Raw genomic sequence first — 144,179 nt, 5'->3', positions numbered from 1 at the left:
ACATCATTGATAAGTTATTATTTTCAAGTTCAGCTATATTAATCCTTACAATCTTTTCAAATTCCATTTAAAAGCATGTCTTCCAAGCAGTTTGCAGTGCCTCTGATGACTACAGAAGTTCATTTCAGGAGAAATCTTTATATAATGGCCTTGTCACAAGTTACACAGAAGGGGAAAAATAGAAGAAGTCAGAAAGCTTTATTTGTAGTTGTGTCTTTTTGTAGTGACAGTTATAGCACAAGATTATGCACAGACCTAGCAATACATTGCTACACCAAGCAACTCAAAAAAGATCATGTGAGTGACAGTACAGTGTCTGTCCATGGAAATATATACAAGGACAACAGTTTCTAAAACAAATGAACGCTAAAACCAAAAGATGAATTCACAGGTAAGATTGTCTTTATGCAGATAGACTAAAATGTGTAAGTCAAGTTTCATCTCAAAGAGAAAGCCTTTCTATTTTCTTAAAAATACCTGTAGTTAGGTTTCATAAAACTATCATAAATTAATATTGCTGTTGCCTTATGTTATAAAAGCTTTTTGACTAACATTTCCTCAAGAATTCCGTAATGTCTATAATTTGGGGATTTGGGGCAGGAGCAAACAAAGATAAAAATGTGTGGAAAAAAGCATAGGCCATCAACAGGAAACATAAGTCAGAAAAGAGCAAGTCAAAAGCATTTCTTTCCATATAGATGACTGACTATAGTGCCCTCACAACTACCGTTGAGATCAAGTTCTTTCATCCTCCTACTTACATGGGCTCCTCAGACAACCCATCTTCTCTGTCACCTCATAACTTTGGGATTACAAGAGCCTCACAGTAGCTCTCAGGTTGTGCATAATGGGAGATGCAATTACACCACAATTCAGTCTTTAAAACCTAAAAATACAGAGTGCACACAGCTCCCCTGAGGTATCACAGTGTTGGGTTTTGGTCAGACTACTGCATTCTGGTTTTAAGCAGAAGCATTTAGAACTTGGTTTTCCAGTTGAGTTGACTATAACAAAATATTCTGTAAAAAAAAGTTAAAACCCCAATTCTTAGGATAGGTACATGTGAGTTCACTTCTGGTTGCAGGCAAGATCTATACAGACAGTTTGAAGATGCAGACTCACTATTCAGTGAGAAAAAAAATACCTCCAGCAGCTACAACAGTTAAACTCCTGTTGTTGCACATACAACTTTTCTGTGGTATACAGCATGGACTCCCATTGGCAATTTTAGACCTTTCTTCCTAAGGCAGCATACATATCAACCTGTGCTGTGTCATTATGATCTAGATCAATAAACTTCATTTTTGCCCTTGCTCTTTGAATGTAGATTCTCCACAAGCTGTGTTGAGGTTTTGCCTCCCCTCAGTGAGTTATTTCCCAGAGCACATCAGTTTGCTGCAAGGTAAACCCTGTAGCAAAGGGCTGAGTTTGACTCTAGGCCAAAATAGGAAGCTAGCTTTACATCTTAAATATGTTAACCATAGACTGATTTACAAGATTAGTAAATCCTTGAGTTGCAGTTTGGGGGTGGGAGGGAGAGTGGAGGGCAGGAAGGGTCATGTGAAGATATTAAAAATAGCATCTCCTCCTAAACTAAAACAATGTTAGCTCACTTTTCACCTATAAATCTTTCAGCTACTACAAGGAAGTAAGTTGCACTTTGTAATGTCTTAAAGTCTGCTATTTTGATAATAAACCTCCTCCCCCATACTGGATATTTTATGCACAGTAGCCAGCATGCCCTGTGCCAGAGAAGATGAGCCTGAGCTGTGTTGCATAAGCCTGCAGCTTGAGAGATGCAAACACAAACTAAGTACCATTAAATCGACACAGAAGTCACGCATAAACCAACTGCCAGGCAAGGCAAGTCAGGAACTGGGCAGAACCCCAAGGCAATCCCTGAGCCAGTTCTGTAGGATGGGACTTGGCTAGAAGGTACTGCAAGCTTCACTGAGGGAAGACAGCTCTTTCTCCCTCAGGCACTTCCCAAGTTGCTTCTCTCCCGACAGCACAAATAACTGTTTAGGAAATGATCAGTCACCTGTTCACTAAGTTGCACTAAATTTAGACTAATATAGAAGCAAACCAGCATTTTTAGGAATTTTGGTAAGCTGTAGCAGCTGTAAATCCAAGGACAAACAGCCAAGAGCTAACGTACTCTGGGAGCTGTGTCAAAGGACAGGCTTGCTGACAGAGCACACAGATCTCAGGAACAGCTTCTTCCCTCTCTGAGGGCAGAAAAAAAGGACTAGTGCATTTTTTCTCCACATATGAGATTGGCTGTGCTAGAAAGTGAGAGCAATTTTTCTTCAGAGAGCTCCTGCTTTCTTTTTGCCATGCTGGTAGTGGCAAGGGAGCAGAAAAGAGAAACAGATGCTGACTCAGCACTGCTCTCAGTGATGCTTCACATAGATGTCTCCAACCAATCTCTACGGTAGCTGGTGGGCGACCAGAGCATAAACTACTATCAGACCGTATTGCCCATACTGGCACAATTACGACTACTGGATTATACTGTCCATGCTGGTAGACGTAACTAGGAGAAGCAGGTCATAATATAATGTATATCATACCCAGAAATATGCTATTACATGTCAAAAGATTGCACAAGGGGTGGTGCCAAGTCCAGGAAACCACTTTCTCCTCCACAGACACAGCTAAGTCAGACACCAAAGACACAGCTTCAGCTACCAGAACCAGTTTACAGGGAATGTGCCTATTTACACTGCATATAGATGTGACTTGCAAATGTAATGCATGTGACGTATGTATTGCCCCATTAAAGAGATAACTCCTTGCCCCATAGTGCATCTGCTGATATTACCCAGGCCAGGATAACTACTGCAAAATTGCAGAACTGAACTCTTCACCACAAAAGTTTTCACAATTTCAACTGTTAAGACGAATGAACCATTACATTTTTCCTGCATTTAGTGTCATACCAACACAATATGCTTACAGCATTGGTGAAATCCCAGCTTCAGCCATGACATGGAGGTGGAAGAGAAGTGCAGACCTGCATGTGAAAGGCACCAGTAAATCTGGTAGAACTCCCACTATGCTCTATGAGAACATTTACACATACTGCAGCTCCCTTTGGTTGGTCTTTTAACAAAAAAGTATCTTAAATGTATAACTAGAAATACTAATATTGGGGTTTTCTTTGGATGGGTATGGGGAGGAAACCCACACACCAGTTCCTCTGCCTTCTTTCCCCCAGTAGTCTTCTGCATTTGGCATAGCAAACTAGCAGGACTTCAGTGCCTGTCCAATTAGAGCTGAGTTACCATCAGAGGCCCATTATATCATCACTTTAATCAGCAAATATAGGTCCCTAAGTGACCAGATAGTTTCTTAGATAGCAAATGAAAGACAAGATAATAATTACCATGAAAATACATTCTAATTGCCCATGCTATAAAGAGCCATACTGGATGATTTTAAAGTGTTACAAAGTTTAAAAAAATATATCAACCTTCTTTTGTGCAACAGAGTTCCTGTGGTTTCTTAAGCAAAAGTAAAGGTGGTAACATCTCCTTTAACATTTGCGTCAGAGCTTGCTACAGCCAACACCACATTTCTGGTGAGTACCATTTTCAAGTTTTGTTTTTCTCCTTCCCTGACACCATGACAAGTCCACGTAAAGTAAACATCATTAGGAACAGGAACAAGGATCATGTAAGAGTTTGTTCACTCCATGTATCTTCTAACAAACTGATCACTGATGAGTAACAGCTGTTTGCATATGGATACTTGTTCACTTGAAGTCAAAGAGATGCTTGCTTTTTATTATAGGTGTGGATAAACCACATCTACCTCTTCTCATCCTTCAAGTGCCACGACAACTTCAAATATTTGAAATACAGAAGTTTTCCATGTTTAGTAACAGCTCCTTTTGTAATAAGAAAGTCCATGTTTCCCATGTTTGTGAGCTGTACAAATGAAACTGAACAAATAATAACTACTTGCACTAGCAAACACAACATCAACACAATGAAAGTACTAAGCAAACAGTTGGATGCCTTGGGACAAAGCTGTGCTCTCCCAGCCTGTGACAGCAGCAGTAGGACAAAGCAAAACTACACTCTTCCATTTTACTTCCAAAGAGCTAGTCATCATGGGGATGTGAGGATGTTGCTCAGTGACTGCAGAAAAGTTGTACAGACTCAGTAAAGTTGAATAGACTTCTTTAATAAAACAGGCACTTGTATAAACCTGGAGATCACTCAAGTGCCACACCAGTTAGTCGGTTTAGAAAGTTTCTGTGACCTAAACATGGGCTTTCAAGACCTATCTTGGCTTTATTTCAGTATTTTTCCTTTCACTACATAGCTTTGCAATTTTCATATGCTTAGGAGCTTTGCTTCTCTTTCCAGTCTAACTTCAAGGCTTGTCAGCATAACTCAGAAGATCTACACAGTGAAAATCAGCACTTTGCAGAAGTCTCCCAAATACTCAGGGGAAGAGATGGGATTAGGATAGCAAACCTCCTCCCCATCAAGGAGAAGTCTGTCCAATGAGGTACCTGTGACAGGGACTAAAGCAGAATCTGCTCCTTTCAGACACCATTTTCTCTGAAGAAATATGGGTTTCAGTTCAACACTGGCCAACAGGTATTCTACCCAGAGTTGCTGTCCCATGTCCCAAGAGCACCTATTCACACCCAGGGGCTGGAGACAGTAGTTGTCATCCTTGTCAAGAGCATTTGGAAACCAGCATGCACTCAGAAACCCCACAGCCTCACACTTCCTTCAGCAAAGGAGACTGGTATTAGAGAGACTTCATCAGACTCCATCTGTCTTTTTATCTGTGCTATTAAGTCACCACCTTCCATTCCTCCATATATAAAACCCCCCACAATGCACACGTGTTGTATCACAGTCAAAGTAACAGGCTTAACACAGGACAGTGTTATACTGCAAAAGCAATTCTGCTCTACACTATAGCTTTATATTTTAAATAAATATGAAAAATATCAAAGTACCTTGCAAGACAAGTATGGTTTATATCTCCAACAGATACTCGAATTTTGCAAAGTAAAGCTTTCACCCTTGTTTATGCATACAAGTATTTATTATTCTTGAGTACTGATTATAATCTGGATCGATAAACTTAAGCATACAGACCGAAGTATTAACACCTCCCGACTTAAAAATACTGATTCAGGTTTAATATAAAACAGTCTCAGTGAACAAAACTAAATTTTGATTTTGGTAGTTCAAGCCTCAGTTGCTTTCATTTGTTATTTTTCTTCTTTTACAAATTCACAACTTTGCTGCTCTTTTGTTTTGCACATGAATCAGTGCCAAAAATGGGTAAGTGGAAAGACTTTTACTGCTCCTAATAGGGACTGTTACAGATTCTTCAAGTAAGATTTTCAGTTTTCCAGATTGCAGATGTTAGGATGATCACATCTGTGCTGGTTTTGTTGCAATGGAGTTAATTTTTTTCATAGGGGCTAGTATGAGGTTATGGTGTGGATAGGTGCTGTAAACAGTGTTGATAATGCAGAGGTGTGTTTTGTTAGTGCTGAGCGGTGCTTGCACAGAATCAAGGCCTTTACTGCCTCTTACTCCACCCCACCATCAATTAGGCTGTATTATCTTAAGTGGTGGCTGGGGTCAAAATACTGCAGCCTTTTTTTTGGCACCCAACATGGGGCTAAAAGAGTTTGAAGTAACAACAGGTTTGACTGAAATGTGCTAGATTTAATTTATAGCTATTATTGTAATTTAGTTATAAATTTACATGCTCCTGTGCTTGGTTGCCTCACTGTATAAAGAGTCATAGAATCATAGAATAGTTAGGGTTGGAAAGAACCTTAAGATCATCTAGTTCCAACCCCCCTGCCATGGGCAGGGACACCTCACACTAGATCATATCACCCAAGGCTTCATCCAACCTGGCCTTGAACACTGCCAGGGATGGAGCATTCACAAACTCCCTGGGCAACCCATTCCAGTGCCTCACCACTCTAACAGTAAAAAACTTCCTTATATCCAATCTAAACCTCTGCTGTTTTAGTTTTAACTGGCTACCCCTTGTCCTATCACTACAGTCCCTAATGAACAGTCTCTCACCAGCATCCCTATAGGCCCCCTTCAGATACTGGAAGGCTGCTATGAGGTCTCCACGGAGCCTTCTCTTCTCCAGGCTGAACAGCCCCAACTTTCTCAGCCTGTCTTCATATGGGAGGTGCTCCAGTCCCTGATCGTCCTCGTGGCCTCCTATGGACTTGTTCTAACAGTTCCATGTCCTTTTTATGTTGAGGACACCAGAACTGCACACAATACTCCAAGTGAGGTCTCACGAGAGCAGAGTAGAGGGGCAGGATCACCTCCTTTGACCTGCTGGTCACCCTTCTCTTGATGCAGCTCAGAATACGGTTGGCTCTCTGAGCTGTGAGCTCACACTGAAGCTGGGTCATGTTCATTTTCTCATTGACCAACACCCCCAAGTCCTTCTCCACAGGGCTGCTCTGAATCTCTTTTCTGCCCAACCTGTAGCTGTGCCTGGGATTGCTCTGACCCCGTTGTAGGACCTTGCACTTGTCATGGTTAAACTTCATGAGGTTGGCATCAGCCCACCTCACAAGCATGTCAAGGTCCCTCTGAATGGCATTCTTTCCCTCCAGCGTATATTGGAGTCTAGTGCTCATTAGAGACTGTTTTTTTGCTCTATCTGCTGGCTGTAAAACCTACCATCTTACTCTGCTGTGCCTGGGAACCTTTTGATAACAGCAACGTGCCTCAATTGTGTCCTGGGTTCAGCAGTAGCAGTCATTTTTTTCCTTCTTAGTAGCTGGTGCAGTGCTGTGGTTTTGACTTTCAGCCTGGGAACAGCACTGATGACACCGATGTTTTTAGTTGCTGCTCAGTAATGTTTACTCTGACCAAGGACTTTCTCAGTCTCATGTTCTTCCAGGGAGGAGGTGAAGCTGGGAGGAAGCAGAGACAGGACACCTGACCCAAACTAACCAAAGAGGTATTCCATACCACAGCACATCATGCCCAGTATATAAACTGAGGGCAGTTACCCAGAAGGGTTAGATCACTGCTAAGTCAGGCTGGGTATCAGTCAACTGGTGGTGAGCAGTTGTATTCTTTTCCCTTGTTATTTCCCTTATCATTATTATTATTGGTGGTAGCAGCAGTGGTTTGTGTTATACCTTAGTTACTGGACTGTTCTTATCTCAACCTGTGGGAGTTACATTCTTTTGATTCTTCTCCCCATCCCTCTGGGAGCAGGGGGAAGAAGGAAGGGGGAGTGAGCGAGCAGCTGCATTGCTCTGAGTTACCAGCTGGTCTTAAATCACAACAGGTTGGCAGATGGACAAGGCATTGCTGCTGTACTGGACAGGCTGGAACTCCAACATGAACTCGAGGCAAAGTGACTGTAGCCTGCAAATGAGTCCATGTGGGAGGAGGACACCACAAAGTGTCTGTGGCCATGAATATGTCCACACCAGAACAAGTACATCTCAAAGTGTCTGTGGCCATACCCTTGTTACAGAGAGGCTTATCGCCCAAGGATAAGTCCATGCTGGAGATGAAGCACCTCAAAGCATGCTTTTACAGATTAGCCCACAGCATAGCATATGCATCCCTTGAGCAACTTCAGCCATGGGTAAAGCTACATTGGAACAGGCATACCTCTGAAGGCATTGTGGTCCTATGTCAGTGACAATACATAATGGTCTGTGGTGAAACACACAAAAATTGTAAAGTACTGCTCGGCATGGGCTGTGGGAGCATAACCTTGAATATAGGGGAGTTAACACTACTGTTAGCAAAAGGGAGACATACCAGTTGCAAGACACATGAGATAATGCTCCATGGTGGCTCCTCCCCAAAAAGTCCTGCTTTGGAAATCCCATAACAAGTCCCAACCCCCAGAGAACATTTTTGTATAGTTAGCCACTCCTTCCAATGTAGGCTGGCCCCCCACATCAGAATGAATGTTCCCTTTCGCTAGCATAAAAGCTCAAGCCCCGTACAATGCAGGGAACCAGACCTTCATACCACCCAGGTCAATGTTGCCTCTGTGGGGACACTCTGCTAAGGTTGAGCCTGCCACCTCACATACTGCACTGATGCCTGTCAGAGCTGGTTTCCTAATCGTCATCACAGGATCTTTGGGGTTGGCAAGATGAACACTCACCAAAAATATCCGTCACTGTTTCATTTACCTGTTGCCTGCCCTTCATCCCTATCTTTTCCTATAGCAATAAACTACCTGGTTTTTATCCATTGTGTCTCGCCTCTCTCAACCTGGAATCCTCAAACTCTGGAACAGGTCCATAGATAAGGCCACATTGGAACAGGTGCAACTCAAGGCAACTGTGGCTGTGGATACGTCTATGCTGCAGCAAGTATACCCCTGAAGATACTGCGGCTCTGATAAGGCTCCACTTGGAACAGGTACACCCCTTGGGAACTGCAGTCTGTGTATATGTTGAAGCCAGAGCAGGGGCAAGGGGAGGAGTTCATTGCAATGTTATAACCTATGATCTTGTGCAAAGGGATCAGGGGTCAATATTGTAATGGAAATACCTTTAAACTGTTATAACTCATTATTTCATTTGCATGTTTAAGAATTGCTATAGCAGAAACCTAAATGAACCGCAGAAGTTGGGAGGGGACACAGCCAGGACTGCTGACCCCAACTGACCAAAGGGATATCCCAGTCCATAGAGTGTCATGCTTAGCATATAAAGCTGGGGGAAGAAGGATGAGAGGGAACTTTTCAAGTGATGGCATTTCTCCTTCCAAGTAACCATTATGTGTGAAGGATCCCTGCTTTCCTGGAGATGGCTGAACGCCTGCCCACCAATGGGAAGTGCTGACTGAATTCCTTGTTTAGTTTTGCTTGCATGGCTTTTGTTTGACCTGTTAAACTGCCTTGATCTCAACCCAGGAGTTTTCTCACTTTCACCTTTCCTAGTCTCTCCCTCATCCTGCTGGGGCAGCAAATGGGTAGCTGAGTGGTGCTTAGTTGCCAGCTGGATTTAAACCACACCATCACCATTTAAACCTTCAGATTTTTCCAATCATTAGCATAAGTTTATAAAAGTAAATATTTTCCTTAATGTAAAATAGAAAATTATTCCACTGAAGCTTATAACCGAACTCCCACTCACTTCAATGGAATCTGGATATAGACAAGGATGTGCATTATTAGTCTGATGACATACAGTGTAATCAAGCTAATGAGTATGACAACTTGAGACCAAAAAGTACAGACTGAGGAGTGTGCTGTTGACAAATGTAGAAAAACATGACAGTTTCAAGTTAAATGTTGCCTACAGAATGCAGTGTTAAAAAAAAGCATTTTAATTAGATGTACCATGGTTTTTACTATTTTGAAAAGCGATAACTAGAATGATTCCCAAATTGGAGATTGGAGAGAAAGAATTTTTTTCACTTACTTCACTGAGATGGAGTTAAATTCATTTGCAAACAAGCAAACCAGTGAACACTGTTCTAGGGGAATTTTACAAGTTAGAAAAATGTTAGTTCAAAAGTGGCACAATAAACTCACAGTAAGTAAAGCATTTCTTATTCTAGACATGTAGTAAAGTATCTTGGTAAATCCACGAAACCTCTTCAAGGTCCTCCACACCAGGCTACCCTGTTGGCTTGAAGTAAAATTTACTGAAATAATCACTTTGCTTTTTCTTTTATTACTAACTAGCTCAAAATTTGACAGTCAATTTAAGTCAAAAGCTTGCATCTTCTCAAGCCTTTTAACGATGCAGAGAGTACCTGTATAATACTTGTCATGCAGCAGTATCAATTTCCCTAAAAGCCTGAGATACAGAAATGCCAACTGAATTGTCTCCCTAAATAAATTTTCAAACATTGTTCCTGCTCAAAAAGAAAAATCTAACTCCAAAACACATTTGTGGGGACAAAAACCAAACGCAACAAGTTCAAATTATATTTGCAACTAGTATCCAAACACTACAAACACACCTACTTCATTTCAACAATACAGCTGACCTCATTTAAGAGAAAAGACTTTAAACCTTCTATTTCAAAGGGAGAGAAGGTTCTGGTTCTCCATCTCAGAACATTTTACACGCGTTTACCTCACTCATCAACTCCATCCTCCCTCCATTACCTCAATCTTTCAGACCTTTCAGTAACCTAATTATAAATCAAAGAATATAACAGAGGCATATATTGATCTTCAATCTTACAATTCATGCAGTTATTCAACCTTTACAAACAATATATTTCAAGAAAATATTTATTCTCTATATCCTTGGAATGTTATTACTCACTACTACTATTCATATAAATGTGAAATTAATACACAAAAAAAAAATCTCCTAGGATCTTTTTAATCCCACTGGAAAAGTTATTTTAATCAATACTTATCTTATTACACTGAAAATATTGAACAGACATCTGTACACCTTTTTACAGGAAAAAAGGAAAAAAAGAAGGAAAAAAGGATAAAAGAAGATCAGTGAAATCATATTAGTGAGGCTTTAAATCCTTCAGACACACACTCAAATATGACAAAGTTTTGTTTGCAATCACATGCAGTGAAGGAAGGGTAAACACACGGAACCAGAGAGTGATGCTGAAGTGAACTAGCATACAGTAAAAACAGTCTGAAGAGAAAAATGGTTTCCACCCAAAACCTGTTAGATCTATAGCAGCAGTGTGTCACTATACCAGAGAGGGGAGAAACCATTTGGTCCAAACATCAACCTGATCTGGACAGAACACAACTTTATTACCTATCCATTCACATTAACATTACCAAAACCATGATTTCACACACACTCTTCAAAAGCTTCAAAGCAGGCAGGGACAGGAACACTAGAGCTCTTGCTTACTCTAGAGACAGAAAAAACAACATGCATAGTTTTGAAAAAGCCTATAAAAGAGATTTGAAGCCACATTGAAGATTTGTGATGTTTGAGCCATACATTCACCTCATGACAATGCTCCATAAGTTTTTTCACTGCATCCAGAATCACTGGGGAGCTCTGTTCATAATTCATTGGTGCCTCACAGACAGCAGAACTATCTGCCAGTGGCTTTCAGATGTAAAACCTAATGACTAAATACACCAACGCAAAATAATATCTCATCTTGCTTTCTGTCTTGTGAAAACTTCAAACCCATTCCATTATTCAGGAATACAGGTATATTTTCTCCCCAGTTAATATTTTTGTTTATTTATTTTATAAATCCCACACAGATTTCTAGGGGTATCTGTGATTGAGATTAGCACCACATGCAGCAGACAAGCACCACAGTTCACAGCACAGGCTGTTCCCTCTGCAGTGAGCAAGACGTTTCTTGTCATGCATAATTCACAAAGCAAATCAAACATGTCAGAGTCAGTGAATATTGTGAAAGCTCACAAAGGAGAAAGGAACTCTTGGAGCTCAATCAACAGATGAGGAACAGCAATGCAATAATAGTCTTGCCAGTTAGTTACAGACTGAGCTTTAAAGACCTTTGACCATCTCACAGCTGTAGTCAATATTCCAAGCTGAGACTCAAAACAAAGATTACTGAAACATCACAGGTTCTTCATGTGATCTCTCATTGAGCAAAAAATTCTTCCTCTCCAAATAGAAGGGGTCAAATTCCCCCAAAATGCAGAATTCAAATAAACCTGTTGCAGTAGTGTTGTAGTAATAAACTAAAAGAATGTCATGTTTCTTTGTGAAGTAGAAGTGTTTTGTACCAACACTGCTGCAGCACTGCTCAGTGCATTCTGTGCCAAACGAGAAACTGTCAAAGCATTGCATTCATACCTCTTAAAGCCTTTATGAAAGTTTAAGTCTGTCAAAATAGTGTGACCAGCAGCTCAAAGGAGGTGATCCTGCCCCTCTACTCTGCTCTTGTGAGACCTCACTTGGAGTATTGTGTGCAGTTCTGGTGTCCTCAACATAAAAAGGACATGGAACTGTTAGAACAAGTCCAGAGGAGGGCCATGAGGATGATCAGACGACTGGAGCACCTCCCATATGAAGACAGGCTGAGAAAGTTGGGGCTGTTCAGCCTGGAGAAGAGAAGGCTGCGTGGAGACCTCATAGCAGCCTTCCAGTATCTGAAGGGGGCCTATAGGGATGTTGGTGAGAGACTATTCTTTAGGGACTGTAGTGATAAGACAAGGGGTAACAGGTTGAAACTTAAACAGCAGAGGTTTAGATTGGATATATGAGTTCTTTACTGTTAGGGTGGTGAGGCACTGGAATGGGTTGCCCAGGGAGGTTGTGAATGCTTCATCCCTGCCAGTGTTCAAGGCCAGGTTAGACATAGCCTCGCATGGCATGCTTTAGTGTGAGGTGTAACTACCCATAGCAGGGAGATTGGAACTAGAGGTTCTTAAAGGTCCTTTCTAATCCTAACTATTTTATGATTCTAAAATGAAAACACTGGCATAACTTCCTCTTGTTTTACAGCATTACTAATGCTCCTTCACTATCACTTAAAGAAGTTTGTTCCTTTTAGTTCCAGAGTTAGCTTAGATTGCAACAAAATGTTTTGGTTCCTAATGCCAAATCAAAGTGGACAACAACTGCTACCTTGCCACAGTTCTACCTCTGGTCCTTCTCATGAAAGCTATGTGACTTATGCCAACATGCTTAATCACTAGCCAGTTCTCTATAATAATTAGGAAATGTGATTTATTACACTACCATTCATAATAAATTGCATGGTTGTCTTAGTACAGTAACTGCAATTCTCCACCTTCCTCTCTCATACCAGTCCTTTAATATATGGTTGTGGGCTCTTCTCTGGGCACCAGAGGTTAAAAGGGAAGAAAGAATCAAAAGAGAAACCTAAACAAGTAAGGAAATGTGGGGAACAAGGAAGAGAAAAGAGCTGGTATATAAAAGCAAGCTACATAAGGATATTAAACAATTCATATATTTAAATGAGTGTTACCTTGTGTGCAAGAAGTTTTTGCTTATTCTTCCAGAAAAACCTTAAAAAGCAAGAAAATTCCTTACATGGAAAAGTTAGTGACAAGGCAGTTGGGTCTTTCATCAAATGCCAGTTCTCCAGGAAACTCAAGGTAAAATACATAAAACCAAACGCAGATATATAAACACACACACACAAAAAAAACATTCATCCAGACTTTGGTCAGGAGCAACACTTAGTGTGTTTAATCTATGGTCTCAGATTGGATCTTAGAAAGAAGTTAAGTCTTCTTCCCTTTCACCCCACTTGGTACTTCTCTGATCAATCAGTGGGCTCTGACTGCACTGCTCAAGAGCTATAAACACATGTGATAGTTTAAAAACAACTTTAATTAATCAGTGGTCATTGACAGTAGTTCAACACAGCATCCAAAGCAACATATACCCATACAGGTTACTGCTCATTGCAGAGCTAACCCCAAATCTTCTCTAGTTATTGTATTTGGTTCATTTTTTCTCCTGGAGAAACCTTTCTCTAAGTAGAGAAGTGCTTTAAATCTGAGCTACTACAACTAGTTCAAGATATGCACCACACTTGAACACCTTTACTAACCCTGCCTTTTGTGATAAAGCTACATCAACATAATGCCCCTCCAAAACTTCCCCATTACTTTGTCCTGCTAAGTACATGGATTGAGAATTAAATGATGGGTTCATTGACAATTAATTTACTGCATCAAGAATCATGAGGAAAAACGTCCTTAACATGGCCAATCACAATGGTATTACATATGGCTTTGAATGCTCTTAATGAGATCTGAATTTAAGTGTCACTTGCAGTGAAAGAATACCATAATAAAAATATATTTATGGTTTATATAACATAATTCTGATGAGAAGAATAAAAGGCAGAATAGTTTATTTCAATTTCCACTAGGCTTCAGTGGTACAATATGTTATCATTAGTGAACGGGGACCACATTTACACAAAATTAATTTGATCAGTGAAGCTATATCACTAAGTACCAGAAGATTACTAACTTTTATAAACAAGAATGTAAAATACAACATAAACAAATTTGCATGTTCATGTGTACATACATAAAAGGCAAGAGCTTCAGAACCACTCAAAGGTTTTGAATAACAAAATTCTATTACAGTATAGATAAAATAGGCATGCAGGTCTCCAGAATGACTCAGTGATCTTTTTTTGCTCAGTGACAACACTGCAGCCCACTGCACTTTTACATGTAGCTGAAAACAACATTTTGATCCATGTACATTAGCCTGCAGTCACAAAGCATCAGAAAACCGGTTCCACCAGCATCACATTGTAATTACTAGGTTCTTACCAGTGAGAACTTTTCAGTATCATAATTTCACACACACGTGGCTAATGGAGACATAAATGCTTTAAGAAGCATTGAAAAAGGGTCTTATCAAATAGGAAAGCAGACAGAAGACAACTAAAAATTACTATATTTATAGTGCAAGTGAAAGTCTGAACAGTTTCAGCAAATTATCTCCAAAACAGCTGCAGCATTAAAATTTCCCATGTTTAGAATCTTGTAGTGTCAAGAAAAGAACCATATAATTTGGAAGGTCTGACTTCATTTATTCATAAGTGATATTTCAGCACATGCTATATCCATGCATTAGTGTTCTATAGGCATCTTTTCTAATTTTCACTAAAAATGCCTCAGCTATTGTAATTCAGACTAAAATCTATTAAAGCTTCTATATTATGCATAAAAATTGGTGAACAGCAGGATTTTGAGCAAACCTAACGACCCATACATATGAAAACATGTGTTTCATTTTTTACTTGGCAGGGTACAAAAGGGTGGTATAAAGCAACATACTTTCTTAGCTAACTATAAATCCTTCAATTTAATTGGAATTACTACAACCAACAATTCTGGGGCCACCCTGTGACTGCACAGCAGCCTCCTGCTGTAAATGAGAGTCTCAAAATACTGATTTTAGCTAGCATTAACTAAAGCTTGTAAAATTGTTGTTCAATGTTTCTCACAAAAAGTGACAAATACAGCCTGATTCTAGATCAGCATAACAAGTAAATATTAATATGAACCACACTGTTCAACAACTGAAGTCACAATGTAAGCACTGAAGAAGCCAAGAGCTCAAGATTTCAGGTCAGGAAGAGACAATTCTTCAGTATACAAAAGAAAAGGAGCAAGGAAAGGGTTGTTTGTTAACCTTGAAGTACTTTGACTTCCAGAAGCTTTTCATTTTTAATAAACACCTTCAAGCACAGTTAAATCCCATATTCCTCTTTCCACATCTGCTTATCCTCCTACGCATATTTCCACAAGTTTACAAATTCATATTTCAATGAAAATGCGGAGTTCAGGCAGACATAGGTGAATTTATCTCCATTTGTCCTCCTAAAAACCTGCTTGTGCCCAAAGGCAAATCTACACAGTGATTGAAATGGGCGGTATATGATGGCGAGAATGCCAGTGTTTCTTGAATCACCCAGCACAAACATCAGCATTTCATAGCACAACAAGAATGAATAATTTCATGCCAGGATTTTTCCCCCATCTCCAGTACCAGCTCTGCATGCAACAGTGAAACTCTTTGTCCTGAAACTAATGAGAAACACTGGTAGCAGTCGACCCTCAAAAAATTGTGTGACCTTTGGATATTCTAAGGAAAATAAAAAGAGTTCTTGCAAACATCTGCATTTATTTGGTTATCAAATGAATGATGCCAGCCCATTTCACAGCTGATATATGAGAAGCAGCAGCAGCTGCTCTTTCAGTCACTGTGACTGTGGCCTTGTGACTATGCTGTGATTTGAAAAATGAACTGCACTTTCTCAAACTTCTCTTTATTGTAATTTTACAAAGGTAGTGTGGTTTAATTCCTGGTTTAGAAGCAGATTTACCCCCGCATGACAGGTTTCACACCCAGATAACCAAGAAATTGGACATACCAAGTTTGTCGAAGCTAAACCAACCGCTTCCTTATTAAATCAACAGCCAAGTGTGCATTCATGCAAGTGTCTACACGCACATACACACACATTGCAAGGAATTTAGGAAGCTCACAAAAAGCACATTCCTGTTTGCAGAGCCCACTCCATGAGAAACACACAGTGAAAGTCTCCTCTGGCCTGATCAAGGCACCGTAAACACTTCAGAACCAGGGTGGTACCCTAGATGTAGTCAAAAACATGCAAGTGAGGATCACAGAAGAATTAGCTGGTTACTACAATGCCTAGTGAAGAGGTTCAGCAACAAAACTGACATCATGAGTTCCACCATGACAAAAATAGTTTCAGAGATTATGTTTCTCATAGTTGACAAGCACATTCTAAAGTTACCAAAAACCTGTTCTGACTGCTGGTATGCATTACAGGGTTTAAAACCCCATTTATAGAGCACACTTTCTCCTTAGGCATTGATTACCTTGGCCTTTGTACTGATCCTTCTCTCCCCATTAAGTTTCCTGTCATTCATTCATCATCTCCCTCCCCTACAAACAGGCATAAACACTTGCACAATCAAACACAGCAGGAAGTCTCCCTCTGCTACAGGGCATAGGAAAACCCCACTATCTCCAGAAACAGCATGCTTTGTTTTCAGTGGCTGCCTAGAAATTAATTATCCCTGAATAGTAATTGAAGGTTTGAAGTTTAACAGCAGGAAATTCAAGTCATCAGCAAGAAGGATATTCTGTCAATCTGGAGTTTCAGCTTTCAACACCATGAAGTATTCAGGTACTGTATGTGCACTAGTATATTTTCCATTTGTATTTAAAAGCGTCAATAAATTTAATAAACATTTTCCATTTGGATCATGTTTCTGAAAGTAGTATTTGTGAGGTTCCAGCTTCCAAGACTTCCTAAGTCACTGCACTGACCACCAGAGAACCCTTTTTCCCCTCAGCTGAATCTGGGTCTTTCAAAGGGATGTAGAAGTGCCATGGCAGGAAATCCCACACTAAACCAAATCCCTCTAGGAAAGTACATTAAAACAAAAACTTGTCCACAGTGACCATAATCAAAGTTTTCCCACAGATTACAAAGAAACCAGGGTCAAATCACCATGTTATTTGATGCAGTTAGAATATTTGTATCTGCCAATGAGCAAGCGTAGGTGCAGTAGGCAGTCACTATTTTGAAATAGCCTCACATAGACAGCAGGTATCAGTAAAAGAAAGGAGTCATTCTGATATTGCTGCTGCGCATTAAGTTTTTGCAGAGGGCATAAAACTGCCATCATTCCCACAACTGATATTTTCCATATATGTTAAAAATTACGCAAGAAGTCACTTTCATAACAAAAAAGTATTTTTCACAAAGCAGTCCAGATAATTTTAAAACCTCTATTAAAATTATGTTCCCCTTCTTGCCACTCTCCCCAGTGGTCAGTTAAGCTAGGCTGCACAGCATTGTTCCTTTTAAGTTTGTTTCACAAGTGATTGAATGCTACAGAGATGAGTAAAATGCTGCCTGCAGTATTTATGCTTATTTGTCACAGCTTGAAATTGGGCTGGGACACTGCAAGCATTTCAGAGCTTGTGCAAATCCTTCCTTTGGATTATTTACAGCTTGTTGATGCATACTCAGGAGCACACCATAAAATATCATTAAAGTGATAAATCTGTCTTCAAATAGTATGAGCTTCCCTCTCTTCTTGTGTTCTTTCATACATTTTCAAGTGTTGTTTTCCGTAGACTGCTAACCCAAATAAGGTCTCTGTTTAACAATAAAGCAGGCAGATTAAAAGTACATGATGCTGAGCTACCTCTGTGACATCCTCACCTATGATGCTGTGAAACTGAGGACAGAAACTATTACACTGAAAAACAAACGATGCTAGATGAAAAACAGAGTGACAACTATTTTTTGTAAATGGATGCTGCAGATATCAGTGGGAAACCAAGATTCATTTCATTGTAACCAATTAAATTTGGATATATAAGTAGAAAAAAAAACAAACCTACAAAATGGTCCTAAAAAGGGAGAAAAATCTGCCTTCTTGACAGCAACCTCTGTGATACTTGTACATCAATAATGCTGTTACTGTAGTTTCAAATTCTTTTCTTTTAAGGCTCCAAGTCTCCATTCTACAAGCACATATTTTACTTCCCTCCCCCCATTGTTTCATCTCTTTTTACCCCAAAAACTTCTTAAATTTAAGTCAAGAGAAGGAAGAAGTTAAATTCTTGCCATCATTTCTTTCCCTATAGTAGGCAGAGTTGTTTTTGCTAGAAATATCCATATAATAAAACAGGAAAAAAGTCAAATCCCCCTGGAGTGCAATATTTCTTTGCTTATCACAAACATCTTTATACTAAATGGCATCTGCCTCCCTGAAGAAGAAAGTTTTCCCTCCATCTGAGCAGTCAGATACATAGTATACTGCAAGGCATATTTTGTGATTATTACGCAAAAGAAGAAAAAAACATTCCAGTATGTATTCCCTTTCCCTGGGTGACTATTGAACTAGTCTTGAACTGTAATTCATACAGAAACTGTGTAATTCATAGAGAAACTGGGGACAAGGCAGAAGTGCTTATTCAGCAAGCAGGATAGTTCACAAGTTAAAGGGATGGCATTCACTTAAAAGTGAGGATTTTGGTTGCAGTAGAGGCTGACTTAATTTTAGCAATGTGCCAATACTATCCTTCATGTTACAAGACTGCAAAATGGTAGAAGAATCCCACACACAGTGAAGGAACAAACACTAAACCAGCATTTCATTGTTCATATACTAAGAGTTCTCACATGCAAGAATACAGAAGAATAAAATACTACTACAATTAAACCACAAGGTTACTGAACTGAAAGTAAAATTATACATACCCTGGGGAAAAAAAAAAGGGGGGGGGGGGCACAAGCTGCGTTTAATTACTGGTTATCATTCTGGACAAGGACGCCAGTAGAAAGTTAGGATAATGATCAACTCTATGAACCATAAGTGCATTCCTACCCAAAAATGCCAGCGTCTCCAGATCTACAAGACTTTCTGAAGCCAAAGTTCTTTCCTCTCCAAACCAGGCAAGTTCAGCTGATCATTTACTCTAGGTCACATCACACAATGAATTCCTCCACCTGAACAGCTACCTGGGGATTGCAGGGCACCTCACTGGGAATCAAGTCATTTCCAACTTCTCCATCAGACAAGAACAACCAGAGTAGTTAATCTTCACATAAACATTAATATTTAGCGAGTGGTCTCTGTTACAGCAGTCCTCCTAGAAGATGAGAGCAGCCACTCTGAAGAGCTGGACTGCTTTTCTACAGGGTAGGCAGCAACCTGCCTTACTGGGCACTAAACCTAACAAGAACCTGCTAACCATGCAGCATCAGGGGCCCTGACTGGGGTACCTTTTGCAGAGCAAGGGGTGGAATTAAGTTGGCTGCTGATAGGAATGATCAGTATTTCAGAGACCAACTTAAGAAACTCTTCAAGAAGTTGTGCTGACATCTTGAACACAGATAATGATGCAGAGAGGACCTGTGCAGGGTCAGGCACCACAGCCTCCCAGAGAAGCTGTGTGCAGCTATGAAACAGCCTCAATGGTTTTCACTGCAGTTTCTGACGACACATCAACCCTACACCACCCTCTGTGCAGTACCTAACTCCCACTTTAGCCTGAACTTGAATAATGCTGATTTAGAGCAAAAGCACCTTGTAGCACAAAAAGAAACACTGACCATTTTGCATCCTGCGACACACTGGTATGAAGGCACATTGTAACAACACACTGAATATTGTGCACAGGAAGATGGATGAAGACATGCTACATCAAGCTTTACAGACAGCAGCAAAAAGTGTAAGATCACTCCTAAATATTTAGAAAAGCTCGGCAAATTTCTTAGTCTCCAAATACTCTTCTGCAGTGTTGCAGCCTTAAATAAAATCTAATATCATCCTTTGCTTTTTACATTCACACAAGTGTGCAAATTATGCAATAAATAAGGCATTTCTATAGGTTGATATGTCTGTAAAAGTCGAGATAAAACTTGCTATCTGCTATATCAGTATAGCAGCAAAAAAGACACTTTGATATTGACATGAGCTATTTTGTAGAAGAAAAATAAATAAATAAATTGGACTACATTGAATTTGAAATTTAGCAGGCAGGCTCTCCATCAAACTTGAAAGTTATTTACTGATACACTATAAAACAAATAACAGGCATGCTCCTACTCCCCAGTTAATGTTTATTGATTAAGCTTTTGTTAGAAAAAGGCCATTAGCAGTACATATTCCCAGACAAGTGCTTAAAGCAAGTCTTGTAACATATCTAACAATTTGTTCAGAGAATAGCATTTACCAGGCATTGGTTCTCACTCTTTTGAGGGAGGGGGGAAAATGTGGGAGTCATTTGCAACAATGCAAGCAGAACAAATTGGAAGAAAGGCATACTGTTTTATTGGGTTATAAAAACAAGTCATTGCCAAAGTTTCATAGAGGTAGAGTTAGTATGTGCAGCCCTACATTGGACTGAAAGTCACTTTTCTATTTCTAGACTTCAGAGAAAGCTTTAAAAAAAAAATTTCTCTAGTGCATCAGAAATAGATACTGAATTACAAGAACATTAATTGCATGAGGCATTCCATTTACCTGTAGCTATTTTGAAACTAAACTACTTTTGAACATTAGAATTTCAACCACCATTCTAGCACGTTTTATTCCTGCAAAGCAAAGTTCTCACCCTGAATGAGTCAAGGGGGAAAAAAATACAATTATCAGGCAGTTATATTATTGCTGTAAAGGCATTAACCAGCTGACTCACTTAAATCTAGTCAAACAGAGCACACTGTATTCTCACCATCTTTCTTCACTTCCCACCTTTCAAGAACAGAGGTTTAATAAACAGTATCTGGTAAACAGTAGATGGTAATAAACTCATAAACATGCATACTTATAGTCATCTCTGTACATTCTCTTATGACCTTTGCTTAAAATAATCACAGGCTTTTATCCCAACTAACCTGTATCTGCAGTTGTACTTCAGGGATACCATATTTTCATCCACACTGCAAGGATTTGGTGATAAAGTTACTGTGGTCTGTGAAACTGTAATTACAAAAAAAAGGTACTCAATATTTGCTACATAAACTTGCAAAGTCAAAGGAACAAATCACAAAGATATTTTGTATATCCCTACACATACCCTCAGCAATACAAACTTGTGCTGTCCAGAGTGCACCAGTATGCATCTTTGGAAAGTAGTTCAACAGTTTTTTACTGGATGACTTTTACTTCAAATAATATGCAATGTTTCTTGTGGTCTTCTCTGGAGAACTTGCAGCATTTCAGCTTAATAGTCAGAAAAAAAAGCCCAATAAATAATCATCTTTACTTGAATATATGTTGGATCATCATCAATATATTATGAACAGCACATTCTGAATGTCAGTATATTCAAGTTGATCAAGAAAGCGTAAAGGAAAGTCAACTTTAAACAGTGGGAGTGCAGGAAAAGTTAGAGGGATACTAAAAGGACTTTTTTAGAGTACAGAAGTATCTCACACCAATTTCTGAGCAATATATCAGGTGCCATTATAAGGTTTCTTGCAACCTTATATTGACAGGAGTTATGATAAAAGGACAGCTTGGCTTAGGAAAATAAGTGTGAAAATAGGCTAGCACTACAAATTTTGCATTTTCAGCAGTATTCCAAACCTTTCAGCAAGCTTTCTTTTCATACAGAAAAGGGACTGAGTACTCTTACCCAACCTCTATCTTGCCTCATTGAAGTCCTTAACAGAGTATTTTGCTATTTCATTAATAAAATCTTGATAAAGTCCAACCTATTTATATTTCCCCCCCTCCCCAGGGAATTTGATTTAGGGCAAATACATGTACTTTTTAACAAAGGGGAAGAAAAATGCATATGCTAAGGGTTAAAATATGGGTAAGTCTTTTCAGAGCATCAAAGCATTTTGCCTTATTTCCAAACATTTATCTGAATTCGATGGCAAAACTTAATTTTACATTCTTAAGAGTATGCTCAGATGAAGATTAAACTTTGCAAAACAGGAGGACTCAACCGCCTAACTTATGGTCACAAACATTTCCATGAAAGGCCACACCACCCACTACCAACAGGATTTTAGCTCTGAAGCTAGCTACTCCACATCAGACACTCTGTCCTGGGTTTAGCTGTAACAGTTATTTTTCTCCTTCCTAGAAGTTTTGGCTTTAGTCTGAGAGCAATGCTGATAACACACCAGTGTTTTAGCTGTTGCTTTGTAACACCCCTATCAAGGACTTTTCAGTCTCTCATGTTCTTCCAGTGAGGAGGGGAAGCAGAGGCAGGACACCTGACCCAAACTACCATTCCATACCACAGCATATCATGCCCAGTATAGAAACTGGGGTGAGGTATCCAGAAAAGACTGATCGCTGCTCGGGTCAGGCTAGGTATCGGTCAGCAGGTGGTGAACAATTGCATTGCGCGTCACTGCTATTTATTGGATTTTTCACCCTTTCAGTTTTATATTCTCTTCCCTTGTTATTTCCTTTAACATTATTATTATTAGTAATAGCAGTAATTTTATATTATACTTTGATTATTGGACTGTTCTTATCTCAACCCATGGGATTTACATTCTTTCCATTCTCCTCCCCATTCCATCTGGAGGTGAGGGAAGCAGGGGAGTTAGCAAGTGGCTGCATGGTGCTGTTACTGGCTGGGCTTAAAACACAACATGCTCCCACACCATTAAGAACAAGATTCACAGCACTGCATCAAAAAGTCTGCTTTTCTAAAACAGCCTTAAGAGCCACACAACAGTAACACTGAGATGACAAAGCCAAGACTCCAGAATGCCTATGGCTCACAAAAGTGGCCCCTGGGGCAGCCCCAGGTGAGGCTGGAGCCCACATTCTACAAGACAACCCCTACAGAGGTGAGAGTCAGGTACTGGCTTCATCTGCATATAACCTGAGCAAAACAGAAATTTATCAGCCATAAACCATCTTACCCTGACTTAGCTGCAACAGAGAAGAGATACACTGTGAATTCAGCTGTACTTGCTTTTCCTCTGCCCTCCAGCAGGCCAAAGGTTTTGCCTACAGCCTGAACACTGCTGCTTCAGCTCCCATTTCTCCTCTTTCAATAGCTATACTTTCAGTTGCAGAGCACCAAAGCAAGCTAACAGCTTACCCAAAAGGACTAGAACTGAGGTTTTATTTTTCAGGACATGCTGCTCTGCTGAAGCAGAGAGCCCAGCCACATACCTAACCAGAGCAGTCTGCAGGTATTTCAGCCCCCGAAACCTCCTTCAGACAATCAAACCAACCTGTTTTGTTCCTAGCCCTTTAAAGAAATCACCTGGATATCTCCGAGCTGGATCTGATAGCAAACAAAACCAGCTGGCTCCCTTGCATCAAGCTCCACCTAGTTCACAAAGCAGATCAATTGTTACATTTATAAACTCAAAATAATTCATTTATAGTTTTGAATGTGTTTTATTATTCACTGCAAATAGAATCATAGAGTCATAGAATAGTTAGGGTTGGAAAGGACCTTAAGATCATCTAGTTCCAATCCCCCTGCCATGGGCAGGGACACCTCACACTAAACCATATCACTCAAGGCTTCATCCAACCTGGCCTTGAACACTGCCAGGGATGGAGCATTCACAACCTCCCTGGGAAACCCATTCCAGTACCTCACCACCCTAACAGGAAAGAATTTTTTCCTTAGATCCAATCTAAACCTCTGCTGTTTAAGTTTCAACCTGTTACCCCTTGTCCTACCACTACAGTCCCTAATGAATAGTCCCTCCCCAGCATCCTTATAGGCCCCTTCAGATACTGGAAGGCTGCTATGAAGTCTCCACGCAGCCTTCTCTTCTCCAGGCTGAACAGCCCCAACTTTCTCAGCCTGTCTTCATATGGGAGGTACTTTACCTCACAAAAACTTTCCAACAGGTTGGTGAATGAGGCTGTCGTATACCTACATCCATATAAAAGTTCAGGAAACACACCTGCAAATCTTCTGGTAGACAGCAAAACACAGGAGGAATCTTGATTTTCATGTAAGACTTTCTTCATTCTTTGCAAAGATAGTTTCATACAAGGAACAGCAAGCAGACAATAGTTAAATTTCAAATAAAGGAATAGCTGGGCTTCATGTAGATGATGCCAGGAATAAACTAATGATCCAGTGGTCGCTCCTATATCAAATAAATTTAAGATTATGGATGTGACAGGTCTCCTAGTCATATTTTACTGTTCCTCCTACATATTCTAAGCAAAAGCACATTTTCTAGACAAAACAGATATAAAAAGGAGAAGTCGCCTTTAGGTGTCTGAAAATGACTTTGAAAGATTGCCCTTACTAAATATTAAGACCAAAGGTTTTATTAGAGGTGAGGGGAGTGGAACAGAGCATGAGAAAGCAAAACATATGCTCAGCACAAGAATTACAGGGAAGAACATATCTCAGAAGGCATCTCCCTCTATGAGGGAGGAGGTGAAAGTCTAATGCCTTTGGATGCGTGCAAGGGTTTGGCAGATAGACCAAAAAACACAAATGGAGGGAGAGGAAAAATTATGTAAAAAGATGGATCTTTCTGGGAAATGTATGACAGAAAAACATTCAAAGCTCCATAGTGACAGAGATAGCCCAGCAGCCCTCAAAAAAGAGGTCACGGGGTGAGTAATACAAGGCAGAAACTTAGAGAGATGATGTATCTATCTACTGGGAGATGCTTGGATGCATAGTTAAAGTTTTTCAGGGTAAAAGCAGAACTGTCAGTAGCTTCCCCAGTCCTGTCTTTGGAGAAAAGCAGCTGTCACTAGAAGGGTTTGCTCCACTGTAAATAACTTTACCAGCCTCGGATCTTGGGGATCGTATGCAATTGGTCAATATAAAACTATGCTTGATCAGTACTTCTTTTAGAAAACACACTAACCACCAGCACTTAGAATCATAGAATAGTTAGGATTGGAAAGGACCTTAAGATCATCCAGTTCCAACCCCCTACCATGGGCAGGGACACCTCACACTAAACCATATCACTCAAGGCTTCATCCAACCTGGCCTTGAACACCAACAGGGATGGAGCATTCACGACCTCCCTGGGAAACCCATTCAACCCATTACCCCTTGTCCTATCACTACAGTCCCTAATGAATAGTCCCTCCCCAGCATCCCTGAAGGCCCCCTTCGGATACTGGAATACTTCTCCATGACCATCTCACCAGCACCTACAAAGTTATATTGAAAAATAAAGGCACAATCTAATGATTTATTTAAAAAATAACACAAAAGAAACTTTTTCTGTATTTTTTCAGCAGAACTTTTTACAGTTTCAAATTCATCAGAGCTTTGGAAAAGTATGCTTATTCAGGAACAAAGGAAACCATGCAGATACATTGGTGGGGGTCATAAAATGTGATTTAAACTTTTACAAGCCAAGAAGCTGGTGGGTGAGGAGGAAATCATGTTACACGTTTCCAAAGACGTATCTTGATGACAAAGCTTCCTTTTAGAAAACAAGGGCATTTAAAATCTCAAACACATTCATTCCACAGTCTGTATTCAAAGCAAGCCCACCAAGCTCTTGCACAAAGGAAGGTGAGCAATCAGCCAAGCTATACACTATTCATTAATGATGCAAGAAGAGTGGGATCTTTAAAAGCAAATGCTGTCATGGAAAGATGCATTTTTAGAAGCTATTAGAATATTTGTCTTATTTATTCTTCCATATCCTCACCTGAGCTCAGTCTGTTGAAGAACAATGCAATCAGTCAAGTTGCTTAATAATGGAAGATTCAAAACGTTTTCAATAAATATGTTAAATATGTCCCTGGGCTTTTCAGTTTGCAATGGAATTTTCTAAATATCTATCAAAGCAGCAGAAAACAAAATGACTCAAGAGATGTCTGAACAAACCCTAGTAATTATAATTTAATTTAAACTTAATTTAACTGCTTACTTGCCTTTTCTCTATTCTCCACAGCAGTCTTGTCCTCTGCTGGTATGGTACACTATAGATGTTTTTAACTCATTATTTTGTTGCTTGGCACCTTCCCTCTATAATAACATAGCAAAATCTTTTAGGTAAATATGACTGAGCTTCAAGAGGCAAGAAAGCCAAGACTTTTCCTCACCTGCCAGTGTTTTTGTTCTTTTTTATGCTCTTTTGCTGTTTTATCTAAGTAGATGAGAAGAAGAGATTGCTGCCTACCAATAGGATCTGCTGTAGACACTCCATCTTTTGTCAATGTTTCCAAATACAACTTTAATAGAAAACATTCTAACAAAAAAGACAGTAAAACTGAAAGCAAATAGAAACAGACAAACAAACAGAGGGGGAAAAAATATGTATAAAGGGACAGAGACAAAGAAATGCAGAAATGACACAACATGGCAGGAAAAACGTACCAAATAAACAAACAAAAGAGCAACAAATTAGAGAAGAGGCAATGCCTGCAGAAATTAGGGGAAAGCACAACAAAACGAAACACAAAAGAGACTAATCCATACCCCCTTCTTCAAGTAAAATTGCTTCAGATTGTGTTGAAGTGGAATGAAATATATTTTCTCTCAACTGAATTCTATCTTTTCTGTTACTGGCACTTCTGCATGTATCTAAGCAGACACTGTGCTTTTTTTTTTCGCTATATTCAGAAGTCATCCCCATGCCACTGACTTTCTTTATCAACATCTCTACTGGCACAGCTGACATCAATAGTTCTCATGATCAGTTCTATGTAAAGCGTTTTTCTTTGGGGAAAAAGATATGCTCATTTTTTTCTCATTACTGAACTAAGGTCTGAAGTTGCTCTTTCTATTACTGGTTTACACACTACAGCAAAACTTTTAGCTTGAGCTATCAGGTATATTTTAACAATGTGCTGAGCAAGGGCACTATTACCTGTAGCTATCAGCATACTGTCCACTACTTTGCCCTATAATTGGGATTTCTTCCTTTTGCTAATCAAACTCATCTTTCCCAGTTGCACACTTCTCTGATACCAGCCTCTGTGTGTTAGTGTGCATGTGTGCAAGTGTGATCACAGCAGCTGGCAGAACCACAGCACCCAGCCAAGTGGAAAATACAATTTCCAGAAAATAAAAATATGCATTCCCAGAAACAACAATCTGCCTAAATAAGTAATCTGTAAAATGCATCTACCCAGTAATTTAGCAGTGAAAATGATCAAGATTTCTCTAGTGGTTCTCATCTAAACATTCCCTCAGACACGTATGTTCTTTGTTATAATTAAGAGTAGATTTGATACTTATTAAGGGCTGATGTACCCACCTCTCTCAGACAGTTGTCACTTTGGAAGAATAATTGTATTGCAAAGTCTCCCAGTTTTAGAAAAATATGAAGTATGGAAGACATCCTCACTTTTGAAGGAAGGAGGAAAGCACAGGGCTTTTTCTGGCTTCTGTAGTCTTTTTCACTTCATGAATATACACATTGATATATGTTGGCTTGAAGAAAGCCACTAAAACCCTAGTGGACAAGTGGAATGGGAATTACTAAATCTAAGAAAGAGATATTAAACATCTTGCTGACATAATCTAGTTGTAAATCAGGAAATAAGCATCCTTGTCCTCCCTCTCAGCTGTGTGTCATACACAATTTTCACATTCTGAAAACTCTGAAATGAATTTTCTGGTAACAGTAAGTTTCATGGTTTTGTTCTAAGTGACTTCCCATTGCATTCTTCTTTTCCTGTTCATCATGAGGCAATATTCATGCTTTTTAAACCCCAGTCTCTTTCTTTTTCTTCAGGTACCCCCTGCTGTACATCTGCTTTCCCACCCTCTGTCCACAAAAGTTGTGGCTTCTCTTTTTACCAGGAGACAGCCTTGGCCTCTCTTATTTTAACTTGGAGAAGAGTAACAGACCATGCCCTGCTCTCTGTACCATGCTACATCTGCTGGGGGGTATTCTTCAGCTTAATCCTCTGTGATTAAAGCAGATTTGTATACATGGAGTGTAAGTACTATTTCTACAGGATAAACATTTTCAGTTTTCCCCTCACAGAAGTGAGATACATACATTTCATTAAGCAAAAATTATCTGCTGTTTTCCTAAGAAGCAGTGTATATTCTCACTTGATAGTCAGACGTTGAGAGAACTAGGAGTGTTATAATTAAAGAATGCAACCAAATAGTCTGATTTGGAGAGATATTGAGCACCTGGTATTGCAAACCACAGATGTTCTGTCACTGCCCCTGCTGAACTGCTCTGCTGACCCTCATTAAGGGCATACCATAGCACATCACTGTGATGGTTGTGCAAGGTAGAGTTAACAAGGCTTTGCTCCCTATCCTCCAGACACCATAGAGTAAATAATAACGTCATGACCCCTGGCATCTGCACATCATATTTTATCCCAAATGCATATTTATAGTGAAGTAGAGAAAGCAAGAACTGTGAGACATCAGCCCCTAGATCATCCTGGGACTCAGCAACAGCTCCTAAAGATGGCTCTGATGCAAACACCAGCAGCTGCCATGCAGGTTCAGCAAGCTTCATCTCACCTCTCCTGTCCATGAGGCCACTCATTGAGCCCTCACACTGCTCTGTGAGGCTTTTGTCCTTGAGCTGAACCTGCTCCAAATCTCTGTGTCACACTGACTCAGTCTCCCTCCACACCATACAAGCTAGTCAGGGTCTGTACAATAGATAAACTCAGAAAGGAGAACAAAAGAATGATTTAAAAAGGGGAAAAGATGGTCAACTAGAGCTCTTAAAAGCAGAGCAGTAAAAATTGAAAAGGCACACATATCTGCTGCAATGCTGAATTGCTGTCCTGATAAATGTCTTTGCCACAGAGGAGCATCTTCTCCAAGACAATGTGACCCTAGAGACTACACAGCAAGTTTTATCCTTATCTTTCATAAAGCCAGTGGGAGGAAATTTCTTCTGACAGCACTATTCACCACATTAATTTCTTGCATCAGTTCAAGCTGTGGTTAGTGACTTTGGTTATGTCTGCACAAACACAGTCAGGGAGACCACTTCACCCCCCCAGAAAGCAACTGTCTTGTGAATAGGTGTAGCTCTGACCAAGGGCGTAGTGAAACTGTCCTGGGTTCAGCAGTAGCAGTCATTTTTCTCCTTCTTAGTAGCTGGTGCAGTGCTGTGGTTTTGACTTTCAGCCTGGGAACAGCTCTGATAACACCGATATTTTTAGTTGTTGCTCAGTAATGTTTACTCTGACCAAGGACTTTCTCAGTCTCCTGTTCTACCAGGGAGGAGGGGAAGCTGGGAGGAAGCAGAGACAGGACACCTGAACCAAACGAGCCAAATGGGTATTCCATACCACAGCACGTCATGCCCAGGATGTAGAACTGGGGGCAGTTACCTGGAAGGGCTAGATCACTGCTAGGTAGGGCTGGGTAGTGGTCGGCGGATGGTGAGCAGTTGTATTCTCTTCCCTTGTTATTTTCCTTGTCATTATTATTATTGGTGGTAGCAGTAGTGGTTTTGTGTTGTACCTTAGTTACTGTTCTTATGAAGTGAGCAAGCGGCTGCACTGTTCTGAGTTACCAGCTGGGCTTAAACCATGACAGGAACCCATTCCCATCACAACTGAAATAACTTCACTAAAACCTTTCTTTGACTCTCTGTCTTACAACTGACCCACAGTGTCAGGATAGCACAATGGAAGTAAGATAACAAAGAGGTAGCAGGGAACAAGAGAAACAGCAAATACCAAATTACAACATGCAATTACTTACTTACTACCACAAGCAATTAATTTCCACGGTAGGGTTTTCTTGAGGGGTGGAACTACTCCCTACTACAGAATACTCTGCTGAGATCCTTGCAGCTGAAATACATTAAAGAAGCCACTGACTATGTCTATATACAGCTGACTTTAAATCCACCCACCCCACCTACGCTGTAACTTCATTGCTTAAGAGGAACAGCCTTTGGCCTATGTTCTCCCTTGAACTATGCCTAGGCATCAGCTCAGAGTGCTTAGTTAGCACAGGTTACCATTGCACCCAGGAGTGTGATACAAATTAAAGAGCACAGACAATATCATGCTCATGCTCAAGACCTCTCTCTGGCCCTGCTTTGTTTACTGTAAAGATATGACTGTATAAATTTGCACACACATACCCTTATCTGAGGAAGAAGAAATAGTAGCTACCCATTAACTTTCTAATCCACCTGCAGCTCAAAAGTGGGAGCTTGACCACAGCCTTCACCAGCATGCTATTATGCTCTTCCTGAACAAAAGCCTTTCTTTTCTCAAACCCATGCCTGTAAAGGGGGAAGCATATGAGAAAAAAAACGCAGCATCCCCACCTCCAGGCTTGTGGATACAATCCAGGCAGAGAGGAAAGGCAGCTGTCAGCAAACCCCAGCCACCAGATTTACATTAGTGAATAGGAAAGGATGAAGCAACAGGGAACAACTAATGCTTCTTAACATTCCTGGAAAGAAACAACCCAGAAAGAAACAGAGCCTGAAAAAAAAGGAATGCCACATAGGAGATACAAATTATCCACCAGCTTTACACACCAGCTCATTATCATCTATTATACTGGTCCTGGGAGCTGAGACACTGGAGAGGCCATTAACTGGCATGTGCAGAGAAAAATAACTCCATAAGACACATCTCTTCCCAAGGCTCCGAATGCACTGTAGGGCAGTGCCACTTTTTTGATCCTCCACCCCCATAAGGTGATAAATGCAAAGAACTAAGACTGTCTTTTGGAGGGTGACTGTGTCTTATGCAAATCTTCTGTAACCTTGTTGAAGTCTTTAAATTCAGAGTTTCTGGTTTAGTTTGTGGAGATTTGATGATAAAAGGGACAGAAATCCCTCCTGGGGTTCTCCTGCCCACAGATGTACCTGGAGAATCATCAACAATAAGCTTCTGGTGACTAATTGGGTCAGATCAAAGGAAGAAGTTGGGACTAGCATCATCACTGATGATAAATGTTTAGAAACAGAAGACAGGGAATGTAATTTCTCAGAAAGGGACTGAAATGCATGTCACAAATCTCAACAGGGCTCTGCATCCACAGACTATTTTATTTTCTTTTTATTCATCATTCAAACACTCTATTATTATTATTTCTGTTGTCCCAGTCTTGAGCCTGAGTCCAGGATCAACACTCTAATGCAGTAGGTGCTGTAGAAACTCAGGGCAAAAAAACTATCTCAAAAACCTTGAGATCTACGTACAGAAGTATGGATCTCCTTCTTCCTACAGTAAATGTAGTGGCCCCAAATGCAGCTATTACCTGTTCACTGACCTGCTTTTATGTTTGGTTTTTCTTTTTTTCAAAATGCACGATATTAAACAGCTTCATCTAAACTAATGCAAATATCACTTAAGATGAGAAAACCTTTCCCACTGTTGCCTGACTTTCACCTTTACATACACTTTTTCTAAACAGATGTTTAAATTAATCAAGTATTGATATGAAGTGCACCAGATGTTGAAGATGGCACTACACTGAGTAAGGTACAATCTAAGGATGAGCCACAGCTTGAAACTGAAAGAACACACAAAGAACAAAGCAGCAATGAGCAAACCCAAAGCAAACACCACAGGATGCAAGAGGTCCTAGGGAGATATTTGACGAAGAAGATGGAGAGACTACTTACTCATACTGTGACATCCACTGCCCTTGCACACTGTTTTGGGAATTACTAGAGAATTTCTGCCACCATCAATGTCACTGCAACAGTTTTCCCTAGGAGAAAATCTATTTTTAAAAGTTTATAGGCACCATAGAAAAATAATATACTAAATTGTTAGTTCAAAACAGGTACTTTACCATTCCTGTTAGTCTGAGTGTAATGGCATCAATTCAAACCCAGACGCAGACCACAGAGCAACACAGGTTAATCATGAACAGTCAACTCTCAGTCATCAGACTAAGCAGAGACAGAGCAAGACTGTCAGCAGACAGAGCAGGACTGGTTTCCTGTTATTGTTGATATTTCTAAGGTCACTTGCAGTATAATTAAAACTCATTAATTAATTCAAACACTAGCAGGAGATACATGTGACTGGTAGCTGAGGGACGAGAGGACTATATTCATCATTAGTGCCAAAACCCGCAAAGGAAAAACCTGTGTTCAGCTCATGTAAAACTGGAACTTTAAAAGCCTGCAGAAGGCTTACTAGCAGCCATCTCAGAACCTGGCAAGGACCAAATGATCCAGGGAAACTGCCTTTAATCAGACTGACAGAACTACAGTGTGGCTGTGTGATGCAGATAGTTAGAGCCTCTCAAGGTTTGAGAGGCCTTGGCCTTTTTGAATATCCAAAGTTATAAATGAACTTCTAGTATTTTCAACTTTTTAAAGCTTTTGTGGAATAAGTTTGTGATGGTATAATAGGGAGTGGTTTCACTCACCACACTTTGGTTTGCTTCAAAAACAAAGGCTCATATAAACAGAGGTCCAAATGAACAACAAACATCATGAGATAAAGGGTACTAACTAGCACCCTTAGTACCAAGGGTGATTACTTGATTACTACCAAGTAGGATTACTTAGTATCAAGGCAAAATATGCATCAGGGAAGTGAATTGCAAACAGCACATAAGCACTCAAAGCTCTGCTTGCAAACAGGTTGTCCATGTGGTACTTGGCCTCCTTGGATGATGGGCAAGAAGCAACCACAGGAGACATGCTAAGTGCAGTGGCCCCTTGCTGGCCACTAAGGAGGACACTGAATAGGTGTGCAGCTGTCGGTAGGTGCTGAAAAGCATGGGGCTTAGCCCAGGGACAGCAGGTCAGGCACCCCCCAGGCATGTCCAAGCACATCACAGAGGTATCACTCACTTCAAATTCTCCTACGCAAAATGTATAACTGCTGGATGCTCTTTTGCCTCTGCAGAAGTGCACACACGTCCACTTCTGCACCACATTACATGCAAACTGTCATTTCCTCACAGCCCAGTCATAACATTTTGGAGGAGGCCCTCAGTCCCATCCATAAGCACACACTTCTGAAGATCCAAAATCCCACAGAAGTCAGGTGCTTGAAACGGACCTTCCCCTTCTCCCCTCTCCTGTCGCCCCCAGACTACCAGGCAGCAACCTTCCCACCCAACTTCGGATACACCGGAGCCTCCCCCGAGGACTCGCGCGTCTCCTCGTGGCCCACGTCCTGCTCGGGAAGTCGTGAAGGTGGCACAGGCACAGGGCGGCCCCACAAGAGCAAGGGACTCCCCTGCTCTGGCTGCGCTCAATCCCTCCGGCCCACAGGGCCAGAGCTGTGGGACCGCCCGCAGCGGACAGCATCCCCGCGGCGGGCACCGCCGGTGGAGCATCGCCGGGGACCGCCTCGCCACATCCCCGCATCCGCCTCCTGCCGCCCCTGCCCACCCCGCTTCAGCGGCTTCCGCGACGGGCGCAAGTTGCGAGGCGGAGGGTGTCGCGGAGCCGCCTCTCCTGCATTCCTCCGGCAGGGGAGGTGCCGGGGCGGTGCCGGAGCGCTGGTGGCGGAGTTTGCCCGTCCGGCTGGTGCCGCCCTCCCTGTGTTTTCTTCGTTCATTTTTGGCGGGGGGAGCGGTAGCGGCAGAGGGAAGCGCTCTGCTGTCCGCAGCCTGCCGCGGTGCGGATGCGTATGGATGGGTCCTCGTGAACACAGCTCCCGACGTTTCCCAAGCAAACCCAGACCCAAACAAACCACCCACTTGGATAATTAAAACGGTAAATTCAGCTAACTTTTCATTGTCTTGTTTGTGTGTGCTTCTATATGTAGATATTTATGGCTTATCTGGATTCATTTCATCATCCTTAGCTTTTCGGTTTTAGCATCTCTTGTGCTGCAAGAGAACTTGAAATATTGGGGTTTGAATGGAGTAGGACTCGTGTCTGTTTTATCCTAAAGTTGAACTGAGGAATGAAAACCTTCCTAGGTCATAGCAGCCTTGCAAATATGTTTACTTGGTTTACTAACCTGAAAGTAGATGAGATTTCATGTGTCAGCATCCCCTTAAGTTTGCTTTTCCTTAGTTAATTTTTACTGATTCTATCTAATATGGCATAGATTTGTGCATGCTACACACATGCAATCCTGTATGCTGACTGATGTTGAATGCTGGCACTTGCATTTGAAAATCCAAGTAGGCTTTGAATCTCTTTAGTTAACAAATGAAGTTTTTGAAGTTAAAAAGTGAACTGTCTTCTGTTTTCACCCTCATTCCTCTTGTGGATTCTGCCAAGACAAGGTCACCCAAACCAAATCAAGTGCTATTTCCCAGCCCTAGGGCACCCCTGCCCATGGCAGGGGGTTGGAACTAGATGATCTTAAGGTCCTTTCCAACCCAAACCATTCTGTGATTCTATGATAGAAACATGCTATAGTTCATGCAGTTTGCACAATTTGCATAGCTTTTTAATAATGGAAGTCTTTTATTTGAGAGGTTATTGATTTTATACAGTCACTGTATTAGTTGAATGCTTTATAACACTGGACAACCCCAAACTTTCTGCGCATTATGAAAACCAACTTTAGGAGTTTGTATGCCTTTGCTTTGTTAGGTGTTATAATTTCATAGACATTTATGCTCCGTGCTATGAGCTATTCTTCTTAGAGCATTAACCCAGCAGCCATTCACCTGAGGAAAACAAAAATGAGGTCAGTTAAAAGAAAACATATCAGTGTATACATGGAGAAGACTGCCTTGTTCTCATGAAATAAGAGAAAATGGGAGTATCAGTTGCATAGCTGGTAAAAATGACTGACCTGATCTTTGCTGTAAAATATGAAACTAAAAAATGTGAACTAAATTTCCAAGTTTAATTCAGGGGAAACTTAGCTTAGTGTAGATTCTGTTGCTCTTCATTGATTTTGTTTCTTTCCTTTCTGAGAAGTTAGTTGTGTATTGATCTGCCTACCTGTACATATATGTGCATACACACCTGCCCAGGCATACACCAACCCGGTAGTGCCCAAGCACAGGACTTATGGTTCTAATTTTGAGCTACAGAGGACTACAGACAATGGTGAGGGAAGGAAAAAGGAGAAGAGAGTTACAACATTTACTTTCAGGCACATATACTGGGGATCTTAGCCTGGAGACTGGTTTCAGTAGTCAAAGAAAAGAGACAGGACCTGAGATGCCTTTGAAAGCACATAGCATATGCTTCTGCTGTAAACTGCTGCTTGCCGTGATTACATCTCTATTTGAATTCATCTTCCAAAAACCTTATGTTTATCCACCATTTCTTTTGTTAGTGTTGAAAATGGGATAGAATATGCATTCACTGATTATTTAGAGTCTGCTAAATATTAAGATCTGTTGACCCAAGAGATATTTTGCTTAGGGGCTAAAAATAGTCTTTATTCGCTAACATACAAACTACTGTGTACTGCTGACACTGCATGCTAACTTTCTGCAGTGTTGCGTTAAAATGGGGATATGGGAGTAGGTAGCATCGTTTCTCCTAAACACAGGACATGAATGGTTAAACGACTGGTCAGCAGTGCTGCTTAAAGCTTTAGTAACTCCAGGTAATATTACTGTCTGAGCACTGCAAAAAGTGCAGCACTGATCTTTGCATCAAGTTGTTTTAAGGTACCTCTTCACAACTACTATTCATAGTCATGATAGTGCCTTCTTTCTTCAGTGCGATTTCTGCCAAGACCAGATTTCTGCCAAGCCTGTCAGAAATATCTGAAAGTTTCTTCATTTTAATTGTGGAGACTGAAGTGCTTCGAGTGTCAAAGGAGGAAAAAAAGGTGATCAGCTCCAAGCCACTGTGAAATGTCACTACAATAACTAAAATAGACTATTAGGGAAGTCAGAAAGTCTTCTTAAGAAGAGATTAATTAAGCCTCTGTTATTTGGTTGTGGGTTTGGGTTTTGTTTGTTTATTGGTATTGCTGTTTTCCTCAGAAGTTTTAGGCTCTGCAGCTCTCACTGCCTTCAGTGAAACCTGCAAATAAGCAAGCTTCCTTGCTGAATTTCCCTTCCTTCCCTCCCGACCTCCTATAAGCTCCAAAATAATTAGGGGGGAGGGAGGAAGTCTTTCATCTAGACAGCAATGGAAGCTTACAGAATGCAGTTAGGCAGGAGGCACTCACCACTTGTAGAATCTGATTTCCCAGTATTAAGATTCCTCTTGAGCTGTGGTTACAGACAGAAAGGGCTCATGCTGCACATAACATCCCCCAGGTGCTCATGGCATCCTGTGCCAATTCCACATCTGGGGATGACATACAACTGTTACAGTGTGTACGAGGGAGTAGGTGATGAAAATTCAGATATTTTCAATAGCTTACTGATGCACAGCTATAAGTTACAACTGAAGTTCTTGGATCTGAAAGAGTAACACCCTTTTTCCCTGATTCCCTTTCAGTTACTGATTGGAAAAGCCTTATATACTGCAGGTACTATGAGCCCTTCGCCCTGAAACAGGGCAGAAAAATTGAAAAATGAAAGAGAAATTGACTTTAAAACAGTTTTAGCACTTGAAAACAGGTTTTCTACCCTTGTCTTTTAAATGACTAATCTCCACCTGCGGGTGTCCCTTTGACCTGTGAGACAATTCGTGCTATAAGATCCTAAGGGATTAATGCTAGACACACTATATTTTCAAACAGTTTCAGCATTAGATTGTATCTCTTGGCTTTGGATGCCTTTTTATTTATTTATTTACTTATTTAATGTTACATTCTTGCCTGCAGGGCTTCTCTCTAATTTATGATCACAAACAAAGGTTACAGACTCTCTAATTCAGCTGTTACAGCATTTTTATACAAATGCCCATTTACTTTGTCATAACATTTAGCAAGGATTGGTGAATGTGATTCATCTTTCCACAACTATTGCGTGAAGTGGTTCTATCCAATATGTTTCCACTGGTCATATTTTTGTAAATGAATTAAGTATGTCAGACATAACGTTGCCCTTTACTACTACATTATGTTTCCAAATGTAATAAAGTTGGAGAATTTTCAATGCAAGATGAAAACAACATATTTTTTCCAGTTGACATTTGATGTTCATGGTTTCAAAGCTGCACAAGGCAGTTGCTCCTGGCAGAGAAGCAAGTCCTTCAATGTATACACTTTACATTTTTTTAAGCCAGAGCATATTTCAGAAAATGTTGGGAATATGCATTATATATATTGAATTTCAAGTGTTATTTTCGTGATGGTTCATCTTATAAATTAGCAATGAAGTAAGAGAAGGGAATTGGTGGTCATTTTCCTTCACACTCTCTTCATGTCCTCAGCTCTCCTGCAGTTCCTGGAAGAAAAGCACATGGAAGTACAGTAATCTATGCAGATCTAGGCATCCTGAGAGTTGACTAAACACTTTTGAGTTTCCCTTGCCTACAGCTGGATTGTATCACACCACGATTTAGGAAGCTTACTTGGTAGAGTTGTGAAACTGGGTTTGACTCTTACAGCTATGCATCTCTGTGTATGCATTTACAGGTTTTCTGCAGGAGAGAGGCAGAGAGTCTATGACTAAAGGCAGGACAGATAGTTTTAAATAGCAAACATGGCTTGCTCAACCATGAATTGCCAGCAGCTCAGCACCACAGAAAGCCCAATTTAAGGACTCACACATCACTGGCTTAATGGAAAAATGAAAGGATTTCTGTAAGGCACAATTGTGATACTGTCTTTTGAAAAACTACATCAGTATACAAGCAAGTAGCCTTGTTCAATATGTTTAAGCTTTGTTTCATCTTGTCAGGATGCAAGCTGAGTTTTGAAAGTCTTGTTCTGAGAGGCAAGCAGCCGCAGATGGAAAACAGGGCTTATCAAAGTAAGAAAATGTCCACCTAAGTTAATTTCTTAAAATTATTTTCTGCTAGAAAAATCTTGTGCCTAGGAGAACATTACTCCACCATGTTAAATGAGAGCATTAGTTTTTCAGGCTTTGACTGAACTGGGGTTTTGTTGATGGTGGAAAATAGAAATGTTTGATGGCAAAAACATCCAGAAACTAATCAGCAAGTCAGCTGGCCCATGTGCAAGCACAGCAGTTATGCCTTATGTGCTAAACATTTAAAAGTCATTCTCTGCCACAGGGAATATTATTTAAAGGATAGCTTATTAGCAGGACTGTCACTATGAGGTGCAAGGAGAAGGCTAAGGGGATCTAGCTACCTACTTGTGTATATAAATGTGTGTGTGCTTATAGGTGTATGTACACAAATACTGATTTCATGGCAGCCAACTATAAATCCCACAAGAGCGAATAAAAAGTTGCCCTGAATCATGAAGAAACATTGGGAATGTGACCTGCTGGAGAAAGAGGAAAGGAGAGAATGAATACTGAGAGTCACAGAAAGGTCTGATCCATTATGTAAATTTTGGACAGAGCAGGTGAGGAGAAGGACTGGAACTTACCTAGCCGAGAAAAACTACTGCATGTACAGTAATGAGAGGTGATTAGAATTTGATGGATCTTTTATGATAGCACAAAACCAGGAATTGCTCCAAGGGGTACTTTGTACCTACTGAAGTGTGGTTGCGTTTGGCAGCTTCTCCTGACTTGAGAACTTCTCAACTCTTCTGCTATAAGTCACAATGAAAAATATGACAATTTTAGAAACTTCTGACCTTCAAAATAGAATTTATGAGTATTTAATTACTATACCTGTAACTGTGTAGTCCTGTCTGCAATAACAATTATGGGCAAAGAGACAACAGTCAGATTCTTCTTCCTCCTTTTTTTGCAGTCGTGGGAAAAAGAGTTTGTTGTAATCAAGTTTCCTTCCTTTTCCCCATAGTAACACTTACTTCCTAGAGCTGTCTGTAGTTGGTTCCTACAGCAGCTGAATGAGGAGAGCAGAACAGTTGGCTTGGACCTTTTCATGGACTGGAATGCCAAATGTTCTCTGCTTCTTGCTTCCTACCTCTGACTGAGGACACAGTGCTCAGTGAATCACACTTAAGGTCAGAAGCATAGAATGACTTCAGCATCACACTGCGTTTTCTCTCCTTCCTCTTTGTCCCGGTCTCATCATCTTGCTTACCTCACAGCAGCTGGGTTTCAGACAGACCACATTCTCCTCAGCCTCAGATATCTTGAGTTTCCTGGTCTTTTGACTTCCTGGATTGCTATTGATTGCACTCCTGTGAAAGCACTGACACTGCCCTGACTGGAAAACTTTCTGTGCAGGCAGCAATAACCATAGTGGCTGTGGTTTTAACCCTGAGTGCAGAAGGCAGGATGCATAATGGCTGCAGTATATGAAAAACAAGCATTTTCCAGTTATAAGTGCAGGTCATTTCTTTGTATCATAGCCACATTCGTTAGTCTCTAGGTGCATAGAATGGGGTCTTTATTAGATCTTTTCCTGAAAAGTGATCTTTGTGAGGAAAGGGACACATTCCTGTCTACCTAGCATAGACACTGTTGATTTGATAGCATTAAATCTATTCAGTCCATTTGTACTAGGTATAAGACTATCTACAAAGCTCAATACAGAAAAAAAAGTAGCTATCAGTACTCATTCTCTTAACCTTAACTGTAAAAGATCAGTATGGTTTGGACAAAACACTGTATCAGGCAGTAATGGATCCCGTGGAGTTCCTTCACTCACTGTGATGACTGTGGTTTGCTGGGTCACCGATGAGTAGGAGGTGCTCTGAAACCAGAAAAGATACAACTGAAACAGGAGGTCTGTTATCAAAAGGATTGATCTTTGGGAGACATTTTAGGCCGTGGTTTATCGGTGTGTCAACCACTAGAGGGTGCAGGCAAATTTGGGCTACATCTGTATTGTTTACAGATGCAGCTCAGTCAGTTATTGTAGTATTTTCCTCCAACTGGTGTTATAATAAATCCTATTAACTACAGGACAAGCTCCTGACATTGTCACTGACACAAACCAATAAATGTAGCTTAGCTGAAAATAGTAGTAGGAGTATTTTCCAGATAGCACTTTCTGGAAAAATTTGCTCAGAGAATAGGTCTTAATTACTCATTATAAAACTAATGTCAAGCTGTAAGGCTTGCACCACGTGTGACTGTCCAGGAGACTCCTGGGTATCATGTAATGTTTTAATTAATAGTTTAATAATAATTAGTGTTTAATTATTCGTTAACAGTTTAGCTGAAAGAATAACTTGTAGTCAAGTGCAGGCAATAAAAGGTTGAGGAGGAATGCAAATGGGTTGAATAATTGAGTTAGAATTTAAAGTTGTTTTAGGAAAAGTAACTGAATAGAACAAGTATCAAGGATACTCCTGGGCAAGAACAACCAAGACTGCAAATACAACAGTGGAAATGACTGACCAGGCAGAGAGTTTCATCTCTATATGTATCAGCAATATCACAGAGCTGATTCATGTTCAAGATGATGTAACCCACTGATACATGGCCATCCTCATCCTGAACACAGGCACGTGGGGAACAGAGAGAGCAGGGCTGCTCTGCAAGGGCAGATGTGCTGGGAGCCAAGGTGACCCCAGCACAGGCACTGACTCACCAGGGGAACACAGCCAACTGCAAGTAGGTAGAGCCAAGTGCTGGTAAGGGGATCCATTGACAGCCCCCGCGCAGTGAGGGGATGAACCAGGATGAGGGGCCACCTGAGGGAGCAGCCAGAAGCAAAATTGACATCATTTGATGACATAGAAAAAAATCCAAATGTACAAAATAAGCAACTAGTGTAATTATCCCCTCAAGAAAACAGGGAAGTCAGACTCTAGAAGTCTGCAAGCATTTTGTTCTCTGTAAAAGATTCATTTGAGGCTGTTAATTTCTTCCTAGGGAAATGACTTTCATTGTGTCCTCTCTAATGCTTGTATCTACATAAACAATCTTCTACATTGGGCTTGCCCAACATAACAGCATCATTCCCTTCTTCTCTGCACAAAGAATTTTTACAGCAGGGTTATAAATTAAGTTCATTCTTACTCTGCCTTTTACTGAAAGTTTTTATTTGTTTTTTCTTCTGTGCTTTCAGGTAATTTCTTATTATGAAATTACCTAAAAACTGACAGTTGCCAGCTGCAAAAAGGGTCCCTGCTGATTTGGAAAAGATGAAATGTGTGGGTTTTTTCATCTAGACTAAAAGCTTTAGGTGGCTGTAGGGCTTCTTTTGGTTTCGGTTTATTTTGTTTAATTAATCTTTTAAGATGTTTATATCTAGAATAATTGACTATTTTCTATTAATAATGAGGATCTATGGGTATGTTACTTCCCTGATTTGCTGTTAAGTCCTTATCTTCAGATCATCCAAACTGTGTCCCTGTTAGTTTGTTTGGATCCTGTTGTGGATCAAACCAACAAGTTATTTCCAAGATAAAAGCCAGTTGTGAATTTAGAGATGATTTTCTGAGGAGAACATTTCACATAAACATGACAGCGGAGACCATGTCCAGATTGGGATCTTCCTGTCCTACATAGTAATTCCAGAACACTTCTAGCAGACCTTCTGCCCAGAAGGGCTCACAAGCCCTTATGCCATGCTGAAGGACATGCAACCTGTCTCCCCATTAGTATTATGCTGTCAAATTACCCTTTCACTGGGTTAGCTCTCACATCAGTTCATCTATGTTGAACCATAAAACCTCTAAAATCCAGTAAGAATGTCTTTCAGCCACTGGGACCTGTGTTAGATGCCATGCAGCATGGGCACAGCTGTTTACACTGCTCTTAGAAGAGTTAACATGAGTGAGTCTGGGCACCAGTCACACTTAGGCTAGGGAGCAGGGATCTCAGCAATACAGATACCTTTTCCATTTGTTTTATATCTGCTTGGTTCAGGTTTAAGCCTTCTGTTTGCATTTCAGATTTTGAGAATAGCTGAGTGATACTAAGACTTCTTGGGGAAAGCAGATAAGGCCCTCTTCAGTATAGAACAAGCCAATTATCACCAAAGAGATGCCAAAATGAAACGACAAGATGAGCAGCCTAGGATGCTTCTGTTAGTGTTTGGCACAAAAGTCAGCAGTACTTTGAACTATCTGTAAAGACAAATTTGACCGAGACAAGACCTGTGTTTAGATTGAGCTAATAAGAAAAGACAAGAGGGCTTAAGTGTGGAGCCTGCTCATGACTGTCAGTACTGGCAGCAAGTATCTGGAAGTGATGGGCTATGCAGACACTCAGGTAGCAGCAAAGAATGGCAGCTTTCCAAATACTGTCAATTTGCTAGAAAATTACTTGCTTTTTGGTGAAGTAGTTGCATGGTCTCTAGTAAACAACATCGAATTGTGTATATACGATATCGTGACAAGATTTGATATTCACACTGAAATTCTCAATCCACTGTAGCCACCTAAAAGCTAAGTGTGTCATCTGCGCTTAGATATGTAATCTTTAATCAGGGCCAACAGCTCTGTATATCTTGCTTTTAAGATGACCTATTAAGCTGTCATCTGTAGCTGCTTGACCTATAACAGATAACGCCATCAGGAGAAAAAAGCACTAAAATGGAAAATAGCTTTACTTGCTTTCATTAACATTCATCTGACACTCCAAAAGGCTGCAGCTGGGCCAACACTACTACATGTGGAGTGCACACTCACCATGGTGGTATGCCTGAATCACTTTTTCCTTGTGCATTTCTGTTTCTTCTGTCAATTTTCAGGTAACAAGTCAAGTCTGCTGCTTATTAGACTCATCCTTGATCTTGTACTGAAATTATTTATTGGCTCTCCTGATAGTTTGTTAGACTAATGGCACTCGTTTGTTGATATATATAGCTACTTGTGAGAAATAAGCAGACCACATTTAGTCATTTCAGTCATTTCAAACTACCGAATCTCTCTAATAGAACAAAGAAAAGGGGCACATAGATGGAATGAAACTTCACCTCTTTTTCAGTATGAGGAAGCTATATTTCAAAAAGGTAACAGAAAAGTGTGAAAAATAGTTATTATTTAATTAGATTAGATTTACAGTGAGGTTCTTTGAGGGTTTTTAAGCGTTATCCTTCATAAGCAGCTGCTGTCTCAATGGTGCACATCACTGGTTACAGGAGAGATTTTGGTCTAAAGCATGATGTTTAATTTCAGAAAAGCTGTCATTAATTTCTAACTTCAAAATTCTGTCAAGCATGTCAATCATTAATGACAACCAACGAAAATTCTGAATGTAGCAATAATTTAGTCTTTAAAAAGAAAAGAATAAATGCATCTTGCACATTTTTAGGGCTATATAATACAGCATTCTGCCATGCACAGTACTTCTGAATATTTAAACACAGATTCCTCCACAGTATTTTGGGTACTGGTAGGAAAAAAAAAGGAGAAGGCATAAGGAAAAGGCTAGGTTGTGAAACCAAAGAGGAGGGGAGGAGAGTGGGAGCAGCTGTCACTCACAACAGCCCTCAAACCACAGCAACTAGGTAAGAGAATTTTGTTTAGATGCAAAATCTGAAATGCATGTTGACACTTAAAACAAGACAATAAAGAACATCAACTGGGGGACACTAAACCAGAGAGCAGAACTACATAGTTTTAGCAACACATTTTTCCTTCAGCATCAAAATGTTTCTTGTCTTGTGAAGAGTGAACATTTAAGAGCTGTAACTGATGGAGCTGGGAAATAATATTTGTGGTGAACTACATATCCACCAAAATGATGCCATTTAAAGTGGTAAAATTGTTTGGAAATTCATCCAAATAATTTTGCCAGAACCAGCTTTGCCAAAACATGATTGAGCACCGAGACCTTCATTATTTAACAGTTTTGGTACAGTAATAAATGAAGATAGTTGCAACAGGACAGCAGTACTTCTGTTCCCCTAATAGTTCAGTAATTAGAAAGCACATTCTAAACACAGCTTATTACTCTTCAGGAGCTGCTTGTCTCACAGTCCTCCTCAAGGACTATGCTTTCTGGCTTTCCTGCTCCTACACATTACAGGCTGTTCTCAAACAGTCTTGGAGCCACACAACAGCAGCAAGAATGGCTCAGCAGCTTATTACAGCAGTCTTGAAGGCACAGATTACCTGGTTTAAAGTACCTTTTGTTCTCCATCTAAGAGGAGGGCCAGAAATGGGCTTTGGTTAGTAGCTCTAAGGGGAAAGTAGAAAGAAACTAGCACTTTGTGTTGCCAGGTGTGCAGGCACTCACACTTTGAACTGCTCTACCCTTCCCCAGCTCAAGCAGAGCTGACCTCTGCTGGAATAAAAGTGTATAAAAAGGAAATCAGTGGATTTGATTTACATCTCTAAATGAACAGAGGAAGGTATATTTTGGCAAGCCACTCTTTTCTCTTCAATACATGTTTGCAGCAATTCCCAGTAAATATTCTTTCTCAGAAAGGCTAGTTGATGCAACACATGAAAACCAGAGGGAAAACAATACACTAGAGGCACAGCGTCTGTGTTGCATCCATGTAAATCACTTGCAAGAATGGGATGTATCTTCTGTATTTGGTCATATCCTGAGGCATGGATAAAGAAAGAGGAGGATGAGTCCTGATTCCCTTTGGTAAATGCTTTCCACTGCAGACCCACAGAGGTGCTTCTCTTCCTTAAAAGTACCCATGTGTTCTCCACTACTGCAGTTTCATCTGTTCTTTACTGAATGTCTCACCAGTCTGTAAGGCAGAAATGTGGCTGGTCTGTTAATTTTATTGATTCAGAGACAGAGGCAGACCCCTGCCTATGAACAAAACCAGGGATGATATCCTAGGCCAGGGAGTTTGACTCTCGTCTTACCAAGTAACACAGCAATGATGCTGACTTCTCAGGTGCGTAGTGAGGATACACTGGTGACTGTCTGCAGTTACCAGGACTATTGCAAGACACGTATCAGTATGTGATAGTCAAAGGGAACTTATCTAGCAATTCAGAAATTGCTTATCTCTTCCTCCATTAGAAAATTTACAAGAAAAAGCTTTGTACAAAATACTGGGAAAAGAGATTTGGACAGAATTTAGCTGGATTTTAAATAGAATTGAAATAGACTTAAAATACAGAAAGATCAAAAAACAAATAATATATTTGCTTGCCTTGGATGCATCTGTCTGCTGACATCTGACTTCTAGTATGTATATCTTTACTTCTTTCACAAACCTGTGAGAGGTCTTGGTGAAAGTGATACAGGAATGTAAATTGAAATTCAGTGCAACAGCCTAAGTTAAAAGCAGGCTGACAGGGAGATACATTGAAAATACTCATAGGACAAAGTACCCTTTACACAGGAGGGAGTACTTTAAACATCAGGAGCTGCTTTAATTCATTGGAACTTCAGTTAGAAATGTGATTCTGGCTTTTTTACTGCAATTCTTTTCAGGAAAGACCAACTCATTTTTTCTCTTCACTGTTACTGAGGGAACTACTTTTGCAATGTCATAACTTTGTGATGCCTTTTCTGCATATGTAAAATGTAGCACATATGTGACTAAAATACTTCCACTTTCTCATTTTTATTGAGAAAATGCTGTATAGATTTTTGTGGCAGTAACCTGACATAAAGCTTTGTCTGTTGAGCCCAAACATATTTGCCTCCTGGAAACTCATTCTTTAATCTAGAGAAGTACAGATCATTTGAGTAATGATAAGACCACATGGTCAGCCTGAAAAGGAGGCTCTTTTATATAAAAGGGTTTTGGTTTTGTACAGCTGTAGGTATGAGTCACTGACCTAATAACTCAAAGTATTGAAAGGATATTAAGAATATAAAAATAAAGATTTTAATAAATTGGTGATCTAATTAAAGAAGGCAGGAAATTAAAGACTTGTTCATCCTGCCTGAAACAGAAAACTTCTTTGTGGCAATGAGAATGGATCATACCCCTAATACTCCCAGTTACAAATCTTCTGGATCAACACCTGCCAAGCAAGTGCTATCACTGCATGTACTGCCCTTTAAAGAGTTGTGGGAATCAATGAGAGTACGGATCAAGAAGTACTGTGCATGCTTTCAGTAAGCAAGTCTTTGACACCCTGTCTCCTTTATTCAGACACTCCTCTTCTTACCTACCACAGCTGCCAGCTCTGAAATAGCTGAGCTGCAATGAAGAAATACCCTGAAAGGGTAGGGAGACCTGGTGGGCAGAGCTGTTCTTCACAGACCACAGCTACCTCCCAGCCAGGGCAGAGGAGGTGGTTTTGATTGAGGGTGAGGAGAAGAAAGGGGGGGGAGGGGCGGGGGGAGGGAAAAACTTTTCTTGCTTTCTTTGCATCTTCATCTCCTCTAAAGCTGAAAGTGAGACTCAGTTTTTCTTCTGTCTCTGCACTGGAGGGAAATACAAGAATCTGTTCACACCTCTCATTTGGTGCCTTTGAGAGTGAGCAGTGTCACACCTATCTTTCAGGCAAGAGCTTCATCTACAGGGGAGCAGCTCATACATTCCAATAAACTGGCTTAAAGTCAATGCAGTTTAGATCAAAGTGATGATAATGTGTTAAAGGAAGGAAGGGGTAATTCAGATTCCGAAAGGTTATCCAGATAGCTACTTTTATGCTTTTTGTTTGTTTGCAATATAGATTCAGTGTTACTGCTGGAGTACTCAGTGCTCAGACCCAATGGTTTTCGTGCGCAAGCACTTATTTGTATTTTTGCTGTTTTATATACGTGATTGGAGGAGCCAGTGGGAGGTAGAAGAAGGGTCCCTATTAGAACTAAGGAAATACATGAACAAATACATCGAAAAGATAAAAATACAGTGCAGTCTGTGCTTTTCACATTCTCCACTGTGATAAGAAGGAGGCTGTACCACACACATCCTCTAGCAGTGGCCTCTGTGTGTGACTATAAAAGCAAAACTTCACTGAACAACCTGCGCTACTGCTAACTCGCAGCCTCTCAGGCACCCACAGAAGCTACCATCACCTCTTTACACTCAGCACTGCAGGAAGCACTGCTTGTGGAGTTCAGAAGGCAGGAGGCTTGTCTTGGAGAACAAGGCTTGGACCACGCTCCTTTTTGCACTATGCTGAGGAAACCAAGCTAAGAGGTAAAAGGTTGCTGCTACCTCCAGTCCCACATGGGCTGTGAGGGTTCTGCTGACCCTAGAGTTTCCTCCCCCACCTGGTTCTTCTAAATAATGAGCAGTCTTCCTGCCTTAGAGAATATCCTCCATGCCAGCACCTGCAAGTGCTGCATGGGCTGCAAGGCAGTTCTTCCTTAGCAAGAAGGCAGGAGCAGGGCTGGGCTCTGGGATAGTGCCTGCTTGTCTGGAGCAGGGAAACAGAAAAGTTGTTTGAGCTGGAGGAAAAATTAATGAATTGCAAATGTTCAGCAAGTCTAAACAAAGCATTCCAGAAAGAGTAGCATTGAAAACTGTAAACACACATTTTAAACATGACTCTAAAGAGGTTTTAAATCAAGACACAATAGAATTAACACAGACAATAAGAAAGAGATGGAATTATTACAGGAGAGAGGCTAAAATAGAATTTCTGTTATATCATCTGTTTTTCTCTCATACCACCCTCACTAGGTCTTTCTGAACCACACCATACACTGTCAGTTCAGCCTTAGCAGAGCACCAGCTAGGGATAAGGTAGCCTGACTAAAAACTCACAGAGACTATAACAGAATACATCAAATTATGTAAGCACTTAATTTTCATAATCTGTAATTACTTACCTTTTACGCAGTCAGAATCACAGTCTAGGCTGTTAGCTTGCCTGACTCATAAAGCAAGGTGAGGAGCATTCCCCTGTTTAATAAAGAACAAGAAAGAAAACCACATTGAATTGTAAGAGGTACTTAAACTCTGCAAGGATGAGCCATGCATCTATTTCTCAGATTGCCAGATCTTCCTGTGATGACGTCCCCTGCAACTTTGAGTTCAGGGTTACTCAGGCTGTTGTGTTGGGATGGGAACATGTAAAATGCTTGCAAATAAATTTTAAGCAGGGCGTGCAGCTCTGAAGGCCTCCAAGTAAGAGATGTGCCTCTGGTTTCATCCATAGCCAGCTGTAAGTGTAAAGGATGAGAATTAGCAAATGGTGGTTCATTCTTACAGCTCTTCCCTCCCAGCAAGGCGACAGAAGGCTTTCACAGTTGATTCTGCAGATTCTTGCAAGATCTTGCCAGCTTCCCTGCATGCAGCAATATCAGCTTATCACTGATTTTCAGTGCAGCTTTTCATCTCTGAAAGCTTGACACTTGAATTAACAGGAGGCCCTACACAGGTTGGAATTAGAAATTTAAGGGTACTTATATCATAGAGCTTAGTTAGTGACTCCCAACTAGTAATGTGAGCCGTGAACCTTTTGAAGCTTGCTTTCCTGTAGTTCTTATAAAAGTATTCAGTCCTTCTGTTCCCTTGTACAGACTTTCTAATGTCTATTAATATATTGAACACATGCTGTGGTCTTTCCATTAACAGGGATTTGCCTTGTGTTTATTTGGCAGCGTGTTTTCATCAGATGTATGGAAACTTTTGATATCTGTGCAAGTTTAGTTAAAACTGGGCAATGAGTTCAAAAGGAACTCATGGGACTGACAGACAGCACAATCTTGTAAGTGTCATTTTCCAAGGAAACTGGATTAGAAGCCTAGCAGCTGGCCACATGGTAGGCTAAGTAAAGTCTTCTTTTTTTGTCAGTAAAAAAAATAAAGGTGAGAAAACACTATTTTTTTTATCAATGTTTATTATCAAAGTTTCAGTCAGAGGGAACCTGACTCCCCCTATTTTTTCTTTTTCATTAATAGTGTCTAGACGGATAGGTTTTATGTCCTTGTATAAATAAATTCCTTTTTTAAGTGCTTTTTTTTTTATTAATTACTGGTGATTTGCTTTGTCAGGGATTTCCAATGCATGGTGTCTCCTTTGAGGTAACTGCAAATCATTACCTCTTTAAGGTTGTTTAGAGCAACATGACAGAAGCCTCTCATAGCCTGTTTTCCTACTGGAATTTTTATCCTTCTTGATTATCGACTGTGTTCCCATGACAATTCCTGCACTCATACATCCCAGAATTAGCTCCTAACACATTCTAGCCTGATGATACATCAAACCCACTCAGTGCTCTGGAAACTACATGTACGCAATAGGCTCTGAATGTGTGGGGAAAGGAAGGTCTCTAATTTGGATAATAAGGCTATGGGATTGAAAGATGGGAGAACGAATGGACAGAAAGGACTGGAGGAAGTAAACAACACTTAGGTTTATTCCTTTCTTTAAAAAAAAAAGATTTCTTTTAAATGGAAATGCCTCATGTCTGTAGGGTAACATCTATATAATTAGTATATGCTTTTGGTGAAATGGAACACTTGCTTGAAAATGACTTATCAATTTATCTTCAGAGTCAGCTGATACGGCAATGCTGATCTGGCTCCAAACAGCACTGGTATTTAGCTAGGAAGACCACTGTTGTGTTCACGTATTTTGTGGCCAGCATTAACACTTCTCAGCCAGAGCGTAAGGAATTCCAGACAGGATTCCTGATAGATCTTTGTAGACAGCCAACACTGCTAGCAGAAGAAATCTCATGTTTAATGTTTAACTATAATACAGATACATAGAGAGCTGTGAGCTAACTTTTTTCTGCCAGTGGTTGAAGTTCCCAGCTGAAAGCCATTCTGAGGTTTTCTGGGTGGTTTTGCCCCCAGCCTGTTCTTAAGAAGGTGTCCAGAGCAGAGAAGTAAAGCTCTTCAACATGTCTCCACCTGAGAACAGCCTACCATCTCATCATCTGTCACAACAGCATTTTCTAACATTTTCTTCTTCCTCTTGGTGCTTCTCATGCCTTTTCAAAGTTTGCCCTCTGGCATTCTCCAAATGGCACAGCAGCATTAAGCAGAGACAAATACACCTTGGGATACTTGCATTTATGAAATATCAAAAAGTCTCCTTTCTCCCAGCTAACCCCCAATTCTTGTTCAGTATGATGGTACCATGAGGGTTAAAAAATCCAAGCTTATTATAATGCAAGCTTAGCAAGTACAGGAGAAAATGCAATTGAGATCATAATTTGCTTTACAGTCTGAACAATGCTCTGAGCTTTCAGCTACCTTTAGCTTTTACAGCATATATTCCCAAAGTAAGATAGTTCAAGATGCATACGGATTTTAAGATACTCAGTTTGCCTTAATCACAGCCTCAGCACAATTAATTATTTGGTTTCAGAAAAGTTATTGAAAAAGTCTGGTTTTGCTATGCGATTTGTGCAGACCTTCAGATAATCCAAAACCAAATTTAAAGTCAAGATACTACATTCAAAGACAAGAATGTCTTTCTGAAGAGTCATCTATAGAAATAATATTGACATCTCATGCTCACAGAACCTTTGCAAGAATCCTTCCAACAGAAACATTGCTGCCTGTTGAGCCAGCTGCCATTGTCATTTCAACAAGACCTTTTTTGTTGCTTGGTGGCATCTGCCCCCCCCAGTAAGGACAGCCAGCAGAGTTGCACAAGCAGGTTACTAGTTTTTTTCTCTGCCTCTCACCCATTTTGCAACAGCCCTTCCACCAATTCAAAACCGTACAGGTATCCTCTAAGTCCCTGTGCCAATCTGGTCTCCAGGCTGAGCCCAGTAAGAGATCATAGGAAGGGAATTCCAGGAGAGAGGGGAAAAATATTGCATTAGTGTTACTATGGAGATCAAAATTAGCACAATAACTATTGTGTTCTGTTTTAAAGCTTCCCAGTCTCATTTTAACTCATTCCCTGTTTGTCGTGGTTTAAAACCCCACCTCAGTCTCCCTCTCACCACCCACACCCCCTTCCCCCACCCCTGCTCCTGGAGGGATGGGGAGGAGAACCGAAGGAATGCAACTCCCACGGGTTGAGATAAGAGCAGTCCAGGAACTAAGGTATAACACAAAACCACTACTGCTACCACCAATAAAAACAATGATAGAGGAAATAAACAAGGAGAGAGAATACGATACCACCCGCCAAAACGAGCCTGACCTGGAAGAGCTAGCCCGAGCCTTCCGGCCAGCTCCCAGTTACCTCCCCAGGCATGACGTGTTGTGGTATGAAATACCTCCTTGGCCAGCCTGGATCGGGTGTTCAGTCTCTGCTTTCTCCCAGCCTCCCCTCCTTCCCTGGCAGAGCATGAGACTCACAAAGTCCTTGGACAAACCAAACATTTGAGCAGTAACTCAAAACATTGGTGTTATTAGCACCGTTCCCAGCCCGAAAGTCAAAACACAGTGCTGCACCAGCTACCAAGAAGGAGAGAAAATGACTGCTACTGCTGAACCCAGGACACTGTTCCAACCACGTCCCAACAACATCCCAGCAAACCCTGACAGATTTCTGGATCAGGAACTGGAAAGAGAATGGGAAAACATATAAGGAACCTGAAGTCTGGCCAAGGACCAGAAAAGGAAGATTGTAAGAGACAGGACATGGAAAAACAGCTTTTGGAGATGGCGCAGAGAGAAATATTTTGGAAAATATTTTGGTACCATATGGTTACCCTTTGCGCTTCATTAATGAAGCTCTGCCACCTTGGAGAGCAATGAGCAGGCTGTACACCACTTGGCTGTGAATACTGAGACTGTCTTCTTCCTGTATGCAACAGCTTCTCCCTTTTACTCAGCAGTGAGAGGAAAAGCAAAGGTTCTAAGAAGCAAATAACATTAGACTTTCTCTTGAGAGGAAAAACGAAAGTTGGAATTAATTTGATCATTTTAAACAGTTTTCCACATCCACGTAATTATGTTCAGTTAGATGGTTGTGCTGTTGCTGATGGGGTTTATGTTCTAGTACCCTAAAGCTTGCACTGCTTATGTATAAATTGTTGACATGAGTTCTGTACCCCTTCAAAAGATCATCCATGCTGTAAACATAATGCCCTATCCTTCTGCAGAAACACTGGAAAAGTGTTTGAAAATGGTAATAAGGATATGGTTGAGCTTGTAAATGAAAATTAGGAGCTTGGGGTATTTCTGATCCACTGTTTTGTCCACAGGTGCTAGAGCCAGCATTGCCACCTGCGTGAAATGTCTCTGAACATAGCCTTCACCTGCCAATATTATTTGCTTTTGCTGCCACAGCCATTGTGCAAAACTCAGTGAATGAGCCTTACTTTGCTATTTCTGTCCCTGCAGGAAGCACCACCTTTGCTCTTTCAGGCTTCCAAAAACCCATTCCTCTGCAGCCATCAAAACTACAGGTGAACTTTTATTTTGCCTAGTCAACAAAAGACAGCATAAACCAGTTGATAAGCAGAGGATAAAATGTGCCTCCTAGGAGAGTAGCAGGATGCCTGGCACTGCCTGGCCACCCATCACGAGGGACCAAGGCTGAAGCTACAGGGAAAACAGGCTTCAATAAGGGCCCAAAATTCATCAGGGGGACATTTGTGCTTATGCCATTGTTACATATTTTCATCCTGCATTGTGTTCTTTCCTAAAAAAGAATACTGATTTTCTTTGCCCAGAAACCAAGCTGTTGGAAGTCCATTTGGCACAGGCAGAGCTCACCGAAAACTAGCCCTTAGATTTTATCCTCCTTTGTCCAAAATGACATAGCGACTGGCTGTCAGTGACACCTGCTATATGATGGCACATGCAGACAGTAACATCCCCATAGCAGTGACTTTGAGGATCTAGCTGCACCACCTTCCTTCCCTGCTGGCCAACAACTTGAAAATGGGCATAGTTTGCAAAAGACACGTAAACAATACAGCTGACTCTTTCGACTCTCCAGTCCAGCATTCCCAGAGCTTCTTATACAATTTCTGACTGAGCTTCAATGGGGGAGCAAAATAAAACCACAGCAAATTGCCTCTAGCCCCACGATATGAGAGAAAACTGCGAGAGTAAAGTCTGGTGTTATAGAACCAACTGCTGAACAGATTATAAAAGGATAGTGAGCAATAACCAGTTTTGGCTATTAGTTGCTGTGCAAAAAAAATCAAATAAACCCATAATTTCTCATAACTTGCTCTTGTAGGCAAGCCTTCAAAAGCAGGGAAGTTAGTGTGTTCCTTTCAAGAGTTTAAAGAGGGGGTGACTCTTCATTCACTTATTGGTCTATAATGTCTATAGTGCTGGAGCTTGGGAAAGTCTGAAAGCAGAGGTTCAGACACTCATAAATAAAATACTTGTGTGAATTCCAAAATAATTTAATTCTCAAGCACACTGAAGGTCAATACAACCCAAATAACCAAAGTACAAAGACAGTTTTGGAAAATGCTGTTAGGCTGGGGCCATACTGTCTTAATCTAGGTATTCACAACCAGTTGATGTCAGTGAGAGATACTTGGTTTTTCAAGTATGATTAATTTAGTTTTCCCTCTAACATCATGAATGACATTAATCACTCCATCTAATTTTGTTCAATGATGATATTAGTTATTTTCATGGCACAAATAAAATTTAGCCCAACACCTCAAGAAGCTGGGTGTCATCCATATTAACACGAGATTTCTTTTACACCTTTTACATTGAACACAATATGGTTGGTGTCAAGGTATGGGGAACTTTCAAATCTTTAGCCCATCCCACTGTGAACTAGCTGTAGTTGGTATGTCATGAAACAGATCAAATTGATTACAGTGATGGTCTGTTACATGCAAAGCCACACATGAGTCTGTGAATCTGAATGATACCAGCATGACAAAAAGTAGAGATTCTTAAGGTACTCCATCCCACCTTTATCAAACTTACCCTATAGGAAACATGCTACTTTCTTGATCTCTGGTACAAATTCCACCTGATGGTTAGTGGAAATTTCTAAGGTGATGTAAAAAGAAATCAAGGCTGAGAAACATTAGCTTGACTCTTGAAAAGGCAGAGCCATGCCACATTGTCCAGTGGAGAGCTTGCTAGCTGGTGACAGATGTTTTCTCTCTTCCAAGGAGTGTAGTGCACTTAGGAAAAGGAGTTAAGCCTTTTGTATATAATGGCATGTAGAGCATAATGTATGGCTAGGGTCTATTCACTGTCATGTAAAAGTCAATGTTGCAGCAAGTGCTGTGTTTTGATTGCAGTGTTTTTCAAGCCCATTTTCACTTTTCCTTCCACTTGGCTTTTCAGCTTTGATCACAATGCTGTACAGCTAAAGGCACCCAAGGAATAGATTGCTAGGCAACAGATGCTGCAAAGGACAGCTTCCCCTCCCCTAGCACCCAGACAGCAAGAGAACTTGCAGTGCTCGAAGTTGCCTGTTAAGAAATAGTCAAGGCAAAACCAGCGTAGTCTTGTGAAATCAGTCAGGTGAAGCAAGAAATTATTTTGAAAGTAGGAGTTAAACAGCAACAGGAGAAAAGCAATTCAAGCAAATTAAACAGAAACATAATGGGAGGCCACAACAGGCAAAATTAAATAAGGAGTTGTTAATAAACGTGTGGGAGCAGAGAGGGAATGTGAGGAAAGAAAATAGAAAAATGCAGGTACAAGGCAGATTTGAAAACTTGCAAGACAGCACAGATATAAGGTTAATTTACTCTTATTCTTTTTTTATTGCTAATTTTTTTTTTGCTAAAGTTTATTTATTTTTAGATATTTTTGCTAAAGTTTATTTATTGCTAAAATTCTGTTTAGTGTGCCTTTTACACCACTGTATCAAAAATTATGTCTACCATGAGGAGCTGCTGTGTTTTCCTTCTGAATTAACAAAGAAAGTACTTTACCTTGTTTCTACTCAGTCAATAAATGTCATGCGTGGAGTAAATTGAGAAGTTTAATTTGATCACTATTTAGGAGACAGCAGGAGCTATATACAGCTACATAAATCTTTATAGAACACAAATTGGTATTTCACCCAGAATATAACTTGGAAGCCAACATGTAAATACGAAATGGTACATACTAGGCAATGCTAAGTAAGCGATGGGAAGGTTGCATCTGTCTAATGAGAGTTTTCTTTAGGGTAACAAAAACAGGCTGATAAAATAACTTGACCTGCAAGTTGTGAAGCACAGTGCAGTAGTGCATTTAGGAAATGTGTTTTACTCATTTAAACCCTTAATTACTGTTTTAAATGCTTAAATAGGGTTGCCCAATAAAATTAATAGTGGCAGCAAAATCTGATGCTGAGTATGCAGCGCCAACAAGAAAGTACTGGGCAGCAAAACATCTGAGCGTTAGAGATGAAGAAAGGCTGATATACAATGAAAACTAGACTTTGGAAAGGATATTAAATGGGGGGGGGAGGGAGAGAAGCACGAGCTGAGAATGGAGTTGCTATGCAGGAAGAATGGGATAGAGATTAAAGATAATCTAAGTACAACCCAAAACCAATGTAAATACTTTGCCTCATTTCAATCAGAGTAGATGATGCTGAGCATGAAACAAAAGGCAGAACATCTAAAAGGAATCAGAGTAGGGAAACTGCTAAGGAGCTTATTTGGTCTTTGAGAGCAAATAATCATCACAACAGAATTCTGAAAGAATGGAATGCAAAATATTAGGTAAAGTAACTAGTATTTTCAATAATTCTGCCAGGTCAATCCATTTTTAAATGGCTATACAATTACAAAGAGGCTGCTGAAAGACTGTTTCAACTTGCCAAAATAACAGCCGAGATAAGGACAGGGGGTTTGTTTACAAACATATAATTGAAGTAAAAACCAGAAAGGGGAAAATAGTATTTTAGCTAAAGGGCAATGTGGACATGAGAACAAACACATCATGAAGTTAGATAAATATTTCTAACCTTCAATCACTGAAGTTGGGAAACAATCTTCCAACAAGAGTAACTAGCCCAGAACTAGTTGGAAATGGAGACTGATCAGTCTGGGGAATGGATTTAGTGATAAATATGCCTGGGGCATGTAGAAGAGAAACCATTCTTGGTCATTTTTTCTGTACATTTCTTTGTAATCAAATGTCAGTGATTCCTGCACTTTTTTTCTAGACATTTGGCTAGATAATGTTCCAGCATTCAGTAATCTTTAGCCTTGTTACTACTTGCAGCCATCTTGACCATTATTCATTTTGCATACCTGTTACTCCAGCAACAAACAAGGTACATGTATTCCCTCACAAGGTAAAGTTTTCTGTTGGACATGCTGACATGTCACAAACTTTGCTGGTTCTGTGAGCTCCTTGAGCTGAGGGAGGAAACAGAAAAGTTAAGCCCTGCCTGCTGTAACAGTGGTTGAAATCTCTAGCTGACACAGCTCTCATGTAATTGACTGCACCCATGCTGCCCAGATGGGACACACATTTAAGGAAAAGCAACCAAGTATTTACCTCAATCTGTTCCTTTGAAACTTTGAAACAGAGTTTATGCAGTTTCTCAAAGCTACCATTATAACTACCATTATGCTTTTCAAGTTTAGAGTACATATAATATTCCCTCTATGAATTTAACCAATGTTAAGTACATGTTATGTTTGTGAACTCTTCAGGCAGCTTTTTGCCACTGAGACATCACCTTGGTAAACCTTTTTTTACTTCTTACTACTTACTGCGCCTCAACATACCCAGTTAAAATCACTGACACATTTCACAAACATACTCTAAGGTTTCTTATTTAAAAGCCTTGCAGCATCAAAGAGAAAAGGGGTTCTGCAAATAAAGAACAGTGTCAAGTGTTCTATTTTTGGAAAGCAGAAGTGCAATCCCAATTAGCCTGCAGCAGTCAGAAGTCAAAATTCCCCATCCTCTACCAGACAAGGTCACTAAAGTTGTGTGTGTATGTTAACACTACCTTTTAATGCACATACTCATTTAAGATATTTTGCATGCTAAGCCATATCTTCTTCTTCCAAGTTCATTTCCACTGTGTAATGGACGGCTTGAAGTCCAATTTTTGTGAAATACAGTTTTTGTGATGCAGTTTTCCTCTATGTCTACTATTTTCAGTACATATTACATCCCACTGTATCTGAATGTATCTTATTACATAGCAATTGCAGATATGTATCATGAATTTCAGATCTGTAATTTGTCCTTTTAGTCAATTCTAACATCCATCAGTCTTGAAAGCACAAAAAAAATATTGTAGAATAAATACGCATTTCAGTTATACTCTTTTACCAGTCTCTGAACAAAGATTTCATAGCTAACCTGTTTTTATTTACTCCTAAACCCAATTCTTTTTTCTATTGAATCTTCTTAATATATTTTGCCTTTCTAACAAATTATATACAGTTAAGCAATTCAATTTGATGACAGACCTTTTTTCAAAGCCGGAAATTAAATTTGCTAGCATCTATTTTCCTCATACTCAAAACATCAGTTTTAGGTACTTGACACACTTTTACAAACCAGTGGTAAAGAAAGAAACAAGAAACAGATAGGGATTGTGTGAAGCTCCAGAAAATCTGCTCCCCTTCCTTCCCAGCTGAAGTGTGAAAGGGGTCTGAAAGGATGCCAGGATATTGTTACCCTTAGATCCCACATGGAGGAGGGTTTGAAGACTGGGTTTGGAGCAAAGGCTTTTTTGTTTGGTTTTGCAGGCTCCATAAGTTCTTACTGCTTATGTCAGACCAGTGCTTTCAAAAAAAAAGATTCAACTTGAAGAGGAAAATTCTATTTATCTGCTTTAAAACAGAACAAAAAAATAGTCTTACCTTAAATCTGGCTACAGACACTGCTATTAAAGATGTTCTTTTCTGCACCTCTGTTTCACAGAAGGGACAGGCTGTTTATAAGAGCTTTTTATGTTGCCTTTGAAAGGGTTCTGGACCCAACTATCCCATTCTAAACAGATTTAGCTTGATCACAATGAAACCTTCAGGAGAGAGTGGTAGTGCTTTCAAATTCTATATAAATGATAGTTCTACCTGCAAAGTGGCCATAAAAGCAGCAGGCAGGAACTTTATAAGTTGCTGTCTGACAGTTATTTTCCTGTAAAGAATACAGTATAGGCAAGTTAAATTTGGTTTTGTTTTCCCCAATCCATCAGTTCCTCAAGCTCAAGCTGACGATCAAGCAAAGTTCTTCTCATGCATAATAACCTTGAACGAAGAATCCCCTGGATGGATTGATTCACTGACACTTGGGCATTTTATTTCCTGTCAGCATGTTTTGCACAGCCAGTGCAGACGAGAACTTAGCAAACAATAATGATATACAAGAAAATGTTGAACCTGGTTTACTGTCAACATGTCTCTGCTGGGCTTGCATACCAAAGAAAACAGTTAAAATATCAGCTTTAAAAGCAAGCTCGTAGCTATGACTTCAAATACACATCAATAATATGCCTAGTAGGCGGTAATTTTACCATTGGAGTAGGAGATGTTAGAAAGTCTCCTCAGTGCAGCTTTTGCAGTAGCTAGGACTGAATGCAACTGTCTTTCACATTTATTTCCTCTGCCCTTCACTGTACACTTGCTGCACCTTCTCACTACTTAACCCCATTTCCAGGACAAAGAAGTTTCCAGGGCTTAGGAAGAGATAATTAGATGATTAGTTTAGTTTTGTACTTTGAGAAACAGTGCGTATTATAGTCCACTTCTGTTTTCATCTGCTTCCGGCCTTAGAAAGCTGCAAAGTTTTACATGCATTGTGCATAGGTAATAGCGTGGCGTTCCTGATCTGATACAATAAGCAGTTATTTTAAATTGAAAGCAACAAACTGATACATGCTACTTCAAGAATGAAAAAATAAATTGTATAAGACACATTTTGCCATATGACATGTTTTCTATCTAAACCAGTGGGCCAAGAAAAACTTGATTTTCCTTTGGAACACAGGTTGGGGGTCCCTGCCCATATCAGTTCAATATTCATATACTCACAAGATATTCACAAAAGGAGTGAACTGATCTCCCCCCTTTTCTTTGTTCACACCAGGTAACATACAATAGTACCTGCAGTCAGTATTTCCTTTTATTGTACTGCTACCTGCTTCTCATAATAATTAATGGAATCATATGACACACCCCTGACCTAGTAGCAAGGATAAATTCTGTAGCAAGGATAGTAGTACCCATAAATTCTGCTTTGATGAAAGACTGCTATACAACATGTAGTATCTGCAAGACATCTATGTTGTACCCACTCACATCCACAAGTCAGCCAATCCTTTATGCCCAAGTGATTATTTTCAGTGTCAGATGAAACCGTCTTCCCTGCTTCTCCAGATACGTGAATTTTTGAGCTTATTGACTTTTTACAGAAAAGGGGATCAAAATGAATATGGTGGTAAATATCTCTTACTCCATCCACATCAATAACTTCAGATCTAAAGATGAAGAGCTTTAAATGTATGTGCACAAAGATTCTGTCATTATACTGATCTGCAAGAAATGAAATATGTACTAGTGTCAACACTGCAGAACTTTAGAAACATACTCAAAGATTAAACTGTCATTTAATAGCAAATAACCCAAACATTTGCTAACATAGTCAACACAGGACTTTCTAAAACAGACATTCTTATTTATGGATGGGGCAGTTTGAAAAATGTTTAACTGCTCTTTAGTTAACATTTAGAATATATTCTTCAGCATCCTTGAATATTTTTAAATTGAGGAGATTTTTAAGTAAAATGTACCTGTAAATATTTTTATGTTCTTACTGTAGCATACAATTATATGTGCCTGAAAAAAAAAGACATATTGCCTACAGAAAACTGTTACCAAAGCTCACACAGCAGAAATATTAAATATTAATAAATACAACAATTTTAGTACAAATTGACTGTACTTTGTGGAAAACTTATGTGTTACTTACTATAATATGTTATTTGAACATAATATACTGCACTATACATCAGGAGGGATTACTGCCATCTGTCTAGCTCTGAGGTAAATGGTGATTAACAAAGTCTTTAAGGGAAGGGGTTTGAAGTGGTGGTGTTCTGATTCAATGTTATGTTCATATTTATTTCGACCCTCCAGATAAACTCCAGATCTTTGCTGTTTCCTTCCACCCTTTTGTAATACCCTCTAAAAATACAGTATCATTTTAATAACATGTTTGTAGCAGAACAGGGAAGTGATGGGGCAGAAGCACCATGGCTTGCAGAGCTGGTCACAGCTTTATGGTTTAAATTAAAGTAAGCATTAGTTTTTCTAGAAAGACAGAAGCAATCAGTAAAATATGATCACAGTGTTTTCCTCAGACTTTCAGCAGACAGTTAGTTCATATGTGAGCAGCAAGTTACACTGTTTTACAAGCCTTTAACAATTCTGTTAACAGTGTGTGTGTACAGGTCATGTACCTGATGAATATACTTAGGAATATGCCTACGTGGATTTTTTTTTCCTCCAAAATAGGTATGTAGAATAAAGCACCTGAACTGCATAATTATCTTCCATTGCCCCTTGGATGTGATTCAGACCTTCAATGAGAACTCTGCAGTGTCAAGACTTCAGCCTTTGGGTTATTTGTCCAAGCCATGTGGATCATGAAAGCCAAAGGGTGTAAGCTGACTCATGTTCAAACTCCTCAGGGACTAATTCTCCAAAGCAGACTCAGACAAAGTCACTTCAGCTGTAGGACAAAGTACAAGGAGGGCGAGGGACAAGTTCTGCCCTGAGGCACACCAGGACATGATTTTTGAGTGGTTCTGCAGATCAGAATGCCAAAATTACACCAGGGTGGGGTTTAGGGCACCATGCAGAAGGGTTGCACAAGAGCCCAGGGGTTGCTGGGGTGGTGCTAACATTGCCTCAAGCACAGGGACCACCCACAGAGCAGGCCCCATCCCTTATGTATGATCCCACAAAACCACGTAGGAACTCTTCTCTTTAGAAAGCAGGTCTTTCTCAGCCCCTCTTGGTCTCGTGTGTTCAAAAGAGGAAGATAAAGCAATTGTTGGCTTTAGATGCACATAACACATTAATACAGAGCATCAACGTGTATAAATAAAAGTCCTAGAGTTTTCATTTTGATGCACAGCAGTAGCTTATGTTTCTCTCAAGGCATTGCCTAAAGCATGAAATATAGCACAGTTGCAGGATAGAATACTTGCATTTCCATTGGTATTTTAAATACTATTACTTCCCTACACAAATTCTTCTTGCAAGTATAGGCATTTTGGATATGTATCTAAGAAAATGAAGTGAGAATTTGGTCTAACCTTTTATTTGTACCAGATAATTTGGACGTATTTTATTAGCTGTTAAATCATCTAGCTTATGCAACATTTCCACTGTTATGAGCTGAAAACACACTTGGCAAGATTCTTTTAAGGAGAAAACAATATACTTTATACTTCCACACTTTTGGTTTATCATGGATTGGGTGTTTCAGTCACTTCTTGTATATATCTATGGCTTCTGTGATTGTAATTGGGCTTATATTTGTTTTCATCTTCAATACAGAAAAAGAAATATAAACAGGGCTGTCATTTCAAACTTGTAACCAAAAGTGTTTCTGGCTTTTATTATATTAGTATTATTTTGATTTAGTATCATACTAATAAAAATAGTCTCTACCACTCAGGAAAATGTGGAGTAAGAAAACACACTATTCCACGTGAAGGGATTTTAGATTAATATTTCTTTTGCTTTGTTTTCCAACTACAGTGGCTCTAATGGCAATGGTAGAAGTGTTAACACATTGGCTCAATATCCAAATTACTTCTACTCTTCTAGTCCATTTTTCATTCTTGAATAGGTGAACAGGGAAAAGGAAGAATATGGAACAGAAAGAAAAGAAGCCTTCAGAGACCTGAAAGCCAAGTTTAAATTTGCTTGTTCTCATTTAAAAATTAAATTTGCAAGATGATAAACCCATAATTGTTAACTCATGGTAGTTTCAGATTTGGCACAGTCCTTCAAGTACTGTGCACAGCTCAGGAAGGTTATGTATCTTATTTTGGAAGTGCCCACTTGAGACATAGACTAACTAAACTAGAATATAGAACATACATTATTTAACATATACATTCAAAAAGACACGTTACTGGGGAATGCATTTTGTCCAGGATTGTGGCAACAACAACAAGTTGTAGCAACTGAAGACTTCTGGAACAGATAAAGGGCCCCTAAAAGTCTTTCTCCTAGAGGCTCTTGATTGTCGTGAAGAGCTGCTACCAAGCCCAGATCTATACTCTCTGGCCAGAGCTGTGAAGGTCTAAGCAACCCCAAAGTAGAACCTCAGCTATTTGACTCCTGAAGGAGGCTTCAGGCTAAGGGTATGCAAATAATGTGAGCTACTTAGCACCTCCTAGGCAGGTTTGGACTACATGCTTAAGGGCATTATAAAGGAATTGTGCTATCCCCAGTTTCTCAGTAGAAAAGAAACCCCTAGCCTAGGTGAGATTTGCAAATTGGCATTGCTGATCCACTTTAAAGCAGGCTGGCTTTATTATGACCCATTGTCAGCCCAACCAGATATTCATACAGAAACAGATTTATAGAAAATATATGATTGATGAATTACTATTTCCTTTATGAAGTTATATCAATTGGTGCCATTGCTTGAGAAAAGATTTTTTGTGTGTAACTTAGAAACCTGCATCTGAGCATTTCACAGAATCATAGAATAGTTAGGGTTGGAAAGGACCTTATGATCCTATACTCTCTTTGTAGCCAACAGAAAAAGACAGAATACAAATCTTCTCACCTGATTTAGACAATTTGTTTTCAGATATAAATCACTCTACCCTCGAAGGGCTACTGAATATAAATGGCGTGCAAAAAGAAACCACACCCTAGTTTACAGATGTTTGCATTACATGCACCCAAGCTGATGAAGGGTCTAGAGCACAAGTCTTAAGAGGAGCAGCTGAGGGAACTGAGGTTGTTTAGTGTGCAGAAGAAGAAGGTTCAGGGGAGACCTTAGCCTTCTGTACGACTACCTGAAAGGAGGTTGTAGTGGGGTGGGTAACAGTCTCTTTTCTGACGTAACAAATGAGAGGACAAGAGGAAATAGACTCAAGTTGCACCAAGAGAGGTTTAAATTAGAGACTAGGAAAAATGTCTTCACTGAAAGGGTTGTCAAGCTTTGGAAACAGGCTGCTCAAGGAAGTGTTTTAGTCACCATCCCTGGAAGTATGAAGAGACATGTAGACATGGTACTTAGGAACGGGGTTTACTGGTGGACTTGGCAGTGTACGTTAATCATAGAATTATAGTGGTTGGCCTTGATCTTAAGGGTCTTTTCCATCCTAAATGATTACATATGTCTACATTTAACCAAACTAATCTCTTCACTGGAATTTTTCGGGCCATGCTGCTGAATTTAGTATCAGAAGTAGAAACTGCTTCTAAATGGGTGGATCAAAATTGTTTCAAAATTATGACCCTCTCAGTATTGTGTCACTTGAAATGCTGTGTTAAGTTTCCCAAGTAAAGGGACTCTCTTACAAGTAAAAATATTCTCTATCAGATTGAGTTGGCTCAGGACACTGAAAGCAGAATGTAAATCTTTATAGCTGATTCACAGAAGATTTATTCATCCTAAATGCACTGAAAAAAAAAATCAAAACAAAAAGCTCATTTCAGGGAAGCACAACATGAGACATAAAAACGATGCTGTGCATAAAGGATGTCTGGCTGGCTGTGATTCTGAAAAGCTTTTAATTTTACCATGTATTCTCTTCCAGATGTAAAGACTGCTCAGCCATGCTGCTGTGATTTATTTTTTCTTTTTTTAGCTTTTAGCCTTAAAAGATTAATTAGCTGCTCATCAACCAAGATGCATATATAACATACTTCAGGAAAGATCATATTGCTGCTATGACAGCTGTTAAATAAGAGGTTCCTGACATTTTGTATTTGTTGGAGTTCATCTTTTTATTGCTTAGCTTCCATTTTATCGAGCAAATAGTCTTTACATGTATTAACCTTTCAATAAATCCTACAAGAAACAATTCTTGCACAGCATTTCTCTTCAGTATAAACATCTCATTTTGGCACTTGCAGATATGTTTGAATTTGTATGCAGCAATTTATTCTCTAGCTTTCTGTGAATTTGAATTTGTAATTCTTTGGTAAAACTCTTAAATGTTCAGGTAAACTTTTCTTCACAAGGGTCTGATTAATACATAAAAGTTTTGCAAGTCTGAGTGCTTGTGTTCAACTTCAATTACCTTAGTTCTGCCTATTCTGTTTCACTTATAACTTTAATCCGAAACAGTGGATATTTTGAAACCTCATGAGGGCTTGCCAGGCTGTTGTAAATCAAGACCACCAGCCTACATGAACCATGACCATGCTTTTCACATTTCCTATTCTGGGTCACATTTCAGGCTTTATATGTAGCTTGGGAAAGTTTGGAGGATTTGACGGATTCACCCTTTTTTTCCCCCCTCACATACGACATTGGAGAATGCTGCCCAATATGACTGGAGCTCTTGGGTATCTATGCCAATAAGCAATAGCATGTTCTTATCATAAAAATAAGAAGGCATTTTACAGTATAGGAGATGTTACTGATCTTTAATCATACAACTACAAGAATTCTTACTATTTCCATGGAGATCAAGTACTGAAGATGGCTATAAAGAGGAAAATCAGGATATACTGTTCAAACAGCATATGGCTGTGAGCTGTTAGTGGGATGAAGATATGCAAAAAGCTAATGACATCTTAAGATATCATTCCCCTGGTGAATGGAAACTTCCCCTTCCCCTGGTGACCTCCGAGATAGCTTCAGAACAAAAAGAGAAGACAGGCCTTTTGAAAAGCTTCACTGATACACTGTTTGGATTACTTTTTGATTATTTACATTCTGAAAATCGTTCACGTAAGCTAGAAAGGGTACAGAAGAAGAATAGAAAGATGATTAAGGGAATGGACAAAACACAGTTAAGAAGGGACAAATAAAGTAAAAGATGCTTCAAAGATAACATCAGTAACAGTTCAAGTAAATACAAACTGGTATACAAGTAAATACAACTGAGGGTGGAACTTGGGGGGAGAAAGTGTTTTCACACTTACCAGCATGAAAATCTGAATCAACCTTCAAGCCAAAGCAGCTGAGACAAGGAACTGGCACAGTTTTAAAACAGAGTTCGACCACTTTCTGCAGGGATTGCTGCAAACAGAAAACCAAGTCTGTGCTACAGGTCCTTGAATTGCTGGAGCAGTGGTACAGCCAAAAAAAAATTACTTACATGACACCCATACTGTATTAAATATCTGCATTAGAATTTCTTTTGGTTACCTGCTAAGCGCAAAGAAGATAGTTTTTTTGCCTATGACACATAATTTGTTTTCCAGTTTTCTTACCTCCTTCCCCTGAATCCTGTGAGATTAAATCTAGAATGTCTTTCAGCATTCAACTTTATTGCCCCAAAGTTCACCCCATCAATTGGCTGCAGCAAGAGACAGGCTGCAAGTAGTATGTGCCAGCTTGCCTACCAGAATTAAGTTCCCAGGGCTAGGGCAGCAGCTGCTCTCCAATTCCCTCAGGCTAAGCCAAACCACCTCAGCCCAAGATGAAGAAAGCAAAAAGATGAACAAAAAAATAAAACCCAGCAAAACCACACAACAAATAAATCAGTCACTTACCTTTAACATGAGACAACGTTTTGGACCTTTGAACATTTCCCACATCATACTACCTATACTGCAAGTACTTAGAGCATTTGAAATACTCCCATTTGTCCATAGCATCTATCATTTTACCACATATAGCCTACACCTGTAAGAGCATCATCAAACCATTCATCCTGGACTGCTTGCAAATATGCAAAGTAGATGCTTTGTAGACCTTCTAAATCAGATACTTGTGGTCAAATTGCCTTTGCACACAGAAGGCTGGTATAAGCCTTCCAAACCATTAATAGCACTTAAATTTATTCTTTTTTTTAATTCTGTAAAACAAATAACTGTAGATGTGGAACATATGTTTATGTAAGTGCTTTGAAACAGCAGTTGTGTTTTCCTGGAGTTGCCAGTATTTACCTTAGGCAGGAACATTTTTCAAGCTCTGTTTGAAACAATTGGCACCAAGCCCTATAAAACTTACTTTGAGAATTAGATTGCTAAGGTGCAGTAAAATGCCCAAATCAATTTCCCAGTACTCTTCCAGCACAGAAACTAATTTGAACATCTCCTCCTTGACCAGCAGCTCTCACTGGCAATGCAAACAGTTACTGTTCAGAGAAAGCCAAGAAAATTTCTTCCTCTCCACTGAAAGGCTAATTGACGACCGTAGCCTCTCTCCTGCTTCCTTTTGGAAGCTTCCCCTTCACCTAATGGCCTCTGAACCCCCACCTGGCCCCACCCAATTCCCCTCCCAGCCCATTCCATCACCTTTCTCTGCACTTGTCCACCATAAGGAGGGATGAGATTGTTTGAGCTGTGGATGATCAATACCAACATGCTCCTTATCTGAGCCAACCATGCAGGGCAGGAGGGAAGGCATTTAGCATACTATTTTATCATCCTATTAATAATTAGGGTTATCTTGCCTGAACAAAACATGCTGCAAAATCGGTAGGTAGTGCTAACTATTATTATTTGTTTCATCTGCAGTGACAAGGCAGTATGACCTACCTGCAGCTTTCTTGTAGTTCAGTTATTGTAGATATCACAGCTGTGATTTTTCAAGAATGGCCTTTGTGTCTTGGACGTGCTGCTGACAAAAATAAGATGTGAATTATGAGTTCAGTGTCATAGCCAGCTTTAAAGATTATGTCATTCCTCTGGTTTTGCTCACAAGATCTATGATCTCTGCTTTCAGTTGTATGTAATCACAATGCTTGCTGAAAGAGAAAGGAAATCTTGGGGATGTATGCAGGAGGATTCCTTTTCAAAACAGGAATGGACCAAAGATGAAACCATCCTTACATATTAAATGGAAGGGTGAATTCTTTGTAAGAACAGAATCAGTATGCTGACTGAAAGCAAAGTGAAAACAAAAAAGAAGGAAAAAAAGCTATATCCCTTATTTAATGTTTTTTTATGACAGTTTTCAAAAGTGTGATCTCCTTTAGCAGGGCATTACTTCTGGAATGGTTTAAAACACATGGTGGAAGTTCCAGGTGTGTGAGTTACAGTATAAGCTATCAAGGAAAACAATATATAGATATACACAAAACAGAGGAATATCACTTATTTAATCCTTTACATGGAGCTGTAGTATATTATGATTTCTCAAATATCAATCTCTAACATCAGAGGATCGTTTTCCTCATAGAATATTATTTTAGAGGCAATCATATACCAATTAGTATTAATTAAGATCATAAAAGATGAAGTGCCATACCGGAAGCAACTCTCTTGAGTGAGAAATGGTGTAACATCAGGTCTATGAAGCATCTTTCTGCTTAATGGGTTAAGTCAGTCTAAGCACTTCAAAACCACCCTGCTAAGTAGGAAGCTATCAGGATCCACTCATGTAGTCTCTTATATCCTGTGGATACATCCAACCTATTTCTTTTCATACTTCCTAGTAGACTAGCAATGTAGCCCAAACCACTGATTTTAAGCAAGCCAAGGATTTGTACCATATTACCCAATAGATCTCCTGTTTCCATATGTTGCTGGTTACTTTTGGCTTCAAGATCACAAAATGTGCTCAAGGTAGGGAATCTGAGGGAAGTTCTGAGTTAGGTACACAGGTGCACCTAGTGACGGGCCCTTCAGCTCTGAATTGTTCTTTTCTGTTTCAACAGCCACATCCTGTTGGAGATCAGTATGGTCACTGCACATTGCAGTGTGTGTTCTTGGTGCATTTCTATCAAGAAAAAAAAAAAAGATTAATTTGGAAAATGAGAATGAAATCTCTACACATCATAATCAGTGGTAAGAATAGAGAAGGAGGTTAAGCAGGATCTTTCTTTGGGGAATGCAAGCTACCAACAGTCCTGGAGCTAACATCTAGCAAGTAAAAAAGTGCTGTCAACAAATGTCAGAGCTCTGAGCCCAGCCAGCCAAACTCCTTGAAGCAAGAGGCTGCAGAGCATGCTGATGCATTCAGTGTCCTCACAGAAAGTCTAACTGTTCTCTGGACAGGAAAGTCAGGGAGAGGAGGACATGGTAGAGAAATAGTCGGTTCTCATAGATACATATATTGGAATGGTTTGAGAAGACAAATCAGTTTATTTGGAGAAGAGTGAGATTATTAAGCAGCTTTGAACAGCATGTGCAGGAAAACAAAAAAAAAATAAAACAGCTAATTATAAAAAATTGAGGAGAAAAAGCAAAAAAAGAGGAGGAAGTAAACAGATTCTAGCACCAAAACCAGTAATTTGCTGGAAGAACATCAGGCAGCAGGTTGGACTGCATGCTGCGTGGAAAGCAATGAGGAAGAGGAGAGGAAAGAATAATAACAAAAAGGAAAGAATAATAACAAAAAGCAGAAGCAGTTAATGGGATAAATTTCTGTGGAAACAAGACTAAGGAGTAGGAGATGCATATGTAAAAATCTCTGTCATGTAAAGGTCTAAATGGGTGTAGGAGAAGAGCGATGGGACTCATTCATGTAAAATCTGACACCAATACTGTCTATTGTCCAAAGCTGTTGAAACCCCATCCTAAAGAAAGCATGCTTTTACAGTGATAATCATATATAAACCTATACACATTTCTTCTCTTCAGATTGTGAACCCTTCAAAGAAATTTAGGATGAAGCTTTTTTAAATCATGATAGAAGTAAACACACCATTAGAAGGTGACTTTTAAAACAGATGTCACTTCTGTTCCTCTTCACTTGCTAAATTCAAAAACCATTATGAAACAGAATATAAAATGCTAGAGAAAAAGAGCTCTTTCCTAAAAGGTCATTACATCTTTGAATATGTAAAGCCACTTCAATTTTATGTAGTCCCAGTCACTCAGGAGCGTGTCAGCAGTGAGAGACCTATTCTATTGACAGATATCCCTCCAGACTATACCAGTACCCAAAACACTGGAAAACACTTATTTATGCTTTTATGTTTTACAGTTATCACAAAGAAAAGCCTTCCTTGGTCTGTAGGTCTTTGGCAACAAATTTCATCCAGCTTTGTAAAGAGATCTCTCCTGCAGATTCTTTAGTGAACCTGCAGAGCAGAGTAACGGATGCCAGGCCTTATTCATAGCCATGTAATCCTATTGACTGCTGAAGAGATAGTGACACATACAATGGAGATCAAAAGAACTTAGAGACAGAGGCCTGTATCCCTAGAGACAAATGAAGAGCAGAAGAAATGCTCTGAAGCATGAAACAGGCAAAAATAACAACTACAGAACCCAGGTAAAGCCAAAGTCTGACAGAGTTTGGTTTTTGGTGTTAATGAAGAGGTTAAACAGTCAAACAAAATCCTGTTAAACACGTGTGTTTCCTGCTGTTGCATCCAAATGTTATTTAAATTCTGTTCTTAATTAGTTTTGAAGCTGCAGTATCATGTCACCTGAACTATCAGTATCTTGTTTCTCCTTTTGTTCGAGCCAGAAGCAACCCTGCTTTTATTGAGAGCTGGCTACTCTTGGTATTTCAATACTTATATGCAAAAATATGCATAGGTATAGAAGATATAGACATAGACAGGTACAGATACAAAGATATATACAGATATTGATATATATAACAGCCCTTTATGCACTTTCTTTGTGATCTGTAGTAGCCAGGGCACTTTAGCAGGTATCAGATAATTTACTGTAAACATAACAGAAAACTGTAGTTTGCAGTGTACTGTTTCTGAGAGGGTATGACTTCAAGTCAGGGTGTACACTGAAGACAGGAAGGACAGAGATGAAAAAAGGAGCCCTAGGAAACTGCATCTGGCTTTTGTCTCTTCCCTCACACTTTTCTCCCTCACCATTCCTTACAGTCTTTTTGATTCTTCTCGCTTTTAGCAGCCTTCCTTGAAAACTGCTTTTACTGGCAGCACCCAGCACTCACCCCTACTTATACATACACTCCTCCCAGTCTTCCCTGCATAACTGGAGCCAGCTGCTCTGTTTTATCATCAACCTTTTCGTTAACCTGCCAAACAAAGGAGGCAAAAATAAACATAAGTATCGAAACCCTCTTGTCAAGCTCTTTAACTGCAATCCTTGCCTGAAGTACAGCCTAAATCAGAGTGCAGTGATATCTTCCGTCTGCAAAAGCACCCATACACCAGTGGATTTTGTCAGCATAAGTCCTAAAGGTCCTGTAGCAACCAGCAATAAATCTAAATCTTCAGATCAGCTATAGGCATTCACTAAGTTGGCATTACAAGTTATATGCTCAACTTCCAAGTATGCCAGTGCTGGAGCCCCATAAATCCCATTTGGCTGCCACTGCAGTGCAGAGTCACAATGTGAAGGGTGTCACTGTTTCCCCTCCTATTTCTCAAGCAACAGCCAGAGCATCAAATGTGACTCTCCTCACTTCACCTTCCTCCCTGCCCCACTAATATCCTTCCCTCTGCCTCCTTTTCCCATGCCTTGGCCAGACCTGAATCATCCTTGGGTCAAAGATTTCAACTTTGTCTCCACCTCTGACAACCCATGAGCATAATATCTCTCAGGTGTCAGTGTGGCCAGTACTAACCCCTGCAGAGACCTCTCCCACAGCATAAACCCTCTCTGGCACTAGCCTTCAAACATCCCTGTGGGTCCTGTGGTATTTAGGGATGAACCCTACTTTCTCAAACTCCTTAGGTACAAAGCATAAACCCAAAACTAGCATTAGCCACATCCTCAGCAATACACATAGGAGTCCATGGCTAGTTATAAGCTGTTTGTCTCATCTTCACCCTTTCATCTCCAAACTCTTCTTATCCTGCAGAATCCTCTATAACCTGAAGGTTATGGTTAATCTGAGGGCTAGCAAGATCCCTCTGTCCAGCACTCTTATTGCTGCATCTCTTTGCTGTGCCCCTTGCTCCAGCAAAGTAGCTCAAGAATGGAAAGCCCAGTAAAGCAGGGGAAGATCCTGGCTCATCTTACTCCTTTCTAGGCAAATAAGGCTAGTCCATTTTTATTACAGTCCCCAGAAGTAGATCAGATGCTGTTGGAGATGGAGATGACAGAGCTTGCCAGAGGCAGTCCCAAGGCAGTCCCAAAGCCATCCTAGTCTTCACAGGAACCACTATGGGGAGCGTGTCAAACCTCCTTTGCCTCTCATGAGGTAAGATACAGTGACAGCAACTATCATGTCACACATTCTGAAAACACACAGCGAGGTGCCCAAGCCTGGACAGGTGCCATGTTGGCTAAAAGAGGCTTCAGACAACAAGGACCATCTTAAAACCCTAGGATCATTCCTGTTTACATTTCCTTGCTTACAGGATTTGTTATTGTAAGATTGCTGTTTTCCGCCTGAAAAGTCACACTTGCAGTCCTTCCTTAACTCTCCTGTCAGGATAATGTGGCATCAGATAGGACCTTACCACTTCTGGCTTCATGCTCCAACATTGGAAACTATTTTAAGAGGTGGGGGAAAAGTGTTTGAGAAAGAGAAGCAATATTCATGACTGACAAGTAAGCAGTTGTGTCTTCAGAAGCCAAGGGAGGGGTATGAGCCTGAGATTTCAGAGGAAGATAACGACATGAAACACTTCTTTGCCTTTTCATTATACATCCAGTTTTCTTAGATATGCTTTTTTCTTTATATGAAACTCTGAGATGTTCTGCATATTGCCCTCTTACCTCACAGCTTTTATCTGAAATGTTGCAGCATTAAGTCATTTGGCTTCAAATTCTTGAACTATCTATAAAAAATAGCAGAAAAGTTATTATGTAGTGTAATAGAATTCTCATTAAAATATAAAATAAAATATTCTCTTAATCCCAAAGAAAATGTTGTATGAGCACTTACATATGATACAGTCATAGAAACAGAGAATTGTTTGAGTTGGAAAGGACCTTAAAAGATCATCCAGTTCCAACCCCTTGCCACAGGCAGGGACACCTTTCACTAGAGCAGGTTGCTCCAAATCACCTCCAACCTGGCCTTGAACACTGCCAGAGATGGGGCAGCCATAGCTTCTCTGGGCAACCTGTGTCAATGTTTTACCACCCACATAGTGAAGAATTTCTTCCTTATATCTAAAGATATAGATATATATTTTCAGCATAAAATTGATTTATCTGATCTTCTGCATGAACACTGTCCACTTAAAATCAATTTCATTTTTTGCATTGTAAAAAGTTCAGATTTTGAAGACTGATTTTCCTGCTATCTGTACATTTATGCTATTTCTAATGTCAAGGGATGCTGATGACAATGAAAAAATTGTTTTCCATGTGCTGGAAAGGAGTGAAAAAGACCGTTCCAATTATGGTTAACTGGGGTAGCTTTGCTACCTCTATTCCCCTCCACTGAAAAGGCATGCTTCCTTTGAGCCTCCTATACTTCTTTGACCTCTCCTTGCTTACCTAACGTTTTATTCATGAGTAAGATATGGCAGGAAATGTGATGTCATTAGTGTTGTATTTGTCTGCTTTGAAAACCATTGACCCCTTTAGATTGTATTGATTCTTCCATTAACAAATCAACAGATTTACTCCTTTAAAAAAAAAACAAACCAAAAACTTTAACCCTTTGTTACTACTTAGAGCATGGAGCTTCTTCAAGGCAGACATTTTAATACTAAGAAGTTTTAGGTCCTAAAATTTCTAACAAGGTGAAAGCACTTCTGCAGGTCTTGTCTGATTAGTATCTCCCTGCCTCTCCTCCCTTTATTTATTGTTAGATGCTCAGTGTCTCACATGTTTGATGATATATATCTTGAAATTCCCAACTTTTTTGTAATAGACATCTGGTCCAGAGAACTGACAAGCCTAAAAAGTTCAGCTGCAGACATGTCAGCCTGAATCTAAGAGGTATATATTGCAGGCAGTGACTCACTAGTTCACAACAGAGTAGCTTTCCACAGTCAATGTTTTCCTATATTAAATAGCTCTGGGAGAAAAAAACTGTGGGCTGTGGGAGAAAAATCTGCAGGGCTGGGGGCTTGGTTTGTTGTTTGTTTTTTTTTTATGTGCAGACTTTCATTCTACATTAGCATCTGGTTTTGTATAAAATGAAGTAAAAAGAAAGTAATTGTTTTTCACAGTGGGGAAAATCTTCAGAAAAGACATAAGATAAACTCATTGGTCTTCAATCCAGCTTACCTTGGAATTTGCCAAGATGGGCTCAAGTGTGCACAGATAATACCCCCACCTGCTCTAAGAAGGATAAAAGATAATTTCTCTAGAGAGACTGAGATGCATCTGATGAGTGTGTGGGCATGCCTTTATTTAAGCAGGGAGAGATTGGGCAAGGTGCAAGTGACCATCCTTAACATTAAAAAGTTATCTGGTTTCTGAGCCATAGTGAAAGACAGCAGTGGAAAATTTCAATCTTTCCATAGAGGATGGTCAGCAGACAGTGCATTTATCTTGGCTGTCACAAGTGAGGTGGCGCACAGCAACTGCAGCAAATGAGAAATAATGGAGTTTTTACTCATAGGAAGAAGCTAGCCATCATCAGTTTTGCAACCTCTAGTTAGAGGTTGGGGGGATGAATGTTTTGTCTAAGAATAAATAATAGCATCAATGGTCCGTGACTTACAATGTAGTATAGTAATTACCATGCTGGATCAGATTTATACCTCATCTTTAATCAAAAACATGCATAACACTAAGCTGGCCACCCTGGGCTGGAGAAGGATAAGGAAGAGGAGAGCATTTTATGTATTTGAATGTAGAGACTGAACACTAGAGCTCTAACACATAATTTTTTAAACTAAACAACACTGTAAAGCATATGTACTTTTAACAGATAGAAAGACGTAGTTTAGTACACAATTATGTGAAAGACTTTGGAAAGCTTTTTCTTGAATATATTTTAATTTAGGCAAAATCCAGACATCTTTACCTAAATATGTAGTCTTTCCATGTGATACATTTTCTATCCCTGATGTAAAAGAAGGCTGGCTGTTTCCCACTTAACTGTCTTTCATGGGGAAATGCAATTACTTTTTTGCAGCTTTAGGTACAAAGCAAAAATGACAAATGCACAGTATTTTCAAAACTCTCTGATTTCAATAGCATTAAAAATTATTTTCTTCATCAAAGAAGTCCTACTTTCTCCATATTTAACCACAGATTCTCTACAATGTTCTCGAATACATCAACAAGAAAATGCCCTTTGTGCAGAAAATTAAAAAGTTACTTATCACTGCACATAAAAACATGCCTGAGATGGAAGCTCAGCCAGACTGCTGGCTCATTTTTCTAAACTGATGCAGGTCTTGGTTATAGCTTCAGATTGGAGTCCTGAAATGAAATGTAATTTAGCAGAATGGAGAGCAATTATTTGGCTGCATATCAGCATTAAGTAAATCTGTTTCATAAGGTAGCTCTGAAACTGGCATCCTTTGGGGCTGTATCCATCAAGGCCCAATTTTGAAAATATTGAGTAGAAGTTGAGATTCTTAGATTGCCCAAATCATATCTTACCTTCCTTTTATGATGGCACTTGCCCTTACAAACATCCATTTTCTTTTAAGCATTATGAGTAGCAGAGGCGATTCTTTCTAGTACATTCTTGCAACTTTGAGGAAACTGGTAAGAAATTGCTTTGGCTGAGGCAGAGCTGTTGCTCCGAGCGCATCCTGCTCCCATACTACTCTCATACTCCTCCCTGTCAACAGCTTTTCACACTTGCTCCAATGGCCACCCAGTGTTGCTGAAAAGCAGATCAAACAATGGAAAGAGCAATTCAAAGCAGTGAAAGATAATGTCCCAAGACTATTTATAATAGGTTTACAGGCTGTTTATTTGCCTGCTCCAAAAGAAAAATATAATCAGTACCATTAGTGCACCCCAGCTGTATCCATCGCTGTTTCTATGCCCTGTCAGGAATTTTTCCCCAGAAGATATTTGGACAGCAGCACCTGCATTGGCAAGGAAGGAGTTAAATAATCTGAGCAGGATTCTGTAAACTGCCATGGTGTCTAGTATGCGAAACTCTGATAGTAAAGATGAATCAACAGAAAAGTTATCTGTCTCCCAGTCAGTTTCAAAGGTACTGATAAAGTTTACAGCAAGATTTCCTTTTTCCAATAACTTTGTCTACGTTGAGCCCTGCATCATCAATAGCTTTACATTAAAACAGAATCACTCTTTCAGGAAAGTTTGAGCTATGTGGTCACTTTGGTAAAAGAATATTATATCAGACTAAAATGCTACCTGCTTTAAAGCTATACCATTTTGATATGTAAAACATTGCTCTTGGGAGACAACATACTTAGTCTACCTGTTTATACCAGCCAAGAAAGGGCATATAAATTTTAAAATCCTAGGCCCTGTCCTCTGTCTGTTAATCCCTGCTTTTCCCCATTACAAATGCTCTGAGTGATTAAATGACAAAAAATAAGTCATTTTATAACACAGCTTCCACAGAGTACTTCCACTGATGTACATCCGAAGTTCAAAAGATCAAGAACTAGTGTTACATCAACAAGTCTATTTAATACAACCAAAGCTGTAACTTCCCTTTAATTCTGAGAAAACTGAAGCATTTGATTCTTCCCTTAACTAAATCACAGAATCCCAAGGGTTGGAAGGGATCTCAAAAGATAGTTTTCCAAATTACTTAAAAAAAATGTTTTCATCCCCCAAAATGAAATGGGAGGGACAGGCGAAGATGTGGAACTTTGATTACAGCTTTGTTAATAGATAGGTTAGACAAGGAAGTAGTTACACTGCATATTTCCTTTATTAATTAAAAAAAAACATCCTTTCTACTTGAAAATGAAGTTCAAGCTCTTTTTCAGTCTTAATTAAGAAATTGTCCTTTTCAGTTTCCTGATCTGTCAAGGTCTGACAGACAAGTCCTGAAAAGTTTTACGAAACTCTGTGGTTTTCGTTAAATGTGTGAAGATAATTAAATTCCCTCTGGCTGTTTTTAAACTGCTGAGTCACCTGTTGCAAGGCCTGAAGATAGTAGGCTTTGAAAGTAAAGAATATTTGAAAAGCAGACAATAGGGCATTTTTATGTTAACTTCTTTCCCCTTCTTACAACAATTTACTGAGGAACATTCCATACACAGAAGTGCAAAGCAATTCTGACTTGCTTATCCTGCCTTATCTCCTTAGACTTCAACTCATCGAAAAATGATAGGGCTAGTAACACATCTTTCCAAGTAGTTTGTGGCTTCTCATAGGAGTATTTAGGTTCTTCATGATACAACAATTATCTTCATGACAGGAAGTTGTCTTAGTCATGGTTAATCAATGCCTGAGACCTTAAGTTCTTATAACCATGTATCCGTTACTTTGATTTCTGTTTGTTAATTGACTTATTCTGAAGCATGATAGGGTGACATGTGCTGACATAATTTTGTTACATTGCTACTTAGGTTATGTAATTCTTTATTAGTCAAATTGCTACCCATTGCTGACATTTAGTGACAGTAATGTTTGCAGATGGTTAGGGTTTGCATACATCACCATTACTATTTCCACATTCAGGGGAAACACTTGTATGGTATATGTGAGGATACAATACAGTAGTCAGAAGCTTGCAGTCTAATAGTAAGAACAAAAAATCTGTTGAGGAGGAAGATACAATCCCACAATTGCAATCTGGCCATTGTTGGAGTTTAGAAGTGATTCTTCTTTGCAACCGTTCCTTCTCTTGTGCTTTTTTGAAACAATAAACTTTGTGTGGAAACAGATCTTTAGGACCAGTGTCCAATAAAGGAAACAGTCTTTCAGCAGAAAACTTAGTCTTTCATCATGTTCAATGAAAAACAATTTTCTCTTGCCATAAGATAAAGACAGGTGTGTAAGCCAGGCTAACTTCCTGGAGCAGCAGAGGTAGACACAAAGTATCTACACAGTCTGAATCAAGACAGGTAGGGCAATCTCATCTTTCTGCTTCTCTTGCCAATCCCTCCTTTAAATCCTCATCTGCAATTAGTGATGATGTTTTCTAATCCTATTCATACAAACTATCAGAGGATTGTAACTTCATATGGGAAAAATCAGGGGAAGAAAAATTCAGAACAAAAATCCTTCTTCCTTACAAAAACATTCAATAGAAAAGAAGGAAAACCTAAAAATAAAAATCAGACAGACTGCACAGAAAGGTTTGTTTAGAACTGCATAACTTCAGAGAAACAACTGGGCTTTCAAATTATTGCTGTTCCTCTGTGGGCTTGAGATCTTGTTTGAGGGTTCAATTTATGCCTGCAAAATTAATTTCATACTGAAGTAGTCATACTTGTGAGTAGATACTATCCTCTTTAGGTAATAAAAGAAATCATTATAATAATCAGATTTGCTTCTGCAATCAAACAGTAGCTTAAAAATTGTGAACAAATATTACGAAGACGAGTCTACATTTTTAACTCTTGGCTTGCTGTTAATTTTCATCTTTGTTGCTGTCTTCTTGTCCATTCAATGGCAAAGGTTTCTTTTTATTTCATGGCAATGAAAACTTAAAAGGAATTGTTTATTTATACACAGATTGTATTATGTAATGCTGCATCCTTAGCTTCAAGCTCAGGAATATTTATTGTACTCAGATAAATTAGCTTTTTTATTATTATTATGCCTATACAGAATAAACATATTTTGAACATATTTCTTTTCTTTCATTTGTGGCAGGGAGATTTTTTTGATATTTGATCATAGGCTCTTCCTTTCCATTTTATGCATCTGCCCTCTGGTCATTGTCAACCCCTGCAGTCAGAGTAACGAATTCCTCTTTATTGCAGTGTCAGTGTGCTGTCATTATTGTGGACTTTTTCTTGTTCTGGGAAGCTGTTTTGTAAGTTGTTTTGAAAAGCTATACTACATATGTGTTTGGGATTTATAGGACTTTACTGATCCATCATTTTCTGGCACATCCGATGCAGCCCTTGTAAATTTGAAATAAAAAAGAGAATTTTCATCCAACCTTGGACATAAAGCCGTTCTGGGAAGTATTATCTACTTCTAACACCTTTCCCCCAGGAAACGCAAACTGCGCTCAAGATCACAAATAGACTTCTGTTTGCCTCTGCAGTAAGGCCATCATTTTCTTTATACCACCTCCAGCTCCTGCTGGCTTTTAAGAAGACAAAGATTTGTGTGTGATTCTGAACCTAGGTCTTCTGCACAGTAGCAAATGGTGCTGCTAGTTCAGACTTTAAAACAGCCGATTCATGTAAAGCTGTTTTTTTCCCCTAATTATCTTAGCACAAGATACCATTTAAAGAGTCTTATTTAGCATCCTCTACACAGTAAGGTCACTTTTGTCATGGAATTGTTTCATATGTTATTTTTAACCACAAAAACACTTGCCTTTGTATTCCACACATTTCGCAAGAATTCGTTTTTCACAATACCAAAGCCCTCACAATATCAATGTCTTTGCTAAAAAAGGAGGGCTGGAATTAATAGTTCTGCTTTTTGGTTGCTGGCAGACTTCAATATGATACAGTAAATATTCAGACAGCAGGAGAATTCTGAGGCTTGAGAAGTGATGGAAGGAATATATGTGCTTCAGAGATAGAGGCGGGTCCACAACTAATTCTGCTGGACTGCTTTCCAAAAGATAGTTGCTGCCACGCATAAATTGAGATTATTGGGATTTTGAGCAGATGTGAAATGATTTTATATTGGGTAAAAAGAAGTTTGTTTATGCTTATAAATATTAAGTTCTCATAAGTACAGGACAGCCCTGTTCATCTTTTAAAAGCTTGGCTTCTGTCTATTAAACAAATTCATATGATTTCAGGCAATTTCCTGATTTTTCCCTTTAGCTGGGGATGTTCTGCTGTAACAAAAGTTACCCTGGTTGTAAATCACTCAGCAATGGTTCCAAAAGTCCTTATTTCTGCAGTTCTGTAATTTCTTCCTCTCTGATCTCAGTTTATAGGAATCACTATTTTAAAAACAGTCTCAGTTACTGATTGAATATTACCAAATTTTTTCAGATATTCTTAGAAAGCTAAAAGAAAGTGTAATTCCATATGAGCTTCTCCTGCTGGCTATGGAAGATCCTCCTTGGAGATGTCTGTTCAGTTTCTGCACTGAACCTCTAGATCCAGGGTACTTACAATTCAATTAAGCTGAAAACAATGGGAGATAAAACAGCTACATCCGTAGTGCTGTTTCATCAACAAGGACTCACTTCCCATCCAGACAAGATCTTCAGAAGAGCTCATAAGGCAGCTCATATATCTGCCTGCACAGGAATGCCTGGCACCATTCCAAGCTGAATGACAAGGTGCAAATAGTTATCCTAGTACCCATGTGTCATCCAGATCCCCTTCAGAAGACATTCACTCCCCATCTGGACAAGAATGAAGTCACTGGATGGTGTGCCAACAATGAAATGCTTGACTCTATATACACACACTTTTCAGAAATATTCCTTTTTGTATTAGAAGACCAGGAGGGATAAAGGGAACATAATTAGGAAGGACCTGAGTTGTAAAGAATAAGGTGCCCGCAAACACAGTTGAGAAGAGGATGAAAACGTGAAGATGCAAAAGCTGGAAGGAAAAGAAGATGGGAAAAGGATAGACTATAGGAGGAAGGCATGTTTGAAAAGGACCTCAAGCCAAAAATAATCTGTAAGGTCTTTAGGTGGTACCTAGACATTCTGATATCTACAGTTTCTTACCTTATATGAAGCACAACATAGGAGATCTCAAACAGGAACTAAAACCAGTTTCCCATCCCTCCACCCCTTAAGATGGAAATCCTTTTGAGTATTTTAACAAAAACTATTGTGGCAGTCGTGCACTATCACATTCTCATGCAGAACAGTTTTGCCATACCTGGAGAATGTGTTGGGAGAAGAGAATGGACACAATAATTACACTAATAACTTCCAAGCAAAACCAGACAAGAGGGCTACTCTGTCTTGATAATTTGTTGGATGATACAAAAAAGATACAGCTGAGTACATCATTACTCATATCTTGAGTACTATGTATTCCTGTAGTAGGTCATGCTGGCCACTCTACCTTATGTCCCTCCTGGCCTTGCCTAGACATAGAGAAATCTGTGCTGAAAAGGAAGGCAGGGAAAAAGAGAGCACAGGCAGTCATTTTACTATTTAAATAAGTTCCAATAAGTGCCAATAAGTTCCATTTTTAAGATTAATGCTCTGCACTGAGCAGGAGGCTAATTTTTGAAAAATGTAAGTCTGCAGCGGCAGAGGTACAAAAGTACCTGAGAGCTTCTGCTTTTCCATGGTTTTTCAACAGGTGCATGACTGATGTTACAACTCATGATTTGCTGGGTGCCTCCCTGGTAGGGAGGCTATTGCCCTTCCTTTAGCAATAATGAAGCATGGACTTCCTCCCAAAGTTGCACTGATAGCCTCAGAAAGCCACATCACTGACTACCATAGCTTGGCTGTAATGTCAGTAGATGGTACAACCAGTAAGTCTGTAAGGATGCTCAAAACTTGCCCCAGTGTACTTTGAGCTGTAAGAACTCATTTGGTACCAGATCACAGTCAAATGTTAGTAGAATTCTATTGTATAATAATTACTATGTTATTCAATAATGTGTGCAAAAATATTAGGTTTTATCTTTTTTTTTCTAGGAAATCAATGATTGTACCTTATTTAGTCACTTGGTCCTCTTGTTGTTAATCATTCTTACTGACTACTCTTCCCTTTTGAAACAAGAACTGCTTTTGATATCAGATTTTCTGTTTTAAGCACATTAGCCACTTCAATATTTTGTACTTAAGATTAAATAAGCCTATTCTTGATAGAATGCTGCATTTCTGCTTATCACAGGCCACACTCTTTTGCAGTGTATTTCTTCTTTAGGCAGTTGCTTACTGAGATTGCTAACTGACCTTAATATTTTGATAATGCAAGAAGCAATGCCTTGCGGTTCAAACAGCACATACTCCAGCATATTTATGTTCTTAGCTTAATAACATGAGGCCTAATACTGCAAAATGCCAAGTATTGTGGGCTTCCACTGCAGTCAATGGAAATTAACTATTAGTACTTCAGAGTTGCACCTGAGTGCTAAAAGCATAAGATACACTAAAACTATTGGCTTAACTAAACAGCAAAGGCTTCCTCCTGCATTTCCTTTTACTGACCATTTATCTTCAGGAAAGGCCAGGTCAGTTTTTCCAATTTTTCTAATTACTCAAGTAGAGGCAATTTCAAAGTATCAAATCTGGCAAGTTTTTTGGTGGTTGTTGGCCTGTTATTTCAGACATTACCAGATGTCCTTTACGCAAACTTTGTGGGCTATCCTGGCATTGGCATTGAAGCTTTTAAAGAATCCTTCCCAGTAAGTTGAAGAGATCCTGCAAATTACAGTTTAGGCCTTCTGAAAATATTTTCCTTCCCCTGAAGCAAAGATCTTTCATTGCCATTTACAGAGTCTACATTAATGTTTTTTTCACTTTCTTCCAGGTTTTGGCAGTATCTGGCATTGCTAAGGGATATTTAATTCCTACTTCCAATCCAGTCCCTAGGCTTCCTGGCACAGAGGCAGCTTTTCCAAGACTATTCCAAACACAGGAGATGGTGAGTTGCTTTCTACCCTCATACACAAAGATTCTACACTTGTATTTGTAAGGGATGATCAAATTCATTTAGTTGGGTCTTTCATACGGTTTCTGCAAAGCATGTGGAATGGAGAGTTTTGCTGAGCTCTACAAGATTGACCTTTCCTTTAAGTAGTGCAAGAGGAGAGAAAAAGCTCAAGTAACAGAGCAGGCAAACACAGCCAGTTGAAGGTTGACCTAGGAGGTTACTGCAGGCTTAACAGAGCATTGTAGTGCATTGTACTGCACACAGTACAATGGGAGGCTACAGACCAGCCAGGGGAAGGATGTCAAAGAGGACAATCAGCTTCAGAAAATGAGGGCAGTGGCCAATGGAGGGATGACTGAATAAATGCAGAATGTCTAGCACAGTCTGAAAAGTTCAGGCGCTGCAGGAGAAGCTTAGTCTGCAGTCCTAGATCTGACTGACCTTCTCCATGGCCTTGGACATTTAAATACTCAACATCTACTTCAAGTAAGGGGGAAAAAAAACAATGGTGGCAATATAATGCTTCATTTCACAGATATATTTTAAAGACTTAACCTTTGTAAGACATTTTGAAGATGAAAAGCACAGCAGCACTCATTACTTTTCTTAACCAAATTTCTCAGTGCCAAGCTGAACCTAAAATCTTTTGATGTTAGCTCATCACAGAGATATTTTGTGAGAAGATTTTTCTTGCTTTTGTATTGGCCTGTGGCCATCTCATGCCACTGCATGCTTCGTTTTATTTCTGGTTTTGCTGTGTGCAGTTTTTCAAAGTGACTTTTCCCATAGGACATAACTGCAGACTTTTAACAACAACAAAGATGAAATACCCAAAACCTTGTTTTCCATAGTGATTCAAACACAACAGCTTAATGATAACATTCCATAAAGTACTTACAACTGGTTTGAATACAAAAACATTTAAAAACAGAAAGGTAAAACATCCTGCAACAGTATCAAGAGATAAAAATCAACATTTAATATCGAGACATCTGGATAATAAAGTAACAAGAAACAAAATCTTCAGCAGACAATTGCCTGAATAAGCTCGCATAAAGTATGATTGCTCGTAAGTGGACCTGAAAATTGCACATGCTGAGAGAGACTAGAGCAATGTGCCACCATTTGACATTCAAAGACATTCTTCCTGGGGTAGTTAACCTCATTATTTCTTTGCTAGAAGAAGAAACAGATCCTCATGGCTGATGTTTTCACATGTTCAGGACTCCTTACTGTGCCTATATATACACAAGTTCAGAGTCCTACCAACCCAGAATCATGTCTGCACTCTTGGTGACCGAAAGATTTGGCAAGATGTGCTTTAAAAGTGTCTCTCACAGTAAGAGGCAAAGAAAAGGTTACTCTGCTTGTAATAACAGAACAATTAAAAAGCCTCACTGCATAACTGTAAAACTGACCAAAATAAAGTCACCTAATTGATTCATGGTAACCTTAATGAAACATACAGATTTTAGTGAAAAATAAGTCAGAATACAGGCCAGTTTTATTCAGCCCTTTCTGCTGCCATGAGGAATTCATACAGAAAGAGAAAATTCACAAATTTGTACAATTTTATACTTCTAAGTTGGATTTTACCTTGGCCAAGAATTCCTCCAACTGCCATGTTAGAGGATGAATGAACCAGGTACTGGAGGTAGCAGTTCAGTGGGAGCTCTCCTGATCTATGACTTCAGCCCATTGCTGCCTAATTCAGCTTCTAAAAGGGGGACTAAAGATTTCATTGTAAATCAGGAGAAATTCATTGCATATCTGCAAGGAGACTCACGTAGCAAGGCAGAAGAACTGCCAAATCTTCAGGAAAACAGCAGGGTAGATGATACTCTTTGTCTCCAGCAGAGTTTCAGCCTGAAAGTTGCAAGCTAGACTGCATGAAACAAGTGCTCTAGTCCATACTGGCTTCAGCTATGAAAATTAGCAGCATCTGTATCAGCTGCAGGTAGGGAGTTAATGCCTCTCAGCATGGCTGTGCCTGTAATATAGAAAAAGGGGAGTTTTATGCTGTATCTGGGAAGTTCAGCAGAGTCAGGTGTGGAGAAAGTTTGTCTTTCCTTTTCTCTTGTCATTTTTAAAACCTACATTCTTTCTTACTATTTGCTGTTTTGAATCTAGTACAAGAGAAATTTTGGCTATTCATAGTTCTACTGTAATACCTGTGGTGACATTATAGAGGGTAATTGCCTGGTAGGAGAAAATGAAAAGGAAGTATAAGCAGGGTGCTTTTTTTCTCCTTTTTTCTTTAATGGAAATGGGTTTGCTGGCTGTATGCTGGTTTCTAAAAGATAATGACAGCCTGGCAGCTTAAAGAAAACAGGTCTTGACAGCACACCAAACATTTTGTAATAGTTTGTGTCGTATAAAGCACTTTTGTACCATCTGTGCTCCAGCAACAAAGGATTGCTCTGTCCCAGGCAGAACCTTTTGTCTCAGCATAGGCAAAGGAGTCAATAGAGCCAAGTATCAGATTTATAAACTTTGTCTCATGCTGGATGTGTGTAGTGTCAGCTTCTCCTGTAAACCCTCTCTGTATTCCCAACTTCCTAGAGTCTGTCAAGAGCTGCAGCACAGCTCAGCAGAAAGGCAGGAATGCAGAGAACTATGAGTTCTGCTGTTATGTTAGTGCCACTTTCTGTTTAATACTGCCTTGACTTGCTGAAGAGAAGAAATAACGTAAGCAAAAGACTGGAGCACCTCCCGTATGAAGACAGGCTGAGAGAGTTGGGGCTGTTCAGTCTGGAGAAGAGAAGGCTGCATGGAGACCTTATAGCAGCCTTCCAGTATCTGAAGGGGGCCTACAAGGTTGCTGGTGAGGGACTCTTCATTAGGGACTGTAGTGATAGGACAAGGGGTAACGGGTCCAAACTTAAACAGCAGAGGTTTAGATTGGATCTAAGGAAGAAATTCTTTACTGCCTTCTTCAAGCAGTGGTGTTTGTCATTATTAAATAATTGTATGTTTCTTAGTATTGGAAGAAGGGAAATCATTAATACTAACAGATAAATAAAATAAAGGATTATTCCTTATAACACTATCAGGCATAGTATTTGTGACAGTGAAATCCCATATGCTTATGGCAATTTAAAAGTAACTAAGTTGCTGAAATTTTCTTTGATTTGAAAGAATTTTAAAAAAGAAGGAAATCTCTGAAAAGAAAGAAGAGCCCCTCCCTTGCAGTAAGCCCTAAATGCAGCCTCTGCTTTCAGTAGTGTCGACTTTGAGGCTCAATACTTTTCTCATTATCATCACTGTTTCATGGATTTTCTAACTTTAATGAATTTCTGTGCTCAGGCACAGAGCTATTTTCTTGCCTATCTTGCTTCACTATTCTGATAGAAGCAGTCTTTTAATTTAAAACATTATTATTAAAAGTAATGCTTGAAAGACTTATCTGAAAGATATATTGTTTTAGCAATAGTTGCAAATCAAAATGCAACTGTCTAGATACTCAATTATGTATTTTAATGGAAGACTTTGAGTAAAGCTTAGGCATGAAGGAAAAAAGTACTTTCCAGCATTTATCATTTAAATTACCACCATATTTTAGACTATTCACATATTTCTTATACCTCAATAAGGTTAAGACTGAAGCTAGTTCAGTGGACAGCGCTTAGCTTGTGAAGTCTCTGCCCTTGGAATACATTGCCTCAGCAGTATTCTAAAAGGGCAAGGTATTCTTTCATCTTTTCTCTTATGCATTAAACACTAGCATCTTTCAACATCTGGTAGTCTTATATTACGCCACTTACTCTTTTGTAAGCCATGTAAATATTTACCATCTTTTGGTCTTTGTACTCCAAACTTTCTTCCTTTGTGATCTTACATGGTACTACTCAAATACTGCTTAGGCTAAGGGTTGTTTATCAGAATTCACACTACATAATGCCTTCTCTGGGACACACATCAGACACTAAGCTGCCCAAATTATATTTGGTTCTACTTTTAGTTTTGGATCTTGTAGGGGTTTTTTCTGCCCTCAATACAGCGGAGCTGACTGTAGGTTACTGAAAATCCTGATGTTTACACAATAGTGGTTAGAGCGTCCTGCAGGCTCATGCTGACCAACAAGCTCACATGATACAAGTTCACCTGTACATCAGCTGAGAATACGCCATGGAGATTTACCCCTCCAGTGCTCCATAGAACTCAACCCTCAGCTCTGCAGAGTTGATGTGTTCTGCACTGTTCAATCTCCTGGCAGCCACCTCAATCCAGACACCTTTGTAATGCAGTAGAAGTGGCAGTGATCCCTGTAAAGATGAGATCTGGGATAATGCATTAATCAGAAAAGCATCTGGGTTCACAGAACCTTGTAAACTACATAAGACAAGTATCTTAGACCTTCCAAAACAGGAATATAATGGAGATTTTAAGTACTAGCCTATTAAGTTCACATATTTCTTCCCATGGAAAGAGAGCAAGTATGCTATGAGACCTCAAGGTTGTAAAGTACTTAGCTTCCCTACACAAACACCTCCAGTAAGACAGAGGTGTCATCCCACTGTGTGATCGATTCATATGTAATATGCAACTTTTATTTTACTGTTATTTGTATTTGACCACTATTACTTGCCTGCTGTCCATCTTTCTGTTTTATAGCAGGCTGCCAACTGAAAGCTAGCAACACATATGTTCATATAGAAAGTCACCATGTAAATATTAGCATTTCCCTATTTGTAGGTGGCTCAACTAAAGTAATTGCTGGAGTTTGCAGACAGCAACAATGCTGGTAGGTATCTATTTTATCTCAGCACTTCTTGGCTATCTGGTTTCTTCTCTGATATCTGTACCACACTGTTTTAACATATGCACTGACCTAACCTTTTGACAGCTTAACTAGGAGTCATCATGATAGACAAAAGTTAGCATTTAAAATGAAAACTGAAATGCAAGATAGGCCTTACTTGCAGAAGGGTTACATTTTGGCATAGTATTTGCCCTCATTAATATAAAATCATAGAATCATAGAATAGTTAGGGTTGGAAAGGACTTCAAGATCATCTAGTTCCAACCCCCCTGCCATGGACAGGGACACCTCATGCTAAACCATGTCACCCAAGGCTTCATCCAAACTGGCCTTGAACACCAACAGGGATGGAGCATTCACAACCTCCCTGGGCAACCCATTCCAGTACCTCACCACTCTAACAGTAAAAAACTTCCTTATATCCAATCTAAACCTCTGCTGTTTAAGTTTCAACCCATTACCCCTTGTCCTACCACTACAGTCCCTAATGAAGAGTCCCTCACCAGCATCCCTGTAGGCCCCCTTCAGATACTGGAAGGCTGCTATGAGGTCTCCATGCAGCCTTCTCTTCTCCAGGCTGAACAGCCCCAACTTTCTCAGCCTGTCTTCATATGGGAGGTGCTCCAGTCCCCTGATCATCCTCGTGGCCCTCCTCTGGACTTGTTCCAGCAGTTCCATGTCCTTTTTATGTTGAGGGCACCAGAACTGCACACCTTGGCATGCTTGTGAGGTGGGCTGATGCCAACCTCATGAAGTTTAACCATGACAAGTGCAAGGTTGGAGCAATCCCAGGCACAGCTACAGGTTGGGCAAAAAGGAAATTCAGTGCAGCCCTGCAGAGAAGGACTTGGGGGTGTTGGTCAATGAGAAAATGAACATGAGCCAGCTTCAGTGTGCACTTGCAGCCCAGAAAGCCAACTGTATCCTGGGCTGCATCAAAAGAAGCTTTTGTTCAAATATTTCAGACTTTCCCTGACATTCACTCAAATCTTAGCAGCCTTGGCTACATTCATAAGGACAGATAACTTAAAAATTGGTTTACTTTCATACAGTAGAGTTTTATCAAAATTCCTGCCTGCTAAATTTGACTTTGAGGTTGTTTTAATTATACTGGAACCTTCCAACTTAAAGTTAACAAATTCACTGAGATGTTGCATTTCAACCAGAAATTCCAGATAATTGGTGCAGACACTGAGGCAGAAGAAGGGGGCCTATCAGAATATTGTACTTAATGAAATTCCTACAATATATCTGCAAAGCTGACCTTTCCCAAGTTCTACTTTTATCAGGTATTGCAAGAAATATGTTACTTTTTTAGGTTATAGCTGCGGAAGACTTATCATCTGAAACCATGCAAGTTGTAATTCTACTGAAGACAGTGTACTCTGGGGAGGACAATTTTAGCTGCAAATGAATAGGGTCATTTACATGAGCTAAGGGGTGAAAAGTTACTGCTATTTCAGTAAAATATGTGCATTTATAATAATTGGGGGAAATTGTTCAGACTTTTATAATATATTTTTAAAAATTACAATAACGACAATTTTTTTCATGTGGCCTGTTTTGAACACAATATTATCATCACCTAAGCATGTTTAATTGAATTAAACTAAGCTCTGTTATTGCAGATAGGGTTGATATAGCAAAGCTCAGCAGATTCTCTTTTGAAATGCTCAGTAGATAAACACTCAAATTTGGGATTTTATTCCAGATCTAGGATATAATAATGAAGTTTTTTCCTGTTGCACTACAGTCTACTTCAGGGAAGTAATATCTGTTTCCCTTTCCAAAATCAGGACTAAGCATCAGGACAATGTATTGGAATCTATTCCTGCTGACTATCTCAGTAACACATCCCTAATTGTTCTCTGTCAAAGCTTAAACACTTAGTGCATGTGAATTCAGGGTAGGATTCATCTGACCAAAGACAGACATCTGTACCTGAACCAATCACTCCAGGCTTCCTCTTGCAGTAACAAGAGATATAGCCACTCATAAGGTGCCAGTCATATGGTGGCCTCATAAGGTGGTCTAAATAGGTTATCAGAATCTAACCCCCATATTTGCTTCACTCCTTTGACCACAAAGAGTGCCCAAGGTTTCAAAGAATATCTGTCTAGCACTGGTAAAAGCATCATGTTGTTTTTACCTTAGGCAGACACCTAAAAGCAGAGGAGATGAATCCCACTGACAGTAGCTGTAAAACTCAGAAAAATGGAGAATTTCATTTTGCTTTATATAAGTAAAGAGGTGCATGAAACATTCTCAGTTAAGAGGAGTGCGTAACTCCGGGGAGAATGGGAGTTTACCAGTAAAATAGTGAAGAAAAAGAAAAAAGGGGAAAAAATAATAATTAATTCATAGAGTAAATCAACATATGCAAATATTTTCTGCAGTCTCTCTAGTGCAGGGGAGCATGGAGCATGATCTGTTAAAAAAAAACTGGTAAACTTTACTGTGATAAGTAGTAATTTCCATGTGTTCTTCTGGGTGCTAGCTGTTGCATGCTGTAAGAGACCTAGCTGCAGAGTTTTTAAGAAGGTCTCTGTCACTGTAAGCCCTGTCTTGTGACAGCTAAAATCAAAGGTTGCATGCAAGAGTTTTTCCTGAAAGAGTGTGTTGATTTTTAATTGAGTCTATCATTAGAAATTTCTCAGTATCTCTATAGAGGAAAAATGCAAGACAGCCAGTTGAAAATACTACTTACTTGAAATACAGGTTTTCTTGATATGGCTATAACCTAGAGCAGCTCACAAAGATTAATCTGCTAATAAATTGAAGTTTGACATAGCAGAATACTTCAGAGCCACACTGCTGACATGATAGAGATGACGGAACACCTAAGAGTCCATCAATGGTCTGGAAATGGGATAAAAATATATGTGGATTTTTCCTATGAGTAAATAGGAATTAGCACGGGTATTTCTTTGCGGAATGTAATTGTAAAAAATCTATACAGTCCATACCAAGCCTGTACACGCTGTGGGTTTTATTGTTTTTTCACTGAGATGTAATTGAGCTTCCACAAAGATGTCAAGGCCAATGCTTTTCAGCAGCAAGTTTGTCCCATGTCAGATCTCAAGGTCATAAAAGTCTGCTAGAATTTCTCAGTCAAGAAAAATATTCACAGAGGTTTTACACTGGCAAAATGACTTAAATCTTCTATGTCTGCCTCTGGAATAAATGGCTCCTGGAAAATTTTTCTAAAATATATTCCTGGAAACGTTTTCCCACTCTTAAAAATATACCGTAAGGCAGACTGAAAATGTCAACCAGCTGGTTAAGGTTAGCTCAGAGAGTATAGAACTGTAGGAAATGCAATGGAAATTTTCAGATAGTCTCAATCAGTTCTCTTGCCTATCCCTGCACCAAGCTGGAAATGGAAATTTAATTCTGTAGTTGATAAGATTACAAATGAACTTATTATTTACTTGACCAGGCAAACAAATGTCCAGTTCTCTGAGGTCAATTATGAGTATAGTATATCCTTCACTTTGAAACCGGATTTGTTTTAAAATTACAAATACATATACTACTAAGCTGGACAAACACACACATTATCCCTTAAGCTGTATCTAAAACACTGGCAACAGGATAGGAAAAAAAAGCCAAAATCAGAAAATGCTTGCATAAATATAATTCAAAGAAATTGTATCAATAAGCAGCTTACATTTTGATATTATAACTTTTAAAAAAAGCAACTCTAAAATACAAAAGTGCTATTTTTGACCAGAAAGAAACATTAAGCCCATATTTGAATGTCAGGTCTTCAGTCATCTTGGTCATTGTCTCCATAAAATTATTTGTAGAGTTTAGTACTTAGCGTTATTGCACTGATCTTTTACATAAAGTAAGGAATTAGCTGAGAAACCTGGTGAGGATTCAGGCAAGTGTTCAAAATAACAAAACCTGACTATTTGTCAACAACACTGGTGGCCAGGTGCTGACTCAGGAAAATGGATTTTGAGCTGTCCCATCAGAAGAAAGGGCAAGACTTGACAGGTTTGCTGCTCTTACTTACAAGCACAGAGATGTTGCCATTTCTGGACCTCATAGTTTTCTCCCTCGCTGCTTTTAAGACACACAAACATAAGCCCCAACCTTCAACACCTGCAATTTGTGTTTCAAAAGGATAATGCAGTTGCATGACTTAGAGGCTACAGACATATGTTATACATAGGCCAGGACCCTCAGTATGCCCCTGTAACTCAGTGACTACAAACAGTAGCATAATTAGTTGCTGCACTGCATTATATGCCGTGGCTGTACCTGAGGCACAAAAGCATGAACATGAAAGTCTGTATATAATTATCCTGAAGTGGTTATTTGTTCATAATTGTGTTATTGTGGTAGTGCCTAGAAACCCATCTTGTACTGAACAAACACACAGTAGTAAATGATCCATTTGCTAAAGAGCTTTCAGTATAAATAGGTAAAATGAAAGTTTGGGAAAAACTGGTTTTGAAAATAATTGTGGTCCTGCTTAGCTAGACAAATTGCAACAGCTTAACTAAAGTAACTCAAAAACTGAACTTATGCCAGGCAACTGAAGTCTGCATATGTAGGGATTTAATAGTTTACATCTGCCTTCCATCAAATGCACATTCAGTTGTAAACTTGCATCCTTAAAAATATTTCCATAAGCAAGTTTTATTCTACACATAACATGTATATGTTCCTGTACTCAGCTGTCCTTGGGTCATACATAATGACTTGAAGCAGGTTAAGTAGTGTGGCTTTGAACACTTTGGCAATATCTTCACTACAACCAACCTCACTTCAGTCTGAAAAGCAGGTGGGTCAACACAGACCTCTTTGCTGACAGCAAGCTATGGCTTCAGCCTGCATCTGCATTAAACTGCAATACCAGAAAACATCAGTGGTTGCTGCTGTGATAAGCATTACTAAAACTGCACACACTGTCCCTGTTTGAGTGGTTTCTCTTTTTCACCTTCCTTCAAAGCCCTGACCACAGTTGTGGGACTTCAGTTTCTAGAGTGATACATGTTTTTCAACCTTTCCAGCTTGTAGTTCCACACTTTCTACGCTTGTAGTTCCAAAGGATTTTTTCAATTGCTACAACAGACTGACTAGAGTTACGGGGATGTATAGGAAAGGGGAAGTTCCTTCTAAAGTTCTTAGCAAATTGTCCCTGTACAAAATTAGCTACTAGTCCTCGCATATGATCTATCCTGCCTAGATTTTGAAAGACAATTACCAGGAGATAGAAATAACTTTTTTTTTTCAGTCAAAAATGACAGCTTTGCACCTTCAACAGCTTCTGTCACTATTGGAAAGCAGAGAGGAAAACAAAACCCAAAACCCCTGTTCTGCCTACATTTCATTTGTAACCTCTGGAAGAGGAGAGCAAGGCCAAGCGAGAGTTTGTGTCGGGGATTTGGCACTTTGCTGATGGTGTCAGTTCTTAGTAGCTGGATTACAGTCACTCCTGTTGTAAGCACAAAGGTACACAGCCTAGGAGAAGCACAGAGTATACCCATGCCAGCATAAAACAAATTAGCCTTCTGACCTGCAAAATATTGGAAGAACATTTCTCAGCATCTTAAAGACTTCCGTGGTAGAAAGGACTAGTGGCAAAGTTTAGCAATTTATCCTACAGAAGGGAAGGTCATAATTTAGTGTGAAATAGGTAAGTACCCATGTTCATGAGCTTATTTTAGGATTAAAGTATGAAAATTTAAGGCATATAGAAGAAAATCTAAGCAAATGCAAAGTGCAAGGTCCTACACCTGGATCAGAGAAATCCCAGGCACAGCTACAGGTTGGGCAGAGAAGAGATTCAGAGCAGCCCTGCAGAGAAGGACTTGGGGGTGTTGGTCAATGAGAAAATGAGCATGAGCCAGCTTCAGTGTGCGCTTGCCCAGAAAGCCAACCGTATTCTGGGCTGCATCAAAAGAAGCATGACCAGCAGGTCGAAGGAGGTGATCCTGCCCCTCTACTCTGCTCTCGTGAGACCTCACTTGCAGTATTGTGTGCAGTTCTGGTGTCCTCAACATAAAAAGAACATGCACTGTTGGAACAAGTGCAGAGGAGGGCCACGAGGATGATCAAGGAACTGGAGCACCTCCCATATGAAGATAGGCTGAGAAAGTTGGTGCTGTTCAGCCTGGAGAAGGCTGCATGGAGACCTCATAGCAGCCTTCCAGTATCTGAAGGGGGCCTACAGGGATGATGGTGAGGGACTCTTCATTAGGGACTGTAGTGATAGGACAAGGGGTAAAGGGTTGAAACTTAAACAGCAGAGGTTTAGACTGGCTATAAGGAAGAAATTCTTTACTGTTAGGGTGATGAGGTACTGGAATGGGTTTCCCAAGGAGGTTGTGAATGCTCCATCCCTGGTTGCTGTTCAAGGCCAGGTTGGAGGAAGCCTTGGGTGATATGGTTTAGTGTGAAGTGTCCCTGCCCATGGCAGGGGTGTTGGAACTAGATGATCTTGAGATCCTTTCCAACCCTAACTATTCTATGGTTCTATGAAATTAAGCTAACTGGAGGCTTTTTGTACTTTGAAGTGCTGGGCTAGCTTGCTGACTCTTGTGTCTCTTGTTCAGCTATTCACTCATGAGATGTATACATAAAATGAGTCATGTTAAGTGACAGCTTTTATACCTCAGTGTAGTATGAGCTCTGGTACAGCAGAGCTCTCAGTTATTGTCAACTGAAGGAAGGCAAAGCTTAAAGCAGAAGCAAGTGAAACAGATGATGCTGCTGATGGATGGAAATGACTGAGGCCTCTAGCTAGCTACAGCACAGAAACCTTTGCTAAACAGGAAGCTGCTACTTTGTCACAGTTGTGTGATTACAACTTGCAGAGGATAGTTTTGAGTTCTTGATAGCAACTGTGCTTTACATTTTCACAGTTAAGACAATACTGCTGGATTCAGTCTCTCACCATCCCAAGACACATTATTTCTTTGTTGTGAAACAAATTGATGAGAGAAAGAAAACTTTTCAGCCTAGTTCTCCAAGGCTAGAAGCATTCTTTCAGTCAATTAACCACCTGGGAAAAGCTTTCCAGCTTGAATACAAGAATCCCATGACACTAAATAGAACACCGTCCCTGTAAAGTCCTTTGTACTTCTCTGCTATGAACTAACAGAAATATTTCATGTCACTACACCGGGGTTTTTTCAGTAATGCGCAAAACAACGCGCTGGTATGGGTCTATTGCAACAGCCTCTAAACACAGTCACGTAAGTCCTACTCAAAATGACTTAGAAGTTCCTGAGAGGGAGGTTACATGTAAAGTCCTCGAACTTCAAAAGTGTGGATCTTTGTCCATGAATTTGCTAACATCCATTTTCTATCTACGTTTCAGCATCCCACGGCAATGAGTGCTGCAATTTTAATAACTCATAAACTGAATATGCATTATATCAAATGAAAACACTACAAGAGAGGGTTTTGCCTGCACATTTCATCTCTAAACAGTTCTAAATTAAATGTCTTACCTTCAAATAATCAGTTTAATAGGGGAAATTAGGATTCATAAATTTTATCCAGCTTAGATTCTTTTCCCCTGTGATAAGCATCTGGGACCAGCCAATACAGTTACAGCCCTAAAAATTACACTTAAAATGCATAAACAATTCTGTCACACCTGTATCAATTTTACTTAAAGTATCTTGAATTTTGAAGACTCTTGCTTGGACTACCTTTACACTGAAAATAAAAACCAAACAAACAACTATTTAGTTGTACTTTAAAATAACAAAGAAAAAAACACTTTCTTAAGAAAGCTTTCAGAAGTCGTAGGGCCTGATCAAAATACCAGCACCTACACTAATTTGTTATTTGCTTCTAAATAATTTATTTAGAAGTAATGGAACAGAGACAAATTCAAATGTCCCTTTAGATTTCACTGAGAGAAGATATTCTTTTACAGGTCTTTGGTTCCAGTCTTCTGGCAGCTGAAATTAACTTAGCATTACTGAAACAGATAATGCACCATCCTCATTATATTCTGAGATAGAACTTATCAGTATTTACTGTATTAACACAAGATTAACAGGAGAAATATTTTTTGATTTACGTTAGTTTTGTCCATAAGCAATGTCTAGTTGTCCTTTAGGCTTCAATGGTTTTGAATGTTATTCAAAACTGACATTTATGTCAGCTTTAGTAAGGTTTTTGGTTTTTAAAATAATACTTATATGTGTATGCACAATTATACAAATGTTACCTTAAATCACTACAATGTAAGAATAAACATTCTCTTTATCTCCTGCTGCCTGCCAGGCAGATTGCTTGTACAAGAAAAAACACATCCTATTTCAGATTAAATCTGTTATGTATTTTCACAGAATGCAATAATCTTTGTATAATAGCAGAAAAGTGCACATGGAAGCAATGATTTCATGGTCCCATAAAATGTGTCCTTTCCCAAGGATTTTCAAGACTGCAACATGCAGGTTGATACAATCAAAACCCATCTCTGTAATATAGCTGACAATGATGAGAATGGTGTAAAACTATCTTGTGCAATATGTGAAGGTGGATGCTTTGGGATTTGGTGGCTTTTTTAAGCAATTCTGCCCCTGTTCACTGTTGGGAAGACAACTCCATCAGTGCACAAGTTTTTAAGCCTTTGCCATGTCACACAGCTAACATGTCCAACAGCCCTGACTATCCTGTTTATTCCAATGGCTCTGAAGCATTTCTTAATTAAATCTTGACAGTTAAATTGTGGTTTACGGAAACAATCAATGGTGGTTTGCGAGCCAGCATCTGCATACTAGAACTGCACTTGACCAGATGGGCTTTTTACAGTTCAGCCAGGTATGCCTTGAAAGCAATATCAAGGGTAAGTGGTAGCTATTTGAATAGTAAGTACCCTGTGTCTGCCTCTGGAACACAAAGCTTCTCAGGGAGTCCACAATGCTATAAAACATGGTCATAATGCTTGGTGTTTTGTTCTGTTGTAAGAATGCAGTTTAGTTAGACACCAAGTTATTTTTCTGATCCTTTTCTACAGGTAGCAATGGTGTCTTACCAGCCCATCTGGCCACAGGTGTTATTCTTCCCATTCTCTTTAATTCCCCTCTCTGACCTATATTTATTTGCTCATCTGCTTGTTAGTCTTTCACTTATAAATAGACTTCAAATGTTACTGTGTGACTTCGAACTTATGTTAATAGATAACACCACCCACTCCTAAAGAAAAATACTATTTTTCATCATCTTACAAGTTTACAGCCATAATTAAGATCAACTTGAAACACACTTTAAACATCTCAGTCCAAATGCATGCACATTTCAGAAGTGCTCTTATAAATATCTTTGTAATAATTATTTTCTTGCTTCGTACAGCTACAGATGTGATTTCTATTACTGAAAGCCAGTGCTGCTTTTCAAAGGACAGTGTCATAGAGTTAATCTCCCCCTTGATTTGAAATTCTGCTTTTCATTTGGAGCACTGACAGTTTTGACCTTACTTGCCCTGTGGTTACTTCTTTACAAAACCAAATGCATCAGTAAGAGTGTAAAAGCAGGCAGGCATGGCAAGCCAATGTTCAGCAGCACGTAAGAAGCCAAAGAGGTAGGAAGTGAAGTTAAAATTTGCCAGAAGAGGCCAATGTGCAAATTAACATAGCAGCCACTTAAGGGAAAGGAGGAATCCCATTCCAATTTAAAATATATCTGCAGAGATATACATCATTTTTCACATGGAAGGAGTAGTCATGTAGAATTTAATCTTCATGTAGAAAAAGAAAACATTACATTTCTAGAATAGGAACCTAAAGCTACATTGAAATGGTCTGTGTAACACACCAGCAAAAGAAACCTGGCTACGAAACCAACTGGTGTAGATGGCTGTATATGCATCATCTCAGACCCTGCATCCTCTGGAACAAATACACAATTTGACACTAACTAACTAAGTTTATGGAAAAAAATCCATGCAAAATTGCCACATACCCAGGGAGTCCTGAAAAGTCAGGAGAAAATGTTCCTGACAAGGAACATGCCTGAGTAAAGTGCTACCTGCACTTCATTTGTACACTTTTGCACAACCATGCAAACCATACACTTGGGACACATTTCCAGCCCTTAGCTCTTATCATCCTTTTATTTGGCAGAGCTGATAAAATACATAAAGCTAGCCATACTGACAATTGCTTAAAGGACAATCCATCCGCGGGTCTTGAAGGAGCTGGTGAATGAAGTTGCTAAGCCCCTGGCCATCATATTTGAAAACTCATGGCAGTCAGGTGATGTTCCCAATGACTGGAAAAAGGGAAATATAACCCCCATTTTCAAGAAGGGGAAAATGGATGACCCAGGGAATTACAGACCAGTCAGTCTCACCTCTGTGCCTGGCAAAATCTGGGAGCAGATTCTCCTGGAAGGCATGCTAGGGCACATGAAAAACAACAAGGTGCTTGGTGACAGCCAGCATGGCTTCACTAGGGGGAAATCCTGACTGACCAATTTGGTGGCCTTCTATGATGGGGCTACAAAAGTGATGGACAGGGGTGGAACAGTTTATGTCATCTACCTGGACTTGTGCAAAGCGTTCGACACTGTCCCACATGACATCCTTGTCTCTAAATTGGAGTGTCATCAATTTGATAGGTGGACCACTCGGTGGATAAAGAACTGGCTGGATGGTTGCACTCAAAGAGTTTTGGTCAACGGTTCAGTGTCTGGCTGGAGACCAGTAATGAGTGGTGTCCCTCAGGGATCAGTGTTGGGACTGGTCTTGTTTAATATCTTTGTCGCTGACATGGACAATGGGATTGAGTGTGCCCTCAGCAAGTTTGCCGATGACACCAAGCTGTGTGGTTCAGTTGTTACGCTGGAGGGAAGGAATGCCATCCAGAGACCTTGACATGCTTGTGAGGTGGGCTGATGCCAACCTTATGAAGTTTAACCATGTCAAGTGCAAGGTCCTACACCTGGGCCAGAGCAATCCCAGGCACAGCTACAGGTTGGGCAAAAAGGAAATTCATGGTAGTCCTGCAGAGAAGGACTTGGGGGTGTTGGTCAATGAGAAAATGAACGTGAGCCGGCTTCAGTGTGCGCTTACAGACCAGAAAGCCAACCGTATTCTGGGCTGCATCAAAAGAAGCATGACCAGCAGGTCAAAGGAGGTGATCCTGCCCCTCTACTCTGCTCTCGTGAGACCTCACTTGGAGTATTGTGTGCAGTTCTGGTGCCCTCAACAGAAAAAGGACATGGAACTGTTAGAACAAGTCCAGAGGAGGGCCACAAGGATGATCAGGGGACTGGAGCACCTCCCATATGAAGACAGGCTGAGAAAGTTGGAGCTGTTCATCCTGGAGAAGAGAAGGCTGCGTGGAGACCTCATAGCAGCCTTCTAGTATCTGAAGGGGGCCTGCAGGGATACTGGTGAGGGACTCTTCATTAGGGACTGTAGTGATAGGACAAGGGGTAGCCAGTTAAAACTTAAACAGAGGAGGTTTAGATTGGATATAAGAGTTCTTTGCTGTAAGGGTGGTGAGGTACTGGAATGGGTTGCCCAGGGAGGTTGTGAATGCTCCATCCCTGGCAGTGTTCAAGGCCAGGTTGGATGAAGCCTTGGGTGATATGGTTTAGTGTGAGGTGTCCCTGCCCATGGCAGGGGTGTTGGAACTAGATGATCTTAAGGTCCTTTCCAACCCTAACTATTCTATGATTCTATGATTCTGTGACAATAGCTGGAATAAGATGATGCTCTAGGAAAGCACAGTTTATCATAGCAACTCATTTTACTCATAGTTTCATAGTCAGCACAAGAGCTGAAGTCAACAGGTTCTCCAGGTTTGAGCCACAGCCTAATCTGTGTGCTTCCCAAGGAGACCTTGCATACTTGACCACAAACACCACTGTGAACAGTTTCAACTTAGCACCTGCAGAGACAGTTTCTTTATCAGTGGAGCCATGACCCAGGGCCAAACGAATCTTTGACCTGAGCCTATCATGCTCTCTCTGATGCTCTCCTCCAGGCTAGTAGCCCTTGTGGCACCAGGACATAGCTGTTATATATTATTTTTATCATGTGGCTTTTCAGGTAAAAGCTAAGAACAAGAAAAGCCACATCCTAGCTTACCAAAGTAATGTATTTATACCGTGACACTTTTATTACACGACTGTGCAATGGCATAGGGTTGTAATAATTTGAAGATACAAAGGCCGCTTTTGGAGGAGGACAGATGGTGCTGGCCTCATGTCATTACTACTGGTTTGCAGCAGGCTCAGGTGTAAAACCTTTCATGTTATGGTATCTGGGTTTGCCCTGTTAGAAATTGGTTTGTCCTGTAAGGGAGTCAATTCCAGTGCATGCACAGTATTGATAATAAGAGGATCAGAGCCTGGGGTAAAACAGGAGGCAAAAAGACAATGTAATGAAAGGAATGTAATTATGTAATGAATGTAATGAAAGGAATAAGATAGAGTAAAACCATGACAGGAGGGACTTCATGAGGCATAACAGTTCACAATCTCCCAAAGCTTTTTCTAGGTCTGTTACAAACAGGAGAGTGAGAGAGGCTACTTTTATACATGGTGCATTGGGATCAGAATTTGGGAAAGGCACACAAAGTTCAGAGGAAGTCCTCTCCCCTGTATCTGACAGCTAATGGTGACAAAGTCCATCAGGTGTGTGGGTAAGACAAAATTAAATAGGACAGTTGTGTATCTCAGATAAATTTCACTGTAATTTTAAAATAGTTGCCTGCTGATTAAATAAAAATTATAGATGTTCTTTCTGAATCAAATTAGGTTTTTCCAGGATCCTAAATGAGACAACAGTAATATTATAAAATGAGACATTAATGTTTATATGTGTAAATCATAAAGAGACCTTTAAGAAAAATATTTCGCATACAGGGAGGTTGCAATTTAAACCATAAATTTCCTTAAATAAATACAACTGTAACAAACAGTATCCAAGAAGTTTAGACAAATTGTCACACTGATATTTCTAAATGCAAAGTCATTAAAAATATCTTCAGAACACTCTCCAGATTAAAAGTGACACACTCAAGGAGTACTTAATTTATTTTCTGACACTGAGTAAAGTAGATTTCTGTTGCCTAGAAAAGCAAAATAAACAACTATGAGAACCCAAAGTGCAGATTCCAAAGGAAATGCATTGAAATTTAAGATATTTTTGTGAATCACAGTCTTCCTAGTTTTAGGACAGAAGATTTTTGCATAACTGGGTTTTGCTGCTGTACCTGAAAAAAATATCATGTTGTAAAAATGCATTAGTTAAACAGGCAGGATTTTAGGCTTATTTGGAAAAATAAGTAATCTCTTGGTTTGCATACATATACATGAAGATAACACAAAAAAAGACCCTGAAAAACCTGAATGCCCAAAATCACACAATAAACATTAACAAGTCAATATATTGTTTACTTACAAACAATCAAAAGGTAGAAAACAACAAGCTTGAAACCATCATACCACTTGCATTCAGCTCCTTTGCACACTGGCTTTTTTGTATAGCCCTTCATTGGTCCATGTTTTGCTATTTTTCCCATGGGACCCCTGCTACAATTATTGTTCAAAGAGACCATGCCCATTGATCAGACAGGTCCCATTGTTTTTCCAATTTGTATTTTTCCCTCCACTGTGTGTTAGAATTGCTCACTCATAATCTTTTTCAGTGGAGTTCACCATTATAAACTCCTTCCAAAGGTTGATGGCCTCTGCCTCAACCCCCATGGGCTTTCAGCATTGTTCACATTTTGAAGACAGAAGACACTAACCAGTATGTACTGAATGCAGGATCACAGCTGAGGAAGAGCATGGCCTCAGCTGCACTTTATTTTTTCTTAAAGAATACACCTCCTAGATATCAGCTTTTCAAAGTAGTTTATCACTTCTACAGATCAGACAGGCTCTCAAATCAAACACTGAAGACTACACAGCGGGGCAAGAGCTTTACTTAACTGCTTTCAGGGAGTTCACAGGAGATGTTAGGACAGAAATAGGGCTAAAACTCATTTCAATGTCCAGAGGCAAATGTCTAATGCTAAAGTCTTTCTTTTCTTTCGTTACATACACTTTGATTCCGTAACAAAACAGGCAGAAGTCTGATACAACTTTTCACTTCTCTATAAAATTCTTATACCCTTAGTACCATGTTAAGGTTGCACAAGCAATCATACACCTCCTGTTTTCTCTCAGTATAGTTATTCTGCAGAATCCTCATCCTTATAAAGAAAACACAAAGGAGAGGACCAAGAACATCCATCTTATACTGCTACCCTTGACACATGGGCTTAAAACCAGTGTATCATTACCACCAGCTTCTTTAACTGAGCTAAGAGCAGAAGAAAGCACTTTAAGTTACTAATGTCTCTGGGCTGACCCCTAGCAGAAGATAGGTCCACATTTTGCCAATGGGTGTCTCAGCTGTTGGTTGACAGGAGAAAAACTTAGAGGTAGTGGGTACAGTGATTCTTTCCCAGCTTTGGAGAGTGAGCACCAACAACCAGCCACTGCCAACCCATCTCCTCTCCACCAATTTCTCTCTTCACACCAGCCTGCTTGGAGCATTTTCCCAGGAGGACATGCCCTTTATAGCGGGATGACCACGAGTCTTCCCCCCCACCATCATTTCACATCTCGCTTCTCTCAAAGTTCTAAAGCTTTTCACAGTCAAACTGCTGTGAGGATTTTAATAGTGACAAAATCATACATTTTTCCTTAAACAACTTCTCTGAACCAACCCAGCCATTTCAGTTCATCCCACTACATTCCACCCTGAGGCACAAAATCAGCATCATAATTATTTTTTTGCAAAGCTACAAGAAGTCAAAAATCGCATTTTACAGTAGAAAATATGTGGATAGGTTTAGATTGTCACCTGGATGAATTTCATGATGATTACATTCATCTCTAAGGTATGAAGCAGCAGCTTTATTTTTCTTTTCATTCCTCACTAGCAAATCTGGAGATTCAATAATGTCATACAACATATTGCATTATGACAGCAGAGTGCTGATATGTCCTATACAAGCATTTGTCATTTTAGGTGTGGGATGGGTTTTCAATATATTCAACAACACTTTCAAATATTTGCCTAAATTAGATTTTTTACCTTCTGTTACACAAATACAGACTCTTTTCATCCATACAAGGACATTCAAATTCAACAGAGCTATTATCAACACTAACAGAAATATTCGGTGGGAAATGGAAAGCCCCATGAAACCCAACAGGACGCAGAATAAAGATACTGTATTCTGTTCTGTGTACAGTAATAGAGATGCCAGTTTGAACAAATGTTTGCAATTAACTAAGGAATAGCCAGATTACTGGTGTAAATATCGTAGAGCCCCCTGTTCTGCTCCCTGAAACGTGCACATTCAGAACTAAGATACTTCTGTTTGGAATGACAGGTCCTCCATTCCTTGCACATATGACTACTAACTACTGCTACAAGCAACAGAACTGAAGGGATACCCTCAAAAAGTTATCTTACATTTGGAAGGCAGTTGTCTACAATCCATACAATGCCGTTATTTTCATGCCCTACTCCCAGGGCCCTTAATAAACAATGCTCGGGATATGAACACATTTCAAAGAAACAATAATTGAGAACATCATGCATGTATCACATTTCCTTGCCCAAAACAGCTGGCATAACTGCACTACTTCTACATGTTTCCAGGTTAATTCTGATAAGTGATTTCATAGTTTAGCTATGTCACCAGCCTGTATTAAGATGCTGGCAAAGATCAGCAGTGATTACAAAAGTCATTTTGGAACATAAAGTAGTGAAGGTTTTATTGTATTGTTTCTAGAAGTGAATTTGACACGTTATGTTCATTAGCTAAGACAATTTATTAGAATCATCTACTAAACAAAGTTTTGTTATTGTGTGCTCTTAATTTTTTGCATCATTTACTTATTGTTTTCTTCCTCAATGTATTGCCATTAATCCTTGGTGTGGAACCAGAGCAATTGTTTGCACTCAATGTATTTGAAACTTGCCATGACTTGCAGACCTGAGAAAAGTTACTAAAGACATCAGGCAGTGAACTTTACTTTTAAAACTGTATACTCCCTGTTTTCCTTAGAATATTCCTCCTTTTTTTCAACTTTCCCTGAAGGTCTACAGTGTTAATACCTTGTGAGTTTATCGTCCTTTTCTGGAACAATGGTCCAAGCACAGACAGTTGCTTTTCCCTGGTAAATGCATTCTGGGTTGCAGCCCAACTCTGACAACTAGGCCCTAAATCAAGAGTGATTGTCGCAAACTGGAGAAAGAGCCCATTTAAAAAGAGATAGCTATTGTCCTCAGTGAATTTCAAAGCACTACATTTGGGTAGGAATCATCACCTGCATAAAGCAGGGCTGAGAGGAACTCTGCAGAGAAGGACTTAAGGGATCACAAGCTGGACATGAATCAGCAATGCCATACTACTGAAGGAAAAAAAAAAAGGAACTATTATACTGAATATTCTACTCTAATACATAAAAAAAGGATATAAAGAAGCATTAAAAAAATAATCCTTCTGCTCAGCTAAGCAGTAACAAGGCTTCACCCAGACCACTCTGTCCATTTTTTAGCACTTAAGAGTCAGGGACATATTGAAAATCACCCAGAAAAGAACAAGTTAAAAATTCAAAGAGCTAGAAACTGTGGCCTAAGAAGAGATTAAGAAATTAACTTATTTAGTCTAAACATGTGAAGGAGGAAGGAAGCACTTTTGAAAGCCTAAAGGCTGGTGCAGTGAGGGAAGGAATGAGACTGTCTCCATGCCCACCCAGAGCACAGCACAAAGGCGTGCATGGCAACAGGAAGGTTTAGCTCAAAATTTTGTGATTGTGTTGGAAAATCATGCATAGGAATTGCTTTATTTCTATTGCTGGAGTGCCTCAAGCAAGAGAAATATAATTGTTTTTCAAATGTGACACTAACATTGGTGTGGTGGGATAGTCAAGATTACTGCTCAATACCAGGTTTGAAGCAGATTATATTACAGCCTTGCATACACAATTTTCACAAAATGAGTTTTGCCTTCAAAGAAGATTAAAATTAGGACTGACATAATTGAGTGTTTTGCCAGTCTAAACAAGGGACTTTAAGGGGTAGTAACTCTTTGAATTTTATTTTTGACACCAGCACAGAGAATCTGATTAAAGAATTACTGTTTTTTAAGAGGGGTTAAAAAAAATAAAAACAAATAGCAAACCTAAATGTGCAGTCCTCGGAAGTCTGTTGTTGCTCATTGCTGACAAACTCAAATATTTAGACTTTCATATAAGCTTTTATTTTAAAAATACATACTTTTTTATTTTACCTCCTTATGTCTTCTCTTTGATCCCCTCCTCTAACGCTCTTCACATTCAGTAAATTGACTGGATGACAAAACATTCTCTGCAGTTTACCAAAGTGTGATAAGGTACCTACCTATCAGAAGAATACTAATGCAGGAAGCAGAGGATGTTTCAGACTGAGGGCTTGTTATTTGGTTTCAGATAACATAATTGCACAGCTGGGAGCCAGCAACTTAATTGCAGTCCTCTGGGGAGTGGGAGGAATCAAAGCAATAGATGCCTGGAAGGGACTTCACACAAGTGGCTGAAGTGGCCTAATCCTATCAAAGGAGGAAACTCTTGATCTGTACACCAGAAAGAGTCCAGCCTTCTTCAGGCACTCTAGAATTAAGCCCTTCAAAACTGGTCCTCTCAGTGCACTTCTCTGCTTCTGCTATTCTATCAACTTCAGCACCTAAATCCCCAGTATGGTTAAGCAGGACTTATTTCTACTTCCCACCTCATGCATGCTCTGGTTTCAGTGGCTGGGAATAGGATCGTGGCTAAGGGACAAGGCTACGGTCAGAGGCAACAAATCTGAGAGTTCAGCTATCATTTCCCACCTGACCCATATCACACATGCTCCAAGTTTTGGGTGTCTATCACAAGGTACATCAGGTGAATGCACCCAGGAATACTGAATGCATAAATGATTCTAGAAGTAATTGCTTTCTTTAAAGTTAGGGCCTAGACACTGGGAAAAACTCATGCCTGAGAACAGTGCTGAAGTGTGCTAACTTTATTTATTTCAAAATCTCATCCAAGCTTAAAAAGAACTAAAACACATTGCTGGATCAGGACATGTGACTGACTAAAAAAAGGAAATATCCACACCACTTCTAAAGTGTGTCATTTAAAAAAGAATGCAATTATTCATTCTTCAACCATTGGCCAAACTACAGCGTATGGCAGCTAGAAACTAGCACTTTCTCTAGGCATGATTTTTCATAACTGTCCAAGTATGCATTTCTTGCACTCTCCTACTTACAGTCTAGCCCTAGTGCCAAACAAAATCAGGATCTCTGAGCTGAAAGAGAAAACACGGATAAAACCAAAGGTAGATTCCTTTACAAAACACTGTGAAGCAGGTATTTACTTTAGCTCAAGAGCTGAGTGTTGCCCAGTCCTCTGACCAGAGACTACTTTGCAAACCACTATTCTGAGTAAACCACTGTTCTGGGTCATCTTTCACACACACCCCACATTTTGCAGTGGGAAATAATGCAAGGAACTTTCAGGGTTATTATCTGCAAGTTCACTTTCTGGCTAGTTACTATGAACACCACCAGAGATGTCCTCTGACTTGGGGAAACTCAGCCATGGCTGGAACAGGGTGGAAGACAATGAAATTGTAAGCCTAGATGCCTCCTTATATAAAATGGGTCATTCTTCAATGTTTACAACAAGGAAAGGAAAGAAACAAGAGTAGTCACAGTAGAATGAATGAAGCCATTAATATATATATATAACCTGTAATTGTAGAAAACTAAACATTTTCATGCAGTTTTACCAAAGTTCAGTTGAACTTTGGCACTAGAAAGATGTAATGTATGAGTCTGGTGCCTCATTAATACAGCTACAGCACTGCAACCCATGAAGGAAGAAATGAGGGAGGACTGCGCTAATTTAACTCTAAGTCCCACTGAAGAGAATGTCACACTCACTCCCCCTCAGCAGTGGGCTTTTCATATGGCTGTATCCAGGATGGTTAGTGGCTGAAAAGAGAAATCGCTACTGCTGAAAGAGAGCAAAATAGTCACTCATCAGCCTAGTGCCTTTTTGCTGCTATCCTTCTTAGCAATACAACTCCTCTGTTAAAACATTTTCCCTTTAACCCAGTCCAAATCTGGGTTGAAACAGAATGTATTCACTTTGTAGGAAAAGAATGGAATGAGGTATGTTGATTTCAAGTTGTAAGTTTCAGTTGAAGAGCTATATCAAAGTGAAAGACTTTTGCAGTATCTCAAAAATATGTTTTGCTTAACAGACCTTTATCCCTCAGTGAACAAAGAGAGTCAAATACACATTTTCCTGCGAATCCTGTATGTAATACTAACCAAATATATTGCATATACTCAACACCACTTAGCACATACCGTTTTCTCTACTGTAAGCCATATTCCTTTTTCATTTTCCCATCATGTAAAACAAAATGGCTGTTTTCATCTTGGGGTCTGTAAACTGGTATAGGAATGTCTTCTAAGACATCCACCCAATACAATTAGGGAGGCAAAAACCAAAATCACCACATTACTAGCACAGGACATGTTATCACATGGGGTCCTGCACTTCTACTGAAAGGTTCTTAGTATTGCCTGCATTGGAGAAGTGGAAAACCACTACAGAAATAACATACACTAAAGTAAGTTCTGCATGGTCAATAGGATAATACGAATATCATTCAAGAGAGGCTACTAGAATAAAGACAAGAATATGCACAGAAACATCCATTAGGGTTTTATTGTCTAAAATATTAAAGTGGAGCTCTGATGAAAATCTGACTTAATACAAGGTTAAAAGGAACATTAACAAGAAAAACACAACATAAGTTAACCAGGCAAAAGTTACTCTATTTGCAAATAATGGAACCTTAATAAAGGGGAAAAGGCATGAAGACAAGCCAACATTTTATACTGAACAATTATTAATGTACCAACAGACTGAACATTAAGTTAAGATTCCATAATGAGGCTAACGGCCTGTGGAGCTCGTTCAGTCATAAGACTGTTCTCTGCTTAATGGGTGCCATAACCATTAAAGATGAAACACAGTATTTGGAAGGCAGAAATAGACATAAAGCAGAACATCACAGCAACCAAAAAGGCTCTTGCTCAATTCAGACTTGGGCACTGCACAGCAGGGTAAAAAGAAAAGACAATTGCAGTCTCTCTATATCTCCCACCGTTCCAACATCTGAAAGCTAAAGCTGATGTACACTGTCTCTTCACAGGGAAGACCCCCGAAAGCCAACTTAAGCTCAGGGGTTAAGTCTTCCATGGTTCCCTTTATATTTAATGGATAGAGAAATGTTTCCCAAGACAATAAATCAGAGCAGAAACTTACTGTAAATTTTCTGGTTTACCCTCTAGGGTACTAGACTAGAAGTGTCTGACATGACAAAAAGCAAAGCTTCAATCCAGAGGGACTTGGCCTTAAATTTAAGGACTGAACAAACAAACCTCATGAAGTTCAACACAGCAAAGTGCAAAGCTGTGCACTCATGGAAGAATAACCCCAGGCATCTGCAAAGGCTGGAAACCAAACAGGCTGATTAACAACCCTGCCGAAAAGGTGCCATGATTACAGTGGGTGCTGGATTAATAAAAAGCAACCTGGCACTCATCATAAATAAGGCAAATGACTGCATTAAGAGAAGCATGTTATCCTGGGTTCAGCAGTAGCAGTCATTTTTCTCCTTAGTAGCTGGTGCAGTGCTGTGGTTTTGACTTTCAGCCTGGGAACAGCACTGATAACACCAATGGTTTTAGTTGCTGCTCAGTAATGTTTACTCTGACCAAGGACTTTCTGAGTCTCATGCTCTGCCAAGGAGGAAGGGGAGCCAGGAGGAAGCAGGGACAGGACACCTGACCCAAACTAACCAAAGAGGTATTCCATACCACAGCACATAATGCCCACTGTATAAACTGCAGGTAGTTACCCTGAAGGGCTAGGTCATTGCTCGGTTGGGCTGGGTATTGGTCAGCAGGTGGTAAGTAGTGGTATTCTCTTCCCTTGTTATTTCCCTTATCATTATTATTATTGGTGGTAGCAGAAGTGGTTTGTGTTATACCTTAGTTACTGGACTGTTCTTATCTCAAGAGTTACATTCTTTTGATTCTCCTCCCCATCCCTCTGGAAGCTGGGGGGAGGAAAGGGGGGAGGTGAGCAAGCAGCTGCGTGGCTGAGTTGCCGACTGGGCTTAAACCACAACAATAAGCCTCTTTTTCTGAACCTGTAGGAGAATACAAAGCTGCAAATTGCTTTGGCCTTTCTATATGTTGTATTAGTTAGAAGGAAAACCTAAGTGCTGTGTTTCCTGTTTCAGCTAACCCATTAGCATTACAAACAATGCTTCAGCGTAAGCATCTGTAGTACCTTAAGACAGGAAAAAGAAAGCCTTTGAAAATTAGCTGACATGGAATACAAATATTCATCAGCTACATTAACAATCTCTAGACAATAAGTAAGTTAATGGGGAAAGTAAAATAAAGCAGTAAAAATCAAATTGGTTATCACAGGCTAGGGAACAAACTAAGCATAGTGGAAGGTTAACAGAATACATCTAGACTTCGTATGATTGGTAACCACAGGTCTTTGGTAGCATTTTTCTTAAACTGTTTTAAATGCTGGAATACCTTAATTGAGGAAGGATTTCAGCATGTCAGCTATGGGAGCGGAAAACTGCATATTTAGTAGCAAAGTAATCTGAATATATGCCCAGAATTCAAACAAATGTTTTTTGTTAGGTGTTTGTTTTAGCACACATTCAAATGCTTATTTAGTACCATCCTCTCCCACATTTGTGATTTTTGCATTTCTGCATTTCTTGAATAACATCAGAAGCAGGAATATTGCAAAATATTCAGGTATTTCAAGGTCTTTGACTAAGCCTGAGCAGGAATTACAATACCTGACGTCCCACGGAGAGCTTGTTATTTCAGAAAGTTTTGCAAGTTCAAGAGACTTGCAGGATATTCATTGAGTAAACATACAAAATTGCCGAGGCTTATCTGAACAGAACTGCTTTGTGATTAACGCAACACTAACCATCCATGTCCTATCTAAAGATTAACTGAAGCATGGTGCAAACCATAGATTAAATAATACATATCCCTCTCCTTGCTTCTACATCTCTCTTTTTGGGCCAGTGTGGTATGAAGATTTTATCTGAAAGACTGCAATAGCTTTAGAGGCAAAGAAAGGAATGAGTTACAAAGACCATTCCATACAAACACTGCTAGAGCTCAGTTTTAGCATCTTCAAAGGGATCAACCTTAATTTCTGAAATAAGAGCCCATCTCTCCCCCAAGAGTACATTCTCCTGGGGAGGATTTCAGGAGCAGTGCTCCTGCTTTTAAACACTACAGGATAGATTGCATTTCTGAATAAGCTCTCAGGAGACCAAAGCAGAGCAGCTCCTGCCCTGTATTTCTGATCTGTATAGATGTACAGAGCAAATGAAGTGCCTTGCTTGATATTCTGGTATGGGCAGTAAGATGGGGATAAATAGTCTGTACTGACCAAATTAGAAATGGGTAGCCATACCAGCTTGAATTTACGACACTAGACTCAGTAAGTTAGGGGAGAAACTGAGCAGTTATTCATGAGGCTGCCACCATCACCCAAGAGCTCAATTTATAAATACTAGTTGATTAGCAGCAACTCAAAGGGTAAGAGACACAAAGATTAATCCCCAGTAAAAGGACTTAGCAGCGTTGTTTCTTGTGGAAGAAAGTACAAATTACAAGTGACAGAGTGCCTCTGCAACAAGCTATCAAAAATTCCATGGTTGTGCAGTTTGGAAAGGAAAAGGCTCTGAGATGAGAAAGACAACTTGTGCATTTTTACTGGGGCAGGAGAGGGCTGCACAGCCAAAGGCATTACACTGCACAGGAAGCAGCAGCATGCAAACCCAGAAGTGCTTACTGCTGAGCTAACGCCAGCATTTCTCACACTATAAATGCAGACAAGCATTATAAACAGTGAACAAATGTCTACTATATATATATATGCTGGAGTTCTGGCTTACACACATTGACATATAAAGCAACATGTATATACCTTTCTAATTAACTTCATGTGGCTCACCTACAGCTGTAGTTTTACTTTGCTTAACTTTGCCAAGATTTATGGAGAGACTGCCGTGGGAAAAAAGAACCAAAAAAGCTGCTTCTAGTTATTCTGAAGTGAGCACTTCAAAAAGGAAAGAAATCACGTTTCTCCATCTGTTTTCACCCAGCACACAGGAAATATATTCCACTCATTGGTGATGAACTACCAAGGGCACTGCAAAGACCTAAGTCTTAACAGGAGTTCTATAATCCAGATACTGATTTACTGACCACACACCATATCCCCAAGCAGCAGATAACCTAAAGCAGAATTCAGTCTTTACTTCATCTTGCTCATGATAAAACTCAGCTCAGCTCTCTCTTTCTTTTCTTATGCTTTCTCTACTTGTGAAATGAGGATTAGCCACAGATAATCTGGACTCCAGGTCTTGACTCCAGGTCTTGCAGCAGATAGATGAAGCTGTATCTGGTGCTAGAAACATTCTGAAAGCTGGAAGCCTCCTAGCTGCTGGTCTCTCATTATCTCTTTCCTACCAGAACTAGAAGAAAGAGTTGTTGTGACACCAAAGGAGAAAGGAGACAATTTCATAAGATACGTGCCTTCTTATCACTTTAGTTTTGTTACCTTTCAAGATTTGTCACAACTTTGGTTTTACTCTCAACAATTTTGCAAAATACATACAAAATCAGAAGTTCCTCTTTTAAAAGACTATTTCAAGGCTGAGGCAATACTCTGAAACTAGACAATGCACCCCGTGCTTCCTGTTTAGATTTTTGTAATCGCTCAACACTGGGCTGAGTACCTCTGGGGCTAAGAGTAATTACAACAACTGCGGTGGCCACGTTTATAATTATTTGGGGAGCTGTACTTGAAAGCAAAAAAGGGTACACAAGAGTTCCATATCTATCTGTCTTTTCCTTTCTTTTCACACACATCAAAATATACCCTGTTAGGACTTGTTCCTTGTAACCAGATCGTAAATCCATGTAGCAAGTTGTTACCCTGTGCCTTTAATGGCAAAGTACAAGTAATCGCTCATTATCATGAGGATCACAGATTTCACAAGAATCATGAAAAGCATCTTATCTGTGGTTTAACAGATTAACAAACGGATTCGTTTCAAGAAACCTCCTGTTTTTTTACCTTCTGATACATAGAAGTAATCAATATCTAGTTCACTCCTGTTAAGAGTCTCCCACTCAGTATTCCCTTAAGTGAGGGGCAGTCCTTGTAAGGACTTTTAGCCAGGGCAAAAATATTCTTTTAAGTGAGTAGGTAAACCAGAAAAAGAGATGGAGGCTTGCTCAGTGGAACCACAAAAGGAAGAAACTGATAAGTTATTTTGTGAAAGCAGTTTGTTTCATTTGCATTGAACATTAAATTAAACAACTCAAGCAGCACTGAAAACAATAATTAACTTTCATCTTCACATAGTATCAGTGACATTTTTCACCACAGCATGCATAGTGTTGGATCTTGAGCTGCAGCAAAAAAAGTAGCCAGGAGACTGGCTGAGAGGGAAGGGAAGGTGCTCAGTTTGGGGTTTGTTTGGTTTATAAATGAAAAGAAAATATAAAATCCCGTCACTCATTAGGTATTCTGGAGCTGGAACTAATCTTTATTTGATGCCCTCAATTTTGACTCAAGCAACATAATTCAGAATGGTGATGCTCTTGCTATAACTGGGCTGGTAACAGGGCTTGTCAAACCTGTCACCAAGTCATCACAGTGATACTCCATCTGCTTTTCAGCTGAGGTTTTTGGAAGATGCCACCCACTTCACGGGGGGTATCAGGTTTTGTAAATTGAGAGCTAGACACATCCACTTCAGGGACTGTAACCTGCACTCAGCACAGGCTGTGGTACTCCTGCCAGAGACGTCTTTTACTGGATGTGTAAGTGGTCAGAGAACAAAATAATTTAATGGACTGGGAATAAGAAATCTTGCAATATTATGTACGAGCTGTTTAGGATATTTTCAATAGCAGTGACTTGGAGTCAGAAACATTGATGTAATTGTTTTCTTTAAATAAATAAATAAATAATCTGCCATACTTTCCAGCAGATTTACGATACACAGAGTTTGGGTGGGTTTTCACTGCTCTTTATTCTCCATTACAAAATGCTTTAAAAGCCAAAACACTTTCTATTCTTTAAGAGAAGACAGCTGTGGGCTTTGCAGGACTGAACAGATTAGCTTGCAGTTTCTTGTAGGACATATGGTGCTTTGAGCGTGTAAGGGATGTTCCTAGCTGAAGCTAAACACAAATATTTCCAGGAGGCAGTAAATCTAGAGTCTCACTGGGGAAGGGTGAAATCACCATGGGAGGAGAAGGTTCAAGTGTATAACAGGGGAAATCTATCCAAGCAGGTTCAAGTTTCAATATTTAGAAAAGTCTGGGAAGGGAAGCATCCCTATGGAGCTGCATCTCATAGCACAGAGTATGGACTTCAAAAAGAAGGAATATGCTTGTAGCACCTCTCATTTTTATCAAAACACTTGTTCTTTGTAATGGTTCTTAAGGGGAGCAACACAAATAGGGCAGCCTCACACCGGGGTTGTGCACTTTCCAGAAAGGTTGCCATGTTCCTTTCTCAGCACTGCAGGTGTGCACATACAAAGCCCTGCAAACCTTGCCTCCTAGCTAGGAGCAAGCATAGCTAGTTCTGCCAACCAAAGGGAAAGGCCAAATGGAAAAGAGACAAGATGAAAAGACTGTTCCTCCAATTCAAGTCATTAAGCATGTCAGCATAGCCACTAGAAAGCACTTCTCTACCCTCTTGATCTCTTTCTGAAGGTGGATTTTATGTTTGGCACTCGTGCTCATGTAAACACCTCTGCTGGAAAACACACTCAATAGGCAGGTTAGGGAATACCACTGAGAGCAGAGGGGAAGATGACAAGCAAAGCACACGCTGGGACAAAGATCTAGAGGTTTGTTCTGTGCTCTTTTCCATCCATTTGCCCTGGGAGGTAGGACAAGGCATTTAGCCCCCCTATACTTTCTCTTCTTTTTTGAAAGAACAAAGTATAATATGAAACCCTCTGACAATTGTTTGTAAAGGGCTTTAAAATAACTATAGAGGTAAAAAGTCTCATAGTCATCCTTTATTAATGCACATTTATTTTGTTCATGGATGGACCAGATCCACACTCCAAGTGGTAGCAGTTTTATCCATTTCAACAAAATGGAACAGAATATATGTTTTTGAAGAGGGATGAGACACATCTGCCACACACAGTCGGGATAAAATTTGTCCTGTCTCTTGCTGTGAAAGCACAGAAGTAGAGAGAAGGTACAAGATCACTGACAATAGACTATAGTTCATCAAAGCACAGTTTACAAACTGAAAGTTTACAAACTTTCAAGATACTAGCAGCATCATGTAAATTAACTCGGAGCACTAAGAGCCTTCAAATCTGAGCACCTCACAGCAGGACATTTCAGGGTAGGCAATCTGCTTATTTCAAGCAATTGAGTTCTGTCAAGATTAATGATATTTGACAAATCAGAGGCTGAAAATACAAGAACAGGATTGGTATCTATGTTGAGAAAATAGGTTTGCAATTTCTTACATAATGATGAATAAAAGCACTACTCCTAGGAATAAAGTTGTTTATAAGTCTAATATAGAACAAGTACATTATGCTCTTACCAGACAGCACATTTTTGTTTACACTAGCTACAAGAAACAGCATACTAAACCTCAGTATAGGTTTAGGCTTCTGGAAATCAATAATGCCAAATTAAGTTGGTCCTGTAGTGAGCTAGATGTCAGTTGGAAAGTTCTCCAAGAAACAATGTGCTGAGCAATGGCATCCTTCCAGAGGACATGACAAGAGCCTTCAATCACAGATTGAATCCCCTTTGAATCCCACACGGTGGCTGATGCCAGTCAGTTTTTGACCCTCATGTCCCCAGGATTCCCAGAACAGCAACTGTTGCCCATGGGGTGATGCTCACTTCTGCTCAGCCAATTCCAGCACAGGAGAATGACTAATTCTTTCCCCTCAAAGGATTTGAGCATACTTCCCTTGCACCCTTGCTGCACAGTAAGAATTAGTAACGAACAGAGCAGGACTAAATTAAAACCTTGCCAGGCAGGACACCTGGGAGGCACTGAGTCTGAGAAATGGCTGTGATGTTCACCTTATGGCTCCAGAGAGGCCATGGAGCAAGTCAAGTGCCAGATCACTGTGCCCTGAAGGTGTTTTGGATGCTGCCTTGCTGTTCAGCTCATTCTTCCCTGTCAGATTAGCAAAGAATGCTTCAGTAATTTACAGCAGCTGGCAGACTCCATGGAAAGGAAAAGGGAACAGTAAATCTCTGACCTAGACTCTCACACAGACTTAGCCTTCCCATGAATTAATACACTACCCTATAGCTGCTTTATCCTCAGTTTTTAAGGCATGATGGGCCAGAGAGGTCATTTTAGTCTAGTAAGACAGCACAGGAGAACACACACTCCTCTAACTGCAGCTTTTGAGCAAGCACTGCATCTGTATGTTACACAGCACATCCACCTGGCCAGATAAATTTTGTAATGAGTTACTACTGGCATGCCTTTATGCACATCCAAATTTAACTATCAGAAAAGGAAAGCAGCAAGTCTCTTCACTTCCCCCCACCCCCAGTCTCTGTTCTTAAAGAATACAGAGCTGTTTAAGGATGCTGTTCCAGTCCAGAAAGCTCTCAGAGAAAATCAGTTGGCCCTATCTTCATTTGCAGTAGGGTCTAGTCTTCTATAAAGGGATTTGCTTCCATAAAATAGATTTCATTTTAATATCTTTTAAATCTCAGAATAAAAGAAACAAGATCTTACAGGCATAAAGCTTGACTGCCAAAATACTGTAGATAGCTTGAGCTATTAAATGTAGCCATGAATTGACTCTTTCATCAATTCACTTTCAGAGCCTTCATTTTCTTAAATGTTGTTTCAATAGGCTGTTTGGCACATGTCATTCTTCCTTCCCTGAAGAAGCTCAGCTTCCACTGCTCTAATAGCTTCTGCCCAAAGGAGTTTGCTTTCAGCTGGATCTTGCAGAACAAGATGCTAACCAGAAAAACAGACTAGAGCCTGTACTGTTCAACAGGCTCAGTACTCTCCATTCAGCTGCTATTACTATACCAGGGCACGCTGACAGGATACAGAACTATTAGCCACAGAAATAACCAGGAAGTATCTTTCTTGTTAACTGACTTTTCATAAAAACTTACTCGCTACATTTATATGAAAGTTTGAATATCCCACACTATTTACAGCCGAAAACTTTTTGTTACTGAGCACTTTATTCTTATGGAGTACATTGTTTCAAACAGCCAAAGTTGTCTTCTGAACCAAATTAACTTGTGTAACTTTATGGTCTGGTGGTGTGTATCAAGATTATTTGCAAGTTCTGGTCTATCAAAACTGTCTCAAAAGATGCAACTTTTAACTATATGCTGTCATTTGTTTACAACTAAAGACTGCAGCTACGTTCACTTTGCAGATCATATGTAACAGCTAATGACCATATACTCATACACAGTCAAATACCCCTTCTAGTAAAAGCAGATCTTACAGAATCTGATCTTCCATAAAGAACCACAAGGATATATTTCTCCTTACATTACTCTGAGACATTTAAATTTACAGAAAGCTATGTGTGACAACCATCAATGGCTTCCTGGAACTGGTACACATTGTATCAAGCAGAGAATAGCATTTCTATAGCAACTGTCCCATCACATTAAAAAAAAAATAGATGAACAAGAAACACTCATCACCTCTGTTTGCCATTTCCTCAGTAGTACCTTGCCTTTTTATTCACCCAACTCTTTAAGGCCAAGATAGGAAATCACACTTTTCAGTTAAGCTCCATAGAAGCTGTTTTTAGAACATAGACCGTTTGGTTGTTAAAGATCTGAACTGATGCTGCCAAGATAACTTTGCTGCTTCTGTCATTTCTGCTTCTCTGACTGACCCACAGCAAGGCACAACCAGCAGTCATTTTAAGTATACCCATTTTCCTTGGATATCAGGCTGCCACGGATGCCCAGTTCACCTTTGCCAGAAGCCTTTGAAACAAATATAGCCACCAACACCCTGAGCTGGCCACTACCACCAACTGCACAGATATAGGAAACCCTTGGCTCATCCCAGCACAGCCGCTGGATCGACCTCCCCCTGACAGAGCAGCCCAGCAGTCCCCTGACTTTGCAGTCCAGCTCAGTTCCTCCCCTGCACCCTCAAGTCAGTGTTAGTCACACTTCATCCCACACTTCAGGGAAGATTTGAGCTAGCAATGTGATGCCGTACATAGCTTGCTCAATTCTGAATCATGCCTTTGCACCAGAGGGCTACAGAAAGGCATCATTCATGTTTCTTCTAAGTGCTTTTCTTTAGCATACCTTGTATATCACAGAATAAATTGCTGTATAACATCTGGAGTCTGACAAGCATGAAGGACTGAGGAACTTATGTTTGGAGAAGTAGCACTGTAGCACAGTAGCACTGACAGGAAGAGTGGCCTTCATACTGCAGGCTTCTGTATTTGCACCTGTGCTTGTGGAACCCGCAGTGATCTGAATGCAGAGCCAAGATGCTCAAATCTTAGAGTTTCCAAGGAAGAAATGTGATGATTATTTCTAACAATTAAAACAGTCTCTTCTGACTGCAGAGACCTGTAAATATTTGTTTTTCATCTTTTCTTCCCAAAATGGCCAGAGAGAGAAAAACATTTAAAACATTATGTGAAAACACTCCATTCCTCTTTGAAAAGGGCTACGAACAGCTACATCTCCTCAATTCTGCACCTCAAACTGGATATCATGGAAAAGACAGGGAAATGGCATGATTCAACCGTTTCAAATTTCAAGGTCTTTTTTGAAAAATATTCAGACTTCTACTAAGACTGAAACTTGTCAGTCACAACCCCCATGTTTCTTTATGCTTTGTTCAAATATATAATTTTTTCTAGTAAGGAACTTTTGCAAGTCTTTCAAAAAAATGAGCAATTCTGTCTTATTTCACTCTTCTTATTTTCAAGTTCTGAATACTGTCAGTCTGCTCAGACTTAGAAATACTGCACTGCCCTGCTCTAAACATAAGCATGCACTGGGGATGGAGTTTGCTTTCCTGTGCTTGCTTCCCTGCCTCAACCACCCTATGATATCACAGACAGGAATCCAGAACAAAATTGCACTTGGGAGAAAATGATGGTGCTTTCTAGGTAAAATTTCTTCCTAGCCCTAAGGCAAGTTGATCTGTGTGTTTTTGAGACACAGAAGTAGCACTTATATATTGCAAGCAGGCCCTTGTGCATCTTATCCTTGCACTACATACTACACAGTTAGGATCTGTACTCGTAATCTTCAACAAATGTACTCCAGAAACAAAAAATGTGCTCATAGTCAACTTGCTGTGTACCACGTGAACTCTGTTATCAGCTTTACATACCGTGTTTCTACTTGGCTTATTACTGAAAATGTCATTTAAAAATAGTTATTTTAAACATTTTCATTAGCTTCCTAATGGACCACCTAAACCAGTAATCCAGCAAATTAAAAAGAATTCATCAAGCCAGTAAAATGTGCTTGCTTAGCAAATTTCTCTCCCAATTTGCCCTTCAGAATCACTTCATATATACATACACAGTCTTTCCAATAATCTCCCTTTCTCCATCATTTAGCATTAGCTGCATGCAAACTTGTATTCATTATAGCAATTAAATTGTCCATACTTTCCACAGATACATTCCACAAAAATTAATGCAGTAATTCATGTAATTCCTGCTCTAAAATCAGCTATATATTTAATATAAAAAAGCATAAAGCAAATATTTATTGTTTTGCTGTTACTGCTTCATGCTGCAGCATTACATTACTCAGCTTTCTTGTACAAATGAATTTTTTAGGATTCAAAATAGAATAAGATAATTGGAGAATTTATATTCTATTAATGAACCAATGTAATTATTGCAGAACTGACATGATTACTGCTGAAATCCTTGCTCATCTACACTGCACTGTAGTATCCCAGATGGTATTCTAGAGGCCTGTACTGTCCTCTATGGAAAAACACTGTCCCAAGAGGACCTTCATGACCCTGTAATTCTTGAAATCAGCAGGAATTCATAGAAAAAAATAATATGACAAGGTTTTATATATATATTTACGCATATAGAAAAAGGAAAATTAACATGACAGCTCTAGTGTGATTTGACATCACCCACTTAATTGTTGGCTTCTGAGGACAGCCAACTGAGAGCGTTTGCAAAGGAACTAATCAGTTCAAGGAAGGCTCAAGCAGGGGATGGTGCTCAGGTACAGTGGGCTGGGCAGAGGTACTGCAAAATATAAACATCGTATGTTTCTTGGTACACAAGTCTTAGAAATCCCTGCCAGCCATCTTTTCTAAACACAAAATAGCTGCAGAGTAACCCCCAAAGTTCCCCTTTGCTGTCATTGCAATGCAGGAGCTTGAAGACATATGGCACAACAATCTGAGGACTTTAATTGGATAAAAGCATTCATTGGTTTACTTGAAAATGAAGAAAAGCTTTTTGTTTACTAGTACATCAAAACTGTTAGTGAACTGATGCAGGAAGTATTTGTGTCTTTCCTACTGAAACAATGCCTCTTTCTAGCCTAGTAGTTGTAATCTTTAAATCCCAATCTCTAGGTCAAAGGAATGAGCATAAAATTGCAGTAAATTGGTAAACAGCGCTTTGAGATTGTCAATGCACTGAATGCACAAGCCAGCACTAATCTCATGATAAGGGGCTGTAAATTTGATAAGCCTTTCTGAAGCAGATGTTTCTTCAATGATCCCCCATTACACTAGTAAAATGGTTAATACAATCTTGAACCTGAGAAGAAACTTTAAACCAGTCAATTTCCTGCAGAGAAAGTTATAAAATGTTCCTGGCTGAACTGAGGAATAAAGTTATGTAAAACACTGCTTGATTTAATACATTTTACACAGATCTAGGAAAATTAGTAAAAATGATGTGTAACTGCCAGGAAGCCAGTCTAGCAGCATACATTACCAAAAGTAACTTTCTATGACTGTTTAATTAAAAAATGCTAAGAACAAACATGACTCAAATTAATACAGATTAAGCAGCAAAATCCCTTGAAGCCTACTGCAAGTACCAGCATATTAGATCAGCTAGCTTGTAAAGAGAGTGAAAGACACTGTGCATCAGCTTCCCATAGTGGAGCCTGTACCAGCATCACTCAGAATTGCTGTTTAAAAATAATGGCCCAAAGGAGCTTTTCTGAGTTATTCATATATCACTTAGGAAGAAGGATGTGAGACTTACATTGGAAATAACTCCCAAGAGCATCAGTGAGAGAAGAGTGAGGTAACCAAAATCCACATGGTGAGGATGGCTCATCAGACATTCACAACATGAAATGCTGTCCTGGGTAGGCAGAGTGCAGATGCCAGCAGTGCAGATGCCTCCTCACCGCACCTTGCCCGGCCCAGAGCAGGCTGGAAAACATGAGTTGGGAACACCAAGCCATACTGTCAGAGAGGACCAGAGTGCAGCTGCTGGGAGGAGAGATTCACCACTCCAATCCATCCTGGCCAGTTCTTACTTTTTCAAGGGCATGTGGCATTCAGTAAACTCTGTAAACCCACCAGCACGGGAGGAGGTAGTAAAGGGCGATTTCTGTGCAGGCTGCACACTGTGGTGCCATTTTTGGCTCCAGGTGTCTCTTTCAGGCTATGCTGTATCCTCACTAACCCTATAACAATTTCTCCTTCAAAAACCATATGCTTCCCTTCCTCAGTACTAATAGGAGAGATACCTATTCTTTTTAGTTTGGTTTTATTTGGGGGGCTTGGGGTGTGAGTGTATAAATACACACATGTATATATATATATTTCAATTTTATACACATACATACAGTGTTTGCACATAGGCACATACTTCAAAATGGCAAGAAGAAAACGCTTCACAGTTAAAGTTCCAAGGTCTGCCTAGTGATCCTCAATACGTATCTGCTGCAATTTCCTCTGAGAGAAACTTCTTTCATTCCAGAGGAAATTTATTAAAATGCTGAGACTTCATTTAGGGCACTTTCTAATTAAACAACCAATCTTTAAAGCTTCTGTCTTCTAAGACTCATTGTTCTTTGCCAAGATGAGAAGGCAGCCACAATTCATTGTCTTTAGAGAGACACATATTAGTTAAAAAAATATATATATTTAGCAGCTTTGCAATTTCATGTCCTTGAAGTTAGAAATGCTTGTATAGTTTAATATAGAGAAATAGCCAGCCTTTAGTGTTAGACACAAGCTCTCAACAAATCCCAGTGTCCATGGCATGTTTTAAAAACATAAACTCTGAGATTTAAATTAAATTGCTGTAGACTCACTATAAGTTCTTTAGTTCCATAAATTCTGACATTACACCACATCTGATCTTTCCACATTCTTATTTACGAGAAACTGGTTATTACGAATAGGATAAAAACCAAGTGGCACCACATAATATTTTCCCATTAAAAGGGAGAAAGAAAAGGAGAATTTTAATGTCAAAAGGATTACAGGAAAGCACCTACCTTATAAGAAGGAGTAACACAGATAGGCTGAAATGAGATGAAGTTTCAGTTCCCTACTGCCTCTCCACTAAATTCTCACTTACAAGGTTGCAAAGATAACTGGTGAACTCCTATGGGATAAATTCCCCAAGAGAAGTGATCTCAGCATTTGCATTACTGCAGACATCCTGAAAAATATTTCTTGCATGCCCTTGATCGTTTGGTTCTCTTCTCTGGGAGCCACTGCAGCCTTGATGACCCCATATATTTAAGCACTTCTACATCCTTGTTGGACCACTGTGTGAGATAACTATAGTCATGATAAATGTTCTGCTTGGAAATCTATCTGTTAATTTTCTATTATTGGTATCTTGGGCAGGATTCATGCTCTCTAGGCTCTAGATTTCCACACTGCAGATTTCTAGATCTGAATTAGTCTTTGTATGATCCCTTTATAATCAGTGGGGAGAAATAAACACCTTCAGGCATAATTCATCTGACTCAACCGAAACATCAACTGAGAATATCTGTGCCCTAGAGATGCCTACTTCTGTATGTAGAGTGACAATTCAGGATTAGCTGGCTGCATTTAGTCAAATAAATTCCATCGGGTTTGTTTTAAAGTGTTATTTTCCCCCACAAACTCCATGTGGAGCATGACACATGGGTACTGAAATCTTACAGAGTCATAAGGAAACCTGTACACATGCTATAGAGTTCATCCTCTAAAGAGCTGCACTTGTTTTGAGAGTACAGACTCAACATTTCCTAACCAAAGGAAATCAGTTAGCTTTAACTAATGTGGCTGAACGTGTGTACTAAGATGCACTTACTCCATTTTCCACCCTTACTCTCAACGATTTGGCAGAATACTTCATGCTCTTAGGAGCCTATTTGAATCCAAAACACTCTCTGAATAGCACTTGTAGCTAATTGATTTGTCTTAATTTACTTCCAGCTTGCTCTCTAATGCTCCAGCATGGTACTTTTCTGATTTTGAACACAGCAGGAGGCCCTCCTGCAAGAAAAGCTTCTCTGAGTTTCCCCATGGGGCTTTCAAGCCACAGTTCATGGAGGAAGAAGCAACCAAAGGACATATACCACCTCCAGCCATGCTAGAGGTGCACAAAGCAGCTGTCATTCCCACCCACTTCCTGAGTGATTAGGTTTAATCCATTTGGCCATTGCAGACAGGGAGACAGGGTGCCAGCTGAAGCTTGCCCTTTTGGGATTTATAGTGTCTGCTAGGGCCATTTCTCTCTAGCTTTTAAATGGGAATTTCCCAGAAGGAACACAAAGTGGTTGCTTTGGGAGCTAGCCGACTTTTCCAGTCCCTAAGTCCATTGTCTTTAGTGGCATTAGTACGAAGACAGATCGGGCTCTGTCTTATTTCATCCATATACTCAAGCAAGGTACCACTGTTAGAATAAAGATTAACTGTGCACTTTTCTCCACTGTCAGGAACTTAAGCCCGGGGATAGCTTTCGCCAACAGAAAAGAATAAGAAAAAATGGTTTCTGTTACTGTTAATCCTTCATCCAGCTTCTTGCAAAGAAAGATAAACTTATTAAAACATGATGGTAAAGCTAAGCCTAAGAGAGGAAGCTGCCAATGTTAAATGTGCTTTAAAACAGCCTACCAACTACACAGATTGCTCCTAAACTTCATGTGCATAGTTTGCTTACTGAGGTGCCAAGTGCTCTAAGGATAATGCCAGATCCCTTTGTGGCCCATATGTAAGCATGTGATATGGATAGGCCATCCCAGAACAGCACTGGTGATGCCTCATCTGGTGCTGGGTCATCTGCCATCCCTATCAGAAAACTTCTTTTCTGGTCCTACTGCTTTCAAACAATAGCTCTTGCCAACAGCACTGAAATCAAATGTGCGTCACAGTTTAGCTTCACCCATCTGAAATGGAAAATGAATGAACTTTCTAGTTAAGCACCAAGTTAACTTAACACTAACGAGAATGTGGCCCTTTGAAAAACAGTTATTTTCAGCTGCACGCATGTTTCTGGAAAATTAATTTTCTTACTAGAGAATATTAGACTTAGAGAGAAATATTCCAAAAAATATTCTTCATAGATATATCCTTAAGTTACATCTTTTTATGTAAGAGACCTTCAATCTGTGCTTCTGCTTTGGGTACAAGAATACACAAGGATCTCCTTCCGTCTTATCCTTAGACACATCAAGGAGTACTTAGTCAAAGAACTTTTTACTGGCTTTACTTGGAGAGAAGTTTACAGCTGCTGACCAGCTGAGTTGTCTTTAAGTTCTTTATATTCTGTTCTCCTGTTGAACTAGCAACTCAGAAAATTACTGCCGCCTTATAAGAGGCATGGTGAACATTTTGATTTGGCACATCTGAATCCATGTTCTTGGAAAGTTTAAGGCACTTAAATACAGATGGCATTTCCTTGGAGGAGACGTATTTTGCAGGGTGATTGTAATGGATCAATTAACAGGTTCAGCATTTGACTTCTACTCACCCTGCACATTCATCAGGGCTCCTAAGTACTGGTGCTTTAGGAGAGCAGGCATTTTCTAACTGCATGAACAAATGGCTGGAAAGCAAAGTGCTTGTAGCCTAACCCTAGCTTGTACCTTCAAAAACTCATCATGAGTTCCATACCTATGTGAAAAGATAATTGCTTCAAGATTAAAAAAAAACAAACAAAAAACCCAAACAACACTATAAATGCAAAGTACCACTAAAACCAGTAAGTCATTCTCAGTGGTAAACTCCTTGTGTCCAAGGGCTTTTCAGCATCCTAGATGCCTATTATATTTACACCATTATATATAGTTCTGTAGCCTTAATAAATCACCCAGTGTTTTCAATATTCCCCCTTACACTCGTAAGGCCTGTACTTTCTCCATCAAAAGTAGTCCTTGAAAAGTTCAAGCAAGAGCTAACAAAGTAATTTGTAACTTTTAAGTTCACTTAAGCTGGGTTTCTTCCTTATGGATCAGAAGCACTGGACTTAAAAAGCAAATCTCCTACTCAGGAGATGCATCAGGAATTATTTGCTGCTGGATTCTCTGCTGCAGAACTAATGGACAGTGCTCATTGCTCTGACTACTTGCAGACCATACAGATTGGCAGAGAAAATGTAACCAGCTCACTGCTGCCAACTGGTATGGAGGGGGAAAGACAGCCAAATGGGAGCATTTGGTCAAATTGCACAGAAAGATATCCTAAAAGCTGAACGAAACAGAGGACTGAGCTCAACATATCCTCAAGACAATTTAGCCACTAGAGCAAAAGGAGAGTACTCAGTCTACCTCTCCTGGAACACCAAGTGACCCTTGTTTCACATTGCTTTGCATCTAAATGAAAAGCCAAAAAACTTGTCTTTACCTTCCCTAGTTTCTGTTTCAAGGGCAGGAAATATTCAACTTCTCTCTCTGATGACAGTCACTCTGTTGTTAATATTATGAAACTTCTAAAAGGTTAAATTAAAAAATAAAAATAAAAACCAAGCCCACTCAATGAAAGTGACATGTTCTGTTGGCAATCCAGATGTGCAAGCACATAAAATCTAAATAATTAAAGCTAAGTGATTTTTCCATTTCATTTATTATTACTATCATAATTCTATGTACTGAAAGAAGGGCTAAATATCTTTTATAGAGGTTAATTTCACTAGCTTCATATGTACAGGTAGTAAAATTGTAGTATTTCCTGGAGGAATAGGAGCACCATTAAGCCGACATATTGAGTATACAATTGAACAGATAAATACAATCCCTGACACAGTCTGCAATACAGCAGATGAGGGAAATACTATTAAATGATACTTAATTCTTTTAAATCACTATAACTTATACTTAAGTATAACTTCTTTCCTAAAGTTGATACTCAATTGCTTTAAGTATTTAACCACAGTAAAATGTTCCTTAAAAATACACAGGAAGTCAACTAGATGTTGAAAAGCTTTCTCAAGAAATTGGTACCTTGAGGTTCCTCCTCCTGTTTCATGAAGAACAGAAGATCTCTGTGAGATTTTCTCTGGTCATAAACAGAGCTTTAGGAAAAGCAAACAGTTGATTCTATGTCTTTTGGCTAAAGCTAATAAACACAGTCTTGGTTGTCTTTTCAAACAACTTTCCTGTATATGACTATAACAGTAAGCACTAAAAGTTTCTTTATGCCTGGCAAAACATAATTTTAACCACAAGAAACTAGGTCCAGAAGGAGGTATTTGGATTCCTCACCCCCTACCCACTGAATCATTAATTCTCTAGCATCTATAGCATTCATAAAGGAATAAAAAATCCTGATTGAACAGCTTATATGATTTGAATGTGCCTTTAATGCTCTGGTCAAATGGTCTTAAAGGGCAGTAGACTCTTAAATGAAAAGCAAGGTTTGAAATAGCAAGAACTGAACAGACTGACATTTCTACTACAGTCAGAAGAAAGTTCCCGTGTTCATCAGTCTCTTTCATTGGTAGATAAATGATCCAAATATTGCTTCTCCCAGGGGTCCCAAGCAACATTTGTGACATTCTTACAGGCAGTTATTTTTTAGTCTACCTGCTCTGAGACCACACATATAAATACTTAATAGCTCAGCTTATGAAAACTTTTCAAAGGTAATTGCTTTTCCCGTGACACACATTTTGCTGGTTTTACAGAACTGCTTTAAAGTGCAAGTGCAGTAATTATCATCTGTGGCAAACTGAGAATATTAAAAAGACCTATTCCCATATGCAAGTCATTGCAATTTATAACACCATTTTTATTATCAACCTGCAGTGCAGACAACACATGCAGCTGAAAAAGTCTGAAGAGATTACTGTTGTTATTATTATTCTCATAAGATTAAAGTAGCACAAACAATCACAGTCAAAAAACAAATACTTCGAACTGGAAAATAACTTTGTCATGCCTTGGAATCAAACAAATTAAAAGCCCCCTGCTACCAGATTCCTAAACATATGTCTCTTCTCAACAATTATATTGCAGACTTTTCTTAGCACAATACCATCAAGAAGGAATCTGAGCTTCCTTCTGAGACAGACTTCTTACCCCCACAAAAACTCAAGAAAGCACACTCACACCAGCTGAATAAAAGGTCACAAGTACCTCTTTTCTATGCTTACATGCAAGCAAAAGAAGAGCAACCAAGACACCAACTTCTTGCTTTTTGAAGACCAATCAATAGCCTCCTTCTGGATACACTGCAACAACCATCATGGCAGCAAAAGATTTTTAATTACATTAGGATGGACAAAAAAAAAAAAGCATTATTAAGAAGCAATCAGACATTTTTTTTCCTTAAAGCCCATTGAGGCTAACAGACCTTAAGCCTTGGTCTGGCAAGTGTTCAGCCAGACAGGGAAAAACGTATCTAGTACTGTCAGTGGCACAGGGCACGGAGCCCCAGCTGGAGTGCATCTATTTTTCTAGCTGGAAGAAAATCTCTGGGGAAAAAAGGACTGAGAAATAATCACCCTGTGTTCAAAACAGCTGATATGTCTGATGAACAAAACCCCATTTTGTTGCATTGCATTACCCTACAATGAGGGGATGAGAGAATAAAAAGAAGGATCTGCTGCTCTCCTAAATACAGCACTGCTAATGGCAGTCCCCTGAGGCTTCAGCTGTTCATCACAGAGAGTGAAACTTGTAATAATCACTTATCTTTACAAGGTTACCTCAAGCAATATGCAAGCATTTGACCGTGCTAACATCTGTAAATACTGAGCACTGTTATTTCAGAATTGCTCTGCTGCATGACTTTCTGAGGATCATTAGTGGCATGCCACACCAGGGCATCTGAGCAACCTCTGATTAAACTAGCCCAGAATCAGACCAAAGGAAGAACAACTGCAAACTGTAACAGATCATTTGAACTATATACTTGCTTGCCTAAGTGCATTTTATTCTTTACATCAATGTTTCAGTTTCAGGACTTTTCACACAGCTGACAGTTTTCAATAAAGTGCAAGTACTGCAATAGCCATTTTAAATATAGAGACACTTGAGTCATTCATTCATCCATGATGTCCTAGTACCTTTGCAGTCACAAAAGAGCAGAGTCTTGGCACCCCACTTGGCATCATCTGCTGGACACTGAGAGGCATGTGTGATCCTGGGTGTGCGGGGTGAATGCCAAGGTGGCAAAGAGATGCCCTAATGCAGAAGAGAGAAATCAGTTCAGGGAGACATGAAGGTGCCAGAACACTTGATCAGTAAATATTGTCCTGCTCCAGCATCCAACAGGGACCTTCCCAAAACCGTTCTGGCACAGATATCAACTTCTTCTGACTGAATAATGATCTCTAGCATTTAAACAAACTTATCTATTGCTTAAGTCCAAACAGGCAGAGTTTGCCGCAGTTCTCTAAAGTGGGCAGATGCAAACCAGCAAAAAGGGTAGCAGAGTTCACTGTGTTGGGCAAAAGCAGCTGCTTTTCCCACATATTACCCACATGAACACCAGCTCCATCATTCTTGCTGGACGTTGCTGCAGAAGCAACATCTGCACAAGGAACATACTTCCTTCTTGTCATCCAACTTCAACACTGCTCACTACAGGAAAAGTAATTATCTGTTAATCATCACACAAGTCAGAAGTCAACATAAAAGCAGCAGCTATATAAAAAAAACCTCAGAAAAACAACAGACCATGTCAGGTACCTACTTATCTAAATTAAAATCTTTATCCATTTCAACATAATAAGGAGCATAAACCTACTGATCCCATTAAATACAGCTGGAACACATCTTACAGCAATGCTTTTCATCATAACAAAAGGTTAATCTAATGATCCTATACCATATTTGATGGCTATTAGAAGTAGACAAGTTTTATTTTTTGGGTTGGTTTGTTGTGAGTTTTGGTTGTTGCAGGGTTTTTGTTGTTTTGATTTGGTCAGGGTTGGTTCTGTTTCATTTTATTTCTTTCTTCAGTGTTCTGCATTTTTCACGTTATATCTCATCTCCAGCTGAGATATATGAACAACCTTAATGGCATTCAAAAGGTCTGCAGCATTTTTTCCACTGCTAGCTGAAAATAATAGGGAAGCAAGGACTGCAGTACATCTGAGCATCTTTCCCTCCTACAGCACAACCTCAGATCTCATGCTTTCTGAAAACTCCTATACTGTTTGTTATAGGGGGGTTTAATTAAAATTTTTATTTAATTGATGAATAAATGGTTATGTTTGTGAGGTTTTCTTCTGTGCAGTGCTTCATCCTTTCTAGTGAACTGAGGATACTGACAGTTAATATTGTGGTCAAACTAGGCCATACTGAATTAAGCAAAAGAAAAAAGAAAAAAAAAGGTTGAAATCTTAATAAAATCTTATTTCCAACACAACAGAGTCTAAGATTTTAGGACAAAGTCAGCTGCATGGCCTAACTTAGCTCCTAATGCCTCCTAATGAAAAAAAATTCCATTATCAGAAACAGAGAGAACAAAGCAACTGGAATAAATCATTTGCAGAAGGAATATATTGTGATTGCTTGCCTGGGTCTAAAGCAATTCATTTGAATTATCAGAAAGGATAATAAACATTGCAGTAGAGATCGAGCAACAGCAAAACTGGGAACTGCAGCTAATGGTTGGAACTTCTCAATCCTAAAACCCAGAATAAAACACCTAAAACCAAATGGAGCTTCTAAGTAAAGGGAGTGTATTTGATTTCTTCAGATGCTGCCAATGCCATTCATTTTATTTGTTCCAACAACTTTTCCTAACATAGCAAGTCCTACTGCTAAGCAGGAGCTGTACCTTGAAGGTGCAGAGGAACAGGTGCCCCTTGCACTGCACACAGTCAGCAGGAGGAGAACAGTCCTGGAGCTTGGTGTGTTCTGACAGCCGATGCAACAGGGATCCCACCCTCACAGGGACTAAAAGTCTTCTGGAGCCCCAAATATCCACCCACAATTTTCAGGGACTAATGGCACTGCTGGAGGGCAGATTCCTTCCCATGCCTCACAGTGCCTGGGTGCAGCATGGCCTGGCCAGGCTGGGAGCCACTAAGGGCAGTGTGGTGTCCTACCTCCTCAGCCAGCCCTGTCCCACAGTCCCTAGCAAGGTAAAACAAACCAAAGATAGAGATGAGGTTAGCCACAGTCCCGCCACCCTCCAGCACACCCTAGCCAGGGCAGAGAAACAGAGCTTTCTCATAGGAGGGAGCAGGGGCAGTCATGAACACAAAGATGCACACATGCAGTGTGCCTACATCCAAAGCACCCCCTGCCAATCATCGTGTCACAACTATCAAGTGCTGGGCAGGCAGAAGTTTGCTTCTGTGCCCTTTTAGATTTACTGAATATGCTTTTGTGCTGCCTGCATACTCTAGTTGTATAAATAAGTGTGCATAAAGTTACTGTAGCTCCCAGCCACATCAGACAGGACATTGGCTCCCTTACCTGAGACATCACTGCCTGTTCACAAACCCTATCTCCTGGTTGGGTTTTTTTGGTTGGTTTGGTTTGGTTTTGTTTTTGCAGCATTTTTTGTTTTATTTTGGGGTTTTAATAGTCAGTTCTGGTTTCAGTTTGTTTGGTTAAAGCACATGCTCCAAAGAAACCACAACACAATCATCAGGATGTTAATCAAGCATTGGAGAGGGAGCCCACGTACTACAGGACATAGGTACTTAGACAGTCCTTACACTCTGCAGTAGATTGAATCTGGTGGTCTTTTTTGGGTTTACTACACTACATATTATGTATCACAAAGGTGCTGTGATACAGCTGGACAGGCCATATAAATTAGCGCCATCAGCTAGTAATTTGGCTGTTTTTCCTCAGGCCTGCTAGTTTTACTTGGAGCTGTAGATACTCAGGTCCACTGATTAGAGAGAGCACCCTCTTTATGTATGCGTATATAACTACCTGGAGCTAGGTCTCCATTGTTTTAAGAAAGCCTATAAAACAGGACTATGAGGGGGAATGTTTGATATATATGACCTAGCTAGATCCTAAAGATTGTGTATCAAGAAACAAAGAGGTAGAAGAATCCAAGAATGTAATATCATTATTTTGTGGATAAAAATTGGGAAACCTAAAATTAGAAAAAGAAACAAAGGACTATACAGATGTGGTGATTTGCCTGAATCTTTTCGTTGCTCCTTTCCAGAATGGTAAACATAATATTCCTCATCTTCAAGAAGCAAAGGCTTATTTTAAACGCTAAGGAAACTTAGTTTTCAATAATGATTTCTTAAAATAAAAACATAGAAATTATGGGCAAAAATACAATGCAATATATACCCTCTCTACATGAGGATAGAGACCCTATGCTATAATTCTTATTACTTGTCAACCATATATATATTACTGTTAAAATGTTAAAAGTCAGCAGAAATACATTTCAGCAGCTTCAAAAGCTAAAACTGAAACAGCATTTTAGCAGAGAGCTTCAAAGTCTTAACTTGATCTTTTCCAGTCTCCTGATAGGAAAAATAGTTTCTCATGCTGAAGTCTATATTTAAATCCTCCAAATTGCCAATGTGAGAGCTGGGCTGTAAGCAATCCAGGCAAAGGGATTCAGCATTTCCAACTGTGCTAAGCACAGTGCTGCTCCCATACATAACAAACAAGTCAGATCATCAAAGGCTTGCCTTTGATTTTTCTAGGCCTCTTCCAGTCTCTGAAGAACAGTACATTAACCATTTGCCTCTATCCTTTACTCCTGCCCTTTAGCATGTTATTATGTGAAAGCACATCTTATAATCTTTAGCTCTCAGAAACTACAGGGACTATAGACAGCCTACAGTTGTTGAGAATCCACTGGAGGTTTTTGAACTCTCACAAAGCAGTTCACAGTACGGATGTTCCTTCTGAAGATTTGAGCAATTAGAAACAGTCAGTTTAATGCTTCTCTTCAACATTAAATTAATATTACACATTATCATGTGCAAGTACTGTAAAACATGGGTTTTAAACATCCTTGGGAAATATTTTGAAATCTATTGCAAGTATACACAGAGATTACAAAGAAATGTGCTTGTACAAGAAAGACAAATGTAATTTTCTCAGCATACAATTTAAGGAGAAAACAGCTGCTGGAATTATCGCTTCTTTATGTTACTATTGTAATCTAAATCTAAAAGATAGCTTTACTCAGCCCTTTTCTGAATCTATACTTTTTTCTTACTTGGAAAACAAAGAGCTGAAGTGCTACCTACAAGCATCCTTAAGATAAAGTAGTATCTAAGCTTCCTTACAGTGCTGAAGGCTTTAATCATAACAAGTGGTTTTAAAAGATCTTAGAAAGCCAGCATCAGCAGGTTCTCAAGGTGGAGGGGGGGAATTACAGGGGGGATCAGCATCAGCAACTAAATCTGAGATTTTGTTTAGAAATAGTTTCCTAGGCTTATAATTTCAGATTCTTTTGGTGCTTCATCAATGAAGTTTTGGGGATCAACTGAAGCTGGATAATCTTGTTACACAGTTGTTGCCTGAGGAATTCAGTAGGCAACAATAAGGTTGGTTTTCATAACCAATTCTGAATCATCCGTTAAAATTTTAAGAGGCTGTTCACAGTCATCTGTGCTGTATGTCAAGTGTCACAACTACATCAGAAATATGCAAAGGAAAAAAGCTGTGTGTGACAGTCTGTTATTTTGCTATCAGAAAAGAAAATTAGTTCACAAAGTGTTAGAGAGCTTAAGACCTTACTTAGTAATCACGGAATCTGCAACTAGAGACCTGACAGACCCAGGAAGCTTCCTAGGGAAGATAAATCCTTGCTTCTGTGTGTGAACCCATTCTGCTGCATTCCTAAAAACATACCCAAGGCCAAATGTTTCCAGTAATGACTCAGCAAGCTGTGGTGCCAGCTGACCACAGAGAATGTTGTTCTGTGCCAAAACATGGTGATGAGATCCTGGCCCTGACCATGCACAAGGCATTTCTAGACCAGCTGCTGACCTGAGCCTGGCAGCCACTGCCCCAACTCACCTCCTGCCTTCCTCACCACAGCAGCCCTGCATGGAGCCAAGTGCATGTGCCAGCTTGCTCAGATAATACCAGCCTCAACAGTAAATTATATCTCTCTGCCTCTTCAGTATATGAACTCTACCTCTGTTTACCTATGGAAGAGGTTAATAGCTTCAATCTCTACAGCTTGACACAGTACCACATAGTGTGGTTTCAAGCCTACTGCAAAGTCAGCCCACCTACAGCAATCTAAGCCAGGCTGACCTGAGGACATTTTAATTACTGCTTATAAAATGAAAACTCCTGCGCAGGTTCCCAGGTTGAGATTTTTATCTGACATCTCCAATACAGGACCTTCCTGTGAAAGTGTCTCCTATCCACTTGGTAAGATTTCCTAGCCTTCCACACAGCTGTTCAGAGCTCGAAGTTCATTTTTTTTCCATGCTAAGCTTCTGCATATCAATTTCAAGAAAGACATTAAAGACCTTATAAAGGCCACCTTCTACAGACCACACTCACTGCTTTATGGGGTCTGCAATTTGCCAGCATTTCAGACAGGACAAGGGCCTGTTGTGCCGTTCCCTCATGGCACATCCTCCTCTGAGGTGATGGCAAGTCCTAGGGTCCCTTTGACACCCAGGCAAACTGGAGGAGCTTGCATGCACACTTGCCCTTCCCCTCCTTGTACCTTTTACAGGGTCTCTCCCTAGAGCTGCAGTTCTTCACTGGTGGAAGTCATCAGGGCCAGGCAGCCTGGCACCCCATGGCAGAAAAGTATTGTCTAAAGACAAACATTCCACACTAAAATCCCATGGATGCGTCACTGTGAGAAGGCTTTCAACAAATCCTGCCTGGTTTTCTGGCAGCATGTACATCCTCTCCTCTCTTGACTTTCCCAAGGAGATCAGAAAGAAAAACCAGTAAAACACCATTTGGGGTTCTACTTCCTCTGAAAAGTTGATGCTCTTTATTTTCCTCCCACTTCCATAGCCACTAACTTTAAGACCCGTTTTGTTTATTTTGCTAAAATACTTGGTCAGGGCTACATGCACATCATTCAGAGGAAACGGCCTGAATTGCATCAGTCCAGATAAATATTAGAGAACTGATGTTTAGTACAAACCCAATGCAGCGTTTACACATCATAGGGTTATTTCATCACCTATGGATAACAAGACCTAGGGAAAGACATTCAGTCTATAATATGATCAGATAAGGATTAGAATAAAGACAAATGACACCATAAAAAGAAGTACAGGGAAAGACACTGGGAAGTCTACAGTAAGACAGTCTTTGTAAAAAAGCACCAGACTCCAAAAATTAGGCAGAGATGAGATTGCACATTATGTAAATTTTGCAATCTCTCCAAATTATAAGTAATTAACTACACACTTGTACTGCTCTTGTGCCAAGCAGAGCCTTTGCAGCAGAGGAGCACACAGACATGTTGCCTTTGCTCCTCTTCCAACAAACCCCTCTGAGACCAGTTCTCCCTCAAAGCTGTCCTGTTGAACACCCAGCAGATAGTTAAACATGCTGATGGTGACCCAGGTAGTAGTTTGAAAATTATGGAGTTTTATATTGTAGATTGAAACAGAGATCTTTTCTAAACACACATGTGAAAATATTGTTTTCTTACTATTCAGGCAGGATTGAACAAGGTTATTTCTTCCAGTTGCATAAAAGGTCTTACTATTATTATGTAATAAAAAACAAATTTGATAAAATTTGCAAGGAACTAAGACATAAGGTGCCCACACTACCTTAGGAGTCAGGTAATACCGAGCTATTCCACCAAAAAGCCTATTAACTAGAAAACAGTTTTTCTTTTCTTTTTTAAAGTTGTACTCTTCCTAGTAATAGAGTTCAGGGGTAGGTGCATCAGTGAAAAGGGTTTGTGACTTACAACTGTGCATGCATGTGTTTACAGAGGGCTGCCAAAGAACACATGGCTCCAAAGCATAAGGATGAGTGGGAAGTGAGAGAAACAAGGCTGCATTTTATTACTGTTCAAAGGAAGTAAAACTGCCTCTCAACCTCCTTACTCCAACACTGCTTTGTGATTCATAGAGGTTTCAAGCCCTTACCTGAAAAGCAGTGTTTTGAAACACAAGCAAAACTATTCTGCATTTTCACCCCACTGTAAAAATTTAGTTGATAATCATGAAAGCAAACCATTCCTGCACAGCATGAAACTAGTTGTACAAATTACATATAGAGACAGGTGAAGAGTCACTTCTTTGATTCACTGCCAGTCCAAAGAAAAACTTGAAATGAAAACAAATGCACGCATTGCATTCAACAGAACATTTAGTTCTTCAACAGAACAAAAATTCAATTTTTAATATATTTTCCTAATACAAAGGATTTTTCATTGAATGGAACATTTCAGGCTGTTAGCTGCAGCCTAAATTAAGGATGGGTGCCAAGGAGGGGGAATAGGAAGTGAGTGGTCCACTCATGATATAGAAGGTCCATGTTCAGATCTCAACCACCAAGGCCACTTCTGTGTAAGGACAGGATGTTGACCACATAGTTACATGGGACTTTGTCTGTGTAGACTACTTGCAGTCATGAAAGTATCATTTTGCTCCCACAGGAGTGCCCAGACACTACTTCATTTCTCACACGTAGGTCTGGATTAGGTATTCAGACAATCCTCAAATAAGCGAGGAAACTGAATTGCCTCATTTAATGAATTACAGAAATAACTCACTGCCATCCCCGCTAGAGAACTATGAATATGAGTCGGAAATTCTCCCTTTCTCAAGCCAAAATGATCAAGTTCATAACAGGTTCACTCTCCTGTCACCCAAAAACTAAAGCTGCATTTGAGAGGCATGCGTACTCTTTTATGTAAGCAAGTCTGTCATCCTGTGGACAATGCCATTCTTGCTGCTTCTCCTTCCCCCCATTCAGAGGGCTGGCTGAGAAGCTGCCTTGCCTCCCCCCCTCATCCCCCTCAGCTAGATTAAAACAGATGGCAGAGGGACACAAAATAAAGAGCAAACACTGATGAGTGACTGATTTTCCAAAAGGAGACAAAAAACAAACCCTCAACTTCAACACTGGAAGCAGCAAGGAATGCATAATTACTTTCTGAACATCATTCTTTCATATAAGCAAATGCAGCAGTTGCTACAGATATGATAACAATAAGCAGGGGAGGTATCTTCCAGGCAAGCTTGACAAGCAGCACAGATGCGGTCCAACAGATGCAAATAGAGAACATGACAAAGGCAATCAAGGAATGCATTACAGACTAACCCCACCTATGTAGCAACCCTGCCACCCAAGAATGTTTTGCTCAGTCCTCTGCTCATAGTTACCTGGCTGAGTTTAAAGATTGCTCAGGTGGTGCCTCCACAGAAACTGCAGTGACACCTTTGAAATGCAGACGGCATGAAGCTGCTCCCTGTGAGAGAGGTTTGGGAATCACTGTGGCTGTCACATTTGGTTGGACCTGAAGAGTCTGGTATTTTGCAGACTGGAAAACACAGCACTTGGTAATGCTCTTGAAGAAATGAAGCGAGGACCAAAGCCTCCTGGAGGAAGATGTGCCAGAGAAGTCACAGCCAGCATGCTGCAATTTATACAGCCTCAATATGAAACATGAAGGCGAATTTCACCAGAGAGATGAGGACAGAAGCTATGTCAATGCTTTGCTCTGTCCCTTTGCCAGAGATTACTGCCTTTGTTCTGGTCCCAGTGGAGTTTGTATCTCTTTTGTCAGCATCTAGTGGCAGAGGAGCGGTTCACATTCCCTGGCATCTTGAGCAAGGCCTTAGACTTTGCATTTCAGCTGCTTCAGTGGAAGCACTACGTCCCTCCTGTTGAATTTGCACCAAAAGCAGTAACATGACAAAGCAGACATATGAGAGTCATTTTCAGGGCTAAGTCTGTCAGACTTTGTCATTTTAGCCAGTAGGAATTATTTCTGTTAGCTGAAAAAATTTAAAGAACCATCCTGAAAATTAAAGCAAGCATCATCTTTGTTACGCCTGACACAAAACATACTGCAACGTATCATTTTGCCAATGCAGAGACTTAGACTGTGCCAAGGCTAAGAAAAGCATCACATGCAGGTTTACTATGAAACTTCTGTGCCTTGAATTCAAGGCACATAAATGGATTTTTCTTTGCCATTCTGTGAGAAACCAGAGCACCTGTACTCAGGTTATAAATGGATTTGTGCATCTCTAAGGCAGAGGTGCCTATTCTCCAGGACTCCCAGATTTGTTTCCTTCATGTGCTATACTGATATTCAGGGCACACTGCAAAGTCCATCTATTTATGCAGGCTTCTTCTGAAGGATGTTTGGGAGGCAGAATTCTACATTATCTCCAGCTGATATTAGTATTATTGATTAATCTGTGATTTTACAGTCATCTGTGGTCTGTTTCTAGAAATGGGTCTGTTGTGACCTTCTACAAGTGGAAATGATAAATAACTCCAGTTACTTATAGACTCAAACAGCAAAACCTAAAGAGCTTCTGAGATATTACTCCAGCTTACCAATACATTTCAGGTCCAGAACGTGCTCCGTCCCATGGACTGAGGCAGTACCACACAAAACAGGGAATCCAAAGCATTACATCAGCATGCTTATACAAACATTTGTTGACAGATTAAGAACTGGCAATAACTCTACCTCCTCATTAAGTAGCAGATACAAAGGAAAAAAATGGGGGGGAGAGGGGAGTAGGAAGGTGGGCATTAGATTTTAAGCATGCAGAGATGCATACAGGGTAAGAAAAGCTGGCAACCGAAAAGCTTGTGATTTCTGTTTCACAAGGCTGATAGCCATCTACTTTGCATTCCAGGAATGGCAGGTTTGCAGCAGCTGCTTTCAGGTTAACTTCTCTCAGAAACTTGCCAGTCATCTCTGCCTTGTCCCAGGAGATATTTTAGGAGCCTTAATGAAAGTTACTGGGAGGAAAGAATCAAGTAAAAGTACCTGTGTCTCCTCTTTCTCATCTGTTGGGGCACTAGGACTCAGGCTCAAAAAAGTACATATCCCCTCTCAGATCCAAGTACAAGTTCACTCTTTTTAAATAGATTTGTTTAACTCAAAAGAGTACTATTTCCTTCTACTCATATTTAATATAACAGATCATTACTAAGCTAATTGTCATTAGTACATCACGTGATTGGTATCTAAAGACACATAGCCACATCAGGAAGGATTTTTACAAACTCATAAGTACTGGTTTCAAAAGCAATTTTAGTTCCCAAGCAAGGCTATACTTACAGCTACTTTATCCTTCTATGATTATTTCAGTCTTACCTTCAGTAAGCATCTGGTTAGCCTATACAGGACCAGCTGATAAAAACAAGCTAGCTAAAAACAAGTATAGTCTTCCTTTCCATTAGGAAACTAAGTTTGTAAGATCAGTTACCACAAGAGCAAGAAAGCTGGGCATTTCTACCTGGCTTACAGATCAGTCTGGCCAATAGGGCAAGAGATCCTGCTGGCAAGTGAAACACTTCAGCATTTCAAAACCAGCTGAAGCCTGAGTGAGAGAAATGGGTAGGACCTATCTGTGCCACTGGCACAATTTTGTGTTTAGTTAATGCACAAAGGCTGTTGCTGCTGGCTGTAGCAATTTAAATACCCTTAGTTCAATCAGTTGCTCGTTTTGCTTTCTGAGCACTGTTAATGTTTTCAAATTAAACCCACATGCTAAGGAACCCACATGGGAAAAGTCAAGCAACCTCAGTACACCCAGAAAGCTTGTTTCCAAAAGCAGTACTTACTCTAACCATCAAGTTTTTCTCACTGCCAGTACTTAAAGCAATGTAAGAGAAACCAGGCCCCAAAATCAAGAGCTGTGCATTTCTAACAGTTTAGTCTAAACTCAGAACCCCAAACAGTCAGCTCATGATGCCCTTCCCAAAGGTACTCCCAAACATGTTTTTCCAGAAGTCAGTGTTTCCTATTATTTTCTAAGTTTACCCAAAGGCAGAGAAATGCTGTTTTCCAAACCTGGAAGGACAGACTAATGCTATTGAACAAGAGCGATCTTGTTAGTGTTTTGTAAATCTCAGACAAAAATGGATGGTTATGTGCTTAATAACATACCTATGCTCCTGCAAAACCAAGGAGCACCAACAACATTCCCTTTTATTTCAGTGGCCACTAGACGAATGTTTACTCTTGTGATAAGGCTGCACAGACACTTCCCCCCATGCCTTCTAAACAAGATCAGTAGGATGATATATGGGTATTTAGAGACAAGGAAGTAATCATATTCTGGTCAGCTTAGTGTGTCATACCTGGGAGGGAAGGAAAAAAGATCTGTAGAAGTGCCTAATTCCTCAAAAATAATAATGTTTAAGTACCAAAATAACAGACATGCTATCTTAGGTGAAGAGCAGCTTCTATAGTTTACAGGGCTCTTGTTCAGCAATCAAAGGCTAATACTTTAATGGGGCAGCTGAAATACCATACTTGTATTTTAATAGAAGTTATAGATTAATTTAGTCTGTTAAGACCTATCATGAAGATAAAGTACAAGACATCACTTTCACCAATCAGCAGCTCAGGACAATTAAAGTTTCAAGTCTTTCCAAACTTTTCCAACAAGAGCTGCATACTGAAAAGGTAATGATAAAAGACAACACTTCCAGCTGCAGCAAGAGCAACTTCCATGGAATTTGCGCTATCAGTGATAAGCTGACAGATTCAGCTTAGTTCAAGAGGGGCACCAAGTTGCTAGTTCCACAAAAGTAGCCTAAAAAATATCTGGACTGTAACAATTTCTTTGAAAATAGCTACATGTCACTGCTGAACCTATTCTATAATTGTTGAAATACAGATTTACCTCCAGTTCAGCACATCTGCAAGTTTGTTTTCACTCAAAAAAGTAAACTCATAGCTCAAAGAAGAGAGCTCCAAGTCTTCCATGAATCATTTTGCAGTCTTATGTTAAAGTCTAAGCTAGAAGTATAGTGTGTGGTTATGTCAGTATGCCCACAGAACCTGTGCATATCACCTGAGATTAGATCTTGCCTACAGTAAATGTATACAAGAGATTATTCATGCTACTAAGAGAAGGCAATAAGAATATGCAAATTAGCTATTTTACAGAGAATTAACAGAAGTGCTTTAATGAATTTGCTCTAAAATTGACACAAAAAGGCTGCAGCAGAGGGGCAGAAGCCAGCTCTCCTGCATCCTAATCCAGTGCAGTTTACAGAACCATCCTTCATACTTGGTTGTAGTGATTCAGTTACTTGCTGAGGACAGCAGCCCCTGAGGGCCACTGACTGAACTGAGTTCAACTTAGTAAGAGAAAATACAGAATTATTTCATTGTAGAAGTGATCAAAAGAGAGAGAAGCATCAGTCCTTAAACACTCCCAGTGTTCCTACTTCACACGTTTATAAACCAATCTTTTTAGCTAATGAACACCCAAAAACCTTGTGTGAATTCTCACCAGAGGATCTCCATATGGCTTGGAAAGGAAAACCACCAAACTGTGCCTGGCAGTCCTAAGCAGCACAACCCACTGTAACCTCAAAGGGAGTTACCACCTTGGAGGGCAGATCCTATCACCGTACTGCTGCCTTTCTTGGATGGAGCCACACTGTGGTGTTCACAGCAGCCCACAGGGACTACAGTGGTCACCTGCTGCCAGCATTGTAAAGGCAACTTTGATGTAGGAACAGGAGGGCATATATCCTACCGTGTTACAGAACAGGTTATACCCCATGAACAGCAGACTGCAGCACAATAACAGCAGTACACTAAAACTCAATGTGGTAATCTTCAGTGCTGCTGTATTTCCAGGTTAGCAGCCTGAATGAAATCTAAGCATACCAGCTGATAATCTTAAAACCACACAGAGAAGTATAATCACTACACATGGCAAGTAAGCACATTTTCTGTGCTTCTTACAAAGAGCCTCCAAATCACTCCAGCACTAAAGTAACCTGTGTAATATACACACCAGTTTGGTGAACACATCCATGCTATATCTTCCTTACTCCACGTCTCACGCTGAATAATCTTTCTAAAGCTATTCATCAGCTTTCATTAGCTCTAAATTGCTTTTTGCTTGCTTGCAATTAAGGACTAATATCCAAAGAGTTAGAAATTTATAAGGTAATTAACCATAATGAGTAACGCTTCTAAAATATGATCAGCTGCTGGGTATCAACAGAAGTCGTAGTTTTTCCCAGTAAACTTTTATTCCTCCATGTATTTATACAAGTTTAAAAATTAAGATTTATTTTGCAGAGGTTGAACTTTCACCAGATAATACCATATGTGCCTATTCCTTCTCTGGAAAGCAGCTAGCTGTAGACAAAAATATCTGCAAACTAGCAATTACTGTTGATTCAGAAGGTTTTAAGGTGACACTGACATGATGCAAGATCTATTTTTATGTGTGTGAAGTGTATTTCAAGTTCAGAGGAGGGATGCAGAAAGAAAGAGAGCACTCACATGCTGTAATGAGCTCACATACAGGACAAGATTCTGTTCAGCATTTGTAAATAATCACCATGTCAAATACATTTCCATTCCTTGTCTTCCAAACAATTAAGTGTTGATCAAGCAGTGCTAAAAAACTTTCTGAGTAGGTCAATAGCATACTAAATATTGTCCCAGGTTACAATATCAAACCAAATTAGTGACCTGGGTTCAAGGTTATTAACAGTATATGAGATTCTTTTTCAGCCACTCCAACATAATACCAAAAAGCTTTAGCTATTTTAATGACACCCATCTTTCCTATGAAAAATCATTCAGTTATTTCCCATTTTTCGCTACATGTGGCATCCTACATTTGGCAGTCTAAAATCTGTCAGTTAAAGTCCCACTTAAGGGCTCATCAAATAGATCATACCCACACTACAGACTGCAGGTCAAAACACACAAGAGGATGGAAACTGATCCTCTTACTGTGTGTTACAAGCTTTAGTCTAAAAAGTTGGAAGCTCAAGCTGCAGTCCATAGAGTGATCAGAAACTCTTCTTGATAAGAAAGCAAGGTGCACATCCCCAGAACATAACAGAATTTATTCAATAGAATTATAGAACCATAGAATAGTTAGGGTTAGAAAGGACCTTAGGATCATCTAGTTCCAACCCCCCTGCCATGGGCAGGGGCACCTCACACTAAACCATATCACCCAAGGCTTCATCCAACCTGGCCTTGAACACTGCCAGGGATGGAGCATTCACAACCTCCCTGGGCAACCCATTCCAGTGCCTCACCACCCTAACAGTAAAGAATTTCTTCCTTATATCCAATCTAAACATCTGCTGTATTTCCATGCTTTCTGCTTCCTGCAGAGCCATCAGAGGAGCTACACTGTTCCTATAGAGCCATTAGCAGAACAACTAGCATCCCAGTTTTCTTCAGTTTTCCTCAGCAGCAACCCCAGAATAGCAACATTTAGGAAAAGTAATAATCTAATCTATGCCTTGAAGCCCCATTTGGGTTTGTTTCCTCCCAGTTCTGAGCAGAGGGGGGCAGTCAGGCAATTTTAACCTGTTGTGCCAGCACAGCGATCTGATGAGGACTCTCCAGACTTCCTGTAGGTCCCCTTCAGGTACTCCAAGCTGCTCTGAGGACACCCCAGAGCCTTTTCTTCTCCAGTCACCATAACAAGGCATTCTTGATGCAAAGCAGAACTGGGACATGACTTTAACGGGGAGGGGAGCTGAGCATGAAGCTGGGCAGGGAGGTGTTTCTGCAGCTGCTTTGACTGCAGACCCAGCCCAGGTTTACCTGGAGCAGCAGGAAAGCTTAGAAAATAGGTGTGGGGTTGAACTGTGGAGACTGGGACCCACAATTCATCTGCTTTTGTGTAGGAGCTGCTGTTCTTTAAGCATGACACCCTTCTTGTGGGTCACCCAAGAGAAGAGAGGAGCTGTTAAAACAGCTAGTGTGGGCAGGAGACAGGGAATGCACAGGCTCTTAGGAGGTATCACAATCTCCTTCTGACTCCAGTGGGAAGCAATGCAAAGGAATGGAATGGCATGGAATGGAATGGAGCAGAACGGAATGGGATAGAATGGAACGTACTACACCAGACTACACTAGGCTTGGAATGGGTTATGCTGTGTGATGCCAACACCTCTGCATGACAAGCGATGCCCTAAGTATAAGGAGAGCAGCTGTCTGCAGTGAAGGTCCCAGACCCGTCCAGGAGACAGGGACAGGCTCAGCTACATGGCTCAGGGAGGGACTGAAGGCCCCAAGCTGAGCTATGTTCCCTGGGCCCTTGGGAGGAGGCAGTGGAGTGGAGGTTCCTGCAGAGATAGGTCCCAGCCCCTGGGGCCTTTGAGCACCCCTAGGACCCTGGCAGAAGTAGACCTGCTCTGCTCATAGGCTTTCCTTTAGACACTGATGCTTGGCCTCTTTGGAGACCAAGTATTGGGCATATGGAACTTCTCTCTGATGCAGTACTGTTCTTAGGGTCTTGTGTCTCAGTAAGTTTTCCCATGGGGAACAGCTCAGGCATTTCTAAAAGTGAGTACAAGGAAATAAAAACAAATCCACAGCAAACTGAACAGGTATTGCTCACCTCAGAAAGATTTGCAACCATTTGGTGGTGGAGCATGTCCTGCTTCAAACTGAGACTTCCAGCCTCGCTACTGCTAAAGAAGTGGAAACACAGCTCAACTGGATGAACACAGAAGACTTCCATGATACCACAAACATCGTCTTCTACTCTGGGGCCTCTGGGGAGATTCAGATTAGGTATTAGGAAGAGATTCTTCCCTGTGAGGGCGGTGGGACACTGGCACAGGGTGCCCACAGAAGCTGTGGCTGCCCCATCCCTGGTAGTGTTCAAGGCCAGGTTGGGTTCAAACCCTAATGGGAGCAGCCTGGTCTGTTGGGGGGTGTCCTGCTTGTGGAGGATGGTTGGTGCTGGATGATGTCTAGGGTCCTTTCCAACCCAAACCAGTCTATGGTTCTATGTGTAATATTTCAGTTAGACAATAAGTCAACCATTTGAAGCTTTAAAATATATCCAGCTGTTTCATTTTAGAGCTGCCTAAAATAAACCTTTCCACATGGGATTGTTTCTTCTCCTATTTGTACTGCAATGTTTCAAGATTCTGTTTTCTCTTGAAAACTATATTCCCATGTAGAAAGCCCATGCTTATCTATATACAAGGGAGGACTTATATACTGATGGGGAGAGTTTATAGAGAGAAAAGAAACATTATGCCTGCTTCCTGTGGATTAAAGTTTTCAACAGCCATTACATTGCTTAGTGGAGTAGAGTGTGCCTAAATGCAGTATTAGTACTTACTTCAGGGTGAGTTTACCCAGTTTCAAAACTTGACTGCAATCCATTCAGAGTAAGTATTTAGCAGGAGGGCTGGCTCTGCACCCCAGGGGCTGCACTGATGCTGCTGCCCTGCTTGAGGAACAAGTCTGGTTCCCTGTGCAGCAACATGGAGCACCCCACAGGGCAGTGCCATCTCAGGCAATACAGGATGCTCCTCTCCCCTGGCATGCAAACGTGCCCTTCCCAACAGCAAGATCAAGGAGAAAAAGGAGGCTCCTATTCTGGAGGCAGAGCACCCCACATAGTGCTAGCCAGGAAAACCTGTCTGAGTCCAAAATAATTTCAAGTGACAAGTCTTGTAAGTTCAGTATCCATAGTCTTTTAAGATGACAAAAATCAAGAGATTCAAATTGGAGACTAAGGATGTGAGGTGACCCTGCCCATTGCAGTGGGGGTTGGAACAAGAGGATCTTAAGGTCCTTTCCAACCCTAACTATTCTATGATTCTGTGATGTACTTTCTGAATGTTTTTACTTTTCCAACAGGTAACTGCTACTGATAAAGATCACCTTTAAAAAAGAACATGGATTTAATAAACTCAACTGAACAAAACGGTACATCAGAAGAACTATTTAAATGGGCGACATCCAAGATTCTCATTTCCATTACCCTATCTGTGCTTGCACTAATGACAACGGCCATCAATTCTCTTGTGATGACTGCAATAATTGTAACAAGAAAGCTCCACCACCCTGCCAACTATCTAATCTGCTCACTTGCAGTGACTGATTTCCTTGTGGCAGTCCTAGTAATGCCCTTCAGTATTGTCTACATTGTAAAGGAGACCTGGATCATGGGGCAAGTGGTGTGTGACATCTGGCTGAGTGTGGACATTACGTGCTGCACATGTTCCATCTTGCATCTCTCTGCCATTGCTTTGGACCGGTACAGAGCAATCACAGATGCTGTGGAATATGCACGGAAAAGGACACCTAAGCACGCTGGCATCATGATCGCAGTGGTATGGATCATATCCATTTTTATCTCCATGCCACCTTTGTTTTGGCGGCACCAGACTACCAGCAGGGATGACGAATGCATCATCAAACACGACCACATTGTTTCCACCATTTACTCTACATTTGGCGCCTTCTATATCCCACTGGCCTTGATTCTGATCCTTTATTACAAGATATACAAGGCAGCAAAGACATTTCACAGAAGAAGCATCAGCCGGATCGTAAGGGAGGAGGTAAATGGACAGGTGCTCTTGGACGCAGGTGAAAGAAGCACCAAATCAGTTTCAATGCCCAGCACAGCAGAGAAGACATCAGATCCCGCGGTGAACTGTGATAAAGTCAATATCACCATACGAAGCCCCAGGTCTGAATCTAGGCATGAGAAGCCCTGGAAAAAACAGAGAATCTCTAGCACAAGAGAGAGAAAGGCAGCAACTACGCTGGGTCTGATCTTGGGGGCATTTGTGATCTGCTGGCTCCCTTTCTTTGTAAAAGAAGTAATTGTTAATACCTGTGAAAGATGTCACATCTCAGAAGACATGTCTAATTTCCTAGCATGGCTGGGATACATAAATTCCCTTATTAACCCTCTAATATACACAATCTTTAATGAAGATTTCAAGAAAGCCTTCCAGAAGCTTGTGCGGTGTAGGCAATATCTTTAAGAGCTTTTGTTCATATAAGAACATACTCATTGGTTTTTTAACCTGTATAAATTTATATAACTGAGATGACATTTGTTGTATTTAAGGAAAAGCACGGAGACTCTTCATTTACATGATGACTTTTTTGTATCAGTAGCACTGGGAGCATAAATTGCCCACGTTTTAAAGAGATGGATCATCTGCAATCAGTTTTGCTCTGGAAAAAGAGGTAGCATATTGTGGCTCTTAATCCAGATGGGATTTGCACAACTGCCTAGTTTGAAGCCTAAGATATTACCTTAAATACGAAGGAAATATACACTTGAAGTAGACAAAGTAACAAAATTTAAAAAAGAAAACACACCCTAATCGCAAATAAGACAGAAAATACACCCTGGAATTAAGACATGTTTTTATTAGTTTGGCACAGGCCTGCAGCACAGAGCCAACCCTTTCCCAGGGAAGAGTAGTAACTTAAACATATCTAGCATCATCCTGTGCTGATTAGCTGAGTGCAGCTGCAGCTCTGCTTTCTCCCACAGATGAAGGACTTGCCTGTGTTTTGCCCTCACAGCACCCCAGCAGCAGGTGAGGTGCTTTTTCATGGGTTACCAGTTTCATAGCAAGCCCTCTGCCACTGCACACCCACAAGAAATGTGGGCACAGCCCCAAGGGAAACAGCCAGACAGTTGGGGTGCCTCCAGTAAGCTGGGTACACATAGTGCCTGGTGCTCTTAGAAACCAGTGCAGTAGGGTGTAGGGAGGGTAAGCTTATAAAGAGCACCTGATCCTCCTAATGGAGATGTGAGAAAGGAGAGAAGCATGCGACTCCTTTCTTCATGTCCTCACCCCTACCTCACACACTATGAGGCACAGCTCCTGTGACTTTCAGCACCAAACCCAGCCACAGAGTTTGCGCAGGAGCCCCTAGAGCACTGCTGTCACTGGGTGGCTTAGTGAGGTTTGGTTGAGTGCCACCTAATGAAGAGCTTGGGCTAA

General features: G+C 39.9%; 1 protein-coding gene across 1 annotated transcript; it reads left to right on the top strand.

Annotated features, from left to right (window-relative positions):
• The first annotated feature begins 80,905 nt into the window (after positions 1-80,905).
• Positions 80,906-143,201, top strand: HTR1F (5-hydroxytryptamine receptor 1F). The gene is made up of 2 exons (XM_005144486.3): positions 80,906-80,957; positions 142,063-143,201. Exon 2 carries the CDS (start codon positions 142,101-142,103, stop codon positions 143,199-143,201), a length of 1,101 nt encoding a protein of 366 aa, XP_005144543.2. The 5' UTR covers positions 80,906-80,957; positions 142,063-142,100.
• Positions 143,202-144,179: the final 978 nt, after the last annotated feature.

This window comes from Melopsittacus undulatus, chromosome 2, assembly GCF_012275295.1.
Source record: "Melopsittacus undulatus isolate bMelUnd1 chromosome 2, bMelUnd1.mat.Z, whole genome shotgun sequence".
In the NCBI taxonomy this organism is placed as follows: domain Eukaryota; kingdom Metazoa; phylum Chordata; class Aves; order Psittaciformes; family Psittaculidae; genus Melopsittacus; species Melopsittacus undulatus.
Note: the sequence above shows the minus strand (reverse complement) of the source record. Positions and strands in the feature narration are given on the sequence as shown.

Coding starts and splice junctions, on each gene's coding strand:
- HTR1F (XM_005144486.3), top strand. CDS start 142,101: ATGGATTTAATAAACTCAACTGAACAAAACGGTACATCAGAAGAACTA.